Source organism: Cololabis saira, chromosome 21 (genome assembly GCF_033807715.1).
Source record: "Cololabis saira isolate AMF1-May2022 chromosome 21, fColSai1.1, whole genome shotgun sequence".
NCBI lineage: Eukaryota > Metazoa > Chordata > Actinopteri > Beloniformes > Belonidae > Cololabis > Cololabis saira.
The window spans coordinates 37,224,289-37,328,326 of NC_084607.1; the positions used below are offsets into that span (position 1 = coordinate 37,224,289).

Genomic DNA, 104,038 nt, shown 5'->3' on the forward strand with positions numbered 1-104,038 from the left:
ATAATGATCATAATGATCATAACTACATCCTTATTGAGCTGGTGAGAAATTAAACTGACATGGTAATGTCTTATAAACCACAATTTAAATTAGAATCCAATAAAGCTGACTTTATTGTCCCTGTCATGATATTTTTCATGGACTATATTTACAAAAAAACTTATCAACTCAGAGAAGATAAGAATGACTAAAACATAAAAATAACAACATTAGATTCAATTCAATTCAATTTTATTTATATAGCGTCTAATACATCAGATGTTATCTCTAGACGCTTTACAGAGATCCAGAACATAAACCCCGAGCAATTATTACATACTGTAAACAAGATTACATTCAACTTTATTGTCATTGCACTTGTCAAACGTACAAGGAAACGAAATGCAGTTAGTGTCTTCCCAGAAGTGCTTATGCAGTGAAATAAACACAGTGTACAGCATATACACGTATATACACACATATACAGTATATATATATATATATATATATATATATATATATATATATATATATATATATATATATATATATATATATATATATATATATATATATATATATATATAAAAATATGTATGTACACAGTGCAAATTAATAACTATTTCTACAAGGTGCAGGTCAGATATGGCATTAATGACATATATATCACGAACAGATGAGATGTGATTATATGATTTACACAGATTTGAATGACAGTATATACATGGGTTATTGCAGCATTCACATGAGTGTGGAAGTATTTACAGCAGCAAACTAATAAAGTAGTATTGGATATGTTTTTATCTTTTGAACCCCTTTTAAGGGATTTTCGATGCCGTAATACATTATAACTATCACAGCTTAACAAGACTTGGAGTATAATAATAATAATATAATTAATGTAATAATGATGAAACCTTTCATCTTTATGTAGAGTTTGCCGTTCTTTTGACTTCAAGTTCACGTCTTAACACCATGAATATTCAAGATAATAAACGTGGCTCCGAGACGCGTTCAAGCAATGCTGGTATAAGCCATAATAATAATAATTATGATAAGCGACACCATAAACTTCTGCAGTGACTTTATTAAACTTTGAACTTTTCCTCTAATTGATTTAGTAAATGTTTAACTGTAAATAAATCCTGAAGCAGGGAGGAGCTGCAGAAGTCGTTTACAGAAATGTTCAGGCCTGATTTTAAGGTTTATGTATTCCAGTTACACATCACACGTCCATCCGTCTGGAAAACACACATTTATCATAAACAGACCAATGAACTTAAGGTGCAGCCTTTTTGTCAGATGTAAATGAAAGAATTAAGAATGGGATTTAAGGAATAATACCAAACATATTTTTAATGTATAAACACAGATTTATGTTTATTCTGACTAAACTGAATTTGTTTAAGAAAAGTTGCTGTTAACTTTGACTCGGACAGTTTTTGAGTTGGATCGTAGTAAAACAACTTTGTGGTGCTTCATGAATCTGATTTGGGATCAGAATTGAATAATTTGGGAGCTTTGACGTATTCTTTAAAGGCAGTAATGAGTGAAGCTTCAGTGAAGCCGGTCCTCCCATCCTGACTCCTCATCCACACACATCTGGGCTGACTGTGACTCCTCATCCACTCACATCTGGGCTGACTGTGACTCCTCATCCACTCACATCTGGGCTGACTGTGACTCCTCATCCACACACATCTGGGCTGACTGTGACTCCTCATCCACTCACATCTGGGCTGACTGTGACTCCTCATCCACACACATCTGGGCTGACTGTGACTCCTCATCCACACACATCTGGGCTGACTGTGACTCCTCATCCACTCACATCTGGGCTGACTGTGATTCCTCATCCACACACATCTGGGCTGACTGTGACTCCTCATCCACACACATCTGGGCTGACTGTGACTCATCCACTCACATCTGGGCTGAGCACCCTCACAGACTACAGAGGGAGAGCCAGAGGGGTATTTATTCCAGGAAGCGGGTTTTGTGAAAACTCTGAGTTTGTTAAGCCTGAGATGAGGGAAACCCGGAGTTTTCAGTTCCAGTAAGCGACGTAACTCAAACTCTGAGTCAGTTACTACGGCAACTGAGCCTGTGAACCTAACCTGCTCGCTAGCAGGTTTACTTCAATAAACCCTGAGTTTCTCTCTGTCTCCTCCCTCAGTGGCGTCAATTCAGCCACTGGGCCTTTAATACACATCCGTTTTCTGCACCACGGACAGCAAGCGGCAGAGTTAGAGAGCAGAAAAGGCGTATCTGACAAACGCAACGTATTTTATTCATTATGTCAGTGCAACAATATCACAGGGACATCCCAGTTTAACTTCAAACAGTTAAAGTCCAAATGCTAAAAGGAGAGGGAGGGAGCAGAAGAGAGAAAGAGAGAGAGAGTAAAAAAAAAGTCAAATATTTCCCTTAAACAGATTTATAAGAGGGTAGAGTGATTTGATATCTTACCTTAAGATGAACTTGCATAATGAATCCATCAGTGGCTAACAGCCTCGTTAATATCTGCTGCTGCTGGGGCAATATTGGACCATCACTTGCCTTCTTTCTTTTTTTTTTTTAAATTGCGTGGTTGTCTTCTTCATTTTCATTTTTGTAAGTTAGTAACACTGCAGAGCTAAAAACCAGATTGATAGCGACCACTGTCGTCAGGGACGCTGGGACATCACATTTCAAGATATGAGGGGGGTACAAGTGTTGGGAAAGATAATACCTAGTGAAATCCATCATGGTGTTTTGATATGCATTTCTAGTTATTTTATATGTATTAAGTAATAGGATAAATCAATACAAGTAGACACAGAGTAATTCCATAAATGTATAAAAAAAATAAAAGAAACATTTACATTTTCCCCTGAAGCCGAGGTGTGGCGGCTGCCCCTGATCTAAATGACAATAAAATTTCATTCAATACCATTCCACCACTGTTTTCATCTGTAATATTATAAGACAGTGTGCTTAAATGTTAAATGAATACTGCATTCAAACTTACACATTGACTGCAGCAACTTTCTCCCACGCCAATTCTCTCCTTCGCTGCTGCAGCTGTTCTTTTTTTCCAAAATCTGCTCTCATACTCGCCATACGCACGTATTAACACTTCTAACTCCAGTGGCGTGAAGTACGTGGATCTTCAGATGCAAACTAATGTTTCCTCAAAGGGATTTTGTATATTGAAATGTTAAATAAAGTTTAAAAAAAAAAGAAAAGTATGTGGATCTTTTGTTGTCGCCGGTTGCCATGGTGAATCTATTGAGCTCTATTGATGATGGCTTTTTATTTTCCTCATGCACGCGCTTAACTTATGGTTAACAAACTCAGAGTTGATTGAACTAACTCATATCTGCTGTTCTGGAACCCAAAACTCTGAGTTTCCTATCTCAGGTTAAGTAAACTCAGAGTTCAGGTTTAGACTCAGAGTTTGTTGAACCTTCTTCCTGGAATAAATGCCCCTCAGATCTGCCCCTCAGATCTGCCCCTCTGGCTTTGAAGGAAGCCAGCGGGGCTTTCCTCCGTGCTTTAGTCTCATCACAGGTACATAAAATGCGCATGTGCGGTGCTTCACCTGAAGCCGTCCGTGTGAAACAACCAGAGGTGGTATTAACCAGTTACATTTACTCCATTACATTTACTTGAGTACGTTTTGGGAAATTTGGTACTTTTAGTAGTAGTTTTGAATCACTATACTTTTTACTTTTACTTGAGTAGATTTGTGAAGGAGAAACTGTTCCTCTTACTCCGCTAGGCTACGTTGAGCTGTTACTTTTCTTTTATCCCTTTTATCCACGTACGCGTCAATCTCATGACATCACTGGGTGATTCTTTGGGAAAAATGTTTGTTTTTGCATGTTTTGTCACATTTACACAGACTCAAACACACACAGAGTTTCTATGAGTTCATGTTTGTTCTAGTTCTGCCTGGTTAAAAAAGAAAAAGTAAAAAGGCTTGACATTTTGTGCTACTTGTGCTTAATTTATTTATTTCTATCCTGTTATTATTTTATTATTTATTAAAGTACTTGAATTTACTTTAAGATTAATTTAATTTAGCTATTTTTTATTTATTTTATTGATTTAATTTGCCTGAAGATGATTATTTTGTACTTTCGACGTTACTCAACAGTTACTCAGTACTTGAGTAGTTTTTTCACCAAGTACTTTTTTACTTTTACTCAAGTAATTATTTGGATGACTACTTTTTACTTCTACTTGAGTCATATTATTCTGAAGTAACAGTACTTTTACTTGAGTACAATTTTTGGCTACTCTACCCACCTCATAAACAATCAAATAGAATTTAAAAAACAGGCTAAATGAAATGATGTTACACACTCTTGTACAGTAGGTGGCGGTATGCACCTTAAAGTTGTTTGCAATCCGCCAGTAAAACAGAGAAGAAGAAGAACATAAACAATCCCATTGTTACAGTCCGGTTATATAGAGGCCCGTGGGTGAGACTGGCAGCGCCGTTTCAGGCAAGATAGTGACAATTTTTTTTTTTTTTTTTTTTTTTTTTTACCTTGTCTGCACACATATTATTGATTGATACCATGACGGTAGAAACCAAAAGTGTATATATGTGCATTATTACTATATTTAATAAATACATATATATACGCACACATATGCGTACACATACATAAATATACACATACAAACCCAGTGTTTTTTTGTTTTTTTTTTGGAGGGTGGGGGTGGGGGGGGGGGGGGGTGGGGGGGGGGTGACGACATCCACTGCCAATCCAGGAAGCAGGAACACACGGAGACACACGTCAAGCACTGGAAATCTGCAACAAAAAACCACAAACAAAGCACGAAACCGGCACGGAGCCAACCAAAACAGTAACGGCAATCGACCTAAATCTTGAGATCTGATCGCAGTCTGAGCTAAGCTATCGCTATCGCTAACCCAGGCATCCCATTCATTCATCCATTCAAAATTAAATTATTAAGTTTTTGATGTCCTGCCAGTGCAGGCTCAAATCCTCCATGGCAGGACCCTTCCATACCGCATTCTCACCGACACAGACATACAATCACGCACCGTTTCCCCCTCCCCGGGGTGGTCCAGCACCGCCAGAAGGCACCCCTGGCTGCACGGCGGGCCCCGCCAGGCCCGGGTAACCCGACCCACCTGTCCCAGGCCGGTGAGGGAACGCGGGTAATGTGGGACCCCCTCCTGCCCCTGGTGTTGAGTGCATGTGATTAATGCAAACAGGGAGGGGGAGGGCCAAGTATCGATTGACACCGACCCCCCCCCCCCCTCCCGAACTACGTGTCCTTGTCAAGTGTATTTATAAAGTGTTTAATGTGCAGTGTCTATTTTGCTGTTAAAACCGTGAGGCGGGGAGTGCCACGCGGGACGGTGCCCCCCACGACCCGGACCCCCCCGCCTTTCGCCTATGTGTGTATGAATCGTGTAGGGGGGGCAAGAGGGGGAGCGGAGGCCGAAGCCAGGAAGCAGGACCAGCAAAGCCGGCCCTGATAAGACACCCGCGTCCCCCCACCGGCCATCCAGTAGACGGGGGCCGGCCCTCCGAGCCGGGCCAGGGCCCCACCGTACCTCCACGGGCGCCCGCCGGAGCCCCCAGACGGAGGGGGGAAACGGTCCAACATCCTCCCATTCATACTGACAACATAAGACATAGATACCTGGGAATGGTGCCACCCCCGCCGTCGCGCCCGCCCGTGCACCCCCCGGTCAGGGGAGGCCCGATCCCCCGGACCCGGCCCCACCCCCCCCCCGAGGCCACCCCGGCGGACACCCCAAGGGTCACGGAGTCCCCACATCCGCAGGGGCACTTGGCCCCCCGCCCAGCGACGGCGGACCAAGGCAGCAATGCCCCCCCAGCGCAGACAGCCACCCCCCACCCAGGCAGGGCCGGGCCCTCCGGGTGGGACCCCCACGTCCACGGCCCAGCCCCCCCCGGGAGGCCCGGAGACGCCCAAGCCACAGCCCCCCGCCCGAGCCCTCCCCAGCCACCCCCCCCACCGCCATGAGGCATCCCCCCCCATAGGCCCCCAAGGCCCCCACCGGCCAGGGACAGGGCCCCGCGGGCCCCACCCACCGCCCCCCCAGGGGCCACCAGAGGCCCGCGCCCCAGACCCCCCAAGCCGACCCCCCAACCCCAAGGGCTACGAGATCACCCCCCCCCCCCCCGCCCCCACTAGGTAACGAAGCCAATAATCGGGGACCACAGAGAGTGCAATTCAGCCGAGTGTTGTTCAGTGGAGGCAGACATTATCTCACTACTAATATGATCTGATAAAAGATTCCTAAAATGATTGATACATAAACTGGATTTTTGTTTCCAATTTACTAGAATGGTTTTCTTTGCGATACATAAAGCAGTGAGAACCCGGTGTGTCCAATTAGGTTCTATTTGAGTGTCTCCCAGGTGACCTAATATACATACCGTGGGTTACACTGGGATTCTGTGGTTGATCCATGTGGATAAATCCTCACAAATCTCCTTCCAGAACCTCTGTACCGGTGTACAGAACCATAAAGCATGCATATAATTATCTGGGGTGTTCTCTGTGCACTGTGAACAGATATTAGAGGTGACAAAGCCCATCTGGAACATCCTTTGTCCAGTATAATGTATTCTATGAAGAACTTTGTACTGTATAAGTTGTAAGTTTGGGTTTTTAGTCATAGTAAACGTATTTAAGCATATTTGTGACCAAGAAAACTGGTCGGTATTCAGAGAGAGATCCGCCTCCCACTTGGAGATCGGGAGAGAGACTGAATCGTCCAGTTTAGACACTAACCTGTAAAGTTTTGATAACAACTTTAAAGTGCTTAGATTTAATAAATCTATTATCTTAGCGGGAAGTTGTAAGTCTAATTGTCTAATTTTGTATGTTTTATTTATTATGGCCTTGAGTTGTTGATACTCTAAAAATGTACTCCTGCTAACTCCGTATTGAACCATAAGTGTATTGAAAGGTACAAACTGTCCTCCTACAATTACGTGCTGTAAATACTGTATTCCTTGATCTCTCCATTGAACGAAGTTAACCATCTTTTTATCATTTTTCACGATGTCTGGGTTGTTCCATATGGGTGTACGGTCACATGGAAAAAGTGAAATTTTAGCTACTTTAAGAAATTCCCACCAAGCTGATAAAGTTGTGCTAATATTAATGCTTTTGAAACATTGATGACGTTTGATACTTTGACTAATAAATGGTAACTCTAAGATAGTGACAATTAATGTAAGCAGGATATCAGCCGGGTGGACAAATTTCAAAATAAGGGACGACGACAGAAGCAAAACAGACTGTGGCCTGTCGACGCGGCTAACGCGGCTAATCGGCTAACGCAGCTAATCGGAATGTAACAATGGGATTGTTTATGTCGTACTGGGAGTTACGTGGAGTGTTTAATAAAGTTCCCTGTGAGTAAGGTTTGTCCAGTTTGTATAATTAAGGAAGATAGAATTTACTGAAACATGGACCAGCAGCTACAGCCACAGAGCTGCTGCTCTGCTGCTGCTGCTCAGCCAGGCTGCCAGGCACGGGGAGCCGCGGGTGGCTCAACATCTCCCCCTAGTGACACTAACCAGTAACTACAAGTATCGGTGCGTGGTATCGGAGGATTTTTGCGAGTCCGAGTACGAGTATATGAGGGCAGTATCGGCCCCGATACCGATACCAGTATCGGTATCGGGGCATCCCTAAGACAAATATATGTAAGCTAATTTTTCCTTGTAAACAAAATCGGGCATCCAGATGGAGATTCAATCTTACTTTGTTACAGAATGAGCAATTTTGCCAACAGTTAGAATTTAATGAATTTATTCGTATGAATGTAAATTCTGTAGAAGATAACAGATACCTATGGGGCTCTATTAAAGGTTTCATAAGAAACAACGCAATTGCATTTGCCTCAGGCCCTAATAGAGCTCAGCTGAAAAAGATATCAGAACTAGAAACCCTTCGGTCAGCACTAACTCTTGAACTCTTTAAGAAAGAGAGAGAATTATGTAAAGTTAAAACAGAATTAAATGCTCTTTTTACTCAGAGGGCTGAGTTTCTCGTTCATAGAGTGAGGCAGACTGCTTACCTTGATGGAAGTACACCTAGTTATTTATTGGCCAGTAAAATAAAAAATAATGACAATCTTGCCCATATAACTTCTATTAAGGCAGAAGATGGAGTCTTGTTACATGATCCAGAACTAATAAATAAAGAATTTCTGTCATTCTATAAGAAATGATATACAGTGTACAAGTAAAAATCTTGATACTTTATTTGCTGATCTTAATTTAACTAAATTTTCCATTGCAGATTTGAATTCTTTGGAAGCCACTTTAACTTTTACTGAACTGTACAATGCGCTGAAGGAGATGAAATGTGGTAAGTCACCTGGTTGTGATGGAATTCCCCCTGAAGTGTATTTAACCTTTTGGCCTGAATTAGGTCCTTTTCTGTTTGGAATGATACAAACTGCTATTCAGGAGGGACGTTAACACAGCGTTCATTTCCTTACTTCATAAGCCTGGTAAAGATCCTAATTTTTGTTCAAATTGGCGTCCTTTATCGCTTATTAATGGAGATATCAAATTATATGCAAAAGTCTTAGCTCGCCACCTGGAGACCATTTTGCCTCCGTTAGTGCACCCTGATCAGACAGGATTGATCAGAAATAGATTAGCTTCTGATAATATAAGAAGACTTCTTCATATTATCCATTCAGCACCATCTATAGCTTCTACTTGCGCATTGTTGTCAGTTGATGCCGAAAAGGCTTTCGATCGCCTTGAGTGGCAATTTCTAACAGAGAATGGGTTTTGGCACAAACTATTTGAATATGTTTAAAACCTTATACAGTAATCCTACTGCAATGGTCGTAACAGGTACTCAGTGTTCTCCTCCCCGTCCAGGATGTCCGGCCTCTCCACTGCTGTTTGCTCTATCACTTGAGCCATCAGATGAAGAAGATCCGTAATTGTCAGGAGGTGAGGCAGATAGAACCATAAGATAGCTCTTTATGCAGATGATTTATTGTTATTTCTCAACCATGCTCCATCATCACTCTAAATTGTTCTTAATATTTTCAATGATTTTGGTTTAATTTCTGACTATAAAGTTAATTTAAACAAATCTGCTTTATTACCATTAAACATATCCATGACCAATTTAAACTTGAAATCAGAAATACCAATAGTGCCAAATTTGAGATATTTAGGTTTAGATAGATATCCTTCTCTCGATACTATTGTTTAGAAGAACTATAAAAGACTATCAAGCTCCATAAAGGATGATTTGAGTAAATGGACACATTTAATGATACCCCTATCCGCTCGCATCTCTATTATAAAGATGAATATACTTCCCAGAGTTAGTTTTTATGCTAGTGTGCTTCATTTACCTCCAATAACTGTTTTTTGGGAAAAAAAATCAAGGTTGGATCTCTAAATTTATTTGGAAAAACCAGAAACCTAGGATAAAAAACAGAATTCTTCAATATGATAAAAAATCTGGTGGTTTAGGTGTACTAAATGTTGAACTTTCCTATGTATCTTTTATGCTTCGTCCTTTGATAAGATGGTTGAACCAAGATTCTGATGTTCCCTGGGCTGAGTTAGAAAAATAGATTATATTACCATATACCCGCAAAGATATAATTTTTTCTGATTTATCTAATACTTATTGTCGCATTCATTTTGGACCTTTAGTTGCTCATTCAGTCTCTGGCAAACTGCTGTAAAAACGGGTCAGTGGGAGACGAAATGGCACATCGATACAACGATATCTTCAGGTATAACTTATTAAGAATAGAGGAGAAGCCCATTATATTTTCGACATGGAATAATAAAGGTGTTCACACCTTGTCACATATAATAAATGACACAGGGCAACGGTCTTTTAATGAATTAAAACAGTCATTTGATTTACCTGGTGATACCTTTTTTTTTATTTACAATTAAGAACAGTAATGCGTACATATGGGGTACCTTTAGGCCAAGCATTACCTATTCATCCGCTAGTGAAGATAATACATTTACAAAAAACTGGTGGATTTGTATCATATATATATAAAAAACTGCAACAAAAACTGTATGTTCCGATGGGCATTGTCAGAGTATGGAATACTGATTTAAAAGATCATGGACAAAATATAGACTGGAAACGAGTGTGGAATAATATCCCTTTGACATCTAGTAATTATAACCATCAGCTCATCAAATAAAAACTTATCCATAGATTTTATTTATCACCAAGAAAATGCTGTCATCTTAGAATAACCACAAGCCCAGTCTGTTCTTTATGTTCTTTGAATGTAATTGGTACATAAACCCATATGATGTGGGAATGTCCAGGTGTTTACTCCTTTTGGCGACAAGTTGTAGATAAGTTATCTTCATATACCTTGTCTTCCTAATATTATACTGTTAAACGATGACTCTTCTATCACTCTAAATAGAATTGAGAAGAAAATATTATTTTGTGGACTAACAGCATCTAAGAAAATTCCAGTCATGAGATGGAAAAAGGTGCAAAGACCCTATTGTATCTGTAGGATTTTTTTTTATTCTTTATTCTTTCTTCTGACGAAAAGATGGCCTTTTTGCCCCCTTAAACATGCCCCAAAAGTCACCAAATTTTGCACGCAAGCCAGACCTGGCAAAAAATTTGATATTTAATGGTTTGCATTAATGGGCGTGGCCTAACGGCTCAACAGCGCCCCCTAGAAAACTTTGTGCCTCAAGCCCCACAATACGGTTTGACGTACATGCAGGGAAATCGGTACACACCTGTATCATGTCGCAACTTAAAGAAAAGTCTCTTGGCGCCATGGCCGAAAACAAACAGGAAGTTGTTCATTTTGAATTAATTGTGTAATTTTGGCGCAATTTTTGCCATTCCTTCGGCAGTTAATACGGCCCGAACCGTAACGTGCACCCAGGTGAGTTATACATCAAAATGTTCGTCTCCATCCTGCGACGACGCGCATTACTTTTCTCTTTCAAAAGCGTTACCGTGGCGACGCTAATCATTCATCTGATTAGTCCAGACAGAAAAAACTTTATGCCTCAAGCCCCACAATACGGTTTGACGTACGCACGAAAATCGGTACACACATGTATCATGTCCCAACTTAAAGAAAAGTCTCTTGGCGCCATGGCCGAAACCGAACAGGAAGTCGGCCATTTTGAACATTTTGAATTAATTGCGTAATTTTGGCGCAATTTATGCCATTCCTTCGGCAGTTAATACGGCCCGAACCGTAACGTGCACCCAGGTGTGTTATACTTCAAAATGTGCGTCTCCATCCTGCGACAACACGCATTACTTTTCTCTTTCAAAAGCGTTACCGTGGCGACGCTAGACGCCAAAAAGCGCGCCCCCTTTCATCTGATTGGTCCATATTTGATAGTTCCCCAAAAGTCACCAAATTTTGCACCAACCCAGGCGATAAATTTGATATTTCATTGTTTGCATTAATGGGCGTGGCCTAACGGCTCAACAGCGCCCCCTAGAATAATTTTCTCTGCCATAACTTTTGAACGGATTGTGATAAAGAGTCGTGGGTGGTGTCATCGGACTCGGTATTGAGTACTTGACCTTCATTGGCCTGAATTAGCCCCGCCCCTTCTTCTGATGGTTGTCCCTATTTACTGCTATAGGTTTTGAATGGTTTCACATAGAGAGTCGTGGGTGGTGTCATCAGACTCGGTATTGAGTCCTTGACCTCAATTGGGGAAAATTGCATGTGCGAGGTCCCGTTCATCGCTGCTTGCAGCTTTAATTATTATTATTATTATTATTACCCTAAATAAATTGCCTTTTCGGAGGCCACACTTCAGATGTCACGTAAATTTACATATTTTATGGGCGACAGGCATGGCACGCGGGCTCGATAGCGCCACCTACTTCATGTTTTTTGATGAGCCCCACAATATGCTTTGACCTACAGCTAAGACATTTACGGGTCCATTGTATCAGACAAAGACCTACAAAAAAGTCTCTTGGACCCATGCTCTACCTCAAACAGGAAGTCCAGCATTTTGAACAGAAAATGTCATTCTTCATGACTGGTCATTTCCAGGTCTCGAACTTTAACAAACTCCTCCTAGAGATTTTATCGAATAGGCTTATAACTGTTTGTACAATCTAGACACATGACCGATGTGTGTATGATTTTCCTTCCTTATTTATTATGTAAGTACTCATTTTTCATTCATTGTTCATTTGTTCCTCATTTCCTCATTGTGAAGATCTGTCTCTTTAGGCCATACTGCACCCCGCTTTATATAATATATAATACTGCTCCTTTATTATGGAGGATTTTTTGTGCCAAAATTAAATAAATAAATACATCATTAATTAATTAAATTGGGAATGAAATATATCATTAATTAATTAAATGTGTCATTAATTAATTAAAATTAGAATGAAATATGTCATTAATTAATTAAAATACAATTCATTTCAAGGAAAAATATATATTTATTATTTCAGCATTTAATTAATTAATGACACATTTAATTAATGATTTCGTGTTGCGTGAGAATCATGAAATGTAAAACTGCATTTAATTAATTAATTACACATTTAATTAATGATTTTGTGTTGCTGAATCATGAAATGTAAATGTAAAACTGTCAGTTTCACTCGTCAAACTCAGTGGGCGGAGCTAACGCAAATCCAGTGGAATCCACTGCTTTGGTCTGTACGGAGCCTGGAGGTGACATGGAAATTATTATTGTTATAATTATTGTGCGCACGACTTATTATATCATGCCATTCACTTCAACATATACAGCTATTGATGCCAAGCATTTATCTAGTCGTCAAGTCCGATCTCGGGAAACTGGCTTCACAAACGACGTTTTAAAAGTGGAACTATTTCCAGAGGCGGAGTTGACACAAAGTGCTTTGACATTGTCACGTGAGCGTGCTGGACCAATCAGAGTGGCCGCTGGTCCAAGATCGCTGCCTACAGTGCTGATTTTATTTGTAGAAATAAGCTTTAAATTGCACTAAAATGACTACAAACAATGTTATATGTAAACGAAAATTATTCTGAATTATAAACCTAAGAGACCTGCTGAAACAGTGATAATTCTGTCATTAGATAGAACATTAGACAGTGATGATTCTGTCATAGGGGTTCTCCCTAATGATGGAAATATAATACCCATATGCTCAAAACCTATGTTAAACCTGCAATAATAACATGTTTTCTATTTTAATAGAGTTGTATTATAGTTATTATATATTATATATTATATACATATATATATATATATATATATATATATATATATATATATATATGTATATATATATATATACATATATATATATATATATATATATATATATATTATAGTTATTATATATTATTATAGTTGTAATATTTCTGGTTCGTTTTGTTAACTCTGAGCTTTGTTGGTGTGTTTGTTAGTTTGCTGGTGGTTTTGTTCTGAACACTTTTCTCTGTTTCTCATTTTGCTGGGACGCCGGGTCCCTCCGCCGAGACACAACTTTTGCGGTATGCGGTTATTTTTATGTCTAAAAATGATGCGCAGTGCCGACCCAATCAGAAACGGTACAGATATTTTGGGATTTTTTTTATATATATATAAAAGAAATACATGACTTCACACAATACACGCGCTGGGTGACGCCTCCGCTCCGACGTCGTTGCTACGGCAACCCGTCAGATCAGTCATGATGTGGCCCAGTCTGAACAGAGCCAGATCCGATTTGGACACTTGCTAAAAACAGTGTGGACAGTCAGCCCTGAAAATCGGATATGAGAAGGAATCAGATATGAATCAGATTTGCCTGCAGTCTGAACGTGGCCCTAGTTTATCGGAATGTGTCCCGAAGCCCTGCAACAATCCATTATGTGGATTCGATTTGCCTTGACTTGATGTGCAGGGGAACCAATCAGGTGTTTGGAAACCGCCCACTGAGTTTGACGAGTGAAACTGACAGTTTTACATTTACATTTCATGATTCAGCAACACGAAATCATTAATTAAATGTGTCAATAATTAATTAAATGCAGTTTTACATTTCATGATTCACACGCAACACAAAATCATTAATTAAATGTGTCATTAATTAAATGCTGAAACAATAAATATATATTTTTACTTAAAATGAATTGTATTTTAATTAGATAATGACATATTTCATTCTAATTTTAATTAATTAATGACACATTTAATTAATGATATATTTCATTCCCAATTTAATTAATTAATGATGTATTTATTTATTTAATTTTGGCACAAAAAATCCTCCATACTTTATGGAGTAAATGTAAGAAGGCAAGCATTCATAGGTTGCAGGTTGCTTACAATCAGTACTGGAGTTGAGGGGGGATGAGGGTGGTGGCATTTTTCCAGTGATGAGTCTTGTTTTAAATGTAATGAGATTATTTTTACTAAAATGAGACATTTTAACTAGAAATAAGACAAATATTCTTGTTAAGATTTTGAGTTTTTGCAGTGATCCATTTTACTTCCTGTGAAGGACAGAGTCATATTGATAAGTTCAGAAAAGTGTTTTTTATTGTTGTGTTTTGATGTATTTGATGTAAGCCCAGTGGATATTTAAAGCTTACAGAAGGCTGCATTTAACTGCTGCTATGTCATTCCTGCAGTATTTCTGCAGGTGTTTTGGTCACTGCTATTATTTGTAATATATTATATTATTTGTAATCAGCACAAATTATCTGTCCCCATATGATAAAATCCACCATCCCCCCTGATTTTTTTTTTTACAACACGAGTACTGGTGACAGTTATTCTACTCATCACTGCATCTTATATGAAAAACTTGGGTGGACTTCCCTTCCTGACAGACGTGGTAGGCATTGGTTTCTCTTTGCTTATAAAGCCCTAACTGGAAGCTTCCTCATTACCTTAGCTCCTTACTGAGGTGATAATGGCAGATACTCAACCCGCTCCTCAGATTTTCTTATGCTGGACGTTTCATGTCCACGGACTGAACTGGGAAAAACTGCATTTAGCTACTGCGCGGCTCACAGTTGGAACATTTTGCAACATGCATTGAAGTTGGAACCGTTTGTGCAGCTTGGTCAATTCAAATCCTTAATTGCTGACCATTTTACTCATGTTTGTAATTATTTTTAATTTTTCTCTTTTATTTTTATTGTATTCTTTTTATATGGTTGTTGTACATTCAGCATCATTGTAAATGAGGGCTTGCTCTCAATGATTTCTCATTCTCACTGATACATTCTTTTCTTCCACTTGGTTGCAGAATGTTTGACGGCTTACCCGGGCAGCTAGAAGCCGACTGAAGAGAAAACCACATTACTAGGACGACGCTGCCATCTAGTGTGAATTAAATGCAACTTCAGCTTTCTTGTTTCTCAATATCAGGATCACTGTCTGAAAGCTTGAGACAGGTCTGACAATATTCATCATGTGTAATATAAATATAAATCAGCCAGATCTGCTTCACCTGACATTTATCACTTGGTTACTGGTGGACGTTTGTAGGCAGGTAGATTCCATCACTCTTCATTTATTTAATCCTTGTATTTGTTTATTCTGCCACCTCCAGAAGTTCTCGGATGACTCCGCCATCGTCGGTCTCATCAACAACGGAGACGAGAGGGAGAACCGAGAACTGAACAACCGCCTCCAGATTAATGCAGGGAAAACCAAGGAGCTGGTAGTGGACCAGTCCCCCCCTCGCCGGGGAACATCCAGGGAACAGACATGGAGATAGTGGACTCTTACCAGTACCTGGGTGTTCACCTGAACAAAACACTGGACTGGACCATAAACACTCAGGCACTTTACAAGAAAGGCCAAAGCAGATCCACCTGCTGCAGACTGAGGTCCTTTGGAGTGAGGGACCTCTATAATACATCCATGTGAGGGACGGCGAAGAGTATTAGGGCCAGGCAGGAGAAAAATATTTTAGAGGAAGGTTTTTTTTTTTATTATGCACTTCGAGAAAAAGTCAAAATGTCGAGAAAGTGGTCGAAATGTTGAGATTAATGTCGAAGTACAATTTCGAGAAAAAAGTCTAAATGTATTTCAACTTTATTCTCGAAATTCCGACTTTATTCATGAAATTTTAGATTTAATACACAAAATTTTGACTTTATTCTTGAAATTGTATTTCAACATTAATCTCGACATTTCGACTTTTTTCTCAAAGCGCACAATAAAAAAAATGTTCCCCTCTCAAATATTTTTTCTCGTGCCTGGCCCTAATACTTTTCCGTACACATCCTACCTGCTTTTTTTGCAGTTTTTTTTTCTCATACTGCACTACTTTTTATTTTTCATTCCAATGTATACCGTTTATATTTTATACCCTTTCCCTGCATGTGTGTGTTGTGTACTGCTGCTGCGCAAAGAGAATTCCCCCATTGAGAGAGGAATAAAGGACAATCTAATCTTTCCCCGTCAGTTTCAAACATCTGCAGGTTTCATTTTGAAACTATTTTCCAAGTTTGCTTTAATTAAAGTGCCCACTTTAAGATGGATTATAAAAAACGCAGCTGAATTGGAAAATGATGGGCCAAAAAGCAAATGAAAAAAACAGGTTCAGTGGTTCTTTTCTAAAATGAAACAAAGTCATAAAAACACTAAATCTAAAAAAAAAGGGGACTTTGCTTTTAAAGAAAACAAAGATGTGTTCTGTGTTTGAAAATGGTGGTGTGTGAACGGATGAGATGACCACAACATCGTCTGTGACCCTCCAAACAAGCTCTTCTGAGCGGGAAAAACGGATATTTCCCCCTCTACGTTTTGAAAAATATCCTCGTTTACACGAATCTGCATAAATAGCTGTTAAGGGGCTATGAGCAGCCAAACCTGCAGGGGGCAGTGTAACCAGAAGATAAAGTCATGCTAGCCAATCAGAATCCTGGAAAAAAACATCAACAAAGGACACGTATGAAGCCTGAATAATATGGTTCCGCGTTAAATCGACGGCGTAGCCTACGTACGGTGGCGTCGCCGCGTAACCTACGCCGTAGCTCTGCGTTGGTGTAACGCGGAACCATAAATCAGCCGTGACTGCCAGTTACTTCCAAGAGTCTTTCTTTTGGAGTGACAGAGAAGTGGAGTTACTTTTAAGTGTGACTTTAGAATATAAAACAGGTAAAATACAAGAAAATATTGACGGTAACAAACTAATTGTAAACACAGGTGTCACTCATGACGCTGGTGACGTTTCTGTCACATAATGTGACGTTCTGAAGACTAAATGTCCGTTTCCCTCCGTTTACAAGGAAACGTGAAGACTGAGTTTTTGAAAATCTCCGCTTTGGCCGGAGTTTTCAGAAATGATGGTTTTTGGTGACTTTGAGCTTCGTTTTCGTGTAAACGAACGGCCAAAACTCATGAAAACACCACCGTTTTTGCTCCGTGGAAACGGGGCCTTACTCACATAAATGAAAGCCAACTTAGAAAAAAAATAAATAAATAAATAAATAAAATTAAATTGTGTTTCAGTCCAAAACCAAGTAAGATTTGAGACGTAACGGTGGATCTAACAGTCGACCGTTCCAACATCTAACAGAAGCCCCAAGGTCAGAAATTTTTTATTTGGATAGTTAGGATCAGACAGTACAAAAAAAAACAAAAAACTAACATGTAAAATCAGAGGCCTATTACTAAAAGTTCACTTCAAGTAAGAAAACAGTTATTTAAAGATGTTAGTGAGGTTACCTTTGGATTAAAGCAGCCTGTGCATTTCTCTGGAACTAAATGCTTGTGATATCACAAGTAAATGAAAACAGTGGGAAACAAAGTGGTGATGAACTCTGACCTGCGTGACGGCTGGACCCGTCACTTCCTTCTTCACAAACATGTCTGATCTATTTCACCAAATACCAAGTCATTTCATTATCCACTAATCTCAAATAGCACCACAGAAATTAGCATGTTTTTCTATTTCATGTGAACTAAATGTATTTTCTCTGGCACGTTCATTTAAATGTGATTTCCTGAGCTGCAGCTCTGTAAAACATAAATGCTTCGATTGTTGCAGGAGTTGATTGAACATGTAGAATTACAGGTAGATAAAATTCTGGCTTTGTTTTTAACCTGAAATCAGACCTGGAACCATCACTTTCAGGAGTTAATGTCCAAGAGACAAGTAGGAAACATCATCTCATTCCAAAGAAGAGGCTGAATTGCATTAGAAATCACCTAAAAAGAGACGCTAGCGTTCCTAAAACACAGACAGTAGTAGTTTTGTAGCTCACGCAGACTTAGAGAACGTGAGAGGTTTTACAGAGAGGAGACAGGTGACTGCTTTTGTATTTAAAAAAAAAAACAAATCAAACCAACAGGAACCTTTGAGTTTGTCGAGGTTTTCAGAAATATCCAACCGGATGTGGAGACAGCAAGACTGAACAGTGTGCCAATGTGTGCTCGAGCGTTTTGGTCTGAACTCTGGGTGTTACCTGGAGTCTGTGAAGCGGTGCATGAAGAGCAGCCACTGGCCACTCCATCCTTGTGTCTGGGGGGACTGGGGGGTCTGGATCTCTACGTCTAACTACTACAGGTCGTACTGCTGGCTGCTCTGGCTGCCCTGGCTGCCCTGGCTGCCCTGGCTGCTCTGGCTGCTCTGGCTGCTCTGGCTGGGGGGGAGCAGCGGGGGTTTAGGGGGAGATTCCTCCGGGGCAGTGGGAGCTGCTGCTGCCACCGCGGGGCTGGCGGCGCTGGAGTTGGATTCCTGGCCCGCCGGGGCCCCCGGGGTGCCCTCTGGTGGGGGGGGCATGCTGTTGCTGTCGTCGCTGGGGGCGATGCTGCTGCTGGGGGTGCTGGTCTCCCTGGGGGGCTCGGGGGGAGGGCTGGCTTTACCAGCAGAGGGAGATCCGTCGGGTGGGAGAGGTGGAGCAGTCTGAGGGTCTGAGGGGGGCTCTGCAGGGGCTGCTTCATCTGGAGAGAAAACACACACACTGTTAGGATACAAGTCAATCATTCCAGCTAGGGCTGAACCATTCATTGCATTTGCGATAATATCGCGATGTGATAAAACAAGATTTTCTAACCGCAAAGGCTGCGATTTGACCAGTCACGTGATCTGGTCACGTTGCCGGCAGGGAAAAAGAGTCAACAGTGCCGCGTGTCTGCGTGTAACCTAAATCTACCATGGCCTCAGTGTTAGGGCTCGGCCAGGCGGGGCTTTATAAATGTATTAAATATATGAGCGCGGAGTCGGAGTGGCGAGGAGCACGACGGCGGACAGTGGAGTTGCGCTTTGAAAGCTGATTTATGGTTCCGCGTTACACCAACGCAGAGCCTACGCCGTACGGTGCGCGTACCGTACGGCGTAGGCTCTGCGTTGGTGTAACGCGGAACCAGAAATCAGCCTTGACCTAAACCTGCAGCTCGTGAGCTCATCAGGAGGAGAGGTTAAAGGTTAAAGGTTAAAGAGCGGGGCTGCCAGTTGTTAATTTCTGGTTCGTTTTGTTAACTCTGAGCTTTGTTTGTTAGTTTGCTGGTGGTTTTTTTCTCTCTGTGATTTTTTAGTTATTTGTGAAGAAGTTCTGAGTTTCCTGTGAGGAAGGTTTTTTTGTTCCCTGTGGGAGTTTTTCTGTGTTTTTCTATTAAACTACGCCTCGTTTTGGCTAAAGTTTAACCCGGTTTGGTGTCGTGTGATTGGGTTCAGAGAGAACGACCCATAACACTCGTGTGTACAGACGTGTGTAGACGTGTTAAAGAGGTAAAGACACGGATCTGTTTTCTTTATTGTTGTAATCTGTGCTTTGAATAAATCTGACATTGTTCATTATAAAACAGACTCATTTATTGTTTGTATAGTTGAAAAATATATGAGAACAGGACCTTGAAAAAAAATAATTGCATATTAAATTGAAATCGCAATATTGAGGAAAAAAATCGCAATTAGATTATTTTTAAAAAATCGGTCAGCCCTACAAGTGAATCATTCCAGCATCTTGAAACTCAAAATGAGATATTTTAATAAAGCAGACACGTGTCCCCACTCATACCTGTCTCCATGGGACTGGGCTTGTCCTCCTCTTTGGTCCCTGAGGGGTTGCTAGCCGGGCTGCTGGCGTTGGCGTTAGCGTTGGCGTTAGCGCTGCTCGGCTCGGCTCCGTTGTTTCCAGAAGCCTCTTGTTGTGCAGCTTTCTCAGCTTGCTCGGCCACTTCCCGCTCTCTCTCCTCCGCCCGCCGCCGCGCCGCCTCTTCGGCGGCGGCCATTTCTGCTGCCAGCTTCTCCATGTCCACCTCCACCTTCTGACTGCACAGCTGGACATCACACACACGGAGCAAAGCTCAAGTTATCCTCAAAGAAAAACACACCTTTTCAAAGAGTGATCATTCAATACATTCTGCAATAGTATCAATACTCTATTGAAGTTTGTGTTCAACATGAATCTGCCCATGAACATGACTAATGTTTAGCTGGGATCCTCCACATCCTCACACCATCCTGTCTCCAGCTAATCCAACATCGTACCCGTTTCAGTTCACTGTTGAACGAGTCCGTGGTCTCCAGGAACCGTCTTTTCTTTTCTTGGTGACGGTCCTCAATTTGTAGAAGTTCTGCTTCCAGTTTCCTCTGAAATCAGCAACAGATGCACATTTCTGTGTTTTACAGCACGCTACTAACAGGCATTACCACCACAACGGAGCTTGTATGCGGAAAATGAAAAATGTAGTTTAGTTTTAGTTTATTTATTTAGCAATATAAGACAAATACATTAAAAAACATTGAAATAACATGCAAGGAAAGGAAGAAGCCTAGTGGTTTATATAGAATCCTCTCCATATATGAATAAAAAACACAACAAAAGCTACACAAGGGGGAGTAAAAAAAACAAAAAAATACAAAAGAAAATGTAACTCAGATTAAATAATGAACACTACAAAGATGAAACAATAAGAAAGTTCTTTAAATGTTTTTTGAATATTGGCAAGGATGGTGATGATTTAAGAGATTTATTGAGTGAATTCCACAAGTGGGGAAAGATTGATGTTTACATGTTCTACAAAACTGTAAATTAAAATCATCTCTGTGCCTTGTGGCATAAGAATGAATATCGGAATTAACACAAAAGAAATTATGAAAAGAAGAAGGAAGATCCTTTATATCATTTTTAAATTTGAACATAAATAAACATGTTTGAAAAATGTTAATTTTATTGACGGATAATAATGAATATTTAATGAAAAGGGGAGCAGATGGCTCATATCTATAACTAAAGATAGTTTGAGCAGCTAGCGTACCTGGTGCACCATGAGACTCTGGACCTGCCTCTTGAGCACCTGCATGCGCGCCGTGGTGACCACAGAGCGCACGTCAGGCACAACTATCTCACTGAGAATGTCGCTGATGAGTCGGTGGTTCCTCTGGAAGCGAGCGGCTGCTGTATGCTTCACCGAGAAACCATCGTCATAGTCTGGATGGAGAAACACACCGGAACAGTTAGTCCGTCAGGGAGGAAGTGGAGGGTCTAACAAACACCAGGCCTGAGGAAATCCTTCAAAGAGCCTTCAAACCATGTTTTGGCCCAGTCCCAATCCCCCCTAGTCCTACTTTTCAGCACTTCCCCTAAATTTTTTGCGTTCCCGTGAGGGTAGTGTTGTCCCAATTCCTCTTTGCATGTAGGGCTAGTGGACATAACGAGGGCTACTGTGTATGAATCTAACCCTTCAGAGCGAGGGATTTCAGATACTGACTCGCCGACGGAGGGCTAGAGGAATTTCCCATCATTTGCGGACCGAATCAAACAAAAAAACATGGCGGATATTTCTTATTTTTTAGTGAATAATATCAATATTTTGAGTTAGTTTCTGCATAAAAATGCGTTTTGATTACATTTCTAGTGAGAAATATATATTTTACTTTGATAATATTCACTCAGTGAATGTACATAATCACTCGCTTGCTCGTTGTTGCGTTGTATCTTCAGATCTCGCCAGAATAAAGGCTGATTTATGGTTCCACGTTACACCAACGCAGAGCCTACGGCATAGGTTACGCAGCGACGCGCGCCGTACCCTACGCCGTAGGCTCTGCGTCGATTTAACGCGGAACCATAAATCAGCTCCCGAGCCGGCGGCTCTTCTCATCCCGAAAACTTCTGAGCAAATTTCTTAACATGCGTTATTTGGATAAACTGAGCCCAGGTTGGGGATCTTAACGGTTACTTTTACGCCTGAAAAAATATTAAAACTTAATAAAGTGGCATATTAACAGCGCTACAGCTGAAATTAAAACAGCTTTTGGCTCTGGGCTTCCTGATATGGTGTGACGTATGTGCAAACGTAACTACGCAGTCGCTTACGTACCCGAACGTAAACCACGCAGTGACGTAGCAAGTGGTGTCCCAATCCCTAGGGAACATTACAAGGGCCTACGCCTGTGGCTTCATTTTTAGGGTGAAGTGGTAGTGAGTAGGGTGAACATTGAGATTGGCCCTTAATCTTCAACTGTAAATAACCAGGGCATACCTTCCCTCTTACCACCTTGCAGTAGCTCGTATATCAACACTGATAGTGTGTGAACAGTGAACTCACCGTCGGGGTCTTCAGCAGGCTGAATGCTCATGTACGGTTCTCCCTTGTCCATACGGCTCTGCCTCTGCCTGCTCTCCTCCTCCATCGCTGCCTCCGCCCGGTTCTTGGCGTTGACGTAGGCCAGGTACGCCGGGGAGTTGTGGTAGGCCTTCAGAGAGTCGTTGTACTCGATCTGCAAGCCAGAAAGGAAACGCTGGTTAGAAGCAGTTTCTTAACATACCCCACAATCCGTGCCTTTACACAGGAAGTTTAAATCCTCTTTAATTCAGAATTAAAATTAAATCAGATTTAAAATGAGTAAAAATGTCCATGTAAACACCTAATTCCGAATGAAAATGGCCATTCTGAATTAAACTTAATTCCGAAGTGGCTGGTTTATTCCTCAGAGGCTGAATTTCTAATTTATTTAGCAAAAACAATCAAAAGCTTGTTTTTAAGACATTCAAGGCCTGTTTAAAATAGGTATTAGATGCCATAATAGGTCCCCTTTAAGTTGAATTGGATAAAGCCAATCAAACGTGTTTTCCATGTAAACCTCAATTCAGAATTACTATTTCCATGTAAACTCGAAGGAAAATAGTTTAATTCAGAATTCCGTGGCCAGTGACAGGTTTAAATTACTGGAAGAATTATGGATCGTTACTCCTGTGTTTTGACCTCATACAGCATCTGTCAAGGACAAAGGTTCAAAAGGCTAAAAAATAAACACATGAATTAAAAAAAACTAAAAGCTTCAGTTTAATGTTGATGTTGAAGCAAGATGAAGATCAAGAGCTCATTGCTCCTCCGACTTCAAGGATGTTTAATGTTTCCAAACAAGTCTGCAACAACAGTGCTTACGGCCATTTCTAAGTCATGAAGAAATGGCTGCTTCCGCCTGCCTGCACCCCCTATTGGGTCATGTAAACGCCAAACGCTAAATCCCCATCAAACGGAACAGGAATTTGTTTTCTGCGCATGCTCTGTTCACAAGGAATCCTGGTCTTTTGGACGTACTTATAAACACGGAGAAACACAAGACCAGGAGGAGACTAATCACTTCATAAATGTAATGAAGGATATGAACATTTCTGCATTAGCAATAACCCCAATTTTGACTGCATGTAAACGTAGTCTCTGCCACTAAGTTGTTTTAACAATTAATATTTTGTGTCAAGTAGAATCCCATGTCTTGCTAAAACTGCCTGTAAATGTGATCCGGCCGGGTGTGCGACCGGCGCGGATGGTTTTGAGCAGCCTTACCTTCTCAGCCTCGTACTCGTTCAGGTAGTCCTGCTTCTCCTCGTCCGTCAGGTCCCTCCACATCCCTCCGATGATCTTCCCGATCTCCCACAGCTTCAGGTCCGGGTTGGAAGCTTTCACCTGGTCCCACACCTTGGATGTGCACGCGGGGATGCAAACACACGCGCACCAGATGAGTTCACCACACCGACGGACACTCGGGAGATCAATACGGCTACTAGGTAGGAAATAAAAACTACATAATGAAGGGAAAAAGGGAGGAAAAGTGCAGAGGAAAGACACCTCAAGAGGAAGTTCCTTACGGTTAAGAAATAGCAAGGAGTAGTAGTTAAGCGGATGAACTACTGCCAAAACATTCAAAGAATAATGGGATGAAACAAATCTCAATAGGGGAGATATAATTTGAAAGTAGAATTTGAAAGTTTGCTTTTTAGTGGCAAAATTTGAGTTTTTTAAAAAGGGTAGGAAAAGGGTATGAAAAGAAGACAGGAAAGTGGCGAGAGCAGTTCATTCCAGGATGAAGAAACTTAGTTTTAATTGTTTTTAGAGGCTACCAGGAGCCAACAGAGTAAGGAGGAGGAGGAGAGTCTCCACTTGGCGGTTAATGTGGTGGTGAGGCGTCATGGCTTGGCTGTTTCCATCCCTCAAACCCTTGCAATCTTTTCAGGGGAGGGGAGGACAAGCAGTAAAAGCAGACACCGTGGATGGGTGTCTTACCTTCCTGCTTACCTTCCGGCTGTACCGCATGTACGGCATCAGGGGCTTGTCTGGAGGTTTGGGAGGCTTCGGGACGGTGATGCCCGTGGAGTTCTGCAGGGACGGAGAGGGAGAGAATATTGACATTAAAGAGATGGAGGTTACAGGGCAAGTTTGGACAGAGGAGACAAACCATCAGAAAAACACGAGCTGCTCATGGGGAGGATTTGGAAAAAGTGTTTACTTTTCCCGAGTGTTCCATCAAATGCATACAAGGTGTCATTTCATTCACACACACATATGTAATAAGACTTGTATGTCTAAGTATTTGAGAAGCTGTCAGGAAGTACACATTTACAACTAGAGCAGGTAATGATTAAAAAACAAAAAAAAAACATTGGTTAAAATAATTTTTCGATTCCGACAGGTGTTCTGAGACCCATAAAAATCATCTGTGGAGGTCGTGGCTCTGCAAGAATAAAGACCAACAATCTTATAGACAAGTTTTACGAAACGCAAGATCAGGAGCAGACTAATCACTTCATAAATGTAATGAAGGATTTGAACATTTCTGCATTTGTAGACGGTAGAAAGTACCGGGATAGCCAGATTTACAAAAAGGTGAGTGAAAGGTTGCGTGAAGCAGCATTTGTACGAACGCCAGACCAGATCAAGCTCCGCTGGAAAACGCTGGAAAAGGAGAACTACAGGGACAAGAAACAAAACGACTTCTACTGGGCTGTTCATTATCCACCGTGCTGCTGTTATTGTTTTGGATTTGGATGCAGGAAGAAGAAAATGATGGGAATTGCGTCATGATGCTGGTTTGATCCAGATATCCCAAATGATAACCCCAATCTTGACTGCATGTAAATGTAGTCATTGATGTTTCCTTGACAGCAACAACTCAGCAGAGCTGAAGGCCCGTCCCAGCGAGGTCATGATGCTGCTAGATCAGCTGGTGATATGAAGGAACCCGGCTGGGCTCCCGGTAAGCCTACCTGCCTACGCTGTACGCTCATGTAGGCTCCACTGTATGGCAGTGGCATCTGGCAGTAGTGAGGCCACCAGCTTCTACTGCTGGACAGTTGGGACTTTTGCGAGGGGCATTAATAATTAACTTCTCTCACAGATATTAGCCTTGTTGCCATGAAATGTGGCGAATTAGGGTACAAACAACTAGGCATGGGGCGATATACGATATTATCGTATATCGCGATAAAAAACGGCCGCGATAACGTTATCGTGGGGTACTGTAATTATCGCCTTTTTTTTTTTTTTGGTCACACAAGGCTACCAGCCAGGTAGAAGCCAGTGTTATTTTTTTTCATGTATTTTATTAATATTATTTATTTAATATTTTTTCAGAGCGTAGTACAATCCGTGTGCATTTGACTACTGTGGCACTTTATTTTCACTCAATCTTTGTGTTGGCCATGCAGCTTTTGTTTTGTATACTACAGAGCAGTGCCTTTATTTTATTATTTTTCCAGAGAGCCGTACTAAGTAGCAGGCAGCCACTGTTAAAGTTTCAGAGAGTAATACAATCAGTGTGCATTTGGCTCTACTTTGTCACTTTATTTCTATTTGTCACTTATTTCTTTCGACTCTCAGGGAAGTATTTTCTTACAAAAAAAGAAAGTTCAAATAAGTACCGGTACTATAGTTTACACTTTGTAATGCATAACATTTACAGTACACTATTTGTTCTCTACCTCAAGTGTCACTGTGTTGAGAATGATTTGAGAATAAATGTTCTGAAGGAACCAGTGGATCCACGGTTAGTGTTTTTCCTTGCATTTTAAGAATTTTATAAGCGACACGCTAATATCGTGATAATATCGTAATCGTGATATTTTTGTCCACTAATATCGTGATATGAAATTTTCATATCGTCCCATGCCTACAAACAACTCTGTGACCAGAGACTAATCAATCTACCTAATGGGCTGACGTTTACCTTCATGTGGTTATGACCATGAAGGCGTCACTTTGGAGATGTGGGTTTTGATGAGCAGTAGAAGAAAGAAGTGTTTTTGTTGTACTTTTAGTTTTTATCCCACCATTCCTCCAGACTTTCCAGGCGTCACATGCTCCACCTTTAAAGGGGAGACGCTGTTCTGGGTTTGGATCTCAGCCTTTCCAATGATTTCATACACAATATATACTTGTAAAGCCTGATTTAAGGTTCTGCGTTAAACCAACGCAGAGCCTACGCCGTCACCGTGACGCCGTCGTGAACCTTCAGACTTCTCCGTCACTCCATTTCTCCGTGGTGCAGTACCCCCCAGAGCACTAGTTGATACTTTGTTTAGCTTCTGGCTTTTACGGTCACAGTGAATCAAAGAGATAAGGACAACTATTGTGCAAAAAACCAAAACAACCCCAAAAAAAAAAAACCACGCACACGAAGAAAAGAGCGCTGAAAGTTCACGACTGCTTCACGAACCGGAACTGGAAATGCATTGCTACCAAGCAAACCAATCACAGCCCTCTCGATCTGCGTTGGGTCGTAGTTCCATTTTTTGGGAGGTGCAGGTCAGGCTACGGCGTAGCTACGCAGAGACTCCGGCGTAGCCGCGTACCCTACGGAGTAGGTTTAACGCAGAACCAGAATTCAGTTTTAACAAGGGTGTTTGGAATCTTGAGTAATATCAGACGTGCACCTGCAGCTGCATTTATTGACCCAACCAATCAGCTCCTTTCATATTTCAGTGAAATAGAACTAAAAAAATGACACAACAGAAGACCAAAACCAACTCAAATAATCAAGCCATGCCACACCATGGAATGGGATGATTTCCACTTAACAAGCATAACTAAAAAGAAAAAAGAAACAAATCCTACTACTGGGATAAGAAGACTTTTCCATCATGACTTTCTTACATTCCTCTTTCCACTTGGGAAGTGTGTGCCCAATATTAGTCCATAAAAATAAAGCATTAACCCCCCCCCCCCCTTGTTTTTAGGTTTAAATCCCTCTCTCAGTGCATTATTACCCTGCTGGAGCCTCCGGAGCTCCCTCCCAGGCGGAGGTTGTTGTAGGCCAGATGGCTGTAAGGGTTGTAGCCCACAAACCCTGGGGTGGAAGGCATTTGCTGATGGAAGACAAATGAGACAAAACACGAATGAGAAATGGCTCACAAACAAGAGGAGGAGAAAGGATAAACATAAATAAGTGAAAAGGAGTGGAAAACATGAAAATAGAAGTAAATCTTTTTTGATGACCTTATCATGCAAGCCAAAAAAAGGGCAGCTGCCAGCAGGCCGACTTTCTAAATGTGAATGTTGTATGAAGATCCAGCTCATTTTACACAAACGTCTACTACCATTAGAAGCAATAGACTATTTTTATGTAAAAAATGGTTTAAGTTAATAAATGAGGGCTCTGAAAAAGTTCTTTCCCGTCAGCAATACATAAGCATTTGAGAGACAAACTGAGCCTTCAACTTCTTAAAGGTGGCATGACAGGAAAAAGCAAAAGTGAAAGCAATGAAAAAGAGCAGAGCATCATCTGCGGCAACCGCAGTGAGTTCAGACAGAGAGAGATTTCAAAGAAGAGCAAAAGGCTGGAGCAGAGCTGGAGACTCACCGTTGTTGGGGCGGGGGGTGGAGGAGGGGCGTAGGACGGGCGTTCTGCACAAGAAGGAATAGCACACTGATCAGACATCAACCTGCTGCATATAATCAACTACATTTATTGATAGAGACATTATGGGGTAAAAACAGAACCCTTTCCCTAGAGCACTGAACTCTGAAGTATTTTGGCCCACCGTAGTTTGAAAATATGAGTCAATACTATTTGTATTTGTACATGACCCAGCTCGGAGTAGAACCTGACCTCGCCATCTTTAGCTCACAACTTCAAATCATGCTTGTTCGTTCGTTTTTATTTATTTCGAACACGTATAAAAAAAACAAGAAGAAAAGATAAGAGAAACAAATACAGGTGGGCATTCCACCTCATAAAAGGAAAAAAAAAACAAAAACACAAAAAAAACATATTTCAGTTACATGTTTGAAAAGGAGTGGGAGGAAGTATAAGCTTATTTAATCCCACCCCCTTTCCACAACTAAACATAAATTATATGCCTGTATTTACTTTTTATACTATACACTAATTTGTATAAATAAATATATATCATTTTTACAAAAATAACATGTACAAGATGTAAGCTCTATCATAAATATAACTATGATATAAATATAATACGCATATCTAAGTATATAAACATACAAAGACAACATGACAGAATAGCAGAACAAACACAGCTGGTGATCTTTAAACACAGTATTCACTTTTATACCACAAATAAACTATGCCTTATATTTCTTCTTAAATTGTTTTATGTTTGTACATTCTTTTAACTCCAAATTCAAATCATTCCACAGTTTGATTCCACAAACTGATACACAAAAACGTAGAAACGTAGAAGAACGTGGTTGCATAAATATGCACAGCCTTAAACTAATACTTTGTTGCAGTACCGTTGGGTAGGAGCCCATCAGCGTGGCACATCTTGATGTGACAATATTTGCCTACTCTTCTTTGAAAAGGCGCTCCAAATGTGACGGATGGCGAGGGCGTCTCCGGTGCACAGCCCTCTACAGATCAGCCCGTAGATGCTGGATGGGGTTCACGTCTGGACATATCCAGCCTCAATCTTACTCCGGCGAAGACACTCTGGTTGGTTTAGATGTTCCTCTTCATCTTCAGCTTTCTAAACAGAAGGCCCAAGGTTTTGTGCCAACACTGACTGGTATTTGGAACTGTTCATATTTCCCTCCACCCTGACTAATGGTGCTTTTCCACTCGTACCTACTCAGCCCGACTCGACTGGCCTTTGTGCGTTTCCACCAGGGGTCTAACGTGCCGAGTAGAATCTGTATCTATTTATCTATTCTGCCGAGGTTCCGAGGTATCATCTCCTCCAGGTTCTACATCTTTAGTGTTGTTGTCTTCTTCAAATACGTCACAGCAGCTTCACTCCAACCTCTTACTTCTGCTCCAGGTGCTGAATTGTTATGGAAAAGAAACCAGGCTGAAACCAGAAACCAGGCTGAGCAGAGCTGATTAGGTGCTAGTGGAAAAGTGCCATAAGGCCCCAGTTCCAGCTGAAGAAAAACAGCCCCAGAGCATGATGCTGCCACCACCATGCTTCACTGTGGGTATGGTGTTCTTTTGGTGATGAGCAGTGTTGTTTTTGCACCAAATATACCTTTTGGAATTATATCCAAAAAGTTCACCCTTGGTTTCAACAGACCATAAAACATTTTCCCACTTCTTTTTGTAAAATTAAGCCGGGCTTTGATGTTTCTCTTTGTAAGATAAGGCTTCCGTCTTGCCATCCTACCCTAGACATATGAAGAAGACGGGAGATTGTTGTCACATGTGTTACTCAGCCAGTACTTCCCAGAAATTCCTGCAGCTCCTTCAGTGTTGCTGTCGGCCTCTCGGCAGCCTCCCTGACCAGTTTCCTTCTCGTCTTATCAATTTTAGAAGGACGTCCTGTTCTTGGTAATGTCACTGTTGTGCCATATTTTCTCCACTTGATGATGTCAGTCTTCACTGTGTTCCATGGTATCTTTAATTCCTGGGAAATCCTTTTGTAGCCATCACCTGACTGATATCTTTGAATGATGAGATCCCTCTCTGCGGAACATGGCTGGTGCTGGAAGATGTGGCTACACAAATGTCAGGACAAGCCTCCAAGAACAGCTGAGCACTTTATTTGGTGACAAGTGTGTGCTGACTCCCATTTAACATGAATTTGAATGTAATTGGTTAAATTTGAACACAGCCAAATCCCCAATTGTTAAAAGGGTGTGCACAATTATGCAACCACATTATCTCAGTTTTTGTTTTTTTTACTTTACCTCGTTGTAAAGGTTATAAGTCACATTAAAAGGTAGAAAAAGTTGGGAAATTATTTGTCTTGCTGTCATTTTTACATCACGAAAACCTGGCATATGAACAGGGGTGTGTAGACTTTTTATATCCACTGTATATACTACATCTTTTCCATTGTGCAACAGACCACTCTACCCCTAATACTGTATCCTATAATGCAACGTGCTGCTACAGCGGAAACTGGTCACATGACTATCTGCTGATTATTTTACAGTGGCAAACTAAATACTTCCATCTGCCCTGCTCCTGCTCTCTGTCTTGTTCCCTCTTTGCATATCCTCCAAATTTTTTTTAAATCATGGAATTGGTTAGCTGGTCTCTAAATGCAATTGACCCAATTTTCTGGATGGGAAGACAAGCCCGGACGGGACGTTTGCAGCCGTATACACAATGGATTCCTGGCAGAAGTGGACAATTGTGCGTCTGTCCCTAGAGTCGGCCGAGGATGTTGAAGATCCCTACATACAGGTTTGATAAGGCACACTGGTCCAGTATGTAGTAAATACTGTAGACAGCCCTATGGTTTAAAAAAGTCAGTGTATTTACAGCACCTGGTTTATTCTGCATTGTGTACTCCAGTACAAGTTATGAACAGTAGAAATAAAAGTAAAGGGCAGTTTCCCCATTCACTTTTACACATTTACAAAACTATCACACCCATGGTTTTCTCTATTATAACCACCACTTAACTCTGCAATCACGGGGTTTATTTAACCCGTTGTTAACGTGTACACTTACTTGACATGTTGCAGGACTGGACTGGAGCAGATCAGGCTGCTACCATACAGGTCAAACTGAGGAACAAAACGGGAGGGAAAAGAATCAATATCTCTCTCAGAATGTATAGCAACAGCAGTAACCTTGATAGTAGTTATGTTGTTCGTTCGTTCTTGTCTATTTCTAACATGTATATAAAAAAAAAAAAGATCAAACAAATACAGGTGGGCATTCCACCACATAAAGAAAAAAAAACAACAACATCAAAACACATTTCGAGTTACATGTTCGAAAAGGAGTGGGAGGAAGTATAAACGTATTTAATCCCAAGCCCTTTCCACATCTAAACATACAGGACTGTCTCAGAAAATTAGAATATTTTGATAAAGTTCTTTATTTTCTGTAATGCAATTAAAAAAACAAAAATGCCATCCATTCTGGATTCATTACAAATCAACTGAAATATTGCAAGCCTTTTATTATTTTAATATTGCTGATCATGGCTTACAGTTTAAGATTAGGATTCCCAGAATATTCAAATTTTTTTAGATATGATATTTGAGTTTTCTTAAGCTGTAAGCCATGATCAGCAATATTAAAATAATAAAAGGCTTGCAATATTTCAGTTGATTTGTAATGAATCCACAATGTATGACATTTTTGTAATTGCATTACAGAAAATCACAATATTCTAATTTTCTGAGACCGTCCTGTAAATTATATGTCTGTATTTATTTTTTTATACTATACACTAATTTGTATAAATATATATAATTTTTACAGAACCTGTTTAATACAAGATATAAGCTCTATCATAAATATAACTATGATATAAATATAATACGTATATCTAAGTATATAAACATACAAAGACAACATGACAGAATAGCAGAACACACACAGCTGCTGATATTTAAACACAGTCTTCATCTTTTATACCTCAAATAAACCATTTCTTTATATTTCTTCTTAAATTGTTTTATGTTTGTACATTCTTTTAACTCCAAATTCAAACCATTCCAGTTTGATTCCACAAACTGATACACAAAAACATTTTTGTTTTACGCACGAATAAAGATTTGAAGTTTAGGTTTCCCCTTAAATAGAGAAATTTGGAATAGTTGTGACAACGACCTAAAAATGTGCAGTTCTATCATCAAGTTTAAGGAAATGTTTAAAGAAAATACTGTAAATAAATATAAAACACTATAATTATAAAGTATATTATCAAAAACATTCTAGAATGTGAAACGTCAATTTTATATTTTGTCTTATTTATTTTTGTCTTCTTTATGTATTGTTTGTTTCCACGGAGTAAAGTTAATGTCTCATATTGAAGCTGATCATAAGATAAAAAGGCACTATAAGCTACGGATTCAGCTACACCTTTTCAGCAAAAGAAATGTTTATTTTACCTTTTCATCTTGTTTTGTAAAAAAGTGTGTACAAGCCGAAATAAAGATTCATTAATTCATTCATTCATTCATTCATTCATTCATTCATTCATTCATTCATTCATTCATTCAATTCTAACCCCCTTCCCTCCCAATGAATCATTTCTGAATGTTATCCGGTAGCCAATTATTTTTTGCTTTAAACATCACTTGTGCAGATTGAAATGCCACTAGATCCATGAGTTTTAGTACTTTAGACTGTAAGAATAGTGAGTTAGTGTGATCTCCATATCCAGCCATATGAATGGATCGTATTGCTCTCTTTTTAAAGTCTGAGTAATGAGAGGATGGAACCTAGTTTTATAGTTATTGCCCCAAATTTCTGCACAGTAATTTGCAAGAGTTGTTAAGTAAACGATGAACGTTTTATTTAGGGGGAAAAAAAAAAACCCAAAACAAACCAAACCAAAGCAGCAGTAGTTTAATGATCAGCTCTGCTACCGCAGACACAGGCCAGGCCTGCTAACGCTGGAGCTAACAGCAACATTAAAGCCTGATTTATGCTTCTGCGTTAAATCCACGGCGTACCCTACGGCGTAGGCTCTGCGTTGGTGTGACGTGGAACCATAAATCAGCCTTAAAGACTGTTAGCCGGAAATCTAGGAAAGATTAGTCCAACTGGATGAATTTGGAACCATATCGAGTCCAGTCACGTACAGAAATACTAGCTTAATGGAAAAAACTTTTTTGAAATCAACTGGAGCAGGGATGATTGAACAAACGCCTCTACTGGAGCTCGGCTAACGGATTATCAATCATTACCACTCCTATATGCAATTAACCAGCTAATAAACACCAGCTAACTGCAAAGAGCAGAGTCAAATATGGTTTTAATCATACCTACGTCACCTTACAACACAGTTATAGAGAATACTCACACTAGTATTTCTTGTTTCGTGTATCGATGAGTCCGCTGGTCTTTGTTCCCTCGCAAGGCCCGCGAGTCCCGCCCCGGAAACACAGGGAGGCGCTCCTTTCACAATAAAAGCGCACCCTCTTCAAAAACACTGGGGCTGCACCAGCCCCCGGTCTCGCACTCAGAAGGCACGCCGATTTTCCCCAGTTCCAGCCGCGGTACTGCAACAAAAAATCCCATGGGGCCCAGAAAGCTTTTTTCCCATAGACCGCAATAGTAAAAGAGAAGCCTCTAAAACTGTTCACAGGAACCTCCAGCTGTAATCACCGGCAATTACTAATCTTTGTATTCTATATTTTTAAGTCATGGACTTTATATCCGTCAAAAATGTTTTATAACGGCCAGAAAAGTCAAAGAAAAGTCTCTTTCTGGGCGTGACGTCACGGCTGTGTCCGTGCACTCCATGGATGTATTATATTAATACATATTATATAATTATATTATATTAATACATTAATAATATATGTAATACTATACATGTAATAATAATATACATTAATTAATATATTATATTAATACATATTATATTAATACTCGCGTCATTGCCCCGGGGCATGATGGGAGGCCCCAGAGCATCATGGGAGGTGACTCAACTGCGCATGCTCTATGGGCCCGTTAACGCGGAAGTAAACCCGGAAGTCAGAAATTTTTTCGGCGTATGCGCCAGGCGAGCAAATTCCAATGACATGAACGGCGGCCATTTTCCTGTCTGGTATCCAGGTTAAATAATACATCCATGGGCTGCGTCCGAAATCCCACACTTCCACCCTAATGAGTATGCAAAATGAGTATGCAAAATTTTTTAGTGCGTCCGAAACATTAGAACGTACTCAATAGTATGTTCTATCCATACTCATTCCGGAGAAATATTAGGCTGCGTCCCAATTGACCCCTTCGCCCTCGTTTTCTTCCCTACCCCTAAATTTAGCGCGTTCCCGTGAAGGTAGTGGTGTCCCAATTCCTCTTTTCACCTAGGGGGAGTGGGCATATCGAGGGCGAGGGGCTGAGGATAGCCCCTTCAAATCGAGGGTTTTCAGATGCTGACTTCGCGAGCGAGGGGCTATGAAAATTTCCCAGAATGCTTTTCGTCGTCATTTGCGGACTGAATCCAAAAAAAAAACATGACGGACATTTCTTAGTGAATAAATCAATATTTTGAGTAGTATACAGGCTCAGAAATACTTAAAAGAAACATCTACTGATATGCATTTTGCCCAAATGATTTGGGATGAAACACATAACTGACGATAGAATCTATGTGACTGGCAAGTGTTTTTTTTTCAGTAAGTGGTCGCACTTTTACAGAGACATTTAGGGCCAGTCCCAATCCCCCCCCTCGCCCTACTTTTCAGTCCTACCCCTTAAGTTTGCGTGTTCCCGTGAGGATAGTGGTGTCCCAATTCCTCTTTGCATGTAGGGCTAGTGGACACAACGAGGGCTAGTGTGTATGAATCTAGCCCTACAGAGTGAGGGATTTCAGATGCTGACTTTGCGACGGAGGGCTAGAGAAAATTTCCCAGAATGCTTTACGTCATCATTTGCAGACTGAATCAAACAAAAAAACATGGCGGACATTTTTCATTTTTAGTGAATAAAATCAGTATTTTGAGTTAGTTTCTGCATAAAAATGCATTTTGATTACATTTCTAGCGAGAAATGTATATTTGACTTTCATAATATTCACTCAGTGAATGTACATAATCCCTTTTTTGTCAGTTGTTCACGAAGAATCGCGCCGGAGTAAAGGCTGTTAGGTTACGCCGTAGGCTACGTAACCTACGCCGTAGGCTCTGCGTCGATTTGACTCGCCGACCGAAGGCAAACAGGCAGACTCGTCTCAGAGCCGAGGGCTCTGCGTCGATGTACGCGGCGACGCACGCCGTACGCTGTACCCTACGCTGTACCCTACGATGTACCCTACGCCGTAGGCTCTGCGTCGATTTAACGCGGACCCAAGCTCCGGAGCCGGCAGACAGAAATCTCGAAATTTCGGAGCAAATTTCTTAACAGGCGTAGCTACAACTGTTAGATTTCATCTATTAAACCAACATCTTCCTAAATGATTTATTTCAGCCAGCGTAATTCTCAACAGAGCTGCAGGTTTCTCTCCCGGGACGACAGAGTAGCTTGACCCGGCGATCACGTCTGTCCCCCCGGCTGTGATCTGCTGCTGCTGTTACCATGGTAACAGCTGCTACTGCTCCCCGGGGCAGGGGGCTCTTCTCATCTCCGAAAACGTCGAGTCAAATTTCTTAACAGGCGTTATTTGGATAAACTGAGCCCAGGTTGGGGATCTTAACGGTTACTTTTAAGCCTGAAAAAATATTAAAACTTAATAAAGTGCCATATTAACAGCGCTACAGCTGAAATTAAAACAGCTTTTGGCTCTCAGCTTCCTGATCAGGTTAGGGATGAAAACGAGGGGGAGTAGGAGAAATGGGACAGGCACCTGGGCCAAGTGTCCTAGATCTCAAGTGCCCTAAAATCTCCCCCTTCTTTTTTAGGGGGTAGGGAAGAAAAGAAGGGCGAGTGAAGGGGAATTGGGATTGATGGACACTAGCTGAGCAGAAACTTCCCACAATGCAATGCAGCGTGTTTGGTTGCTAATTGATACGTATATGTCATAAGTATAATATTAAGTACAATAATATTATATAATATTAATATTATAATATACGTATATAATAATATTATATAATATCATCTTGTTTCGGCCAGAATAAACAGGAAATAGCAGAGCGGTGCTGCTACTGCTGCTGTGACACGTCACTTCCTCCAAATGGCAGGAAGTGACGTGTGCGCTCTTAATAGTACGTCAAAATTAATGCTACTACTGATATTTACTCAAAAGTGTGCCAAACTTAAGTATACTTTTTAGTATATACTGTTTAGTATGGGATTTCGGACGCACCGTGGCTGTATCCGAACTCGGATACTAACGTACTACATGCTACATACTGCAAAGTATGTACTGTATACTGCCTACTAAATGAACGATTCAGTACGCCGCTCCAGCAGACCGTTCACACCATAGATATATATACGTAGAAGCCTCATAGACTGACGCTGCTTATAGACCCCTTTCCGTGTTTGTAAACAAGTATGACGTAGCCAAGCTGCGCGCGCATTGTTGAGGCAGAATGGCGGAGTTCATGTCAGTTTACACCAGCCGATTGACGGAAAAAGATTGTGGAAATTACGTTACTAAACTATCAAACACATTAAATCCACATTAAATCGACACAGAGCCTACGGCGTAGGGTACGCGTCACCGCGTAACCTACGCCGTAAGCTCTGCGTTGGTGTAACGTGGAACCATACATCAGCCTTTATTCTGGCGAGATCTGAAGATACAACGCAACAACGGGCAAGCAAGTGATTATGTACATTCACTGAGTGAATATTATGAAAGTAAAATATACATTTCTCGCTAGAAATGTAATCAAAACGCATTTTTATGCAGAAACTAACTCAAAATACTGATTTTATTCACTAAAAATGACAAATGTCCGCCATGTTTTTTTGTTTGATTCAGTCTGCAAATGATGACGTAAAGCATTCTGGGAAATTTTCTCTAGCCCTCCGTCGCAAAGTCAGCATCTGAAATCCCTCACTCTGTAGGGCTAGATTCATACACACTAGCCCTCGTTGTGTCCACTAGCCCTACATGCAAAGAGGAATTGGGACACCACTATCCTCACGGGAACGCGCAAACTTAAGGGGTAGGACTGAAAAGTAGGGCGAGGGGGGGGATTGGGACTGGCCCTAAATGTCTCTGTAAAAGTGCGACCACTTACTGAAAAAAAAACAAAAAAAAAACACTTGCCAGTCACATAGATTCTATCGTCAGTTATGTGTTTCATCCCAAATCATTTGGGCAAAATGCATATCAGAAGATGTTTCTTTTAAGTATTTCTGAGCCTGTATACTACAACATTATAATAAAACCCTGTAATGATGGCTTTTAGTTTTGGTGTCCACCCCAAAAGTTTAAAGCAGCACAATGTAACTTTCAGCTTTTGTTGAGTTTGGCGGCTCCTTTGGACAAAGCGGTAGTGCTTTACCAGAAAGAACTACATTTCCCATGAGCACCAGCACGTACTGCCGGAAAACTCCTGTCCCCATCACTGCATTTGTTTTGATAGTGAATGAAATAAGACGGGACGGACTTTCAAAACTACTTTTCTGTTTTCAGCGGTCGTTTGCAGGATGGATAGTGAAGAGATAATGTATCTATTTTTGGCTAAACAATATAATATGACGATGTTGAAAATCACTAAGTTCAACTTGGTTTTATTAGTGAAGTCCCCCCGCCCCCCCGTCCTGTTTCAGCCAGATAATGCGCCCCAAACTACAAACTCATACGCTAGTCCAACATACTTACTGACAAAATAAAAATTTACTTTATAACCTGTGAATAACTGAATGCCCATTCCTTATATTTTGCAGATCAGCCCTGCACAATTTTACAGTTCTCAGAAAAAATACTAGAACCCAAGACGAATCCCCTGTATGTGAAAACATTCTAATGTTGATTCTTATTGAACATAGAACTCTACATTTACATTTGTATCATAACAATTCTGTCTCTCTTGTCGGACATCCCTCCTCGTCTTTCAGCTCACGCCAGCGAGTGAACGCCGGGACAATGTTTATTCTTGTCTGGGCATTTATCTTGTTACTCTCCCACTTTCTTTTTTTCTCCTCCTCCGATAAAACTTGTATTTTCTTGGGTTTTTGCGCTGCTTGGGCCATGATACCAGCTTCTGCTGAGCTCTGCGCTCCACGCCCCGCCCAGCTTTGGTCTCCACTACGAATGGGGAAGGAGGGGGAAGTGACGTATGCCGTAAAGCAGTCAAAGCTGTAAAAATGTGTAGTTTTTTAGTGTGGCAGGGTTCCTACCATGCTCCTCAAAGTTAATTAGTGCCAGTGAAGGAGATACAGACCCCTCAGACCATGACAGAGGTTCATTAAACCTGTTGGAAGTTGATGTTCCATCACAATGATGATGATGAAATATTAGATTAAGGTGGAAAAGTTACATAGTGCTGCTTTAAAGCATTCATTCAAGCTAAGATGTGATACATTTCCTGAATCCTTATGGTCCTGTGAGTATTCCAATTTTTGTATTTTGTGTCTCTGTTGTTCCTAGATGACACAGGGATAAAAGATAGTATATCATTTAGGCGAAAAATGTGTAAAAATGTGTGTTGTTTATAGTTTAAAGAGCTGCAGTGACCTCTATGTTGGTCAGAAAGATTCACATCTTAGCTTGAATGAATGCTTAAAATGGTACCAAAGACAATATAGTGAAACATTGACAGATATCCTGTACATGAGTCTAAACCAGGATATGCAGCAGCATCTGAAATGTAATTTTCTGAACTTCATGAGCTGATAACTCTGATCCAGCTGCCACTCAGGAAGGGTTATCGTACCAAAATATCATCTATAGTCATGGATCTTTCCAAAAATGATAAGCAAGTTTTGTCACCTTGAGTGGTGCTGATATGTGGCCTGGCACATGGACTATATGAAACATGTTTGGAGGCCCCTGCAGGGCGGAGGTCCCACCTGTGGACCCTCACAGACGGTTCAGCTGGAACTGGTGAGATCATTTATCCACGGGACACTCCGGGCTGACGCGCGTAGTGGGAGGAGAAAAAAGTGATTGCCTGCCAGAATCTGATTTCTCCCCTGAAAATGGGTCTTTTTACCTGCCAAAAATTGATTGAAGGCCAAATAGATAGATAGTTCTTTATTGTCATTATACAGTCAGTCCGGAAAGTATTCAGAACGCTTCACTTTTCCCACATTCTTTTATGTTACAGCCCTATTGATAATAGGAATAAATTCATTTTTTTTCTCAGAATTCTACACAAAATACCCCATAATGACAACATGAAAGAAGTTTTGTTATGATTTTTGTAAATTTATAAAAAATAAAAAACTATAAACATCACCTGTGCATAAGTACTCAGAACGTTTGCCATGAAGCTCAAAATTGAGCTCTGGTTCATTCTGTTTCCACTGATCTCTCTCAAGTTGTTTCTACAGCTTAATCGGAGTCCACCTGTGGTGAATTCAGTTGATTGGACTTGATTTGGAAAGACACACACCTGTCTATAAGCTCTCACAGTTGGCAGTGCATGTTGCAACACAAACCAAACATGAAGTCAAAAGTATTGTCTTCAGACCTCCGAAACAGGATTGTTTCGAGGCACAAATCTGGAGAAGGGTACAGAAAAATGTCTGCTGCTTTGAAGGTCCCAGTGAGCACTGTGGCCTGCATCATCCTTAAATGGAAGAAGTTTGGAACCACCAGGAATCTCCCTAGAGCTGGCCGCCCGCCTAAGCTGAGCAATCGGGGGAGAAGGGCCTTAGTCAGAGAGGTGACCAAGGACCCGACGGTCACTCTGTCAGAACTGCAGCGTTCCTCTGTGGAGAGAGGAGAAACTTCAAGAAGGACAACCATCTCTGCAGCAATCCACCAATCAGGCTTGTATGGTAGAGTGGCCAGGCGGAAGCCCCTCCACTAAAAAGCACATGGCAGCCCGACTGGAGTTTGCCAAAAGGCACCTGGAGGACTCTCAGACCATGAGAAAACAAATCCTCTGGTCTGATGAGACAAAGATTGAACTATTTGGCATGAATTCCACGCGTGGTGTTTGGAGGAGACCAGGCACCGCTCATCACCTGGAGAACACCATCCCTACAGTGAAGCATGGTGGTGGCAGCATCATGCTGTGGGGGTGTTTTTCAACAGCAGGACCTGGGCGACTAGTCAGGATTGAGGGAAAGATGAATGCAGCCATGTACAGAGACATCTTGGATGAAAACCTGATCCAGAGCGCTGTTGACCTCAGAATAGGACGACGCTTCATCTTTCAGCAGGACAACGACCCAAAGCACACAGCCAAAATATCAAAGGAGTGGCTTCAGAACAACCATGTCAGTGTCCTTGAGTGGCCCAGCCAGAGCCCAGACCTGAACCCCATCCAACATCTCTGGAGAGATCTGAAAATGGCTGTACACCGACGCTCCCCATCCAACCTGATGGAGCTTGAGAGGGTCTGTAAGGAAGAATGGGCAAAACTGCCCAAGAATAGGCACCCTGCTGGTGCGTATCTGGAGTTTTTGTCTGAATTTTCAGATTTCCTTTCTGGATTATTGATCAGCACAGATAAATTCATCATAGTGGGTGATTTTAACATTCATATGGATGTTGAAAGCGATAATCTTAAATTAGCCTTCGATTCTCTTCTAGAATCAATGGGTATCTCACAAAAAGTGGATAAACCGACGCACTGTTTTAATCATACTCTCGATCTCGTTCTCACCTACGGTGTTGAAACTGATGGTCTGTTGGTGTCACCTGTAAACTCCCTTTTATCCGACCATTACTTAATAACGTTTGAATTTAATTTTGTTGATGTTGAAGTGCAAAATAGGAGGTATTATTTTAGCAGATGTTTGTCTGATGAAGTTATTGTTAAATTTAGGGAGGCCATTGCTTATCTTACGACAGTGCGAAATAGTGATGTAGTCGAGGCCAGTGACCTGGGTTCTACCTCTGCAGATGTTGATTTCCTTGCTAGTAACACTGCTGATTTGTTGCATTCAGCTTTAGATGAAGTTGCTCCTTTGAAAAGGAGGGTTTCTAGCCACAGGAGCTTAACTCCCTGGTATAATTCAGATATCCGCATGTTGAAACAAAACGTGCGTAAAATGGAAAGGAAGTGGTACTCTTGTAGGTCTGTAGACTCTCATCGTGAATGGAAAGATATTCTAATAGTATATAAAAAAGCCATTCGCAAAGCCAGAACAGCTTATTATTCAACGTTGATAGAGGATAACAAAAGTAACCCACGTTTTCTGTTCAGCACTGTAGCCAGGCTGACAAAGAGTCACAACTCTGTTGAGCCGTGCATTCCTGCAGCTCTCAGTACTGAGGACTTTATGGGCTTCTTCAACAGTAAAATCGCGAGAATTAGAGAAGAAATCAACCAGCCGGTTGTAGGTGTTTCTTCAGCTTTAGCGACTTCCCTAGGCTCTGACTTATCTCTAGACTGTTTTGATCCTATAGACCTCCCTGAGCTGACTTCACTCGTTAATAGAGCTAAGTCAACCAAATGTGTGTTAGACCCCATCCCGACTCGACTATTCAAACATATTTTTTCTCTTATTGGTACGACAATACTGGACCAAATTAACTTATCCCTAAGTTTAGGATATGTACCACAGGTTTTCAAAGTCGCAGTAATTAAACCTTTACTTAAAAAACCTTCTCTTGACCCAGACACCTTAGCTAATTATAGACCAATTTCCAACCTTCCATTTGTGTCTAAAATTATGGAAAAGGCAGTTTCAAGCCAGTTATGTGACTATTTGTATAGAAATGATCTGTTTGAAGTCTTTCAGTCAGGGTTCAGAATGCATCATAGCACAGAGACAGCACTTGTTCGAGTCACGAATGACCTCCTTATGGCCTCAGATAAGGGACTAGTGTCCATACTGGTTCTACTGGACCTCAGATAAGGGACTAGTGTCCATACTGGTTCTACTGGACCTCAGTGCTGCTTTTGACACTATAGATCATGGCATTTTACTGCACAGGTTAGAGCATGTTGTTGGGATTAAAGGGACAGCTCTATGTTGGTTTAAATCATACCTATCTGACAGGTTCCAGTTTGTTCATGTACATGAGGTTTCTTCAGAACAGTCAAGGGTCTGTTATGGTGTTCCGCAGGGTTCAGTGCTAGGGCCAATCTTGTTCAGTTTATACATGCAGCCGTTGGGAAGTATAATCCAGAATCACGGCATACAATTTCATTGTTATGCTGATGATACGCAGCTCTATTTGTCTATGAAGCCGGATGAAACAGAACCGTTAGTTAAACTTCAGGCATGTCTTAGGGACATCAAGGACTGGATGTCCAGAAATTTCCTGCTTCTAAATTCAGATAAAACAGAGGTTATCATTCTTGGTCCAGAGCATCTTAGGAAGGGATTAGATGGTGTTGCGATGGCTTCCAGTGCAACTGTGAGAAATCTTGGTGTTATTTTCGATCAGGATTTGTCGTTTAAACCATATGTCAATCAGGTTTGTAAAATAGCCTTTTTCCATCTCCGTAATATTGCAAAGATTAGGAAAATCCTCTCACAGAGTGATGCAGAAAAACTAGTTCATGCGTTTGTATCTTCTAGACTAGATTACTGTAATGTGTTGTTAGCAGGATGTCCAAGTAATTTGCTGAATAGGCTCCAGCTGATCCAAAATGCAGCAGCACGAGTACTGACAGGAATCAGCAGGAGAGACCACGTCTCTCCAGTGTTAGCGTCGCTCCATTGGTTACCCGTAAAATTCAGAATCCAATTTAAAATTTTATTACTTGCGTATAAAGCCCAAAACGGCTTAGCTCCGCATTATTTGCAAGACCTGATAGTGCCTTATGTTCCTGTCAGAGCTCTCCGTTCTCGGAGTGCAGGTTTACTCGTAGTTCCTAGAGTATCTAGATGTAGATTTGGAGGGCGAGCGTTCTGCTATCAGGCGCCATTACTATGGAACCAACTTCCAATCTGGGTTAAGGAGGCTGACACCACCTCCACCTTTAAAACTAAACTTAAAACCTTTCTGTTTAGTAAAGCCTATAGTTAGTGTTTAGTAAACCTCTAGCTGGTGTTGGTAAATCTCTAAGTAGTGTAAACTTTAGTGTGTCAGAGTCGCTCCTGTGGTTTCTTGTGCTGGCCCCCCCTTTTCCTCCCTTTTCTCTCTTTTGTCCATGTTGCAGCATCCTTTGCCGGACACCGGAACCTGCAGTGTGGGAGTGAGGGGGGCAGGGTAACGGCCCCTTTTGGGCGGGGGAGAATGTTCGTCCCTCAAGACTCCTCTCCCTGGCCCTGCCCCTTCTCAACCTTTCCCCGACCCTGCACCCCAACCTGGGACTTGATGATTGGGCCGGAGCTTCGGGAGCTGCGTGCTGGCCTGCGGTCCCCACCCCTGGTCATCCCGTTGCTGGCCCCCCCTTCTCCTCCCTTTTCTCTCTTTTGTCCTGCAGGTGGCCGTGGGTGGCTTGTAGCTTGCATTACGGAGCACAAGTCTTTTCCTGACCCTGCACCCCAACCTGGGACTTGCTGATTGGGCCGGAGCTTCGGGAGCTGCATGCTGGCCTGCGGTCCCCACCCCCGGTCATCCCGTTGCTGCTTCCACCTGCCTGCTGTGCTGTTGCCGTCCCTGACCCACCAGTCTGGCCCTCGGCAGGAGGGTCCCCCCTGATGAGCCTGGTCCTGCTCAAGGTTTCTTCCCTCCTAAAGGGGAGTTTTTCCTTGCCACTGTTTGGCTTAAGGTTTTTCTCCCACTAGGGGAGTTTTTACCTGCCATTGTTTATGTAATAACTGCTCGGGGGTCATGTTCTGGGTATGGGTCTCTGTGAAGCGTCTAGAGACAACTCTGTTGTATTAGACGCTATATAAATAAAATTGAATTGAATTGAATTGAATAGGTGTGCCAAACTTGTAGAAACCTATTCAAAAAGACTTGAGGCTGTAATTGCTGCCAGAGGAGCTTCTACAAAGTATTAAGCAAACGTTATGAATACTTATGCTCATATGATTTCTTGTTATTTTTATTTTTAATAAATTTACAAAAGTCGCATCAAAACTTCTTTCATGTTGTCATTATGGGGTGTTTTGTGTAGAATTCTAAGAAAAAAAATGAATTTATTCCTATTATCAATAGGGCTGTAACATAAAAGAATGTGGGAAAAGTGAAGCGTTTTGAATACTTTCCGGACTGACTGTAACTTATGTACAACGAAATTAAAAGTGCTATCCAGCCAGCGCATCATATATAAAAAATAAGATAACTGAAAAATAATCCAATAAAATGTAATTTAAAATATAAACAAATAAAATAAATATATATATCTCTAGACACATTCACCCTTCCACATCAACACACGGACCCCACAAGAACCTTCATCAGCATACAATCATTCTTGTTATTGTTATTGCACATTAGCTTCTGTTTTTGTTAAGGGTGGTTATTATATTATATTTGTTATAACAAATATAAATATATATATATAATATATATATATAATATATAATATATAATATAATATATATATAAGTTAATGAAAGGTTGTTTCTACCTAAATAGGATTTGATCTCATTCTTGAGCTTCATAATATAAACACTAGACCTCATGATTGCTTTTAACTCTTTTAAAGGACCATTAAAACACAAAATAGGCATTTTCACCTGCCAAAAATTGATTGAAGGCCAAATACAGTTAATGAAAAGTTGTTTCTGCCTAAATATGACTTGATCTCATTCTTGAGCTTTATAATCTGAAAATCTGACGTTTCAGCGCTATCGCTCAACGGGCTGCTGTGCGCGCTCCCGGCAATCACTTTTTGGCACGACTCCGGCGCGCAGCGGCGCAGCGGCGCAGCGGCGCAGGACCTGCTCCCAGAACCTGCTCCCAGAACCATAAACCAGGCTTAGTTGAGGGAAAACTGTCCACCATGGTGACTTGTCCGACCAGTCACCTCCCGCTCGTGCTGGTGTGCGTGCTGCTGGTGGCCCCGGCGCTGCGCGGACCGGGGCGCGGACCGGGGCGCGCCGGGACGCGCGCCGCGGCGGCGGAGCTCTCCACCAAAGCCGAGCCGGACTACGGAGACTACCGGGGGAAGTGGTGCATCGACGACCACGGCTTCGTGTACGTGATCGGGGAGGTGTACTACCCCAGTCCCACCGCGTGTCCCTGCACCTGCACGGTGGACGGGCCCGTGTGCGTCCACCCCCGGTGTCCGCGCATCCACCCGCGCTGCACCCGCATCCGGTACCGGGCGTGCTGCCCGGTGTGCGAGGCCGTGGCCCGGGTCTGCGTCTACGGGGGCAAGACCTACAGGCTGCTCGAGGAGTTCAGGGTGAGGAGAGATCAACTTTCACATCCTTCCTTCCCTTCCTCGCATCTTTCTGTTCACCACTTCTCACAGCTGCACCGACTGAACGCCAATTTAAGATTTTACGCACATTATAAATCCCATGCCAAGCATCACAATAAGATGATGGGATGTTCCTGCACAGATAATCTGACAATTTGAAGCCACTTGTCTACAGGACTGTCACAGAAAATTTGAATATTGTGATAAAGTTCTTTATTTTCTGTAATGCAATATGATCGGCCCTCAAAATCCTGATCGGCATCTCTATCTGATGGTGCACTTTAAAACATTTTCTGCAATGAATGAGACTCCGACCACTGCCAATCATCGTGTCAGCCACATTTAAAGCCACAAATCAGGTGAGTGGAGCCGAATTTCAAAGAGGTCACGAGGAAAGGCTTCATCTGAGTCCAGCAGCTGGAGCTTGTGAAGATATTTCCTTTCTGCAAAATAGTAGCATATAGAATATACAGGACTGTCTCAGAAAATTAGAATATTGTGATAAAGTTCTTTATTTTCTGTAATGCAATTAAAAAAACAAAAATGTCATTATGAATTAATTACAAATCAACTGAAATATTGCAGGCCTTTTATTATTTTAATATTGCTGATTATGGCATACAGTTTAAGATTAAGATTCCCAGAATATTCTAATTTTTTGAGATAGGATATTTGAGTTTTCTTAAGCTGTAAACCATGATCAGCAATATTAAAATAATAAAAGGCTTGCAATATTCCAGTTAATTGACCGATAATAGAGGAGCTGCACCCAGAAGGGCAGCCCTCCTCATTTTCATTTCCTTGTAGTTTTCAGGAAATCTGTCTCTGTTCCACGTGCACTACTCACCTTACTTTGAAACTTGCTAGTCCAAATAAGCTTGCTGATCAATTTATGGCACTTTTACACTAGTACCTACTCAGCCCGACTCGACTCACCTCACCTCATTTCTTTTCAATACCCAGATCAGAAGTAGCAGGTTGGAGTGAAGCTGCTGAGACGTATTTGATTGTGTATCTAAATGAAGAAGACAACAACACTAAAGATGTAGAACCTGGAGGAGATGATAGATGTGCTGCTGGGTCTGTGGCTTGTGTTCCATATCAAGTTAAAAATGAGAGTGAGAGAAGCTTCAAGCGGCAACGCTTTTTTTTTTGTTAGTTTGTCTCTGCGCTGCTGAAAAGTCAGCTGGAGCCGTGAGCAGCTATGAAGAGACAGAGCTCCTGGTAGATCTGGTCGTTCCTTATCACCGTCTAGATCCCTTTTTAATTCTCTCCTCAGCACCAGGTTTATGAACATCTGCACCTCAGAGTTGGATCATGAAACAGACTTTTGCTGCCGTTGCTGGTTGAATAAAATGAACAAGAATCCGTCAGAGTCTCTTTCTCTGATTTCCTCCTCCTGACTCAGACGTCTGACTCCAACCCCCCGACCAATCGGTGGCCTGTAGTGTGATGATGTCAGATACAGCCGACTCAGCAGCTTAGAACCTCGGCAGAGTAGATACAGAAAAAGTATCTACTCGACTCCTCCACCCGCCTCCACCTAGTGGAGAAGCATAAAACCGCGAGTCGGGCTGAGTAGGTACTAGTGGAAAAACGCCATTAGAGAAGAAGAGCAGGCTGTGCACGTGTAATAACATGAAGCCGGTGACACCCACATTTCTTGTGCTTCAGTTATCCAGGTGTGAGCGATGTCGCTGCGAGGCCAACAGAGAAGTGTACTGCAGCATCTCCGAGTGCCCGGCCCCCCACTGCGTGAACCCCAGCTACGAGCCCAACCACTGCTGCCCCATCTGTAAGACCGGTAAGATGCAGCCGAGTCTTCAGCTTCACTCGCCTGCACCCACAACCTCACTCCTCCTCACCCTCGTTCAGAGGTGTCAAGTAACGAAGTACAAATACTTTGTTACCTTACTGAAGTAGAAATTTTGGTTATCTATACTTCACTGGAGTAATTATTTTTCAGACGACTTTTTACTTTTACTCCTTACATTTTCACGCAATTATCTGTACTTTTTACTCCTTACATTTTAAAAACAGCCTCGTTACTCTATTTCATTTCGGCCTTTAAATAAAAACTATCCAGTTAAATTGCTCCATCCGGATAGAGTGAATTTGGTTGTGGTTGTTTCAGATGTTCTTGTCCAGTTTTGTTCTTACATCCGTTCCCTCAGATTCCTGCAACTAAACTTGGATGTACATTCCAATAAAGGTTAGGATAAATGATAACATGAACATGAAGTTTGACTTTTTGCACCATTACAATACTTATAGGCAACTAGTCATCATATCTCCTCCTCTCTTAAACACATGTTAATGCTCAATAGTACACAGATATGCTTCTTTAATATATTTGCATTATACTAAGATGCATTCATTTTCAATGGCTTTTGTCCTTAATGGCTTTTTCCCCCTTACATTACTTTTACTTTTATACTTTAAGTAGTTTTGAAACCAGTACTTTTATACTTTTACTTGAGTAAAAAACTTGAGTTGAGTTGAGTTCTACAGGAGTATTTTTAAACTCTAGTATCTATACTTCTACCTGAGTAATGAATGTGAATACTGAAGACACCTCTGCCTTCGTTTGTCTCATATGTTCTCATACACAGGGAGACCAAATATACTGCAGATTTCACTGTTGAAATTAAGCGGAGAAACAATTTAGAGCTCTTCTGATAGCTCCTGTCCAAATTTAGCCCACAATCATCTGGTGGAGATATTCACTGAACAACCAAATATGCATTAATCTGCAGCTAAAAATCCCTTCCAAGAAACACAGACTTTCTTCTATTTGATAAACAACAAGTACAGATGGCTCTTCCTGAGTCTGGTTCTGCCTCAAAGTAACAGAGACCTATAAACGACAGCAAGAAAAATAAAGAATTCAATTCAATTAAATTTTATTTATATAGCGTCTAATACAACAAAAGTTGTCTCTAGACACTTTCCAGAGACCCAGAACATGACCCCCCAAGCAATTATTACATAAACAATGGCAGGTAAAAACTCCCATAGTGGGAGAAAAGCCTTAAGCCAAACAGTGGCAAGGAAAACTCCCCTTTAGGAGGGAAGAAACCTGGACCAGGACCTGGATCATAAGGGGGGACCCTCCTGCTGAAGGCCAGACTGGGGGGTCAGGGACATCAGCAGCACACAGCAGGCAGGTGGAAGCAGCAACGGGATGACCGGGGGTGGGGACCGCAGGCAGGTGGAAGCAGCAACGGGATGACCAGAGGGGGTTGGGGACCGCAGGCAGGTGGAAGCAGCAGCGGGATGACCGGAGGTGGGGACAGCAGGCAGGTGGAAGCAGCAGCGGGATGACCGGGGGTGGGGACCACAGGCAGGTCGAAGCAGCAACGGGATGACCGGGGGTGGGGACCACAGGCAGGTGGAAGCAGCAACGGGATGACCGGGGGTGGGGACCACAGGCAGGTGGAAGCAGCAACAGGATGACCGGGGGTGGGGACCACAGGCAGGTGGAAGCAGCAGCGGGATGACCAGGGGTGGGGACCGCAGGCCAGCACACAGCTCCCAAAGCTCCGGCCCAATCAGCAAGCCCCAGGTTAGGTTCAGGGTTGGGGAAAGGTTGAGAAGGGGCAGGGCCAGGGAGAGGAGTCTTGACGGACAAATCTCTCCCCCGCCTGACCGGGCCGTTACCCTGCCCCTCTCACTCCCACACTGTAGAACTACAAAGAACTACGTCTTAAGGTAATGAATTCATATGCTTTGCTCATCAGCCGCTTTCTGTTGTAGAAGACATCGGGTCTAAACATGTCGTTAGCTGCTTGAATCCGCGGTGCGCGCTGCCGCGTCATTTCACTGCTGAATACCCGCTGGAGTTTTACCAAACTATATACAGTCCAAAGCCTTATCAGTCGCTTCACGAGTGACATGTGGAGCTCTAGTGTGAAGAGTTGTGCTTCACTCACTAGAGTTTCCTCGCACGTGGCCGAAGCTATCGCTTAAGCTTTCATAAAGCTGAATAATTCATAATTAATTCATAATAATAAAAAAATATTTAATTATTTAATTAATTAAAAAAATCATAATTATGATAAGGGGTTAGTGTCCAGTATGGACACTAATCCCTTATCTGAGGTCCAGTAGAACCAGTATGGACACTAATCCCTTATCTGAGGTCCAGTAGAACCAGTATGGACACTAATCCCTTATCTGAGGTCCAGTAGAACCAGTATGGACACTAATCCCTTATCTGAGGTCCAGTAGAACCAGTATGGACACTAATCCCTTATCTGAGGTCCAGTAGAACCAGTATGGACACTAATCCCTTATCTGAGGTCCAGTAGAACCAGTATGGACACTAATCCCTTATCTGAGGCCATAAGAAGGTCATTTGTGACTGGAACCAGTGCTGTCTCTGTGCTATGATGCATTCTGAATCCTGACTGAAAAACTTCAAACAGATCATTTCTATACAAATAGTCACATAACTGACTTGAAACTACTTTTTCCCGAATTTTAGATACAAATGGAAGATTGGAAATTGGTCTATAATTAGATAAAATGTCTGGATCAAGTAAGTACTACAAGTTAAGTGACGAAGTTCCAAATAAGGCTAGTACTAGAAGTCAGTACTTCAAGGCTAGTACAAAAGGTCAGTACTACAAGTCTGTACTACAAGTTGAGTGACCAGGTTGGTAATAAGGCTAGTCCAGCAGGCCTCTGCCTCTCTTCCGTGTGGTTGCAAACTCATGGTGTTTTCTGTGTTTGTATCGTGTCTGACTTGCTGGTCACTTCTCTGGACTTTTTGACCTGCTTTGGAGCCACCCTTGTGATTCTGTCATGCCAATCTGCATTTCTATTTCACACGGCACTGGTTTGGCCTCCCTACACGGCTGTTACCACCTGCCAAGGTGGAACAAGGGTAGAACCTCCTTTCTGCACCACAGAATTGGAGTAAAACCCTTATTTCAGCTGTGGATAATGACCTGCAGAAGGCCTTACAGCAAGTCTGAAGAAGCCTCCGCCTCAAACCTGTTGCCCAGTTACTGTTGGGCTTAGAGAGTGTGCAGTATTGTCTGCTACATTTACCGCTGCCCTCTGCCCTCTGCCCCTAGGGGCCTCTGCCCTAGGGGCCTCTGCCCTCTGTCCTCTGCCCTCCGGCCTCTGCCCTCCGGCCTCTGTCCTCTGCCCTCCGGCCTCTGTTCTCTGTCCTCTGCCCTAGGGGCCTCTGCCCTCTGGCCTAGGAACCTCTGCCCTCTGGCCTAGGGGCCTCTGCCCTATGGCCTAGGGGCCTCTGTCCTCTGGCCTTTGCCCTCCGCCCTCTGCTCTCTGGCCTCTGCCCTTTGCCCTCTGGCCTCTGCCCTCCGGCCTCTGCCCTCTGGCCTTTGCCCTCTGGCCTAGGGGCCTCTGTCCTTTGCCCTCCGGCCTCTGTCCTCTGCCCTCTGCCCTCTGTCCTCTGTCCTCTGCCCTCTGGCCTAGGGGCCTCTGTCCTCTGGCCTCTGGCCTAGGGGCCTCTGTCCTCTGCCCTATGGCCTAGGGGCCTCTGCCCTCTGGCCTCTGCCCTCTGCCCTCCGGCCTCTGCCCTCTGCCTTCTGCCCCCTGGCCTCTGCCCTAGGGGCCTCTGCCCTCTGGCCAAGGGGCCTCTGGCCTCTGCCCTCTGGCCTAGGGGCCTCTGCCCTCCGGCCTCTGCCCTCTGCACTCCGGCCTCTGCCCTCTGCCTTCTTCCCCCTGGCCTCTGCCCTCCGGCCTTTGCCCTCTGCCCTCTGTCCTCTGCCCTAGGGGCCTCTGCCCTTTGGCCTCTGCCCTAGGGGTCTCTGCCCTCCGGCCTCTGTCCTCTGTCCTCTGCCCTCTGTCCTCTGCCCTCTGCCCTAGGGGCCTCTGTCCTCTGCCCTCCGGCCTCTGTCCTCTGTCCTCTGTCCTCTGCCCTCTGCCCTCTGCCCTATGGCTAAGGGTCTCTGTCCTCTGCCCTCTGCCCTCTGCCCTCCGGCCTCTGCCCTCTGGCCTTTGCCCTCTGCCCCCCGGCCTCTGCCCTCCGGCCTCTGCCCTCTGCCTTCTGCCCTCTGGCCTTTGCCCTCTGCCCCCTGGCCTCTGCCCTCCGGCCTCTGCCCTCTGGCCTCCTCCCTCCGGCCTCTGCTCTCTGGCCTCTGCCCTAGGGGCCTCTGCCCTCTGCCCTCTGGCCTTTGCCCTCTGCCCCCTGGCCTCTGCCCTCCGGCCTTTGCCCTCTGCCCTCTGTCCTCTGCCCTAGGGGCCTCTGTCCTCTGTCCTCTGCCCTCTGCCCTAGGGGCCTCTGTCCTCTGCCCTCCGGCCTCCGGCCTCTGTCCTCTGTCCTCTGCCCTCTGGCCTCTGGCCTCTGGCCTAGGGGCTTCTGTCCTCTGCCCTCTGGCCTCTGCTCTCTGGCCTCTGCTCTCTGCCCTCTGCCCTAGGGTCCTCTGCCCTCTGCCCTAGGGGCCTCTGCCCTCTGGCCTCTACCCTCTGGCCTAGGGTCCTCTGTCCTTTGCCCTCTGTCCTCTGCCCTCTGCCCTAGGGGCCTCTGTCCTCTGCCCTCCGGCCTCTGTCCTCTGCCCTCTGTCCTCTGTCCTCTGTCCTCTGCCCTCTGGCCTAGGGGCCTCTGTCCTCTGGCCTCTGCCCTCTGCCCTCTGTCCTTTGTCCTCTGCCCTCTGCCCTATGGCCTAGGGGCCTCTGTCCTCTGCCCTCTGGCCTCTGCCCTCCGGCCTCTGCCCTCTGGCCTTTGCCCTCCGGCCTCTGCCCTCTGGCCTTTGCCCTCTGCCCTCCGGCCTCTGCCCTCCGGCCTCTGCCCTCTGCCCCCTGGCCTCTGCCCTCCGGCCTCTGCCCTCTGGCCTCTGGCCTTTGCCTTCTGGCCTCTGCCCTCCGGCCTCTGCTCTCTGGCCTCTGCCCTAGGGGCCTCTGCCCTCTGGCCAAGGGCCCTCTTGCCTTTGCCCTCTGCCCCCTGGCCTCTGCCCTCCGGCCTTTGCCCTCTGCCCTCTGTCCTCTGCCCTCTGCCCTCTGTCCTCTGCCCTAGGGGCCTCTGCCCTAGGGGCCTCTGCCCTAGGGGCCTCTGCCCTCTGGCCAAGGGGCCTCTGGCCTCTGCCCTCTGGCCTAGGGGCCTCTGCCCTCCGGCCTCTGCCCTCTGCACTCCGGCCTCTGCCCTCTGCCTTCTTCCCCCTGGCCTCTGCCCTCCGGCCTTTGCCCTCTGCCCTCTGTCCTCTGCCCTAGGGGCCTCTGCCCTTTGGCCTCTGCCCTAGGGGCCTCTGCCCTCCGGCCTCTGTCCTCTGTCCTCTGCCCTCTGTCCTCTGCCCTAGGGGCCTCTGTCCTCTGCCCTCCGGCCTCTGTCCTCTGTCCTCTGCCCTCTGCCCTCTGCCCTATGGCTAAGGGTCTCTGTCCTCTGCCCTCTGCCCTCCGGCCTCTGCCTTCTGCCCTCTGGCCTTTGCCCTCTGCCCCCTGGCCTCTGCCCTCCGGCCTCTGCCCTCCGGCCTCTGCCCTCTGGCCTTTGCCCTCTGGCCTCCTCCCTCCGGCCTCTGCTCTCTGGCCTCTGCCCTAGGGGCCTCTGCCCTCTGGCCAAGGGGCCTCTGGCCTCTGCCCTCTGGCCTAGGGGCCTCTGCCCTCCGGCCTCTGCCCTCTGCCTTCTGCCCTCTGGCCTTTGCCCTCTGCCCCCTGGCCTCTGCCCTCCGGCCTTTGCCCTCTGCCCTCTGTCCTCTGCCCTAGGGGCCTCTGTCCTCTGCCCTCTGCCCTAGGGGCCTCTGTCCTCTGCCCTCCGGCCTCTGTCCTCTGTCCTCTGCCCTCTGGCCTCTGGCCTAGGGGCCTTTGTCCTCTGCCCTCTGGCCTCTGCTCTCTGCCCTCTGCCCTAGGGTCCTCTGCCCTAGGGGCCTCTGCCCTCTGGCCTCTACCCTCTGGCCTAGGGTCCTCTGTCCTCTGTCCTCTGCCCTCTGTCCTCTGCCCTCTGCCCTAGGGGCCTCTGTCCTCTGCCCTCCGGCCTCTGTCCTCTGCCCTCTGCCCTAGGGGCCTCTGTCCTCTGCCCTCCGGCCTCTGTCCTCTGCCCTCTGCCCTCTGTCCTCTGTCCTCTGCCCTCTGGCCTAGGGGCCTCTGTCCTCTGTCCTCTGGCCTCTGCCCTCTGTCCTTTGTCCTCTGCCCTCTGCCCTCTGCCCTATGGCCTAGGGGCCTCTGTCCTCTGCCCTCTGGCCTCTGCCCTCCGGCCTCTGCCCTCTGGCCTCTGCCCTCCGGCCTCTGCCCTCTGGCCTTTGCCCTCCGGCCTCTGCCCTCTGGCCTTTGCCCTCTGCCCTCCGGCCTCTTCCCTCTGCCCTCCGGCCTCTGCCCTCTGCCCCCTGGCCTCTGCCCTCCGGCCTCTGCCCTCTGGCCTTTGCCCTCTGGCCTCTGCCCTCCGGCCTCTGCTCTCTGGCCTCTGCCCTAGGGGCCTCTGGCCAAGGGCCCTCTTGCCTTTGCCCTCTGCCCCCTGGCCTCTGCCCTCTGGCCTTTGCCCTCTGCCCTCTGTCCTCTGCCCTCTGCCCTAGGGGCCTCTGCCCTCTGGCCTCTGCCCTCTGCCCTCTGTCTTCTGCCCTCTGTCCTCTGCCCTCTGTCCTCTGCCCTCTGCCCTAGGGGCCTCTGTCCTCTGCCCTCCGGCCTCTGTCCTAGTTGCCTCTGTCGTCTGCCCTCTGCCCTCCGGCCTCTTTCCTCTGCCCTCTGGCCTCTGGCCTCTGGCCTAAGGGCCTCTGTCCTCTGCCCTCTGCCCTCTGGCCTCTGCTCTCTGCCCTAGGGGCCTCTGCCCTCTGGCCTCTGCCCTAGGGGCCTCTGCCCTCTGGCCTCTACCCTCTGGCCTCTACCCTCTGGCCTAGGGGCCTCTGCCCTCTGGCCTCTACCCTCTGGCCTACGGGCCTCTGCCCTCTGGCCTCTACCCTCTGGCCTAGGGGCCTCTGCCCTCTGGCCTCTGCCCTCTGGCCTCTGCCCTAGGGGCCTCTGCCCTCTGCCCTAGGGGCCTCTGCCCTCTGCCCTAGGGGCCTCTGCCCTCTGGCCTAGGGGCCTCTGGCCTCTGTCCTCTGTCCTCTTGGCAGGTCTGCAGGTCGCAGATGTTCATGGAGCAGACACATAGCAAAGCTGACAAACATGCATGTGTTTTTCCAAATCTCCTGTGCCACTTGGAGGGGCACACACAGCAAAGTTGAGTTAAGACTCTAGGGACATGGCAAGCAGCGTTGGCTTGGTGATCCATGTGTAGTTTTACAGGGACAGGTGGTTGTACACCGTACAGGCATCAGTGATGGAGATGGCCAGTCCTGTCTTCTTCACACATGATACACGTCAACTCGCTGAATGTCATGTATGCCACTTCCAAACAGTTAACTGTTTCTTTATGGATAAAAGTAATCCCTTCCTGTTACTGCTGCAACAGGAAAACAGCCACATGTGCCATTTTATCCTCCCAGATTATCTTAACACAGTTGTACACATGAAGCTCATCCCCTCTGTCTGCACTATGAGTATTACTGAGGCTGTGTGTGTGTGTGTGTGTGTGTGTGTGTGTGTGTGTGTGTGTGTGTGTGTGTGTGTGTGTGTGTGTGTGTGTGTGTGTGTGTGTGTGTGTGTGTGCAGCTTACAGTGCCACCCTTGTTACGTCATGTTGCCTTTAATTCCTTCTCAAATGTAAGTTTGTCTGTGTGTAGGAGCAGTTGCAGCAGGGATAATTAGAAGAAGTTGAAGCTTATTTCAAAAATAAAAGCAGCTAAAGATTGACATGCACATGACCACGGTGCTGGCTTAAAACAGCGCAATTTATGTTTAAAATCAACAATAAAACACTTCCTGACAGCATTCAGAAGCTCTTCCAAAGCAGAGTTAGCCCATATGAACTAAAGGGAACATTTATGTTCAGGAAAACAAAGGCAAGAACCAACATTAAACAACGATGATCTCAGTGACAGAAGTTAATCTGTGGAACAGTTTAGATTATATTATATATATTTATATTATATATATTTTTTTACACCTGTACTTTGGGTTATTTGTGTTGTGGAAACTGAAAGGACCAATAATCTAAACTAAACCAAAAAAAACCCAGAAGAAAACCTTCCCCGGCGCTGGGCTTGTAATGTTTTCGGCCCGGTTTTATTCACTTGGACCACGTATTACTCCCCGGCCGCACAGACAGTGGGACAGATGGTTTGGTTTGTTGCGTCATGGTTTTTTTCTGTTTTCTGTTTCCCTGACGTCAGCTGGGTTTTACTGCTCACAGTTGGATCTGGCAGCAGATGAACTGTACATCCTGAGCTCCCACTGACTGATGTTTAGAATTGTTTCACAAGCAGCAGCCAAATAAAGGAACCCCCGACTGCGATGGAGGGATCCAAATGATATGAAAGCCAGGCGTTAACGTTGTTTGTTTTTTTCAGACATACTCAGTCTAATTTTAAATGTATTCTAACGCCAGTCACCGACTGCTTTTGGTATAAATAAATACCACGACATACAAATGATGGTTCACAAACAAACACACTTCCCATTTCTGTATGACAGATTGTCTGATCAGCCGGCCGTGTTTTGTGAGAGAGAGGGAGGGAGAGAGAGGGAGAGAGGGAGAGATAAATACATCAGCGCATGTCATAGATGGAGAGTAACACAAACAGACAACACAGTCTCCTTATCCTTAAACAGTCTCCCTGCCTATTAATGTAAATAGTTCTGTATATATATATATATATATATATTGTATGCATGTGTTAGGTATTTGGTGTTGGGTATTTGTTGTAATTGTATTGGTGTTTCGTGTGTTGATTGTGTCGTGATTTATTGTATGTATATGTTAGTCCAGCTGTTTAGCTGTAAAATATATAGGAGTCGTTCAGTTTGTGATACAAGCATGAAATTTGGTACACATATAGCCAAAGGTATCCCCAAAAGATATGGAAGTGGAGCCATTATGAATTTTCAACATGGCGCCCATGGCAGCCATTTTTCAAAATGGACGGCAGAAACAACTGTTTTCTAATGAGTGAGGGATATAATATGACACTATTGACAACTTTTGTTGTCATTGACCTGATGTGCTTGGTAATGTATTTTTGAGATAATTGTTGCCTCCATCTGGTCTTTCATGCTGGGTCCCTCCAGTACCATGTTCACAAGGGTAAGTAAAAGCTGTGGCATAGAGTCCTCTTGGCAGTGTTCAGGAAAACCATTAAATGGTTTGGCCTCCCCAAATATTTGACGACGGACAAACTGTGCAGCACGTGCAATGTGCATAGCATATTCGTCATTATCCTGCTCACAGGCTTTGGCAAGAGCATTGCCGATGTGGTCTTCAAAGGCCATCAGGACATCTCTTCCCTTAGTGTAAGCTCGCATTTCTGGGAACTCAGCAAGAAGTCTCTCTTTCAGCCTTGTTGAGTTAACTCGGCTATCAAACTCTACTCCTAGCTGCTCCATTCGACACTTGTAGAGCTGGGAAAGTTTGGCTAGTCTGAATACCGGTGCTGACCCATCTTGTCTGGCCTCCTCTATATAAAGTACCAACTCAGCAAACACAACACCAGAGGTTGATGCTGCCTGTCCCTGAACATGATATTCAAGACCTTCTAATTTAGCCTTTCTTGCACGATTATAAAGACCTATTAGGCATCTGGCGTGATATTTTGCTTCAATGGCCATCATGTCCCCAGCACCAAGTCGCCCAAGTAATTCAGTGTCTTGGATTAGTGTAGCAGCAGGACGCACCTGATTGTCCAATTTAAATGTCGCAGCCTCACGAAGGCCTTCATTTCCAGCAGGCTGTCTGCAGAAGAAACATATATCCTGTCAAATTTCAGGAGTCCGACTTGGTTGGGACCTTCTGTGTTTGCATTCTAATTGTTGATCAGCACTTTCACTGCATGCTCGCTTTTTTGCTCTTTGCAACTTGGTTTCGTTGTACTTCAGCCTGCACGTATTATGGTATTGAGCCTTGTTCGCAACCATGGCCGCTTCTATACCATGACCCTCATCCAGTCTTCCGATTTGAAATGTTGAAGGGAGCTGGCCAAGTTCACTAAACTGTCTTAAATGCTCTGCAAGTGAAGTGTATCCACTCTCCTTGTCTGCTCGCAAATTCTGCAAAGGACATCTCAATGCCTCTGTTGTGTGTTCTTGGCAAATGATACAGAGCTTCCAGTCCGTCTTGGTTGTGCAAGAAGTTGATGGTGCTTGACCATCAAAATGCACAAGTTGAAATTTCTTTGAAATTTTCTCAACTAAAAAGGTAATGATTGCAGTAAACTTTAAGGCCGAGGGATTATCCTTTTACCGCTGTTTACTACTAGGGAAACACATTCTTGTATGGGATACAACTAGGTTCGGAAAAGAAAATTGCCCTACACCTAGCTCGATCGTTCATCCAGTGCCATTTCATTCCTGTGCGATCTGTACACCTTCCGGGTAACTAAATGAAAGTCATATAAAGCCCCATTACCCTTGGCTCGGCTCTCCCGCGCTGGCACATCCTGACCATTCAGGTGCAGCTGTCTAACAACATCTAAATCTGTAAACTATACAGGTTTCATTTGTAGTCCTAAATGGCCATGTTTAGGACCAACACGGGTGTTTCAATTTGTATATAGAGCTGAACACCTGTGTTTGGTGCTCGACATGGCTGGTGTAGGACTACAAATGAAACCCATCGATTATGTAGATGTGGGGCTAACGTTAGATAGCATTTAGGAAACTAAACTACACTACCACTAAACTATATCCATAACCAGTACATTAATTACAGAAAGTAAGGCATTATTTAGAGGAGTGTATTTAGCCGGTACTGAACCCCATGCTGAGTTTCACAGCAGTGGTGTTGCCAGTTTGCCCTGGCTGTACTTCAACATCCACTCTATTACTTATCATTCTTATATTCATTGGATGGTTCAGTTCTTGCAGATATGAGGATCTTTTTTGGTTTATTAGTTCAAAGTTTGTTTTTATGTATAATAGATCTATTTTCATGAAATTACGGTATATATTTTATTTTGGCTAATATGGCTGTTATCATGAAAGAAACAGTTGTCATGTTCAGTTTTGAGGTAGAAGGTTCTGGCCAATTCCAATGTTTCAAATTTGATTCCTGCATCATAAATAATAACTGATTAGACACCAAGATCAATAATGACTGATTAGACACCAAGATCATCCATATCAGACAGTCACGCAAATGATGGCTGCCATCTTTAAAAAATGGCAGTCATCTTGAATATTAAATGACAACTTCTCAATTATCCAAGAGACATCTACCAAGTACTATATGTGGTAAATCTGTCTAAAACTCCCATAGTGGGAGAAAAGCCTTAAGCCAAACAATGGCAATAAAAACTCCCCTTTAGGAGGGAAGAAACCTGGACCAGGACCTGGATCATAAGGGGGGAAGAAACCTGGACCAGGACCTGGATCATAAGGGGGGACCCTCCTGCCGAAGGCCAGACTGGGGGGTCGGGGACGTCAGCAGCACAGCAGGCAGGTGGAAGCAGCAACGGGATGACCGGGGGTGGGGACCGCAGGCAGGTGGAAGCAGCAACGGGATGACCGGGGGTGGGGACCGCAGGCAGGTGGAAGCAGCAACGCAATGACCGGGGTCGGGGACCGCAGGCAGGTGGAAGCAGCAACGGGATGACCGGGGGTGGGGACCGCAGGCCAGCACGCAGCTCCCGAAGCTCCGGCCCAATCAGCAAGCCCCAGGTTGGGGTTCAGGGTCGGGGAAAGGTTGAGAAGGGGCAGGGCCAGGGAGAGGAGTCTTGGACAAATCTCTCCCCCGCCTGCCCGGGCCGTTACCCTGCCCCCCTCACTCCCACGCTGCAGGTTCCGGTGTTGTGCATTCAGAGATGCTCTTCGCCACCGGCAGAGGATGCAAGCAGGTTCAAAAGCTGCCACTTATGGCACTTTTGCACTAGGACTTACTGAGCCTGACTCGGCTCATCACGCGTCTACCCGCCTCTACCCGCCTCTACCCGTTTGTTTTTCCACATCCAGGTGAGAAGTAGGCAGGTTGGGGTGAAGCTGCTGTGACGTACTCGATTGCGCAACCGCTTTGTTCATGTCGGCGCTGATCAGAAATCAGCTGGAGCTGCGAGCGGCTGAGAGTAAAACAGCCCGTCTACATCCCTTTTTTAATTCTCTCCTCAGCCACCAGGTTTATGAACATCTGCACCTCAGAGTTGGATCACCAAACAGACGTTTTGCGCTTTATAATAAAATCGCCGCGAGCCGCGGGTCGCTCTCGCGCTGACTCCCGCTTCCTGATTCAAACGTCTGCCGGCCCCGCCCCCCGACCAATCAGTGGCGCGGAGGGTGGTGACGTCAGAAATAGTCCCTGCTCAGCCCGCATAGAACCTCGCCAGAATGGTTACAGAAAATGTATCGGCTTGGAGCGGCTCTACCCGTCTCAGCCCCTAGTGCAAACGTGCAAGACGGGGCCGTACCGAGCGGAGCCGGGCGGAGGCGGGACTAGTGCAAAAGCGCCATTAGAGGAGTCTGACTTCCTGTAGCCAGTTCCTAGGATGAGAGCAGCTTTCACCACTTCACCCCACTGGGGGGAGACAGTGGGATTGATCAAATAAAACTGTTCACTGCAACGGCTCCGTGTAATATTCTCCACTGGAGGTCCCCAGTCCTTTTTTTCAGAGGTGGTTTGTATAAAACCCTCCAAACTGGTTTCACCCCACTGTCCACCCCCAGGGTCTTTCTCCACAGTGTCGGTTCTCCTGTTCAGTTTGTTTTTGTTCAGTGCTTTTACGCACCGCTTGTAGACTTGTTTTCCAGTCACAGTGTAAAAATCCACAAAGTCGTTGTCCTCCTTGTTAAAAAAGGCACCTGAAAGTCCATCTAAAACCGGAGCGACATAGTTGAATATTTCTATATATTTGTACACACATGCCCATATAAATATTTATATAAACATACTTATTTACACCATACTATCTCTATATTAACTCCATCTGCTCTATATCTATCTACTTACACACTCTATTTCAAAAGGTTTATCAATTGGTCTGGAACAAAGATCTTAGCGTAGCTTTGATTGTACTTCATGATCATTTTATTTATTTATATTATGATGCTTTTTTCAAAGTTGTCACAGCAAAATGTCATTACCATCACAAAAACAAAACACTGATTTTGATACAAAATGATTTGACAAGCAAAGTTTTCACAATCATTCCAGTAAGTACAAAACATGCTCTTTAAGAATCATGTTCTAAATATTTGTAAGTACATTTAAAATACATTTTAACACCATGTTCTCTCTAACTTTTTAATATATTGCCTTGTCTCAACAATGAAATATTGCATACTAATGAGAATATTTGAATTGCAATGCATATTTTTTCAGAAAATGCAAATTTAGACAATAAAACATTACCACAAAGATTGAGGTAAAACCCAAGTTAACAAAAAAGCTAAATTTTCTGTCAAAAAGTGTATTGTGACGGTAATGACAATGTATTCCGGTAATGGCAACATGTTTTGGTAATGACATAAAAATGAACACTGGTGTTTTTTTGTTGTTATTTTGACAACAAAGATAAAGAAAATACTACTTTTTAAAAACAACACCTTTTGAACACTTAACCTACCACTAAAATTAATCATTTGGTAAACTACCACAGCATTGCTTATGTAATAATATCTTCTTCGGGCCAGCTGGTTCGATTCTGACATAAAAAAGGATCAAACAATTTCCCATATGATGGGTGTCAATCCAAAAATGATAAAATAGAAAATAAAGTTTTCAGCACTCTCAAATAAGTGTGTAGCATTTTAATTCATGCACAGCAACAGTGGCGTGACCCAAATTAAAGGGGACCTATTATGGCATTTAATGTCTTTTTTAAACAGGCCTTGAATGTCTTAAGAACAAGCTTTTGATTGTTTTTTCTAAATAAATTGGAAATTCAGCCTCTGAGCCATGTCTTTATCTTTACCGTTTCTAACCTTATTCTCTATGCGGGATTCTGAGTGGGCGGGGCTATGATAATGAGGCTCTGTGCTGATTGGCTGCCTGACGCGATGACGCGAATGATGTGATACACCGCTACGAAAAAATGGTGGAAGCTCCAGCTGGCGGAGTTAAGGCTGATTTATGGTTCCGCGTTACACCGATTTAATGCAGAACCATAATTCAGGCTTTATGCGATGTGAGCAAGTGTCAGTGACAAAATCAATTCCATTGCTTTATTTTCTATTGGACTGTCCTAACTGGACGCAGCAACGCAGCGTTTTGAGCTGAACATTTGTCGGACGTCCTGCTTCTATTTTCTTCCTGTCGCTCGCGTTGAAAGCCGGTTGAAAGCGCTGTAGGAAACAGTCATGATGAGGAACGGCTGATCCAGTTAGTTAAATGAGAAGTTATCTCTATGATTCCTCCTCATTTCACTACAAAAACCTCAATAAAGTGGCAGCTGCTGGAGGGAGATGGACGGAGAGCGTCCAATGTCACGCAGTAGTCGGACGCTCATGCAGTTACACGGTTTTATAGTTGTGGGCGTGGTTTGCATTTTGGTTACGTAACGAAAATGCGCAGAATCTGAACGGCTCGTAGAAGTCACATGACACTGGACGGCTCATCCGGGCGGTTGTGCAGACACTGCAGAATTATTACTGGACCTACTGTTTCTTTGGTTAACTCTCCACTGTCGACTCCTGCATCTTTGTTCCCACTTTGAAAATTGTGAGATGGCTTTCAATTTTCCTGTCTCTTTTCTTTTTTTGTATCTCTTTTTCTCTTTCAAGATATTGCTGATATTTCTCAGGATCTTCCTTTTTTTTTCGTCTCTGTATTTTTTTGACTGTTGAGCTGGTTTAGCTGGGGCCATGTTGACATCTTCAAACAAAAATAATGTAAATCATGGTTTGTCACTGTTCAATTATGTATCATAGTAAAGTAGTGCATGATAAATTAAGCTAATATATTCTAGTTCTAAGGTAATAAACAGATAAATAAGAAAAGTGATGGTAATGACAATTCTCACTCTTTGCAGAAAATGTTGGCAAGTTTTTTGACTAGCTAAGCTAACCGGTTAGCTAAGCACACTGTACACTGAATGTTAATAAAGTGAAATGTCTTATTAATGAATTAAAATACTCAACTAGTGACTAGTGACATACTCTCAGATCAGGGTGTATAAAACATCAAATTACTCACATATGTGAGCATCAAAAAATCAGGCTTCTGCCTCATGTCTGGGAATGTTCCTTTGGAGCATCTAATTAGCATGCAACAATGTAAGTAACTGTTTGTAAAAACTTTATTGCTCTCTAAAATGTTGAGTGTGATGGTAATGACAGATGTATGAGGGACAGCTATATTTAACTTTAAATAAATTGCAAATTGAACAAATATAAATTATATGAATTTGAAAAATGCCTTTTTAAGTTGTTACGAGGAAATGCAAAGTAAAGTTTTAATGAATTTAGCACTTTTTATTGCTTTATTATAGAGGGGATGTCAAAAAGTCTGGGTTGGGGACAAACCCAAAACAGTGAAATTCTTGCACATTTCAATTTTCAACACACTGAAAAAGTATTAAAATGTCATCATTGAGACACAGTTATTTTTTTCATAGCTACTACAACCTAACCTTAATAAATGCAATAATTGTTTTTTCTAAAAAGCATTTTTTTCCTTGAAAATCTACCCTGGGGACAGAAAAACTCCCTTAATTGAAGAATCACCCATGTATGTATGTGTATGTATATATATATATATATATATATATATATATATATATATATATATATAGTATATGTATAGTTTACCTCCCCTGACTGATCTAGACTGACTGCTGACAGGGCTGCTCTTCTCTTCTTCTTCTCTTCTCTTCTTCTTCTCTCCTCCGCAGGTCCCAACTGTTTTGCGGGCAGCCGGGTGATCCCGGCGGGGGAGCGTGTGAAGGTGGACGAGCAGACGGTGTGTTACTGCACCTACCGGGACGGGACCTGGAACACCCACCCCCACGCCACCTGCGAGCAGCGGCCCCCCAGCTCCCCCGGGCCCCCCGGGCCCACGCCCAGCACCAGCCCCCCGCCCGCCAGGGACGAGGACGGCCGAGGGCGGGGAGGACGACGGTTCATCCCCAGGCTGGACATGATCCCATGAACCACAGCATTTATTAGAAGTAGACGTGTGTTTTATGTAAAACAAACCCAGTTTCCTGTTCTGACCAACCGGAGTTCAGAGATGAACGGTGGACGTTGACAATGATGTAAATGACTTCTAAGTGCAGAATAAGGTTGTGATTCCTGAAAACCATAAGTGATGTGAGACAAAGTTGTTCCTGTGGAAACAGGAAGACAAGCAGAGACCCGAGTCAGACCCGCGACGACTACAAGGGGCAGTAAATAGGAAATAACTACCGAGGGGAATTCAACGGTCCCTGTAACCTTCCCAACAGTTTCATATTTTTTTTCCCTTAGTGGCAGAAGATGGTAGCTGTTAGGGGTGGGTTAAAAATATCGATATATCGATATTTTATCGATATGCATGTGTAGGAACGATTATTGATACATAAATCCAAGTATCGATTTAAATTTTTTTTTTTTTTTTTTTTTTTTTTAATCCCGATTTTTTCCCCCATTTTATCACCCAGTGCTCCTACCTAAGTCAGTCCTGGGCATTGCTCCATCTACCAACCCCGGGAGGCCCTGCACTGAGCTCAAGTCTCCTCCTTACTTGAGGAGTGAGCAGCTTCTTCTTTTCACCAGACAGGGTGGGGTTTCTCTGGCCGGACGTGGCGCGTGGAAGGATCATGTTATTCCCTTATTGTAACCAGAATATCGATATCGATATCGTATCGTATCGGAAATCGTATCGTCTTGGGACCTAGTGTATGGGAATCGTATCGTATCGGGAGGTCAGTGATGATACCCAGCTCTAGTAGCTGTAAACCACTGGAGCTGAATCAGCAGATTTACTTACCGGTAAACGTGTAAGCAATGGGCACAAGGGTCAAAGGTCGGGAGCATTAAAGCAACTGCTCATCGTTGGAAGCTTTGAACTCACGGAAATAGAGCTGGTTGATCAGTCATGTTTTTACACCTGATTTCATCTTTAATTCAGTAAGGGGAGATATTTTTACCGTTGAATGTTACTGCATCAAGACTAGTGGATATTTAGAGGGATCCCGTGATCGTGCACATGCTCGGGCCCGTCGCAGGTTATATTAGATATTATTACGGTCCCACAGGAGGTTGCACACCAGCAGCACATTCTACCATCGTCCACCAGAGCTACGTCTGCATGGAACACACTTCCCTAACACTTTAAACTATTAACAGAAAAGAATTCAAATTGTTAGTAAAGAAACATCTCCTGAATAGATATATACAGGACTGTCTCAGAAAATTAGAATATTGTGATTTTCTGTAATGCAATTACAAAAACAAAAATGTCATCCATTCTGGATTCATTACAAATCAACTGAAATATTGTAAGCCTTTTATTATTTTAATATTGCTGTTCATGGCTTACAGCTTAAGAAAACTCAAATATCCTATCTCAAAAAATTTGAATATTCTGGGAATCTTAATCTTAAACTGTAAGCCATAATCAGCAATATTAAAATAATAAAAGGCTTGCAATATTTCAGTTGATTTGTAATGAATCCAGAATGTATGACATTTTTGTTGTTTTAAACTGCATTACAGAAAATAAAGAACTTTATCACAATATTCTAATTTTCTAAGACAGTCCTGTATATAAAACTTATTTAAATAAATAAATAAATAAATAAATGTAGATAGCATATGGTATGTGTGTAGGTATAGATATATATTTATACATATAGATATACATTTATATTAAAAATGGTTATTGGTGCAAACTATAACTATACATGGTTTGAATTTGTTGATGTTATAAAATGTATGAATATGTATTGATTTTATTTATATCTAAATGTTAAACGGAAAGACCTTTTTTTTCTTTATTTTCTGTTTTATGCTACCTCTTTAGGTTTGCTTTTCATTTTTGTTGTACTGTACTGTGTATTATGTGTCGGACCCCAGGAAGAATAGCTGCAGTTTTGCTGTAGCTAATGGGGATCCAAATAAAAGTATAAAACTATGCGGACCTCAGAATGTGCAGATTGGATTTTTCCATCCCTCCTTTCAGTAAACCCAGATAACCAGTAGTGGAGATGAGGGAGGATGAGGGTGGTGGCGTCCCCCCCTGAAATAAAAACGGTCCAAATCATCCCCCTGTAAAACTGCCATCCCTCCTTTCCATCCCTTATGTCATTTCATCAATGAATGTGGTTTTACTGCTATTTCAACATTTAGAGTCATCACCAGAAAAATAACTTATTTGACAATTTTCACCTGTTTTAAGTAAATTTTCACTTGAAATAAGTAGGAAAATCTGCCAGTGGAACAAGATTTATCTTCTTATTAAAAGCAAAAAAATCTTGTTCCACTGGCAGATTTTTTTACTTATTTCAAGTGAAAATCTACTTGAAACAGGTGAAAATTGTTGTTTTTTCCAGTGATGAGTTTTGTTTTAAGTGTAATGAGATTTTCTTACTAAAATGAGACATTTTAACTAGAAATAAGACAAATATTCTTGTTAAGATTGTGAGTTTTTGCAGTGATCCATGTTACTTATCCTGTGAAGGACAGAGTCATATTGATAAGTTCAGAAAAGTGTTTTTTATTGTTGTGTTTTGATGTATTTGATGTAAGCCCAGTGGATATTTAAAGCTTACAGAAGGCTGCATTTAACTGCTGCTATGTCATTCCTGCAGTATTTCTGCAGCTGTTTTGGTCACTGCTATTATTTGTAATATATTATATTATTTGTAATCAGCACAAGTTATCTGTCCCCATGATAAAATCCACCACCCCCCCTGATTGTTTTTTTACAACTCGAGCCAGCCCTGGTGATGGTGGCACTTCATCTGGACTTTCAGCAGTTTAGAAAACCACCTGTTTTCAGCTACAGACGACCACAGGAAGATGTGAGCTGCAGCCGGGGAGCCAGGATTCCAGGGAAACGTGTTGATGCTGCTGGTTGTCTGGTTTCTCTCCAGTCCTGCTGGTTTCCATCAGGGACGCCCACACAGACCAGGAAACATGTTCACTATCCAGGCCAGCAGATCAACAGATTGTACGTAGTGAAGCGTAGTTTGACCTCAAAAAGGAGCCTAATAGCCAATAATTCAGAACGCACTTAAGAAAGGCCAACACTGCTTCAGGTGACAGCTCAGCGCACCCAAACTGGAAACCATGCAAGGAACGTTCAGGAAAGCAGCAGCAACATGCAAACCTGGGGCTGGATTCACCAATATGTTCTTAAGAACAATCTTAAGAAATGTTTTAAGATCTAAAATTAAGAAATTCATGAGAAAGTTCTTAAGTGCAATTCCTCAATATTTTCTTAAGAACCGTCTTAAGAACAGTCATTTCTTAAGAATTTCTTATTTTTCCTACTTCTTAAAATATGGCTGTATCCGAAATGGCATACTAAGTGCTACATGCTACATACTGCATCAGTATGTACTGTATACTGCATACTAAATGAAGGATTCAGTACGGCTGTACATCAGAGCCGTCACAATTTTAATAAATGTATTAAAATGAACATAAGAAGTTGAGAAAATACTTAAGAACTTTTTTGGAGAATATGACTTCTCTTTTTTCTTCTTAAGACTGAACTTAAGAAAAAAATTACACTTAAGATTTTTTCTTCTTAAGACTGTTTTGTGAATCCAGCCCCTGCTCTCTACAGTTACAGTAAGAGTCCTTCCTACAGCGACGGTAAATGAGCACCAGGACACGCGGCTTCATCAACGGTTTTTATTGAAAAGTGCAGCTCAGGCGATGCTGCCGGCGTTGGAGGCGATCCTGGGCCACAGGTCGGCACACTCTTTGGCCACCGGCCCCGTGATGGCTGAACCTGGAAACACACGGGCCAATATTATAGTCCCAATAACGCTAAACTGTAACAAGAGTTGAACTGATACGTCACTGATACAATCAGACTAAAGAAACAGAACTGCTAAATATGGCAGGATCAGGTTTACTGCAGGTAAAGTTGTCTCATCCCTGATTGAGATCAGTCAGCCACGGTGGGGCTGCCGTCTCACCCACAGAGATGAATCTATATTCCCTTCTACGACAACTCACCCAGCCACTGAGAGGACAGAGCAAGTGCTTTTGGAAGGGAAATGCATTCAAAAAGGAGAATAACCCCCATCACACAGAATAAGTTCAACTGCACTGGTTTAAAGGTCCAACTATTGGAATAAACACACAGCTTGATGTCTTTATTTGTCTCAGTGCATTACGCCACAGTACCAAAGCAAATAAAGCTCCAAATTAATAATATTGAAATCCAACAAGTTTCATGTGTAAATTTCTTGGTACTAGTGGATGAAAGATTGTCCTGGGGAAACAGAGTATGTATGCAAAAGAATTATGAGTCCTATGGCATTATTAGAAGAGTTTCTTTCTTAGTTAATCAGTCCTGTCTCATGATATTATATTATAGTCTCATTTATCCATACTTGACATATTGCAACATTGTTTGGGGCTCTTCTTATTCTCCGCACTCCATATTTTTGAGAATGATTTCATATTCTACTCATCAAGCACCTTCTGCTCCCTTATTTAGCTCATTTAAATTATTATCAATTTTTTCTATTAATATGTTTCAAACATGCCTGTTTAAGTTCATTCATTCCAGGCACTTTTCATCATGTTTTTCTGTTATCAGATATTCACTCTTATGCAGGTGGAAGAACTTTCATTTACCTCTTTGTCTTTTACCTCCACTCACAAATCCTTTATCAGATTCCATGGCCCTCAACTCTGGAACTCTTTAGATCGGTCTCTTAAGTTTATCATCCTTAAACATGTTTAGGACCAGCTTGGTGGGGAATCTCTTATCCAGGCTAAATTAATAGGCTATTCTAATTGAAATTAAATTGCCATTTTATGGATATTTTTGTTTTTGTGTTTATTCTGTTTTTCTTTGTTTCTTTTACCTTTTTCTATTGATTGATTTGTTTGTGATTTTTGTATTGAGGGGGAGGATTTTTTATAAGCCCTTCTTTTCCTCTCCTGCACAATTATTTGTCCTTGTATTGTTAATATAATTAGTTTTATCATTGTGCATAAGAATAAATAAATAAAAATAGTTTCCAGTGTAAACATGCCTGCAGGGGAATAAAAAGGTACACCATGTATAACTGAGCCCTGTAGACTTAAATACTCACCTTTCATTTCTCCTTTGTTGTTTACTATGACGCCTGCATTGTCTTCAAAGTAGAGAAACACGCCGTCTTTTCGCCGATACGACTTCCGCTGGCGTATCACCACCGCCGGATGGACTGGGGGGGGGGGGGGGAGCATCATTCTTATATTAACATTTACACTTTATTCTCAATATGTACATTTCATGTGAAAAAAAATGCAGGATGGATTTTCTCTGGTCATGTTTTTGACTTAATAGCAGAAGTGAACATGCAACCAGTTGGTTATTTAAACCAGGCCATGCAGTCTCTCACCTTAAAATACAACACACTTACAATGATTCACAACAGATACTTTCATAGAACTGCTAAATATAGCAGGATCAGGTTTACTGCAGGTTAACGGTTGTCTCATCCCTGATTGAGATCAGTCAGCCACGGTGGGGCTGCCGTCTCACCCACAGGGATGAATCTATATTCCCTTCTACGACAACTCACCCAGCCACTGAGAGGACAGAGCAAGTGCTTTTGGAAGGGAAATGCATTCAAGAAGGAGAATAACCCCATCACACAGAATAAGTTCAACTGCACCTCTCTGGAGAAATCCCACTTGGAATGCACCGTGCAAACTTAAGAGGCTGCAATTCAACTGGCATCTATTACGATAAACTGTCTGAGCGTGTCAGTTGCAGCACAGCTCCGTGTCTTCCCACCAGGTGGGTGCGGTGTATTTGAGGTACAGTCCAACATTTCTCTCTACTGAGCTACAGATGAGACGATATGTGCTCTACATGTGTTCCTCTGACACGCAGACGCCCACAAAGTGAGAGAATGTTCTCGCAGAGCCAATGTTATTTAAGTAGCATCTTCACGTGGCAACACATGCTCACCTGAGCAGGTGGAACCATTTGCTACATGTTTATTGGACATAAATGTACTTGGAAACAATGTTGGTACTTTTTAGAAGAAGAATGTCCAAATATCAGTGAAGCCACTTAAGGTTTTTCTCCCACTAGGGGAGTTTTTACCTGCCATTGTTTATGGAATAATTGCTCGGGGGTTTATGTTCTGGTCTCTGGAAAGATCCTAGAGACAACTGTTGTAATAGACCGGGGGCTCTAGAGCCGCCTAGTGGCTCCTGGAGCTTTTTCAAAAAGTTTTGATCTTTTTTCCCCCTTTTTTCTCTTTTCTAATCTTGAAATTTGGACCTTTTTCTCGAGATTGTACTTCAACATTAATCTCGACATTTTTCTTGACTTTTTTCAACATTTCAACTTTTCCTCAAGATTGTACTAAATAATAATCTTGACATTTCGACTTTTTTCTCGACATTGACTTTTTTCTCAAAGTGCATAATGAAAAAAACATCTTCCCCTAGTTCTAACTAATATAGAAACATGCAGCATGTGTTGTCTTCATTCCAAGACTTAATTTTTTGCAGCTCCAGACCTATTTGTTTTTTGTCCAATATGGCTCTTTCAACATTTTGGGTTGCCGACCCCTGTAAGAGACACTATATAAATAAAACTGAATTAAGAAAAGTTTCATCTTCATTCTTGCAGGTTAACAGCTGGTCCACCTTTTCCCCTCCAACTCATTTTAATGCAGATGCCTGAATTCCAGTCAGCTGGTTTTTCCACCTACCCTTCTTCCTGAGTTCTGGCTTGCCTTTCTTCACCGTGGCCATCACCATGTCACCCACTCCTGCAGCGGGCAGGCGGTTCAGCCGCCCCTTGATGCCCTTCACGGAGATTATGTACAGGTTCTTGGCACCTGGAGGACAAACAGTCTGGTAAAGTAGGGGAAAAAAAGGCAAAACACAAAAGCAGCATTGCAGACTTGAGAATAAAATAAACGGGACTAAATAATTGAGTTAACACTAGAGCTTTGCTGCTACACTTGGATGCGTTTGTCTGCTTGTCTCATCCCTGATTGAGATCGGTCAGTCAAAGGAGCTACTGCCGTCTCACCCACAGTGATGACTCTGATATTTCCTTCATCGACAACTCACCGGGCCACGGAGGAGGCAGAGCAAGTGCTTTTGGAAGGAGTGATGCACTTACAACATGTAAGACTAAGATACAGACAACCCAACACGGTGGGGGAAAATTAACAACAACAGTTATGAACACTTCAGTGACGTACACAATTCAAAAAAATGAATCCCCATCAGGAAATTAACGACTGACGAGTCAAGAGTTGATAGTTACCAGCTCAAACTTCTCCAGTCTTTCCAACTTTCTTAGCGGGTCAGATACGATTAAAGACAGAAATCTACCCAAGAGCTTACAGAAACAGGTTTTAAAGAGACAAATGTGTGAATATTTAGGGCATGACAGAAGCGTTGGAGGCGTACCTGTGTTGTCAGCGCAGTTGATGACCGCTCCCACCGGGAGACCCAGCGAGATGCGGAACTTTGCTCCGGATGAGCCGCCACGTCCTGCAGCAAAGCACACAAAAGTTCACTCCTACCCAAGACACGCAGAGCAGCACATGAGGGTTGTTATTATCTATTTATTTTAAACTGGCAGTGTTAATTCAAATACGAGCATGTGACAATCAAAGAGATTGAACAAGTGAATATTGGATCCTCCAACGTAAAAACTGTACACCTTCCTTAGAGCTGGAGTAACTAGAAATAAGAAAATTGTAAAATCAAAGTCAAGCACAACTTTCACCTACAGCTGTTTCACTCTTTCATTTAACATTTTCCTGCAAAATCAAACATACTGGCTCTTTTCTTTCACACACGAACCAAAATGTGCCTTTGATTAGTTCTATCCCACTGTGAAATGTAAAACACAACAAATGATTCTCTTTTCTCATCCATTTTTCTTTAAGCGAGACTAGTTGTCTCATCCCTGATTGAGATCAGTCAGCCACGGTGGGGCTGCCGTCTCACCCACAGGGATGAATCTATATTCCCTTCTACGACAACTCACCCAGCCACTGAGAGGACAGAGCAAGTGCTTTTGGAAGGGAAATGCATTCAAAAAGGAGAATAACCCCCATCACACAGAATAAGTTCAACTGCACTGGTTTAAAGGTCCAACTATTGGAATAAACACACAGCTAGATGTCTTTATTTGTCTCAGTGCATTACGCCACAGTACCAAAGCAAATAAAGCTCCAAATTAATAATATTGAAATCCAACAAGTTTCATGTGTAAATTTCTTGGTACTAGTGGATGAAAGATTGTCCTGGGGAAACAGAGTATGTATGCAAAAGAATTATGAGTCCTATGGCATTATTAGAAGAGTTTCTTTCTTAGTTAATCAGTCCTGTCTCATGATATTATATTATAGTCTAATTTATCCATACTTTACGTATTGCAACATTGTTTGGGGCTCTTCTTATTCTCCGTACCTTAATCAATTATTTTTAATTCAGAAAAGATTTTTGAGAATGATTTCATATTCTACTCATCAAGCACCTTCTGCACCCTTATTTAGCTCATTTAAATTATTGGAAGGAGGTGCTTTTGGAAGGGAAATGCATTCAAAAAGGAGAATAACCCCCATCAGACGGAATAAGTTCAACTGCTCTGGTTTAAAGGTCCAACTATTGGAATAAACACACAGCTTGGATGTCCTCATTTGTCTCACGGCAGTGCATTACACCACAGTACCAATGCAAATATGTAGTTTCCTACTACTAAAGCTGCTTTTTAATCACAATTATGTACATTGCATCATGCTGTAAACATCTAGCTATGTTTCATCTTACTGATTCTATTTCTCCTTGTAATAACTAAACTATACAGTCTGATCCCAATTTGGTGAAAGACAGAGTTATAATTTCAAGCACTTAAACTAAAATTCAAGCACTTTTCCAGCCTTGAAAACATTGAAATTCAAGCACTTTCAAGGATTTCCAGCACCCGTATTTACACTGTAAATACTACTGTAAATACCTCCGCTACTATAAATATTGTAATCACCCATGTACAGGACTGTCTCAGAAAATTAGAATATTGTGATAAAGTTCTTTATTTTCTGTAATTCAAAAATGTCATACATTCTGGATTCATTACAAATCAACTGAAATATTGCAAGCCTTTTATTATTTTAATATTGCTGATTATGGTTTACAGTTTAAGATTAAGATTCCCAGAATATTCACATTTTTTGAGATAGGATATTTGAGTTTTCTTAAGCTGTAAGCCATGATCAGCAATATTAAAATAATAAAAGGCTTGCAATATTTTCGATTTGTAATGAATCCAGAATGTATGACATTTTTGTTTTTGTAATTGCATTACAGAAAATCACAATATTCTAATTTTCTTAGACAGTCCTGTATGTGTGTGTGTGTGTATATATATATATATATATATATATATATATATATATATATATATATATGTGTGTGTGTTTATTTCACTGCATAAGCACTTCCTGGTTAGATACCAACTTAATTCCGTTGCTCTGTACTTTTGACATGTACATTGACAATAAAGTTGATTTGATCTAATGATGAATGAACGTCCTGCTGATGACTGAGTGAATTTAACACATTACCACATGCAGGGCTCCGGGAACCCGCACACAAACGTGCTTTTGATCGTGGTTGTTACGTTTTTATACACCATGCTACACCAACTCTCTGAGCTTCACATGTCTATTATTTCATGGACGCTACACGAACTCTGTTTTCACTGTAAAATATCAACCACCGCAACAATCCCCGTGTCTGAACCAAGTATCAAGTAGCGAGTCTAGTTTTCCCTCCGTGTACGCGGCGAGGACCAACATGGCTTCCCTCGCCAACCCGGGACAATAATACCGGTTATAAAGCTGAAATGGTTGGATAAGTTCAAACTAAGACACAGGTTCGCATCACGTTTATACCACTTTCACCCAGAGTTAACTTTTTAAACTCCGGATAATCGTTAAAAAGGCAGATGAATGTGGATTCAGCACGATGTTTCCTACCTCTCTTAGACATCGCTGCAGCAGGGAAAGAGGGAGGGACAGAAAGGAATTGTGGGAAATAAAGTTGAAGAGAAGCTCATCCGGGTCATGACGTAGACATGTCTACATCCGGATCACAGGGACAGGCCTGTGGTGCTTTCAAGGCTGTCGGAAATGTCCACACAGCAGCGTTATTTATTTGTTTCAAATTTATTTAAACAAGAATGATCTTTAAAAATGAATGACATTCCAAATTTAGAATTCGTTAATATTATTTTTTATATAGATACTATTGACAAATCAGTGTCCTTGGTTAATGTCATTCTCTTACTGGCTAAATACCACATACATTGTTGTAAGTGGAGAAAAATGAAGCCCTCTTTCCATTTTTTTATAAATGATTTCAAAAGTTTTTTTGTTTCTTTAAAAAAATATTAAGCCAAATAATCTGCAAAAAAATTATTAACCGATATATCAAAGTATCTTTTATTTTAAGTCTCTTTCTGAATTGTCGATGCTATTTGCTTTAAAAGGCCTTACTGTTCCTTTGTATTGACTTTACTTGTCTACCTTATTTTTGTTTATATGTCTCTTGTTCATGAAACCTCCGAGACGTTCTTATATTTCCTCTACTAGCAGTTTTGTATGAAGTGTGTTCAATAAAAAAAAATATATATATATATATATATATATATATATATATATATATAAACAAGAATGGTATGATAAAAAAGTCCTATATGTTACTGACTTGTTGGATGTAAATGGCAATTTATTGCAATTTAATACATTTGTAGAAAAGTTTAGTTTAAATTGCTCTTATAGAGAATTTAATCAAATCTGTACAGCTATTCCACTTCCCTTGAATTACATGATAAAAAATATTCTTACACACTCAAATGTGTCTGTCAAACTGCCTGATTTAAAAGTCGGTGAATTGAAATTTGGTGAAAGAAAGTGTAATAACAAAATACTTGGAAGTGTGTTTAAAGAAAAGCTATTCAATGATATCAAAAAATCAACAAAAATAAAGATAACAGATAATGAAGTAACGGTAACAAAGATATACAGCAGTTATCTTAAATGGCCAATTTCACCCAAAGCAAAAGAAATTAAGTTTAAAATAATAAACAATATTCATCCTGCTGACACGCCTTCCGTCGAGGAAGCAGAGGCTGAGGATTCAGAGGTTGATTCATTCATCACCCAAGCTGAAGTCACTGAGGTAGTTCGAAAGCTCCTCAGTGGCACCGGGGGTGGATGAGATCCGCCCTGAGTACCTCAAGTCTCTGGATGTTGCGGGGCTGTCGTGGCTGACACGCCTCTGCAGCATCGCGTGGCAGTCGGGGACAGTGCCTCTGGACTGGCAGACCGGGGTGGTGGTCCCTCTCTTCAAAAAGGGGGACCGGAGGGTGTGTTCCAACTACTGGGGAATCACACTCCTCAGCCTCCCGGGGAAAGTCTATTCCAGGGTGCTGGAGAGGAGAATTCGGCCGATAGTCGAACCTCGGATTCAAGAGGAACAATGCGGTTTTCGCCCTGGCCGTGGAACGCTGGACCAGCTCTACACCCTCCGCAGGGTGCTCGAGGGTTCATGGGAGTTTGCCCAACCAGTCTACATGTGTTTTGTGGACTTGGAGAAGGCTTTCGACCGTGTCCCACGTGGCATCCTGTGGGGGGTGCTCCGAGAGTATGGGGTCGGAGGCCCTCTGCTGAGGGCTGTACGACTGTATGACCGGAGCAGGTGTCTGGTTCGCACTGCCGGCAGTAGATCAGACCTGTTCCCGGTGCGTGTTGGACTCCGGCAGGGCTGCCCTTTGTCACCGGTTCTGTTCATTATTTTTATGGACAGGATTTCTAGGCGCAGCCAGGGGCCGGAGGGGATCCGGTTTGGGAGCCACTTGATTTCATCTCTGCTTTTTGCAGATGATGTTGTCCTGTTGGCTCCCTCGAGCCAGGACCTTCAGCATGCACTGGGGCGGTTTGCAGCCGAGTGTGAAGCGGCTGGGATGAGAATCAGCACCTCTAAGTCTGAGGCCATGGTTCTCGACCGGAAAAAGGTGGCTTGCACCCTCCAGGTCGGGGGAGAGTTCCTGCCTCAGGTGGAGGAGTTTAAGTATCTTGGGGTCTTGTTCACGAGTGAGGGGAGAACGGAGCGCGAGATCGACAGGCGGATCGGTGCGGCGGCCGCAGTAATGCGGTCATTGTATCGGTCCGTCGTGGTGAAGAGGGAGCTGAGCCGAAAGGCAAAGCTCTCGATTTACCGGTCGATCTACGTTCCCACCCTCACCTATGGTCATGAACTCTGGGTCATGACCGAAAGAACGGGATCCCGGATACAAGCGGCCGAAATGAGTTTCCTCCGCAGGGTGGCGGGGCGCTCCCTTAGAGATAGGGTGAGGAGCTCTGTCACCCGGGAGGAGCTCGGAGTAGAGCCGCTGCTCCTCCACATCGAGAGGAGCCAGCTGAGGTGGCTCGGGCATCTGTATAGGATGCCCCCTGGACGCCTCCCTCGTGAGGTGTTTCGGGCATGTCCCACCGGGAGGAGGCTCCGAGGAAGACCCAGGACACGCTGGAGTGACTACGTCACTCGGCTGGCCTGGGAACGCCTTGGGGTCCCCCCGGAAGAGCTGGAGGAAGTGTCCGGGGAGAGGGAAGTCTGGGGATCCCTGCTCCGACTGCTGCCCCCGCAACCCGGACTCGGATAATGCGGTGGACAATGGATGGATGGATGGATGGATGGATTTATCCTGCTGCTGAAACCCTAAGGAGAAGGTTCAATTAGGAAGTAGATCCTTGTGTATTTTGTAAAACAGAACCCGAAACAATTGAACACTTATTCTTTTCTTGTTCGGTCACAAAGCTTTTTTGGCTAAATGTGCTGGTTAAATATTGGGATCAACAACTCTTTGTTTAGCAAGTTTCAGGTCATGATTTATATGGATGGTCTGTCAAAGAAGGTTCCAAGATGGTGAACATAATTCTCATTATGGGAAATTATCATACACATAAAAATAAATGGAAAAACCGAAAACCCTCCATAGTCTGTTTTAAAAATGAAATAAAAAATGATATAACATCCATAAAGGTACTATTAGAAGAAAATCAGTCTATAAATGATTTATATGAAACCATGTCAAAGACTCTTGCTCTTTAAGTTACAATCTTGCTACGCTTAAGCACTTTTGTTGAAATGTCAACCCCTATGATTTTTTTTAAATGTTATTTAATCTTTTTTTTTTATCCTGTTTTCTTGTCCTGTTACCAATTACAAATACTGTTGTTAAGATGTATACAATGTATCTACACGTAGAAGACAAATGTATAGGTACATATTTGCTTGTGTGTTGTGAGCTTGTAATGTTTCAGATGCAGCTAATGTTTCCTCAAAGGAATTTTGTAAATTGAAATGTTTAAATAAAGTTTATAATAAAAGTTATTTATTTGTTTCCATATGTGATGTGTAATATTCATTATTATATATTAGTTTCTGCCTGACACATATCCTTTTTATTTGTCCATTCATCCATTCAAGCAGAAGTTGACTACCAGACACTCCTGCAATCCTAAACAGAGAAAAAACGACCTATATTAGAAGTTAAAAGGGGTTTTCACGCCGTCTTTTTCAGTTTTTTTAGTCCAAAATAACACATTTAAGCTTGACTGATCATTCTAGCTTGGCAGTACATTTAATCGTGAATGAACTCCAGTCAAAAATCTGAGGGCAGTCTACCTGTAAACGCCACTTAAACGTTGTTTATTACAGTAACTTATGATTATGCTACTAATAAACTCTATGAATGATCTTATATGTGTTTTTGTTTAATATTGGTAAAATTTAATTAAGTTCGCTTAACAATAACTAAATAAAATGTTGTTTTTTTCATTTCTTTTATTCATTTATTGAAAACATGAGCGTTGGCCCGCTGGTTGCTGAACATCACTCCAGGTGTTTACAACAGGTTTTTTTTATTTTTTATTTTATTGAACACAATTTATAAACAAAAAACACACATACAAACTGCTTTTGGAGGAAATACAATACAATATAAGAAAATAGAACATATTTTGAGAGGTATCATGAACAAAAGACATACACACAAACAATAAGGTAAACATAAATAAACTTAATAACAAAAACAGTAAGGCATTTTAAGCCAAATAGCATCGACATTTCAGAAAGAAATAAAAGATACTTTGATATATCAGCTAATATTTTTTTTGTAATTATTTGACTTAATTTTTTTTATAGAGACAAAAAAACATTTGAAATCATTTAAAAAACATTGGAAAGAGGCTTCATTTTTCTCCACTTACAACAGTGTATATGATATTTAACCAGTAAAAGAAATGACATTTACCAAGTCAATTGTCAATTGTATCTATGTAAAAAATAATATTAGCAATTTCAAATTTTGGGATGTCGTTCATTTTTAAAGATAGCCAATTTCTAATTTCACGCCTGAGACAGGACACAATAGAAACATATGATCAAGTGATTCTTCAGATTCATTACAAAAAGCACAGGGGTCAACTTCAAATTTAAATCTTTGTCTCAAAAATTCAGCGGTTGGATACATTTTATTGATCCATTTAAAATGTGTTTCCTTGACTTTGGGGGGAATGAGCCATTTGATATAGTTAATAAAATATAAAAAAATAAAACATGATAAAGGTCACTTTTTGTTCTTTTTTTAACGAATTAAAAACATTTTATTTCTCCACAAATGCTGATTATTCAGAATGAACGTGTAGCTTTGTCGCCCTCTAGTGGCCACCAATGGAACCACAGTCAGGGCGGATAGAACAGCGTGTTCATGTGGTAGAAGGGTTTTTTTTTAATTTATTTAAATCTTGAAATACAATGAAAGATTAACATCAAAAGCAAAATACAAATACAGGTTCTTCAAACCCAGAACAGTCCCGTATGCAATGAGAGCCAAAGTGGAGGCCGAGATTGAGCGTTTGGTGCAACAGAAAATAATGCAGCCTGTTAAATATGCGGAGTGGGCCGCTCCGATTGTACCAGTGTTAAAACCTGACAACAGTGTGAGAATCTGTGGGGATTATAAACTGACAATAAACAGAGTGTCCAAATTGGAGCAATATCCTATACCAAAAGTCGAAGATTTATTCGCTAGTCTATCAGGGGGGCAGTTCACCAAGCTAGACATGAGCCACGCATACCACCAGATCCCTTTGGAGGAGGAGTCAAAAAAATATGTGACCATAAACACCCACAAGGGGTTGTTCACGTATAATGTGTTGCCTTTCGGGGTCTCATCGAGCCCGGCTATATTTCAACGCACTATGGAGGGGGTACTGCAGGGCATACCTAAGGTGGCAGTTTTTTTGGATGACATCCTCCTGACGGGACGAAATGACCAAGAGCACCTTCAGACCCTGGAGGAAGTGCTAAAAAGATTGGACCAGGCTGGATTGCGCTTGAGGAGGAACAAGTGCATGTTCATGAGCAGGGAAGTTATTTTCCTAGGTCACAAGGTGGACTCCACAGGGTTGCACCCGGTACATGATAAGGTGGCAGCAATCCAGGACGCTCCTGCCCCGACTTCCGTGACGGAATTAAAAGCCTATTTAGGTTTATTGAACTACTATAACAGGTTTTTGCCAAACCTATCTACAATTCTGGCCCCAGTCCACAGACTACTCAGGAAGGACACCAAGTGGCAGTGGGGAAAGGAACAGGTAGATTCTTTCCAACATTCAAAGCAATTAATGCAGTCAGCAGAGGTGTTGGTCCACTATGACCCAGAGAAAGACCTTGTCCTATCTTGTGATGCTTCTCCACACGGGGTGGGTGCTGTGCTTTCTCACCGAATGCCAAACGGGACTGAGAGGCCTATAGGGTTTGTGCCTCGCACGCTAAACTCAGCTGAGAGGAACTACTCGCAACTTGACAAAGAAGGTTTGGCTGTCATTTTCGGGGTAAACAGGTTCCATAAGTACATTTTTGGCCGGCCGTTCACTATTGTGACAGATCACAAACCCCTGTTGTCACTTTTTGATGAGTTAAAAGCGGTCCCACAGATCGTGTCCCCCCGTATTCAACGTTGGGCTGTAACATTAATGGCTTGTGAATATCACATCATCTACAAGGCTGGAAAATATCATGGAAATGCAGATGCATTGAGCCGTCTGCCTCTGCCGGGGGACCTGGGTCCCAGTGTACAAAAGGAGAGAGTGCTCATGTTGGAGACCTCAGACATCACACTTGTGACCGCAGAGCAGGTGCGTACGTGGACCACAAAGGACCCTGTGCTCTCAAGAGTGAGAGAGATGGTACAGAGAGGTTGGCTGCCGGAACAAGAGGGGGCTGATTTTGCACCTTTCACCGCTCGGAAGAATGAACTGAGTGTGGAAAATGGATGTGTAATGTGGGGTGCCAGAGTGGTTGTTCCAAAGAAGGGACAGGCAGATCTACTGAGACAGCTGCATCAAAGCCATCCAGGTATTTCTAGAATGAAGTCATTAGCACGGAGCTACGTGTGGTGGCCTAAGATGGATCAAGATGTGGAGAACACTGTTAAAGCCTGCAGTGTTTGTCAGGAATACAGAAATGTTCCAGCGGTGGCCCCATTGCACCCCTGCGAATGGCCAGACAGACCCTGGCAGAGAGTACATGTGGATTACGCGGGGCCCTTCATGGGAAGAATGTTTTTCATTCTGATCGATGCCCATTCTAAATGGATGGAAGTATATCCAGTGAACTCTTCTACATCCACGGTGACGATTGAGTGCCTTCGAAAATGTTTCAGTACTCATGGATTGCCAGAGATTTTGGTTTCGGACAATGCAACAAGCTTTGTTAGCACCGAGTTTAAAGAGTTCATGAGGAAAAATGGCATTTCACATGTGACCTCAGCACCTTATCATGCTTCCACTAATGGTCTGGCAGAGCGCGCAGTACAGATTTTCAAGCGCCTAATGAACATGAGTGCAGAGGGAAGCCTGGAGACTAGGGTGTCTAGAGCTTTATTTAGTTACAGAGTGACACCGCAGACCACAACGGGCTTGTCGCCTGCTGAAATGTTGTTGGGAAGGAAGCTGCGATGCACTCTTGATTTGATCCATCCAGATATGGCACGCAGGGTGATGAATAAACAAGAGAAGCAGAAGAACGTACATGACAGAAGAGCTAAAGAAAGAGGCTTTAAAGTGGGTGATTCAGTGCAGGTCAGAAATTACAGTCATGGACCAAAATGGGTCCCCGGATTCATAGAGACAGTGACTGGCCCAGTGTCATATACAGTGATGCTGGGGGATGGTAGAGTGGTCCGGAGACATGTGGACCAGATCTGTTCCAGACAGGAGGCATCTGCTAAGTGCACGGGGGACGTCTTACCAGCACCTCTCTGTGCAGGTGAGCCTGCTGTGCTGGGAAGCAGGGCCCCGGAAGACCAGGTCAGGGAGAGTATCGGTCCCGATGGTGTGGAGGAAGGAACTGCTGCTGCTGCTGCTGCGGGGCAACCAGGGACTGCCGCTGAACCCGCAGAGACTCAAGCACTTGGGGTCTCGCAATCTGGCCCGGAAAACACAGGGGTAGGCCTGAGAAGGTCACAGAGACGAATTAACTTGCCCGGTTGGCTAAAGGACTTTGTGGTTTCCTAGGGGACTTTGGGGTTTTGGGTTTAAGAAAAAAAAAAAAAAGCGAAATTGCATTGTGCTTTTGTGTGTTTATTGTTTTGTTTTTTGGGTTTATTTTCAAGCAGGTTGATACAGCCAGTGAGGTTGAGGATGGTTTTTTGATTTTGATTTCTCCTGTGTTTACATTTTGGGGGAGATGTTTAACTACTTAAGGGGGAAAGGGTGTAATAATGTGAAGTACATTTGGGAAGTTACTCTGCCCGGCCTCAAGGTGGCAGCAGTGTTCCTTGCAGGTGCAGCTGCCGACAAGGCAGAGTGAGAGATTGTTCAGTTTACTTGGAGTTTGAAACATGCGGTTATGCTGTTGTTGTTCTGAAGTTGGAATAAAGGTTATGCTGTGAAATAACCACGTAGTCCCTGAAGTTACTACAGATAGATTCCAACACCAAATTGAAAAGAAATAAACAAAAAAATAATATATATAAAGGACAAGACAGTTGAGAATGTAAATTAAAAAGATAAATTAATAAAAATAAAAACAGCCTAATGTGCGAGAGTAAGTTTCATGTTAACAAATTCAGCGATTTACAGATGGTCTTTTGTGCCTTTGTGTTTTTCAATGAGTAGATTGTCCTCAGAGAGTTCTGGCTTTCTGTGGATGAATTTGCACTTATGTATGTGAAACTTTGCTAAAAATAAAGACAGATTTATAAAAAAAAAAGAAAGCGTCACTATCTTTGTGATTAAAATTATGAAAACCAAAATAACATTCTTATAATAAAGATGAAAATCAGAAAAGACAAAATCAACTGCGTTCCATTTACCTCGGAAGTCGGAACTGGGAACTGCGAATGACGTCACAGCCGAGTTATCAGCGTTCCAGTTACAAAGTAGGAAAACAAGATTGTAGTTCGCATATACCACATTAAAAATGTAAATTACACTATAGCAGCATATATATGCCGAACAATACTTGTATACGACTGATTTAGTGTGGCCAAAACTAGAATGAAGTGTTACGAATTCATACCTGCCAACACTCCCGATTTAAGCGGGAGTCTCCCGATTTTCAACCATTTCTCCCGCCCTGCTCCCGATTTGTAATTTCTCCCGCTTATCTCCCGATTTTAAAGTGAAATGAGTCAATGGTGTTTCACGTGTCGGGGTTCCTGCATGGATGTATTATATTAACGGGTTCCTGACAAACCTGGCAACCCAACCCAAAAGCACTGCCTACGTCCAAGCTCCGCCCCATGGAGCTGCTGCGATACGTCAACGTCGCCGCCATATTGGATGTTCAAGACTGCGCCGTAAACTAATACAAGTGAATGGACTTATTTTCATAAAGCGCCTTTCTACAAAGAAATTTACATTTTACGTCTCATTTATTCATTCACACACGCACTAATATACTTGGGAAACAGTTAGGCACCAAATATAATATATTTAATTTTCTCAGATGGCAAAAATAAGAACTTTATCGATCCCACAGTAATTCATGTTATATCAGCTATAGAGAACAAGGTAGTGCCGAAAAACAATATATATCCCCCCTCACAAAAATAAGAAAAATAGAGAAACATATTCTCTCATCAGGAAAGCATTACATAAACATATTTTAAAAATTTCAAGTTACAAAATAACATATTTGAACAATTTTTCAGATTTTTTCAGTTATTTTATTGTTTGGAAAATGGTTAAAATATGTTATTTTGTTATTTGAAAATTTGAAAATTTGTTTTGTTTGAGAAAATGCTTTGAAAAAAAGCTGAGGGAAGAGTTGGTGGAGTATCAAGTCATAGCAAGCAAGGATCTCCCACAGGAAGAGAGAGTTGAAGGTTCTGGGTTCTTCTAGGGAAAGAGGAGATGTTTACAAATCTGGCATCACTGATAAAGGCAATGCTCTGCATCCCTCACAGCAATGAAGCTCAGAGAGCTCATTCAGCATGGTGAAAAAGATCCTCAAAGAAAACACAATGAGTATGGATAATTCTACTCTTTGCGCACTCCTTTCTTGCAGGATAAACCATACCAGCCCTGGCCACAAGTATGTTCCTCCAAGAAAGTGATTGAAGCTGCAAAGTCTGACACCTACAATTACAACAGGTCCTTGGGGGACAAAGGGAACCTGGAAAATTCTACAAATATTGTATTTTATTGTTATTAATACTAAACTTATTTGGCTCCAAGAAGGCTGTAGAATTATTTTGGGAGGTACATTTTAGCACATTTCATTGTAGCTATGGATTTAAAGCTCATTAAAAGTCGCCTTGTTTATATCAGGGCGGGGATGTTGTGAGTGGAGCATTCCAACCGCTACCCCAGAAAATCTCCCTCTTTTTCACAGCCCAATGTTGGCAGGTATGCGAATTATTACAGAGCTCTCTTCTACTGTTTACAACCGGGGCAGCCATCTTGGAATGTGAACTCGGGAGTGGTGAAGACTCTCCCACTTTCCAGTGGGAAATCCCACTTCCAGGGGCGTTCCAGTTGAAAAATCCAACTGGGAACGGTCACTTTTTGTTCGGCTGCCACTCATATCCATATCCACCCCACGGAGCTGCTGCGATGCGTCAACGTCGCCGCCATATTGGATGTGGCAAGACTGCGCTGTAAACTAATACAAGTTAATGGACTTATTTTCATAAAGCTTGGGAAACTGTATATTAGTGCGTGTGTGAATTAATAAATGAGACGTAAAACGTACATTTATTTATAGAAAGGCGCTTTATGAAAATAAGTCCATTAACTTGTATTAGTTTACAGCGCAGTCTTGCCTCATCCAATATGGCGGCGACGTTGACGTATGATCGCAGCAGCTCCATGGGGCGGATACGGATACGTACTTCCGGTGACACACTTCCGGTGAATTTTTTTGGCCGCTCGATTACTTCCGCCGATTCCACGTGGTCTTGCGTTCTTTCTTGTTATTTGGTTCTCTCTCCATTTGTCTGTGTGTATGTTTACCTGCAGTCAGTATGACGTCTAAACGTGTTAAACTGTCGTTCCAGCGGCGTGAGGAGAGCACTGCCAGCCACCACTGCTGTGTGCCACGATGTACAGCGTCTGCTAAGTTTAACTCTGTTCTCAGTTTCCACACATTCCCCAGAGACAAAGAAACAAGGAGGAAGTGGTTAACTAATATACGACGAGAGCACTGTACGCTTACAAACAACACCAGAGTCTGTAGCCTACATTTTCAAAGCTGTGACCTGATCCAGCCGTCGTCTCCATGTGGACGCAGACGTCTGAAGAACGGAGCCATACCAGTGCGTTTTCACTGGAACAATTTCACTCCCGCAGACCCGCACAATCCAGTCTGGGAAGAACCAGAGCGACCGAACCGAACCTTCGATCACGATTACTGCAGAAAAACCAAACCTTACGTACTGGATTCATCCCCGGATCACATCGTTGGTCCGAGTGGAAAGGTCTTCGATAGCAAGTTCTGTTTGGAGCAGTTTGACTCTGATGAGGACATCAGGTTTTACACAAGGTAAGTTAAAAATGACATTAAATATACAGGACTGTCTCAGAGACTTTGTAATTAATTAATCGCAATAAATTGCATATCAATATTTGACACGACAAGCAAAATTTTTCAATTTAAATGGATTTTGGTATATGACTGAATCATTGAATTGACAGATAAATGAGCTTAAACAACAAAATTGTGTTTATTTTAATAACTGTGTGTTAAAATAAAGTGCAATATGAATAATAGGAACATGATTGCATTGTCCATAAGGCACAAACTTAAATTCAAGTTAGCTATATTCAAGCTTTTTCAGGTCTTTTTTGTAAACTTTGTAAACAGCACTTTCAAGTACATTCCATAAAAGTGGAAACTGAACATTGCAAAATAGTTCAAATGTCCTTGGTATAAAATAAACAGACCAACAGTTAAACATAAAGTCCGAACCAAACCAGCAACGACTTCCCATGGGTTTGGGTTTCCATTGTTGTTTCTCGTGTTGTTTCTGTGCATCAGTATTACGGGTAACTTATACCAGGAAGTCGTAATCGTAATTAACGCAATAAAGTCCCAGTCCTAATTATATGCAATAATTTGGCTAGTGTTTTTTTTGTTTTTATGTATAATCTTCCTGTTTTGATTTGAGAAAAGCTCAAATAAAAAACGACCTCTGCACAAAATCATTGGCTTCAGTAAGGATTATAAACATATATTGAATTAACATGCTTCATGAGAAAAGTAAAAAAACACAAACTAACAAAAGAAAGAAAGGGCCATATTGGTGCATGTATTATCATGTACTGTTGTGAGCAATCTCTTACTGTAAATATCAGCTCACCTGGAAGGTTTACGGCTTACAGCTGCTAGGATGTGGCACTGTACAGAAATCTAAATAACCAATTACATTTATCTCCAACCATCATTCTGATTAATTGTAGATGGATTTATTTGTTAATTTTGTCAAGTTTTTTTCTGTATTAAATGTCTTATACTTATGTAACACTTAAAATTAACTCTTAATTAATTAAATTAATTATTCACCTTGATACTTTCTTATATAATGTCTATTTGAGATATTTTCTTACTTTTAATGTATCTTTTGTTTATTCATTTATTTCAAATTTGGCTGTTGTTACTGAACATATCCTCGCTGTGGGACTAAAAAAGAACAAACCATTTTTGCAGCACATGTAAACTTTAGATTACAAGAATTGTTTGTTGTGATAATAATAGAAATTACAACTTTATAAAGATACTTTATAAATATGCTTTTCGTACACTTGGAATAGTAAAAGAACACAATTCTGCTTCCCAGGTTTGCCAGTCACGCCCACCTGATGGCGTTTTGGAGGCAGATAGAGCCGGCCACGCGCAACATCAGTTACGTATCCACAGCGTGCTCTGTAGGTGAAACTGATGACGGCCCTTACACCGTCACCAAAACGGTAAATTACTTATCATCATTAGTTTTTCCAGATTTAGTCTGTTTTGTACAGAAGAGTATTAGGGCCAGGCAGGAGAAAAAATATTTGAGAGGGGAAGATTTTTTTTTATTGTGCACTTTGAGAAAAAAGTTGAAATGTCGAGAAAAAAGTCGAAATTTCGAGAAAAAAAGTCGAAATGTCGAGATTAATGTTGAAGTACAATTTCAAGAATAAAGTCAAAATTTCGCCTTTTTTCTCAACATTTCAACTTTATTCACGAAATTTTGACTTTTTTCTCAACATTTTGACTTTTTTCTCGAAATTGTACTTCAACATTATTCTTGACATTTCGACTTTTTTCTCCTCAACATTTCGACTTTTTTCTCAATATTGTGCTTCAACATTAATCTCGACATTTCGACTTTTTTCTCACCATTTCGACTTTTTTCTCCTCAACATTTCGACTTTTTTCTCGAAATTGTACTTCAACATTAATCTCGACATTTCAACTTTTTTCTCGACATTTCGACTTTTTTCTCGAAGTGCACAATAAAAAAAAATCTTCCCCTCTCAAATATTTTTTCTCCTGCATGGCCCTAATACTCTTCCGTAGTTTTGTGTAATAAATCAGTGACAGAGATTTATTTTCTTTCCTGTTTTGGTCTCCACAGCTACTGCAACCCATTGATCAGTTCTTTCTTTTCATGATTTACTTGTCGTTGGGTCTGATGCCCAAGGATCTGGCCCATAGATTCAGAATCCACCAGTCAACCGTATGCAGGATCATCCACATTTGGGCTTACTTTCTTTATACTCTACTTGGAGGTGTGAGCATCTGGCTGGACGAGGAGGTCGTCAGCGCTCACCGGCCACACGTTTTTGAACAGTTCCCAGATACACATGTGATCTTGAATTGCATGGAAGTGCACTGCCAAACACCAAACCCCCGTCACCTTAAGAGTGAATCCTTCTCTAGTTATGAGTCAAAGTGCACGTTCAAAGGATTGATCGGGATGGCCCCTCACGGTGCAGTTACATTTGTGTCCTCACTTAATGAAGGCGCCATAAGTGATAGAGAGATTCTGCAGCAATCTGGCATTTTATCGCTCCTAAAACCAACAATGGCGCTCATTATAGACAAGGGTTTCCATGTGAGAGAGTGTGTGCCTTGCAAAGTCCACACAGCTAGCTTCCTGTCTAAGAGAGAAGCGCTGTCTCAGCCAGAGGTCGTTAAAACACAGTCTGCAAGGCTGAGAGTCCATGTGGACAGTCTCATCCAGAGAGTGAAGCAGCACCAGATATTCTCTACAGTAATCCCATTTTCACTCTCTGGCAGCATCAATCAACTCTACACTGTAGCTTGTCTCTTGGTCAACTACCAAAATGGGCCCCAAGTGAAAGCATAGAAAAGCTAACACTATTTAGCTGGTTGGGAGCTATTAAGATACATTTGACCCGCCATTGCTGCAAATAAAAGAAACGCTGCAAATAAAAGAAACGCTGCAAATATAAAGGAACCCCGCTGCAAATAAAATAATAAACGCCGCTGCAAATAAAAAAAAAACGACGCAAATAAAAAAGCCACAACGGAAGTGAATTACCGGGGACTATTTTTGCTGATGCACCGGTGTTTTTTACGTGAGAAGAGAAGAAGACGAAGAGGACGTAAGTGAAAAGGAAGAAATAATAAGAGCGAGGAATAAGAAGAACAACGAACGAGAAAATAAGTGAAAAGGCTAGTGTTCAACGTTGCTACGTGTAATTTTTAATGTGCAACACTGGTGCATCGGCAAAAATAGTCCCCGGTAATTCACTTCCGTTGTGGCATTTTTTATTTTCGTCGTTTTTTTAATTTTATTTGCAGCAGGGTTTATTTTATTTGCAGCGGTGTTTCTTTTTGTTTGCAGCGTTTATTTTATTTGCTAAGCGTTTATTTTATTTGCAGCGTTTATTTTATTTGCTAAGCGTTTATTTTATTTGCAGCGTTTATTTTATTTGCAGCGTTTATTTTATTTGCAGCGTTTATTTTATTTGCTAAGCGTTTATTTTATTTGCAGCGTTTATTTTATTTGCAGCGACATTTGTTTCTGTTTGAAGCGTTACTTTTATTTTCAGCAATGGCGGATCTCGGCCACCGTACATTTGGTTGAAAGGCCCACTTTTATATTTTAAAGAAACGTAATATAATGCATCTGTAAAGCATCTATGAATAGGGTGCAACATCAGGTGTTGAACTTCTGCTGTAAACTGTTTTATTTGAATTATTAACGGAAGCATGGCATATTTGATTTTCACACACAAACTAGACTATGAGAAAAAAGTTAGTTAGTATTCATTCATATTTCAAAAGTCAAAGTCATTGGATTTGTAGACTATTACATTTAGTTTTTATTTACAGCTAACGAAGTATAGCCACTTTCTCAGCGTGGGACTCTAGTTCTGTTCCCACCAAAGCGGCAGCTAGATAAGAAGGTGCATCACGGGGGTTTTTCTGTGAGGTAGAATAGAAAATGTACTGCTAAATACCTAAAATAGTAACTACAGCTACTGAATATCTCAATAAAGTTAGGACTTGGTCATGTATGGGAAATACAGGACCAGTAAAAAAAGTACTCTGGGGCCTCATTCATGAAACATGAGCAGAATGAAGAACGAACAAAATGAATGAGTTTCAGAATTCCCAGAATTCTAGTCGTTCCAATCTGTATAATGAAAATAAGAACATGCATGATGTGAATGAGTGGGCTTTTGAATGTGACTTGTTGATGCAGATTGAATTTGTTGAGCCAATAAAATTAAAATAACCTACAAATGAGGAGAATCGTGATTTTTAAATCTTGTTTTTTTGGATTCAACTTCATGTCAAATCCTTTTCCGTTCATCTCTTGGATGCTTTGTTGAAAGAAAACCCAGCAGTATCTGTATTAACCAGCTTTTTCCTGACCTTGCCGGTCACTGTGACATCTGGAGCATGTCAACAGAGCAAAACAGGATGTTTCTTTCTTTACAATACCTCAGTAAAAATGCCTCTATCACTGGCTGTGAATAATCTTCCTCTCTTGTGATTTGTGTTTATTTATTTTGCAACAGATAGACGTGCATGTTGAAGATGCACCTTTACACTTCCTCAGGTTTATATCTTGAAACTCTGCTGTGTTCTGCTAAAAAAATATGCCCATTTTTGAGCAGTGTCTTACAAAACATGAAACCCAGAAGACGTTGATAAGAGCCATGAAGGAGGAGCTGGACACCCTGACGACCAGAGGAGAGGAGAATGCTGTTCAGGCTTCAGTCCATAGTGGACAATGTCGCACACCCTCCCTATATATATATATATATATATATATATATATATATATATATATATATATATATATATATATATATATATATATATACAGTGGGGAGAACAAGTATTTGATACACTGCCGATTTTGCAGGTTTTCCCACTTGAAAAGCATGTAGAAGTCTGTCATTTTTTATCATAGGTACTCTTCAACTGTGAGTGATGGAATCTAAAAAAAAAATCCAGAAAATCACATTGTATGATTTTTAAGTAATTAATTTGCATTTTATTGCATGTTACAGACTTCTACATGCTTTGCAAGTGGGAAAACCTGCAAAATCGGCAGTGTATTAAATACTTGTTCTCCCCACTGTATATATATATATATATATATATATATATATACACAACACACTGGCCCAGCAGAGGAACCTTCAGCAGATCAGGCCTCTCAAGGACAATCATCCTCCCCCTTCTGGACATTTTTGTTCATTGGATTTTTTCCATCCATCCATCCATCCATCCATCCATCCATCCATCCATCCATCCATCCATCCATCCATCCATCCATCCATCCATCCATCCATCCATCCATCCATCCATCCATCCATCCATCCATCCATCCATCCATTTGATTTGATCATATGGGGACAGATAATTTGTGCTGATTACAAATAATATAATATATTACAAATAATAGCAGTGACCAAAACACCTGCAGAAATACTGCAGGAATGACATAGCAGCAGTTAAATGCAGCCTTCTGTAAGCTTTAAATATCCACTGGGCTTACATCAAATACATCAAAACACAACAATAAAAAACACTTTTCTGAACTTATCAATATGACTCTGTCCTTCACAGGATAAGTAAAATGGATCACTGCAAAAACTCACAATCTTAACAAGAATATTTGTCTTATTTCTAGTTAAAATGTCTCATTTTAGTAAAAAAATCTCATTACACTTAAAACAAGACTCATCACTGGAAAAAAGTAGATTTTTACTTGAAATAAGTACAAAAATCTGCCAGTGGAACAAGATTTTTTTGCTTGTAATTAGAAGATAGATCTTGTCCCACTGGCAGATTTTTCTACTTATTTCAAGTGAAAATTTACTTGAAACAGGTGAAAATTGTCAAATAAGTTATTTTTCTGGTGTTAATTTTCTGGTGATGACTCTAAATGTTGAAATATCAGTAAAACCACATTCATTGATGAAATGACATAAGGGATGGAAAGGAGGGATGGCAGTTTTACAGGGGGGATGATTTGGACCGTTTTTATTTCAGGAGGGGATGCCATCCCCCCTCTCCCCCCCTCAACTCCAGTACTGTGTGTGTATATATATATATATATATGTATGTATATAGTGTTGGCATGTACACTCGGATCCTGCACAGACGGTTCCTTCCACAGAGCTTGTACTACTTCCTTTCTCCGCCAGATGGCAGCACACCACCATAACGTCCTCCAGCCTTTTTCTTGTTCTTGTTCAGAAATGCCAAAAATGAACAAATAATGCACGTACACATGTTCCAAAATCTTCCAATACCAGCATTTAATTAAACAGCCTGACTTTTCCAAGTAATCCGTGGCATTACTGTAAGTTGAAATAATATTGATACATTTTAGTAGCTTCTGAAGAATCATTTCAAGGTCCTGGAGTGTTCTAGCCAGTCTCCAGATCTCACCCCCATAGAAAATCTTTGGAGGGAGTTGAAAGTCTGTGTTGCCCAGCAACAGCCCCAAAACATCACTGCTCTAGAGGAGATCATGGAGGAACGGACCAATCACTGCTCTAGAGGAGATCATAGAGGAACGGACCAATCACTGCTCTAGAGGAGATCATGGAGGAACGGACCAATCACTGCTCTAGAGGAGATCTGCACGGAGGAACGGACCAATCACTGCTCTAGAGGAGATCTGCATGGAGGAACAGATCTTTCTGTGTGGAGTTTGCATGTTTTCCCCGTGTTCCCCTGGGTAGCTAATGTTCTCTACCCTCACAAAAACATGCACACAGTCCTGGGCTATACATGCCCCCTCTGGCGCCAGATGGGGTGGGGAGGATCCGGCCGGAATAACGTGATCCTTCCACGCGCTACGTCCGGCCGGAGAAGCCCCACCCTGTCTGGTGAAAAGATGCTGCTGCTGATCACTCCTCAGGTTAAAGGCTGAATTATGGTTCTGCGTCAAAACGACGCCGTGCCTACGGCGTGTGGTTTTTGTACACGCAGAGGACACGCCGTCACATGCGCCGTCAGTGACGTGCACCTCCCGAAAATTGTAACTACGCGTCGAGGAGACGCCGACCACACGCAGACCGAGAGGGCTGTGATTGGTTCGTTTGAAAGCGAAGCATTTCCGGTTTCCGGTTTGAATCAGTAGTGAACTTCCAGGGCTTTTTTCTTCGTTTGATTTACTGTGACCGGAAAAAGTCGGATAAACCATTCAGAAAAAGATCGCTAACTAGTGGCCGCGGGGGGTACTGCACCGCGACCAAATGGAGAGACGGAGAACTCTGAACGATTCGTGACGGCGTCACGGGTGCGCCGTGTGCTCTGCGTGTGTGTGACGCAGAACCATACCCGCACCTTTTGGAGGAGACCTGAGCTCAGTGCAGGGCCCTCCCGGGGTTGGTAGAGGGAGCAATGCCCAGGACTGTTACTTAGGTAGGAGCACGGGGTGGTAAAAATGGGAAAAAAACCGGGATAAAAATATATAAAAAAAATAAATAAAAATAATGAGCCTAAAGAAACAGAGATGGTGAGACTTTGTGAAATTACATATAAAACTCAGCAGCAACTGCTGGCGCGCCTGTGTTGTGTGTGTGCTGGGGTGTGAGTGTGGGCTGCGTTTGTGTGTGTGACGGGCCTGCTATTGTGTGTCAGCCGTGCCCGCCCTGGAGTAAAGCTCTCAAGAGACACACGCATTTCAACCAGTTCACACGCTCACACGCCACACCTGACATTTCTCACGCTGAAAAGTGATAAAGTCGAGCGCACAGAAATGAATACTGAACGGGCGGGGCGGAGGCAGATTTCTCTGCTGAATTTACAGCGGTCCCGCGTCAGCGACCTACCAGCCAATCAGAAAATAGTATGTCTTGTTGCTGGGCAGTTTTTTTTTCCCGCTGCGTGCTCGTTCCGTGGATGCGCGTGCACGCACAGGTTGCAGACGAGTTGGAACTGGAAAAGCAAAGCAAGGTAGGCAGAGCGATGAATAAAACATCCTGTTTTGTATGGAAACCTAATGATGCAAATCAAATTAAAATGAGTCACACTACCAAATAAACCACAATTTATGTGTGTTCTATTTGAAATAAATCCAAAAGTTGAGTTCATAAAGTAACTTTCTTTGCCTTCATTTGATTCCCAATCAACATACACTGGTAAGAGTTGCTTTACATTGTTAATATGGTCTTAAAAACTGTTGTGAAATGCAAAATAATAGAATTTTATACATGCAAATATGTGATTAATTACTGAAATTCAGCCATTAATCACGATTAAAGAAAAATTAATCGCTTCACAGCCCTAGAAAAAAGTAATCATGTATTCTTCCAATCCTCATATGTGAGTTTGTCTACCCAAATAGCCCACAATTGTGTATAACGTTATTTGAGCTTGGAGAGCAGCTCTCCCCTATTCTAAACCAGTGCTTTCTCCACAAACCATAAGGAAACAGAGCTACATGTCTGTGGATTAAGCCACAGCCACACTGTCAACTCAATGTAAAGTAAATAAACAGGTGCTTATACTTGTTCTAATGCAAGCCGGTAATATGTATAAACTCAGATAAGTCTAACAATAGGTAAACTAAAGTGTTATTAAAGACACCATATTTTTTCATTATTTTGATAATAGTTAGGCCTTCAGAGAAGGTCTAGACGGCCCTGACAGTCCGCCACTGGATTATAGTTTTAGTCTGAAGAGTAGAGAGTAAACGATGAACAGAAAGTGTGCCTATTTTTTACTGTTTGCCTTTGTCTATTTCAAAGATGTCGGGGAAGAAGCAAAAGAGCATTCTGTCATTCTGGGCAGCAAAGAGTCAGCCCCCTAAAAAGGTTGCCAGGTCAGAGGAGATGGTGGAAGAGACAGTGGAGAAGACAGTGGAGAAGACGGCAAGGGAGACTGTAGGGGAGATAGTGACAGCAGAGACTACAGAGGAGGAGAGAGTGGAGGAGAGAGTGGAGGAGACGGCTGTATGGTGCTGTTCTCTCTGTACGCCACAGCCCCCGTTGCTGTTCTTTGTTATATAAATGTTTGACTTTGATTGGAATAAATGGACAGCACTACACTACTGTATTGTTTTTTTAAATATATTTTGGGATGAACTGCCCGTTTTATTGAGAGAAAATGATTTGACAATACAGTAGGAGTGGCCACAGAGCCAAAAATGTAAGTTGAAAAAGTATGCCCCCCTGAAAAAATGTAAAGCCCCCCCTCTAATTTGTTTCTGCAGCCGGGCCTGTTGACGAGTATGGGTTCTTTATAATAGTTTGCTTACATTGATTCATTCTCTGATCTGGAATTTCACCAGTCAGCTCCGAGCCAACATTCACAAAAAAACTGTTAAAACTATTAACTATGTTGTCCATGCTTTGATTCACACCATGATCCTGGTTTAATTAGGTTGTTCAGTATATCCCAAGTTCCTTTTATATTATTTTTATTTTCATGTAATAACTTTTTATAATATAGCTTTTTGCTAGTTCTTATTAGATCTGTTAGTTTATTTTTGGAGATTTTATATCTTTGTTCTGCTTCTTTGGTTTTTACCTTAAGGAAAAATGTATAAAGATTATTTTCTTTTTACAAGCATCTGTTAGTTCTTCAGTGAACCAAGGACTTTAGTAAATACATTTGGATTAGTGAATTAAAGGAGCTTGAGGCAGGATTTATGAAAAAAAATCGTTTACACTTTAAGTTTTCTAGTAATAATAATTTCTAGTAATTAAGTGATCTCTGAGGAGAGATCAAAAGGGGAATTGTTGGATAAAATAATTCAAAACCACACTGAATATGTAAACTGCATGTGCTGATTGACTAAATGTGTCTTTGTGTTAAAACGTAATGTGAGTTCATTCTGACTTGTCTCTGAAAGGAGGAATTCTGTACCAGGCACAGATAAGGGGGGCCACCCAGCAATAAAATTTGGGCCATCCTCCCCCCTTTCTAAAAGCAATAAAACTTGGTCTCAGACACAGAGCAGGCGGATCCCAGCAGGACGTTTGACAGGGCAGGCTGCGGAGTCTGTTCAGGCTGGATCTCCCTCTGCAGAGGTTTTGTTTAATTCTATCCCAGTCTTGTGTCTTTCTTTAACTTTTCCAGCTCGATCAACAAACCCGGGGTGATCAGGTTCGATCACAACAACCAACACACCTGATTCTAATTAAAGGTCCTAATTAGCTTGTCACCAAGGTCTGCACAACTCTGTTGATGACACAGGTACTTGTATCACGGTGTGTTGAAGCAGGGAAGCATCTAAAACATGCAGGACAGGGGCCCACGACGACTAGGATTGAGAAACACTGGCCTACGGGAAGGCGGGCCCACGTCGCCGTTTCGGGCTGAGCCCGGCCGGGTCCCACGGGCAAAGACCTGGCCACCAGGCGCTCGCCTACGAGCCCCAACCTCAGGCCTGGCTCCAGGGAGGGGCCCCGGTGACGCCGATCCAGGCGACGTAACAGTCCTTTGTTTTTTCTCCTCCATGATTGGCGTTTTGAACCGCTCTTAGTCTGGCCGTCACCTAAGACCTGTTTGCCATGGGAGACCCTACCAGGGGCGTAATGCCCCTGACAACATAGCTCCTAGGATCACTCTGGCAACGCAAACCCCTCCACCACAGTAATGTGGCGGTTCAAGGAGGGCGTTATTATACATGTCGGCACTAATGACACCCGTCTACGCCAGTCAGAAGTCACTAAAATGAAGATCGTGTCGGTGTGTAAGAGTGTTGTTTTTGGCAGCCGTTTTAGATTTAGTCTTAGTCGTAGGCCGTTTCCGAACTCGCATACTGTACTACTAGTATGTACTGATTCTGCCCAAATGTAGTATGTAGTATGCTGTATGTGAACAGAAGCAAAATCTGCAGTATGCGAAAAATACCCGGATGTCTTACTGATTTTGGAAAAAATCCACAGCTGCATCAGACCAGTCTACCTCGCCTACTATATCCCAGAATGCAAAGCTTTATTGAGAAAACGCAAGTGCAATACAAAACAGCGGTGACCAGACAGCACAATTTTGTGATGGCAGAAAGGACTAGTTGCACTGTGGAGAGGGAGAAGGAGGAATATAAATGTAAGTAACTTTAACTTTTTTAATTCAATTGATGATTAAAACTTAATAAAGTGGCATATTAACAGAACTACAGCGGAAATTAAAACAGCTTCTAGCCTGCTTTTAGATCTCAGCTTTCGCTGTCGTTTTGGTGCAAAATGCATTCTGGGATACTGTAGCATTTTTATTTATTTGATGAGGAGGGACAGTGCACATCATTATGCGTTAAAAAATAAAGGCAGATGCACCCAACTGTAGCCTATTGGCTAATTCCCATTGGCAGTCCGCCCCATACACAGCATACTGCTGTGTGAACGGTCGGCTGGAGCGGCTACTGAATCGTTCATTTAGTAGGCAGTATACAGTACATACTTTGCAGTATGTAGCATGTAGTACGTTAGTATCCGAGTTCGGATACAGCCAAGGTGTTCTGATCGAGACGGGTGGAGTCTCGACACACAATGTCAAGAGAACGAGACGGACTCAGAAAATTTCTGTCAGGGAATGAAAAAAGAAAAAAACTAAAGAAAATTGAAGAGTTTATTGCCTCTCTGAAAGGCTCGTTTGATAAATTTGTGACGAAAATCACGGATCCGACCGGGTCTCAAGCAGCCGCGGAGCCCGCGTCGAGGAAAGACGAGATGATGACGAGGCGGGGGAAGGTAGCAGCACCGGCGGCGGGGCTTCCCACTGTCAGCCGCCGGTGGCATGATAGACAGAACGAGTGAGGATGATGTGGACGGAGACGCCGCCGCCGACTGTGCCGAGACCCCTCACTCTCAGAGTCATGAGGAGTCAGTAGAAGTCATGATGACCAGTGAATGTGATGAGGAAGGGGGGGAGCGCGAGGCCACACACGGCCAAAGTTCCGGGGGCCGTCCTCGGGACCGGGCAGACCGGAGAGTCAGTTCAGGGGGCCAACCCCGGAACCGGACTCGGGACCAGGCACACCGGCCAGAGGGCCATTCTCGGCGGCTGAGGTGCATCCGGGATCGCCTCAGGAAGAGGAACAGAGACTGGCGGCGGGACCACCTCAGGAACAGAGACTGGCGGGACCACCTCAGGAACAGAGACCGGCGGGACCACCTCAGGAACAGAGACCGGCGTGACCGCTTCAGGAACAGGGACTGGCGGGGCAGACAGGATGTGGGTAGCCGGCTTTGGGTCAGACAGCATCCTCGGCACTGGCTGAGGGGGAACCCGGGTCCTCAGAGCTGGCTGAGGGGGCACCCGGGTCCGCTGCGCTGGCTGAGGGGGAACCCGGGTCCTCGGAGCTGGCTGAGGGGGCATCCGGGTCCGCTGCGCTGGCTGAGGGGCCACCCGGGTCCGCTGCGCTGGCTGAGGGGGAACCCGGGTCCGCGGCGCTGGCTGAGGGGGAACCCGGGTCCTCGGCGCTGGCTGAGGGGGAACCCGGGTCCTCGGAGCTGGCTGAGGGGGAACCCGGGTCCTCGGAGCTGGCTGAGGGGGAACCCGGGTCCTCGGAGCTGGCTGAGGGGGGACCTGGGTCCTCGGAGCTGGCTGAGGGGGAACCCGGGTCCTCGGAGCTGGCTGAGGGGGAACCCGGGTCCTCGGAGCTGGCTGAGGGGGGACCTGGGTCCGCGGCGCTGGCTGAGCTGGGGGTCTGGGACCATCACCGGAGCAGGAACGGGAGCAGGAGCTGGAGCTGGAACAAGCTGGGGCTGGGGCTGGCACCGACGCCGTTGTCTCCCCTGAGCCTGCAGGCTCCTGGGTCCACCCAGAGCCAGGTGTGTTCCCCGGAAGGGGGACTCCTCCTCTTCGGCCCAGCGCATGTTCTTGGCCGATTCTCGGCAGAAGAACTCCAGCAGCGTGAGGCGCTCTCCCGCTGGGTCCATCTGGTCGGTCCGTTCTGTCAGGGTGCAGTTTGCTGAGGACCCAAACGCAGGAGAGCAGGAGGCAGGAGTTTATTTATTGAAAAAAAAAACAAAAGCGCTGCTGCCAGGATCAAGAAACTGAACAAAAACAGGAATCCAAAAAACCAGAGACATAGAGGGAACAAACAGTACGGACCGACAGGGAGAAGGGGAATGACAAGACCAGATATACACAGGGGATAACGAGACACAGGTGCAGACAATCAGAGCAGATGGAACACAGGAGGGACAGAACTGAAACTCAAAAACTGGGGGGAAGTGTCAAACCCTGACAGTACTATAATATATGATACTATAAAAATATACTATAGCCTACTATAACGTTCTGGGAGAGACGTGCTGACAGAGTACTATAATATATGATATATACTATAAAAATATACTATACTATAACGTTCTGGGAGAGACGTGCTGACACAGTACTATAATATATGATATATACTATAAAAATATACTATACTATAACGTGCTGACAGAGTACTATAATAAATGATATATACTATAAAAATATACTATACTGTAACGTTCTGACAGAGCGGCCGTCTTGGTCCAGACCTGGTGACATCACATACGACCAGTGGAGGTTAGTGGTATTTCAGAATCCTAATAAATCACAATCAGTGGAATTTCAATTTCTCCCTTTTATTCACTGTACGTGGCTATTTGATTGAATTAAATGTTTGACTATAAATACAATTTGGATTTTGTGTCCACAGTAGCAAACCTCCAAAGCTGTGATAATGCCCGACTTTTGTTCCACCTGGATGTTCAATTTACAAAAACATTTAGAGAAAAAAGTGCCTGCTGATGGAAGCAGAGAAGTCCCATTTTAATGTGACTTTTTGAACGGTTTACGTCCTTCTGTGTTGTGGCTCTGTCGTCTCCACCGTCTCTCTTCATTAATTATTTAGCGTTTTATGTGTAAAATAGCGTAAATGTTACGTGGTGGAAATGCGGCATACAGAGCCATCGGTAATAAACCCACATTATTATTATTATTTATATGTTTAATATTACCTGCATTAAGTATAAAGCTCATGAGTGTGTTGAAAATGGTCTGTGTTGTCTGATAGGAAAAGGTTTGTTTATTGACAAATGTGGTGATGCAGTGTCCAACTCTCACCAGCAGAGGGCGCTGCACTGTGTTCGGGGACAATGGAAGTCTCGCGGGATTACACTGTGAGAACGAGAACACACTTGAGTGTGAAGATGTGTGTGGCGTAACGAGGATAAGTAATACTTATTTCTTGCCGTTTGCAGGTAAGAATGGAGAGTTATAACCGTGTACTTGATGGGTGAATGTGTAATGTGTGAATTTATGCTTAGATTTTATGTCGTACATTGTTGATAAACGTAAACCTAACGGAATCAGCTGGTGGGGCTCGTTGCCTAGCAACCGCGTAAGGCGGGAAAGAGCTCTGAGCCCGGACTGCTGGAATAGAGTTGATAGATGAATCAATAAGTTCAGATAGACACAGAACTGATATTAAATGTAGAGTTCATAGATGAATCCATAAGTTCAGATAGACACAGAACTGATATTAAATGTACAAGATGAGACGACTGGTCTGGAAATACAAGTACCGGTCATGATTATTATCACATTACAGCCAATGATAGGGCCCCGTTTTGTGTGATACGTTCATTCAACGTTCATTCAACATTATTAGTGCAGTTATGGAGGGGAGAGAGTATATAGTACCAATACTTTTACTAAAGTGACTCTTGCAGGGTTCTGGGCTCGTCAGCATCTTCAGCGGGATGTCAGAAACAGAAACATGGACTGTTGCTGTCGAGGACCTAAAGGCCAGTGGGAGTTTCTATGACGGGTCATTGACCTCTTTACCACCATGAAAGACGGGAGGATGCTCTTCCTCTTCAAATGGTGAGCAAAACTAACATTTAGCAACATGTTATTGTTGACGTGATTATTGTCCTTTGCTGCTTTGATTAAGCAGCACGTGAGTCCACTGAAGTTGTTGTTTACCTTTGTTTATGTGGAAAAATGAGCCCGACGGGTTGTTGTGAGGCTGAATAATGATCATTGATATGTATTATTATTATTATTATTATTATTATTATTATTATTACCTTAAACTAGAAAACTCAATAAAAGCCTACAAGATATTATTCAAAGCAAAGGTAATGGACACATATATAGAAGCAGAATAAGCAAACAAAGAAGAATGTTCACATGCATGAGATGAAATGACAACCTTAATTGGTTTTGTCGGTTTCTTAAGCATCTTTTCACTTTCTGTTTTCAGAGCTATCATTATTATTATTATTATTATCATTACTATTACTATTATTACAGTTATTTAAGTTATTATTATTATTACTATTATTATTATTTTGTGTAGACTTATGATACTTCATTTGTTCTTTTTGTATATTCTGTTCTGTTAAAAGGTGGGCAAGATCAGCTTTATGCTTCAAGCCCAGAAACCTTTTCAGTCAAAATAATCACAATGTTGACCAGGGAAAAACCTGTCTTATCTTGTTTGTTGATTTTTATACTTGTGATTGACTGAAATAAATATTAACTATATTATTATTATTATTATTATTATTATTATTATTATTATTATTATTATTATTATTATTATTATTATTAAGGTGGTTTCATAAATCCATGAGATGTTTAAGAAGAGGGTGGAAGTCCCGGTAAAATGATGCTGGGCGTCTAAGAGTTCATCCCACTACATGAAATACTAACGTGTATATTGTAACGTATGATTGACCTAAAACAGGTCCAGCAACGTCCCAACCTGGACTGAGAGTGGTTTTCTCATCGTTCTGCCTGCAGTCCCACGTTATGCTCACATGACTTTAGTAGCTGTTTTTGAAAACATTGATTTGAAATGAGTTAACAAAACAAATACATTTATATAAACAAATGTGTTTTTGGAAAAATCTCTGAACACTTGAGGATGAACTGATTTTGTTGGAACATTTCATTTCATTTTGTGAGCTTTTTGTTCCTGCTTTAACAACTTTTGTTGATTTAAAGTTGTACTAAACATTTTGAATGTTCTGTGTACAATAGCAGAAGTGAGAACTGGTCATTTATAAAGTTTACAGATGTATTTGTCACATACACAGATGTTCAGGAACATGTGGTGAATTCAGGCAGGTTTCCATCTGAGATGTTTGTGCAGGATAAAAGTGCAACTGTTGCAGGAGCTGCTGGGGTTGGAGGATTCTCCTCAAAGCTTCTTCAGTCACATTCACAGCTTTTCTCAGCAGCTCTGGACATGTTTGTGACGTTTCTCCTGTCCTTCACTCACTTACCAACTCAGGAAGTGCTCATGCGTGTGCTGGAGCTACATGAAGACGTGAGTCGTCTTTCACATCATCCAAAAACCCTAAACGCTCCTGAATGAGTTTGTCTTCTGGCTCTGCATCGATCCGTTATCTGGGATCCATTTGTCTGGACTTGCTGCAGAAAATAACCAGATGTTTGTGTCTGTGGACGAACTGTCGTGACGGTTGAAATGATTTCATGATGCTCTTCAAGACAGGATCCATGAAACAATGAAATACAGACTGAATTAAATGTATATGTTTTAGAACGATATGAACTCACATTTAATTGATTATTTATGTATTTATTTCATCTTCGTCTCTTCTGGGCCTCCACAGTTCTGGGTTCTTTGGTTTCCATCCGTATTGTCGTCTCCTCAGTTTGTCCTCAGTCGTCCTCTCGTGTCCACGTCCAGGAAAGTTGTCTACAGTCCTGTGGAGACTAAACTTGAAGGAAGTTTCCAGCTGCAATCACAGTTTCTGTCCCGGGTGGATTGTAGGACCCGAGTGCAGAACAAGGAAGATGGAGTTTTAGAAAAGTCTCTTGTCTGAATTATCCACAGGGAGGATTTTCAGCTGGAAGCAGAAACAGTCCTGGGAAGACTGGAGAAGAGCCGATACTGAGCGCTGGGAAGACAACGTGTCCCTGAGTGAGTCCTTTATGTCTGGACTCTGACTGGCCGGTCTGACACATGAATACGTGTTGACTCTGCCGTTGGAGCTGGTTGTTTGTTGGAGGTCGTTGTCCTGCTGGAAGGTGGAGGGACCTCCACCCCAGGATCACGTCTCTGCAGAAGCTTTTCTGCAACCAGACTTCTTCTGGTTTTCTTCCTGCCACTCTTCCATGAAGGCCAGGTTGTGGACATGACTAATAGTTGTCCTGTGGACAGCTTGTCCCCCTGAGCTGTGGATCTCTGCAGCTCCTCCAGAGGACCATGAGCCGCTTGGGTGCTTCTCTAACTGCTCCTCTAACGCTGCTTCAAACATCTCCACACCCTCCTCCCTGACCTGTCTGTTGTTGCTGGGTTTCCATGACTGCAGGAGTTCACTAGTGTTCTCTAACAGACCTCTGAGGCTCCACAGAGCAGTTGTATTTATACTGACAACACATTTCACACCGGTGGATTCTTTTACTGACGTGGGGACTTCTGAAGCAGCTGCTCCCTGGATTTTCTCTGGGGGGTCAGAGTTCAAATGAGGTCCAGCATCAGCAGATGTGCTGGTCACCTCAGCAGATGTGCTGGTCACCTCTGCAGATGTGCTGGTCCCCTCAGCAGATGTGCTGGTCACCTCAGCAGATGTGCTGGTCACCTCAGCAGATGTGCTGGTCACCTCAGCAGATGTGCCGGTCACCTCAGCAGATGTGCCGGTCACCTCAGCAGATGTGCCGGTCACCTCAGCAGATGTGCCGGTCACCTCAGCAGATGTGCCGGTCACCTCAGCAGATGTGCTGGTCACCTCAGCAGATGTGCCGGTCACCTCAGCAGATGTGCCGGTCACCTCAGCAGATGTGCTGGTAGTGGAGCAGATTATGACCCGGATCGTTCAGTTGCGGATACAAGCATGAAAATTGGTACACATACTCGTCAAACCCCACTCTATTCAAAAGTACCGCGTGCCACGCAAAATTTTAAGGGGACGGCCCCTAAAATCCAAGATGTCCGCCCATAAATGTGGTTTTTCCTTTATAACTCGAGATCCATCGATTTTAAGCCCCATAAATATATTGAATGTGATTATAAATGTGGGCATTGCGGAAATTTTGGTACCAAGTACATGTCTGTATATATTATGGTTATTGTAATACAGCATATAGCATATAGGTACTTTTACAGACTCGGGAGCAGGGCCGGATTTAGCCTGGCTGACTAGGTCCCCAAGTCCCCAAAATGCATAGAAAAAGATGCTCTATGCTGTCATCATTTCATCTTATATCCATATTTTATATTTCTTATTGGTTTTATATGTTGGATGCCCTACCTGACACTACCCTCTGCATTTACCCGGGCTTGGGACCGGCACAAATAGGACGCCTGCTCTGTTGAGGCTGCATCACCGAACATGACAAGGTACTTGTCTTCTCCATATTGTTCAGGCCATTGCCACGGCACCTGCTTTGCCAGGGCATAGATTGGCTGGTCAGCTGTGATAACAGGAACCTGGCCAGGGTTGAGATGTGCTACAACATCCCGCACTTTCTCCATTACATGCTTCACAGTAGCAACGTAATGAGCTTGGTCACGGAGCAGAGGAAGTAATGCAGTAATGCTCACTTGAAACTCTGGACTTCTCTTCATTGATGCATGGTGTGATGACCATGTCAGGTTCACGGCACCATCTATTTCTTCTGTCACCATGACCTTCTCTAGCCACTGGTACTCAAGTGCGATTTGGGGCCCAATGCCACCTGTACCTGTCTTTGGTATTTGGCATTTTGGTGGTAGGGGATTCTTTGTTTTAAAGGAGGCAGGAAGAATATTTGTGAATGTGTCAGGCAGTTCTGGAACTGACCTGACTTTATCAGGTCCAAATCGGATTTTCTGTCTCTCCTGTCCCCCATTTTCCTGAGTGGGATGCTGGAAGACGAAGATGCTGGTCCCATGGAAGGATGTTGTGGCAGTTGTTGCGGATGGGTTGTGATCAATGTTGTCCATCACTGCAGTGGTAAACAACCCCTTACGCAAAATTGGTGGACAGACCACACCGTCTTCTACATACCTACTGACTGCAGCACCCCCCAACTGGGCTGAAATCTCCAGCACCCTGTCATACGAGATGCTGAGACCATGCTCATGCATCATTTCTACAAGACTTCTCTTTCTTGTTTTTGCAAAGACAGATAGTCCCATGTAGATGGGAAATGGGGTTTCTCTAGCTTTTGAATGCCTGTGTGTTGTAGCTTCTTTATATTGTGAGTAGCAGTTGTACTGTAGGCAATGGCCTGGTCTGACTTTGAAGCTCCAAATCTCAGCTGTGATTTGATATCTCCTCCATGTTCAACCATGCTGATGAACTGAAGAAGGTTATGGCATTTTTAATAGCACCCTCTGGAAATGTGCCATCAAAACTACAAGGATGATCTAGTATGTTTTTCCTTAAAATCCTTGCTGCTTTGGAAATAAGTACTGCTTCTGAACATTCAGAAGACTGTGTAAGTGCTGTACTCACATCTTTATTGAAAGCAAGAAACACATCTCTTCCCTTTTTATGAGTCTGAAGTTCTGGAATTTCTGCTGCATAGAACAAAAACATGCATGCCAAAAAAATGTTTCGTAGTTGCTAAAATGATTATTTCAAGTT

The 104,038-nt window shown here is 42.7% G+C and overlaps 5 protein-coding genes across 6 annotated transcripts; 3 read left to right on the forward strand and 2 right to left on the reverse strand.

Annotated features, from left to right (window-relative positions):
- Positions 1-17,541: 17,541 nt before the first annotated feature.
- On the reverse strand, positions 17,542-33,488 carry smarce1 (SWI/SNF related, matrix associated, actin dependent regulator of chromatin, subfamily e, member 1). Of its 2 annotated transcripts, none has more exons than XM_061711984.1 (11): positions 33,413-33,488; positions 31,102-31,157; positions 28,045-28,088; positions 27,452-27,550; positions 24,486-24,566; positions 23,757-23,888; positions 22,515-22,686; positions 21,222-21,394; positions 20,452-20,553; positions 19,979-20,240; positions 17,542-18,902 (listed from the first exon to the last, which is right to left on the reverse strand). In XM_061711984.1, exons 2-11 carry the CDS (start codon positions 31,106-31,108, stop codon positions 18,520-18,522), a joined length of 1,455 nt encoding a protein of 484 aa, XP_061567968.1. In that variant the 5' UTR covers positions 31,109-31,157; positions 33,413-33,488; the 3' UTR covers positions 17,542-18,519. The 2 variants fall into 2 exon arrangements, with proteins under 2 accessions (XP_061567968.1, XP_061567967.1); XM_061711983.1 differs by having other exon boundaries at positions 24,474-24,566.
- An 11,490-nt stretch (positions 33,489-44,978) lies between these two features.
- On the forward strand, positions 44,979-64,001 carry si:dkey-283b1.7 (von Willebrand factor C domain-containing protein 2-like). Its single transcript, XM_061711253.1, has 3 exons — positions 44,979-45,383; positions 47,076-47,205; positions 63,206-64,001. Exons 1-3 carry the CDS (start codon positions 44,979-44,981, stop codon positions 63,460-63,462), a joined length of 792 nt encoding a protein of 263 aa, XP_061567237.1. The 3' UTR covers positions 63,463-64,001.
- Positions 64,002-67,140: 3,139 nt separating this feature from the next.
- Positions 67,141-73,567, reverse strand: rpl23 (ribosomal protein L23). Its single transcript, XM_061712190.1, has 5 exons — positions 73,487-73,567; positions 70,908-70,991; positions 70,196-70,324; positions 68,576-68,689; positions 67,141-67,254 (listed from the first exon to the last, which is right to left on the reverse strand). Exons 1-5 carry the CDS (start codon positions 73,497-73,499, stop codon positions 67,172-67,174), a joined length of 423 nt encoding a protein of 140 aa, XP_061568174.1. The 5' UTR covers positions 73,500-73,567; the 3' UTR covers positions 67,141-67,171.
- A 4,678-nt stretch (positions 73,568-78,245) lies between these two features.
- Positions 78,246-81,094, forward strand: LOC133421602 (uncharacterized protein K02A2.6-like). The gene is made up of 2 exons (XM_061711254.1): positions 78,246-78,256; positions 78,367-81,094. Exons 1-2 carry the CDS (start codon positions 78,246-78,248, stop codon positions 81,092-81,094), a joined length of 2,739 nt encoding a protein of 912 aa, XP_061567238.1.
- Positions 81,095-83,983: 2,889 nt separating this feature from the next.
- On the forward strand, positions 83,984-87,532 carry LOC133422299 (uncharacterized). Its single transcript, XM_061712249.1, has 3 exons — positions 83,984-84,566; positions 85,861-85,990; positions 86,641-87,532. Exons 1-3 carry the CDS (start codon positions 84,049-84,051, stop codon positions 87,373-87,375), a joined length of 1,383 nt encoding a protein of 460 aa, XP_061568233.1. The 5' UTR covers positions 83,984-84,048; the 3' UTR covers positions 87,376-87,532.
- The last annotated feature ends 16,506 nt before the right edge of the window (positions 87,533-104,038 follow it).

Bases quoted from the DNA above. Each gene is read 5' to 3' on its own strand.
- rpl23 (XM_061712190.1), bottom strand. The intron at 68,690-70,195 runs GTAGGTGGAAAA...CCCCCCCCCCAG, and splicing joins GCCAGAACTCAGGAAGAAGG to TCCATCCGGCGGTGGTGATA. The intron at 67,255-68,575 runs GTGAGTATTTAA...GTGTGTTTCCAG, and splicing joins CAACAAAGGAGAAATGAAAG to GTTCAGCCATCACGGGGCCG.
- si:dkey-283b1.7 (XM_061711253.1), top strand. From the start codon at position 44,979: ATGGTGACTTGTCCGACCAGTCACCTCCCGCTCGTGCTGGTGTGCGTG. The intron at 45,384-47,075 runs GTGAGGAGAGAT...CTTGTGCTTCAG, and splicing joins GGCTGCTCGAGGAGTTCAGG to TTATCCAGGTGTGAGCGATG. The intron at 47,206-63,205 runs GTAAGATGCAGC...TCTCCTCCGCAG, and splicing joins CTGCCCCATCTGTAAGACCG to GTCCCAACTGTTTTGCGGGC.
- LOC133422299 (XM_061712249.1), top strand. From the start codon at position 84,049: ATGACGTCTAAACGTGTTAAACTGTCGTTCCAGCGGCGTGAGGAGAGC. The intron at 84,567-85,860 runs GTAAGTTAAAAA...TCTGCTTCCCAG, and splicing joins GACATCAGGTTTTACACAAG to GTTTGCCAGTCACGCCCACC. The intron at 85,991-86,640 runs GTAAATTACTTA...TGGTCTCCACAG, and splicing joins CTTACACCGTCACCAAAACG to CTACTGCAACCCATTGATCA.
- smarce1 (XM_061711983.1), bottom strand. The intron at 23,889-24,473 runs GTAAGACACCCA...TGCACATCCAAG, and splicing joins GCCGGAAGGTAAGCAGGAAG to GTGTGGGACCAGGTGAAAGC. The intron at 18,903-19,978 runs GTATGAGTGGGG...TTTTCTCTCCAG, and splicing joins GCCCAGTCCCATGGAGACAG to ATGAAGCAGCCCCTGCAGAG.